This window comes from Triturus cristatus, chromosome 5_2 (genome assembly GCF_964204655.1).
Source record: "Triturus cristatus chromosome 5_2, aTriCri1.1, whole genome shotgun sequence".
In the NCBI taxonomy this organism is placed as follows: Eukaryota; Metazoa; Chordata; class Amphibia; order Caudata; family Salamandridae; genus Triturus; species Triturus cristatus.
The window spans coordinates 1099291822-1099436000 of NC_140588.1; the positions used below are offsets into that span (position 1 = coordinate 1099291822).

The following is a 144179-nucleotide window of genomic DNA, read 5'->3' on the forward strand; positions in this document are numbered from 1 at the left end:
GTATTAGGTATGTTCACCATGAGAATTGGTTTCTATGGATCAAATAATTCCTGTGTGCCACTTTTTCTTTCTTGTGCGTTTTTCCTCATTGAAATCATGTGCACGTTTCTCCTCTTGGTTGTTAATATATGGGCTGTGGTCCTCCCAGAGTGTTAACGCATGGACGGCGGCCCAACTCAGATTGTTAACACATGGACGGCAGCCAAACTCAGAATATTAACACATGGACGGTGTCCCAACCAAGAATGTTAACGTCTGGACGGGGGCCCAACTCAGAGTGTTAACGCTTGGATGGTGGCCCACCTCAGAGTGTCAAGGCATGGACGGCAGCCCAACTCAGAGTGTTAACGCATGGACAGTGGCCCAACACAGAGCGTTAATGCATGGATGGTGGCCCACCTCAGAGTGTTAACGCATGGACGGTGGCCCACCTCAGAGTGTTAACGCATGGACGGCAGCCCAACTCAGAGTGTTAATGCAAGGACGGTGGCCCAACTCAGAGTGTTAATGCATGGACGGCGGCCCACCTCAGGGTGTTAACGCATGGACGGCAGCCCAACTCAGAGTGTTAATGCATGGACGGCAGCCCAACTCAGAGTGTTAACGCATGGACGGTGGCCCAACTCAGAGTGTTAATGCATGGACGGTGGCCCACCTCAGAGTGTTAACGCATGGACGGTGGCCCACCTCAGAATGTTAACACATGGACGGCAGCCCAACTCAGAGTGTTAACGCATGGACGGTGGCCCAACTCAGAGTGTTATTGCATGGACGGTGGCCCAACTCAGAGTGTTAACGCATGGAGGGCGGCCCACCTCAAAGTGGTAACGCATGGACGGTGGCCCAACTCAGAGTGTTAACGCCTGGAGGGCGGCCCACCTCAGGGTGTTAACGCATGGAGGGCGGCCCACCTCAGAGTGTTAACGCATGGAGGGCAGCCCACCTCAGAGTGTTAACGCATGGAGGCCGTCCACCTCAGAGTGTTAACGCATGGAGGGCGGCCCACCTCAGAGTGTTAATGCATGGACGGTGGCCCACCTCAGAGTGTTAACGCATGGACGGTGGCTCACCTCAGAGTGTTAACGCATGGACGGCAGCCCAACTCAGAGTTTTAACGCATGGACGGTGGCTCAACTCAGAGTGTTATTGCATGGACGGTGGCCCAACTCAGAGTGTTAACGCATGGAGGGCGGCCCACCTCAAAGTGGTAACACATGGACGGTGGCCCAACTCAGAGTGTTAATGCCTGGAGGGCGGCCCACCTCAGAGTGTTAACGTATGGAGGCCGGCCCACCTCAGAGTGTTAACGCATGGAGGGCGGCCCACCTCAGAGTGTTAAGGCATGGATGGCGGCCCACCTCAGAGTGTTAATGCATGGAGGGCGGCCCAACTCAGAGTGTTAATGCATGGACGGCAGCCCAACTCAGAGTGTTAATGCATGGAAGGCGGCCCAACTCAGAGTGTTAATGCATGGACGGCAGCCCAACTCAGAGTGTTAATGCATGGAGGGCGGCCCACCACAGAGTGTTAACGCATGGAGGGCAGCCCACCTCAGAGTGTTAACGCACGGAGGGCGGCCCAACTCAGAGTGTTAATGCATGGAGGGCGGCCCACCACAGAGTGTTAACGCATGAAGGGCAGCCCAACTCAGAGTGTTAACGCGTGGACGGCAGCCCAACTCAGGGAGTTGACATATGGACCACAGCTGTATCTGTATGTTCATACAAAGAATGCGGTCGCTCTCCAGGTAATAACATAGGTACGGTGGCCACTCTTTATAATTCAGATAAAAATGAGGTCTCTATTAGAAAACGGACAGGGGTGCATTGCACAGCCACTGGTTGGTGTTCGGCTTCAGAGATAGCCTTCTTAGAAGCGTGTCATGTTAAGAGAAGCCCCAGTATCTGCTGCCGACTGGAGTGGGCTCAATGGCAGCCAGGCCCAGTGGAGGCAGCGGCCAATGCTAACGCGTCACAACCAAAGTAAATTATTAGTTAAAAACTTCTTTCACCAACATTGTGCTGGTGGGCAGGAGGGACGGCAACATGTACATGAAACACTTAGGGGGCAAAGGGATATTTGTTATTTTACACACACTTTTTCATACCTAGCAAATCCTAGTGTTTATTTAATGTGTGTGTTTCTTTGGACAAAAAAAATGAGAACTGTGTATTGTTCCCGTCTATGTGCCCTTGTTCGACGTGTGTGGTGCAACCTTACTTCCCTAGCTGCGAAAAAACTATTCTTTACTTCCAGAACCCGAAATACCAACTCCTGCAAAAATGTAGAGACCCTTAAGAGGTTTCATATGGATGGTAATGTCTAACAATGACAGGACTCTGCACCTAGATGCATGCTCAGATCTCTGGGGTAGGTTTGGTGTGCATGTTTTGTTGTGCAGCTCAGCTGTTTTTAATTCTCACAAGCCCCGGCTCTCACAAGCCCCGCCCCCCCAGTCACATGACAATGTGGCCCCAACATCATTGTGTGCTTCTTCCTCGGTCTGTTACTTCGCAATGGTGGCACATTTAAGGTGCTGATATTGTCAATGTGTTCATCTGCCACAGTCTGCCCTGTGCATCTCTGTTTATATTCTATTTTCAGGGCTGTGGAATCTTTATGGTGCAATTGTTTGTGCCAATGAGATTTATGTTTCACGTATTTTTATCTACAAGTTAGGATTTTTAAGAATGTGACAATTCGGATTCTGCTACACTTCAATATAGTTACAGTGTGCAGCAAGAGTTTGTTTTGGTATATTACGCTATGCAATTAATCTCCAATTAAACATGTAAGGGTAAAAAAAAAACTATCCTTTTTATCTACCAAGACGGTTACAAAAACTTCACTTCAAGGAATCCCCATAAAACAGAGCCAAAGAAGTTTTAAAAACCGAAAGACTTGTCATGCAGGTTGTGAGAGTGCACCTCCATCACCCAGGGGCTACCGCAAGTCCCTGCAGTGCAGGGGCCCCATGTTAGACTTGGGGGTCTCTAGTTGGCACAGGTATGCACTTGTGACAAATAAGGACCCTCGCCTTTAGTCAGGGTAAAGGGGTACACTCCTAAAATAACCCCTGCTCACCCCCTTGGTAGCTTGGCACGAGCAGACAGGCTTATCTCAGAGGCAGTGTGTAAAGCATTTGTCAACACATACAGTAATCAAATGACAACACTACAGATGGACACTACACAAGTCTTATATCAAAAATAAGTATTCTGTTGTATCTTGACTCCCATGTTATGCTTGCCCTCTCTGTGGAATCTTCATGTGATTTCACCTCACAGAATGTTAGGAGTCAAATAGCCACAGGTTGCTGGGCTGAGCAGCATGCTGGCTGCTCCTGGTGGGGTCTAGTTATGATCTTGTAATTATCCTGAATAAACTCTCTCTGAACTACATGATCTTGTGTGGATGTGATCACTGCATATTCTTTATATAGATTTACCACATGACCATAAACGACAAAAATCCACAATACTGTTACTTAAAAATGGTAGTACTTAGCTTAAATCTCTTTAGTTCTTAAATGCAACACTTTAAGTCAATGTACCTTTAGATGCGACACGCAGGGCAACAGAAGTGTTGCAACAATGTTGATGCGATGAAAGTTTGGTGCAAAGAAATAAAGACATGAAGATCTTCCTGATGCGGCTCGCTTCTCCGATGGTGCGAGAAGATTCGACTCGATGCGTCAGCTGCAGCGGCGGCACCCTTCTTCAGTGATGTGACGACAGCGGCTTTGGCGGCGACACTCTTCTCCGACATTGCGAGACGCTTCCGCTCGATGCGATAGCTGCAGCAGTTCAGACGGCTGCATGCTTCTCCGTGGATGCGAGGTGCTTTTCTTGATGCAGTCGAATGCTACAGCTACAGTGGCATCATCCAAGTAGCAATGGCAGAGGCTGCGACGGCGACACGCTTCTTCCTCGATGCAAGACTCTTCTCTTGATGTGGTGCAATGCATCAGCTACGATGGCTGCGACGGCCACACGCTTCTTCGGTGTTGCGGGGCGCTTCTCGTGATACGGTGCAATGTGACAGTTACAGTGGCGACACCCTTGTTCAGTGATGCGACGACAGCAGCTGAGACAGCGACGCGCTTCTTCTCTGTGAGTCGCGCTTCCAGCTCCTTGCGACATGCAGTCCCTCAGAAGGCCCAAAACAGCAGCAGGCACTTCCAAAGAACTCTGGGGAGCTGGTGGTTGAAGTCTGTTGTCCCTGAGACTTCAGCAGGAGGCAAGCTCTTTTTCAAGCCCTTGGAGAACCTTCACAAGTGAGCAAAAGAACACAAAGTTCCTTTCTCCTCTCTTTGGCAGTAGGCAACCACTGCAAGCCAATCCCCCAGTTTAAGGGATAGTCTCTCCTCAGTTTCTTCCTGGTTCCTCAGCAGAGGTTTCTTCTTGTTTCCCAAAGTGATCTAAAGTTATTGGGTTGGGGTCCCAATATTTATACTACGTGTTCCTTTGTTCTCTGAAGGCAGAGAGGCCTTTGCCTAGTCCAAACCTGTTCTCGTCAGTCCTGGGGCACTTTGTTTACATGACTCCTTTTTTCCTTTCAGAGTGCAGGGCAGAGACATCAGAAGGTGGAGCCAGCATTGTGGAGGAAAAGCACAGCCCTATTCAGGTCCCAGGTTCAACTCTTCCCTCCCATCTAGATGGAGATCTCTCTGTTCACCACTGGGTTATCTTACCCTGTCTCCTGGAATTCCCCAGCCCTGTCACTCAAACTCCAGACAAAGAATACACAGCCTAGCAGAGGCAGGTTTGAATGGTTAGACAAAAAAATGCCTACTTTCTAAAAGTGGCATTTTCAAACACAGAATGTTAAAACCAACTTCACTAAAAGATGCATTTTATCATCTTGAGTTCAGGCATACTAAACTCGAATTTCTACCATGTTCCCTGAGTCAGTTAGGATTATAAAATGTAATAATCAAACTACCCATTCTGGCCTATGGAGAACAGGTAGCCTTACAATCGTGAAAAACAAAAATGGCTGTAATTCACTATTTGAACATGCCACACACACCAGGGCATGTCCTACCTTATACTTACAATGCACCCTGCCCTTGGGGCTACCACAGGGGTGTCTGATATGAAGAAAAGGGAAGGTTCAGGGACTGGCAAGTGGGTGCACTTTCCCAGGTAGCATAACAGTAGCAGACTGCGCGCAGGCTCTGCAATGGCAGGCCTTAGACGCACGTTTACAGGCTGCTTCTGTGGGTGGCACAACCAGTGCTGCAAGCCCACCAGCAGCATTTTGGATTACCAGCCATGGGCACTCCTGGTGCACTGTACTAGGGTCTGACAGGTAAACCAAACCAACCAATCATGGAATCACCAATTCATTCATCAATTTACAATAGGGAGCACTTGCCCTGTGGCACTGGACAGCAGTTGGCACAGTGCCCTGAACATCTAACGCCAGAAAAAAACACATGAGACAACAGCAAAAAAGAAAAAGGGAGACCCACGCCAAGGTGCCAGGTCTAACACCCCACCACTCTGGGGTGCCCCCATTCAGTTTAAAGCCAATAGATATGTTTGAGAATGAGGTTCTAGGGGTCTGCAATGGGCGGCATATTTTGCTTTGCGTCACTTCCCTCACCCTCGGCCATACTATGCCTTGTGAAGTTTTCTTGGAAAAATCCAAAAGAAGATATAGCGAGCTCATGTGCAGCGGGTTAATGGAAGGAAACAGAGGTGCCCATCCCACAGCAGTCAAACCTACCAGAGGTGGCGGATTTGAAGCAGCTTGCGCACATGCGCTTGTTCAGTAAGATTGAGGGGCTGAGCTTTAGATTTTCCAATAATCATGCTGGAATATATTGTTAAATAACATCATGTGACACGCGGAGTGCATGAGAGGGGCCTAAGAGGCAGTGAAAGTGAAAAGGATGCGAATTGGTAGGAGTACTAAGAGAAAACAAAATATTTTGCAGAATACCTAATATTATTGAAGTCTTTCAAATCACAAAGGGAGAGAGTGTCAGTGCATTTTTGTCTTTGATTATGTTAAAATTCCTTGAGAAATCTGATAGATACCCCACGCCCTCCCCTGAAGCTAGCCCCTGGTCGATAGGTGCTTCCTCCTATTCAACCTCACATTGGCTGCTGCTGCACGTGCGTAGTTCATGTCGCGCCCTGACAAAGCTATATTTTGAGACCCCTCCGCTAGCTGAGAGTACGGAAACACCCCCAAAAAAACATCACTTCCTCCAAAGCTTGATTTACAATACCAAATATTTAATCCTTCCAGCATATGGACGTATTTCTGTACCTCACTTTGATTACACGACGAAGCATAGAAATTTAACTGCTGAGCTCTCAAGTTTCGAAAACCCCTGGGAGTATTTACTGTTTGCCTTGGGGGTAAGACATAATACATGCTGGTGTCCAGATTAAATGTTGGTTATATATTCCTCCCAGGATGTGGAGATGCAGTGGTGTATTCAAAACATATTCTCCCATTAACTGGGTTTCTGTGTCAGGTCTATCTCCAGGTATAAGGGCTATTAGCACCCATCACAGCTCCCACAACCTAGTTTACATGCAGCTGAGCTCTGAACAGAGCTGCATGGTAAAGTCAGGCTCACACTGGTGTAGTGACCGCTGGTCATGTTCTAGTGTTTAGAAATTATGTTCTTTCACCAGTCACTCCCTGAGTGCTGGCTTCCACCATCATCCCACACCCATCTATCACAGGTGTCACAGGTCATGTGATACTGTCAATTAAAGGGGCCAGGAGCACGCGCCCTGAGCCAGTTCCATATAATAACTCCCTGTGTCTGTGTGGTCATTATAAGTGCATCGGAGCCTAGGGCCCGACCCCTTACATTGGTGACGAGCGGGGCCTGCCCCTCGTGTACGCTGGCTGAGGTGTCAATGTGTCATGGGGGAAAGTATGGCCAGAGTCTCAGGCTCACCCCTGCACCAACTGCCAGTTGATTGGCAATGGCTGCTGGGAGGAAAGGAGGTCATCCAGTAAGGCCCTTGGCACCGCAATTTTGGCCAGCACAGCTGTGTGTGATCTGAAGAAAAGTAATGGGGAAAGGCTCACAGTAAATGCTGTGTTGAGGCCTCCTCCATGCTGCCTAGCTGCCTGCAAGAGCCCACCCCACATCTGAAGTGTCCTCATGGGGCAAGGATACTACGCCAGTCCCCGCAGTTCATGGCAACAAGAAAAGGCAGCACAAAAGAAGACAGCACAGCTGTGAATTACGGTGCTTGGAAACAGTGCCTGCCTATCATTGTGAGGAGGTAGGCTGAGTCGGCGGAGTGTCTAGAGAGGGATGAGAGGCTGCCGTGGCCTGTGATTGCAATGGGGCAGCACCACTTACTCGTAAAAATCATGGGAGATGGGTTTCTTCACCAGGAACCCCAGCATGTAAAGCGTAGGGGCATGCTGGCTTTGCAACCAGCCCACCACCTGCACCTCTACCCCCAGCATGATTCAGCCAGTCCTGCTATGCCGGAAGAGAATAACACTGCAGTGTCACCCACTAGCCAATTGTGGTTACTGCAGCAGCCAATGACACCTTTGACTGAGGAAAGGCCTACAGCGATTAGAATGCTGCCTGACCCCCAGCTACAGTAATGACAGCATCCTCTGACATGAGCTGCCAAGGAAAAAACCTGAACACGTACCCCAGGAATCACAGCAGAGACTAGTCATGAGGGTATGTTTAAAGTTCTGGAAGGGGAGAGATTGGACATCCCTGAATGAGTACCTTAAAGTAGCCCGAACGTACCCATGCCAAGAAAGCTGCCAAGAGGATGATAAAGTAAGTTGAATACTCAGTGCCCAAGAAGTCATAACCACAAGATAGGTTTGGGTGAGCAATAAGCCAGCAGAGAGCGCCGCCGAAGGACACAGAGAGCATGAGGTCAGAGAGGCTTTGAGGGCTGCGTTTGGAGATCAAGCAGGAGCCCGGGAGTGAGAGCCCTACGAGGACGAGGGCAAATGTTGTTACAGGGTGTGACAGACCCTGCGAAGCCTGCCTGAGTGGAGGCAAAAGAGAGTGTAAAATGGTGTAGCTTTGAGGTGCAAGGAGCTCAAGTGAAGATGAAGAGAAGACCTGTGAGAGGTCGATGAAGAGACTTATGAGAGGTTGACAGAGAAGAGACCTATGAAAGGTCGGTGAAGAGAGATGAGAGAGGTCGACAGAAAAAAGACCTTTGAGAGATCATCAGAGAGAAGACCAGATAGAGGTTGATGGAGAAGAAGACCTGTGAGAGGTCAACAAAGAGAACTGTGAGGTCAATGAGGAGAAGGCCTGTGAGAGATCAATAAAGAGACCTGTGAGGTGTCGATAAGGAGAAGACCTGTGAGATGCCCATGAAGGTAAGGCCTGTGAAAGGCCCAAGAAGAAGACATCTGAGAGGTTGCGAAAAGAAGAAGGTCACAACTTGAGGTCTGGTCAGAAGATGAGGAGAAGGTTCAGTCCTAGGGCTAGGACATGGTAAGGAAAACCCATTTGAAGTGCATGTCACATGGAGAGGCCTGGTCAAAAGAAAGAAGAGAAAGGCATGATGGCACCAGACCACATCGTGAAGAGGAGGAAGATGAAAGTGTAGAAGTGGCACAAGACAACAAGTCTAAATCACGAGGAAGAAGAAAAGAAAATGGAAGAGAAAAGTTTGGCACGAGGCAACAGAACTAGAGTGTGAAGAAAGAGAAGAAGAGAATGGTCTGTAGTAGTCACCTAGCACAGCGCAAAGTACAGATTATGGACTATGAGTATAATCGTAATCAAGTGCATCCCTAAGAATATTTAAGGAACCTTGGCCATCTAGAGTGGAGCAATGTGCCTATGAAACACCCATCGGTAGTGAGGCATCTTTGGCACAGTGAGAAGGTGGCCATCCAGAAATTGTTGGTTAGACAAAAGTGAATCTAAAGCCTGCAGAAGAGTGAACCCTGGACCATTTTTACCATCTCCCTTTGGGATTGCACTTGAGATTTGGGGGTGGTCTTGTTCGGACGTCCTGAATGACCTCGGTCTTGGGGCCTAAAAGAGGATCTGAGTAATCCACATCAGCCCATGGCAATTCGAGGGCAAGGGTCTCATTGACTACCGGTGAGAGAGGAATCCCGACACAAGAGATGCATCTGCAGCAGCTACCCAGCAGGTAATAGTAAGCATGAAGGTCTTGCTCAAAGACTGGCTACCCCCAAACACTGCCCTGTAAGTGCCTGTGCACCAGAGTCAGGATAGCAGGAGTACCTCAACCTGGAAACAACAACCCTTGAGGCGGAGCAAGTGACTTGAAAGTGGGACTCGTAGGATTCCTCCATGGGCCTTTAGTATGGTGTTGGAGACACACGGCCAAACAGTCGTGTGGAAGCCTGGTGTAGGAGAGTAGGATCTGCACCTTATGTTGCCCCTACTTTTTTTCTGATGTTTACTCTGGTTTCTGGCTATAGTCTGGCTGGGACCCTGCTAATCAAGGCCCCAGCATCTCTGTTCTCTCTAAACAACTTGGAGTGCATATTAGGTGCACAATTGATTGGATACTGTGGTACCTTATGTACCAAGGGCATAGGTACTTCACAGGCCTACCAGGGGCTGAAGCATGTATTATGCCACCCCTGGGAAGCAGACTAAATCTGACACCACAGGCCTGCTACTGCAGCCTGAGTGACGTAGTGTTAGCACTCCTCACTGAGATATAGGTTCACTATATCTCACCCAGCACACACATCTTAACCTATCAGTCACCCCTAAGGCAGGCCCTATCAATCCTGAGGGCAGAGTGCTTGGTTTCCGTTGAGGGGGTGCTTCTGCCTGACCAGGGCCCCTCTGCTGCTCTCAGAGTCTATTCTCTGGGGCTGTTTGTGAATGCGTCAAACCATATACTCTTAAGTGCATTATAACCTCGCGGTTAATGCTAGCTTTGGAATGGCTGCATCAAAACATGTCGTGTTTGGTGTCAAACGCTTTGGAATCATCCCCCCACAGCAGTAACTGGTGTGGGAGTATGATCTCACCCTTCTAGAGGTATAGACATGTACCTACTGTGGAAACACGGAAGAATCCTGAAGAGCCCTTGCATCACAAAATGGATGCCACCAGTCACAGACACTGGGCTGCCCTCCTGCTGCTGACCGAAACTCGCAGTGGAGGAGGCCCAACAATAGGCATCCTATCACAGGGAGGTGTAACCTCCTCCCAGACAGGGTTTCGTGTATTGGGGCTGGGTGGGTGCACTCCTAGAGTGTTTTGAAGTCCTACACTGGGGGAGCAGTAGGCTCTTCTGTGCATATGCCAGCTCAAACCGGTTCAGGGTCTACGTGGATTTCCTGACTTCTCCAAGGCCATCGTGAGTCCCCAGCGACGCTGAGGCAAGTGGACCCAACGAGTGACGAGGAACCGAAATACCTTCACAACAGTCTATGAACTTGTGCATTAGACTATGTGTGGTCCAAGCCTCCAGCAGGATTTCCACCGAAGATCAGAGGCCTACCTTGTCCTGAGTGACCGTAGGCTCCTGTTGAGTGAATCCTCCTGAGGCATCTTTGCAATCCCTTGCCGGTTGGCTTGTGGGTCCCCAGAATACTCTTCTACAATTCCAAAGGGCTCCCCTAATTGCTCCAGGCCTTCCCTGACATACCCTTGCTGGGTGAGTCCCTCAGACCTTGCTGATCTGCACCACTGACTTTTTTCACTTTCTATGAGACTTACTGCTACCAAGGCTTGTTGGCTCCAATCTGGTCACTGACACAGCAGTAAGCTGTAGACTTTGGGGGACACGCGGAATCCAGCTCCTGGTCATCATCAACACCTCCTGGACCTCGTGGCTGAAGAGTCAAGACACCTGTGAGCACCTGAAATCACCCGACAACTGTGGGCATCCAGCTTCCTTGCCCCGGGTCACTGCCAAGTGACTTTGAACACTGTCTCCTCTGCTTTCAGGTCTTCCTTCTTCTGAATCCAGCCTTGGATTCCACCGGACACTTCTCCTCTCTTCACAAGCAGCAAGTTTTCTTTGGCTCCCATTGAAAACGACGCCGCGACCCGACACCAAAAGACACCCATGCACCCGGCTTCCCTGGGTGAGGTAACTCCAGCACTCTGGTGCTCCTGTGTGTGTTGGCTGTAGAACTACTTACCCTGTAAGTGACTTGCTTGTAAACTCTCCCGATGTATCCTAAAATTTTTAAATTACAACCGCGACTTGCTCCATAGAAGTCAATTGGGATCCACTGCTGGGTTCTCACACTGCATGCGTCTCCCGTGGGTCCTTTACTTACCTGCCTCGGGTGGATTAGTGAGGCCCCAACGCTTCTGAAGGCCCTAGGCCTTGTCTCTTCTCAAGTCATTGTTCTTAAGTCTCTTTTTTAGAATATGGTCTGGTACGCCCCTAGGGCCCCAGCCATATAAGTGCTTAATTTGTTGTGAAACGCTGATTTGTGCATATGTTCCTGACTTCTAATCTCATAAAGAGATTAGTAGAGTGTGTCTAGAAATAAATACATATATATTTGATATATATACCTGTGTGGTGTCCTTTTATTTAGTGATTCAAGAGATTATAAGGTAAAACAAGCTGCTTTACATTCCTCTAAAGACTTAGACTGAAGGCTGCTCTCCACGGCTACCACTAGGATAGCTTTCTTTAAAAGGTTGCCTTAAACCTATCTACCATAAGAGTCAAATTGAACTGGTGCAAGGTGGCCATTTTAACTAGTTACCAGCATATGCCAGGCCAACTTCTCACATTGATGGGCAGCGTGTGGAATTCCAGCTTGCCATTGTTTTTCCAGAAAATCTCTATTTGAATTACTAACTGAGGAAAAGCACAGGGTCCAGACGGGGTACCAATCGATGTTTATAAATTGGTCCCTGAAGTATGGGGGCCTTTGTTAACTAATATTTTCAACGCAGCAGTCCGTAATGATGTGCCCCCTACCTGGGAAGAATCCATCCTAATCCCAATATTTAAGAAAGGAAATCGAGGGGACGTTAAGAACTATCGTCCAATCTCCTTGTTGGATTCTTCCATAAAAGTAATGAGTAGAGTGCTTCTAGTAAGGTTGGAAGAATGGGCGGAGGATAATGGCATTCTAGCAGAGAGCCAGTTTGGGTTCAGGAAGGGTTGTGGTACGATTGAGCAGTGTCTAAATTTAGACCTGCTCATCGGTAAATATACCTTGGCAAAGACCGGCACTATTTATCTCTGCTTTGCGGATTTGAGTAGTGCCTTCGACCTGGTGGACCATGGCATTCTCTGGGCAAAACTAATTGAAATTGGGGCACCGAGGGCATTGTGTTCTTTCTAGCACGTCTTTATGCCAAACTACGTGCTTGTGTCCGTTACGGTTCCAACGGGGAATGTACAACTAAGTTTGAGATCGGGCGTGGAATTAGACAGGGATGTGTGTTGGCCCCACTGCTTTTTACCCTTTTCATCAATGAGATTGATTCTTTTCTCAAATCTCTGGCAGTGGATGCTCCCAAAATTAACGAGGACAACGTCCCTGTGTTACTGTACGCGGATGACACGGTCCGAATTTCACGCACCCCAAACGGCCTTCAACGGCTGATGGACGGCTTTTCGCAATTCATTAAAAGCAGAAAGTTAGTGTTAAATAAATCTAAAACCTATGTTATGGAATGCGGGCGAAGGAACAGAAAGAAACAGTTCTCATTTTTTATAGAGGGACAGAAGGTCCAGGCTGTTGACAATTTTTCGTACTTGGGGGTCACTTTTTCAAATAAAAACATTTGGGCCAATGAACTTAAGAATGTCCGGGCTAAGATGGCGAGGAGTGCTCATGGAATTTTCACAATGGCTACGAAACTGGGAGACAGGCGGGTCCATGACATGCTTAAAATTTTTCAGTCCCGTTGTGTCTCGATTGCCTTGTACGGAGCAGGCATTTGGGGCTACCCCCCGGCAGGGTCTCTTCAGGTTGAGGAGAATGTATTCTTGAAGAGACTTTTGTGCCTGCCAAGCTCTGTTTCTAATGCTTTAGTGCACAATGAACTGGGTATTCACCATCTTGCCGACTTGATCCTCCTTAGGCCACTGATGCTATGGCGTTCCATTTGGATAAAAGAAGAGACCTCATTGTGCAGAGCCATTATTTCTGATTGCCTCTCTTTGGACCATCATTTAAAGATCCCATGGTTAAAGTATATTGTGGATAATTTTCGTGAGATCTTTAACATAAACATCATTGCGGATCGATGTGGGGCTACTGAGCTGTCTAAAATCGAACTTAAGCACTGTTTTTTACAACAGCTTTCCACCAGGAGGCATCAAAATAGCTCTGAACTCTCATCCTGTGTTCTTTATTATGATTTAAATGAATTTGTGGGTTTCCAACCGTATTTGTCACAAGTGACCTGAAAGGCACATCGGTTTGTGTTGGCTAGACTTAGAACCGGAGTAGTCCACAACCTTGTTGCTTTCCCCTCTCAGCATTTACATCCCGCTGGCCCTTGTCCGTGTGACAATACCACCTCCCAAAGCACTGTGCACTTTCTTTTACTCTGTCAGCTGTATAAATACCTGCGGATTGCTTATTTGAAACCCCTGTTTGCTAAATTTGGAGTCAGGACAATACGAGACTGCATTAGCTTGCTTTTTAACTTACATCACCCTGACGTTTGTTTTTATACGGCTACCTTTCTCCTTAAGTCAATTAATGCAAGGAAAAGTATGCTTTTTTAATCTTTTTAAACTGTTGTATCTCCTGCTTTTGACTGTTGTTTTATACTGTTGTCTTTTTAATGCTGTGCTTTTATGGACTTGTTTTTTGCTCCGAATAAAGCCTTATGAAATGAAATGAATTACTAACTGAAAACCACTATAGGTACTCAAGGTACATATAAAGTCAAGCTTAGTATCAATAAGTTCTACTGAACTTAGAGCTGTGTGTCAAGGGATAGCACACCCTTTCTACAGCTCAAGCTAGTATCAGTAGGCCACAAAATAGTGTAGGTAGTGCAACACTGCACAACACTAGAATGTCCTTAAGGGGTGGAGCCAGTGGGTCCACTCAGCCTCAGTATAAGGACATGACTTTCTTTGACTTGAAAGCCAAGTGTGCTGCAAGGCACCTGAGGCTAAGACAGAGTCCCTCCACACTCCACCTGATAGATCTGCTGACAGCAGATGATCTTAGATTAGCTCTAGGAGCTAATAGGTCTGAATCAGGCGGTGGGTCAATTACAGTGTCTGAGTCAGATGATGAACATCAGGATGACCAGGACTCTGTGGTTGAAGGGCCAGATCCACTAGGGTCTGAACAGGACAGAGGAATTCTCCCTAAGAGAACTGAGAGTGGAGGAAAGGCCTAGGTCCCCTTCCAGGGAGTCTGACCACTCCTATCACTCTGGCGGAGAATCTGTCCAGCAGAGGAACTCCTACTTTCATAGAGGAGAGACCTCCTCTGACAGCATGTACAAACTGTTGCAGTATGAGGAAGCAAGATTTGCCCTCAAAACTAAGCAGTTGGCATTAGACAGAGAAGCCTTTGAGCTCCAGAGAGCTTCTAAAAGAGAGGGGTTAGAACCCCCTGGTGGCAGCAACAGTGTCCCTGGAGTCAGAGAATACATTCCAGACCATAGGAACCTGTCCAAGGTTGTTCCTCCCTACCAGAGTGGGGATGTTATCCATAAGTGGATAACTGCTATGGAAAGGGCCTGTAGAGTACAGCAGGTCCCCCAAAAGCAGTGGGCAGCAATCTTGTGGCTCTCCTTTTCAGATAAAGGTAGAGACAAGCTCCTCACTGTTAGAGAAGAGGATGCTGATGATTATGAAGTCCTGAAGAGTGCACTGACAGATGGGTTTGGCTTAACCACTGAGCAGTACAGGTTGAAGTTCAGAGACACCCAGAAAGCACAGACTCAGGACTGGACTGACTTTGTAGATTGTGCAACCAAGACTCTGGAGGGTTGGCTGGTTGGTAGAAGAGTTACTGATTTTAAGGGATTGTGTAATCTTATGATGAGAGAACAGATCCTTAATAATTGCCAGAACCAGTTGTTGCATCAGTACCTGGTGGATTCTAATCTGACCTCTCCCCAAGAATTGGGAAATAAGGCAGACAAATGGGTCAGAACCAGGGTGAGGCAGAGAAACCTGAACCAAGGGAGTGACACCAAGAAGCAAGATCCTAAAGGCTCTGAGAAAGGTGGGAATAATTTAAAAGACCAGAAGTCTTCACAAGGGCCCCACAAATCTGCATTTGATGGGGATTCACAGTCTAACAAGGTAAAAGGCCAAAAGAAGCCCTGGTTCAAATTCTGTAAACAGAAAGGGCACTGGACTACTGATTGTAACAAGTCCAAATACCAAACCACCACCACTCCTGCCCCTAAGGCATCTGTTCCCCCTAGTTCAGCAACTGGTGGAGGTGGTCATCAGAATAAGGGTGTAGTAAGGTTGACCCTGGGTTCTGAAGTGGACTCTGGCCTAGTCAGAGTACCCACTCAGGCATTACTGATTTGTGATGGAGACATTGATATGTCCATCCTAGTGAGCCCCAGTAATCTGGGCAAATACAAACAGCAAATGGGTTCTGTGAGGGGTTTAGTTAGAAAAGGAAAGATGGCACTCAAACCTAATACACCAAAGGTAAAGTTCTGAGGAATAAGTTCGATGCTGCGAGATCAGGGGAAAACAAACCCTGGCAAGAAAAAGAACCCCTGCGAGTTGGAGTGTAGGAGACACCCGATACAAAATAGAAACAAGTTCTGCGCACACGTCAAAGTATATACACAATGTAGTGTCACCATAGGGTATAATCTGAAATGCACAATAGTAGTCAGCACCAGAAATGTCTTTGTAGAATTTAATAGTGCGTTTCTTCAAGTGAATTGAAGGGACAAGAAAAACAACTTGTTTCTAAATACAAACAGCAGCCTGTAATAAATGGCAAACAGGCTTTGGCATTTAGGGACACAGGTGCTAGTGTCACCATGGTGGCAGCGGATCTTGTGGACCCTGGACAGATCATCATGGGTGAAATGTACCAGGTTAGCAATGCAAGCAATGTCAGGACCAACCATAGTCTGGCAGTTGTGAATTTCTCCTGGGGAGGGGTAACTGGCCTCAAGAAGGTAGTAGTCTGTGCAGACCTCCCAGTGGAATGTCTATTTGGCAATGATCTAGAGACTTCATCCTGGTCTGAAGTAGAGTTATGGACTCATGCTGAGATGTTGGGCATCCCTGCAGAGGTATTTGCTGCTGTGACCAGGTCACAGGCCAAAATGCATCAAACTGAACCAGCTCTGGATCTTGAAAAGTATGGACCAGATGCTTCCCAAGAAGAGGAGCAGTATGGTTAAAGCAGTGCCTTCCCTTCCGTCTCAGATCACATATTCACCTCTTAAGGGAGGAGAGGCAGGCCCTGATCAGGTTGAGTTCTTGGTAGCAGGGGGCCCATCTAGGGAAGATCTGAGTAAGGAGAAACAGTGCTGCCCCTCTCTTGAACCCCTCAGACAGCAGGCTGCTGCTGAGGCTGCTGGGAGTGCTAGTGGGTCCCATAAAGTTTATTGGGATGAGGGACTCCTATATTCTGAGGCTAGAGATCCAACCCCTGGAGCCACCAGGAGGTTGTGAATACCTCAGAAGTTTAGGGGGTTCTTCTTGACCCTAGCACATGACATCCCTTTAGCAGGTCACTTGGGCCAAAACAAGACCTGTGACAGGCTTGTACCACAGTTTCATTGGCCACATATGTCAGAGGACACCAAGGAGTTTTGTCGCTCCTGTGTCACTTGCCAAGCCAGTGGCAAGTCAGGTGGCACAACAAAGGCCCCCTGAGACCACTACCTGTGGTGGGGGTACCCTTTGAAAGGGTAGGGATTTACATTGTTGGTTCCCTTGACCCTCCAACTGCATCTGGGCACAGATTTATCCTGGTGGTAGTGGATCATGCCACCAGGTACCCAGAGGCAATTCCACTGAGGACCACTACAGCCCCTGTGGTGGCAAGAGCCCTCATTGTAGTTTTCTCCAGAGTGGGTTTCCCAAAGGAGGTCATATCTGACAGAGATACCAACTTCATGTCAGGATATTTAAAAGCAATCTGGAAGGAGTGTGGTGTAACTTATAAATTTACTACTCCCTATCACCCACAATGCAATTGTTTAGTTGAACGTTTCAACAAAACCCTCAAGGGAATGATTAAAGGTCTTCCAGAAAAGCTTAGGCGAAAATGGGACCTTCTTCTTCCCTGCCTTCTGTTTGCATACAGAGCGGTTCCACAGAAGGTGGTTGGTTACAGCCCATTTGAACTTCTGTTTGGGCATCCTGTAAGAGGTCCATTATGTTTGGTGAAGGAGGGCTGGGAGTTACCTCTCAAACCCCCCAAACAGGATGTGATAGACTATGTACTTGGTCTCCGCTCCAGGATGGCGGAATAAATGAAGAAGACAACTAAAAACCTGGAGGCCAGCCAAGAACTACAAAAAACTTGGCATGACCAAAAGGCTGTGCTGACTGTATACCAGCCAGGACAGAAAGTGTGGGTATTGGAGCCTGTGGCCCCAGCAGCCCTCCAAGACAAATGGAGTGTCCGCCATACAATTGTTGAGCAAAAGGGAGAAGTCACCTACCTGGTGAATCTTGGAACTCCCAGAAGCCCCCTTAGGGTGCTCCATGTCAACAGATTGAAAACATATGTTGACAGGGCTGACATGGGCTTGCTCATGGCAACCGATGAGGAACAGGAGGAGGAGAGTGACCCTCTCCCTGACCTGCTCTCACAGAACCCTGATGATGGGTCAGTAAATGGTGTTGCTTTGGCAAGCAGCCTCACTGACCATTAGCAAACTGAGTGCAGACAAGTGCTGCAGCAGCACAGACATATGTTTAGCCTGACCCCTAGTCAGACTACCTGGTGCACCCATGAGGTGGGCATTGGAGACAGTCGGCCTGTCAAGAGTAAAATCTACAGGCAACCTGACCATGTCAGGGACTGTATCAGGACTGAAGTCCAGAAAATGTTGGAGTTAGATGTGATTGAGCCTTCAGATAGCCCTTGGGCTAGTCCAGTACACCTAGTACCCAAACCTCATACCCAGGGTGGTAAGAAAGAAATGAGGTTTTGTGTAGACTACAGAGGCCTCAATGCAGTCACCAGGACTGATGCCTATCCCATACCAAGGGCAGATGAGCTGATTGATATTTTGGCCTCAGCCAAGTATCTGAGTACATTTGACCTAACAGCTGGCTACTGGCAGATCAGCTTAGCTGAGGATGCCAAGGCCAAAACAGCATGTTTGACCCCTAGTGGGAACTACCACTTTGTGGTGATGCCCTTTGGATTGAAGAATGCACCTGCCAGTTTTCAGAGGTTGGTGAAAAAAGTTCTGGCAGGGATGGAAACTTATTGCTCAGCTTACCTAGATGATATTGCTGTCTTTAGTTCCTCCTGGCAGGATCACCTGGTCCACCTCAGAAATGTTTTGGAGGCCCTGCAAAAAGCAGGCCTCACTATCAAGGCCACTAAGTGCCAGATAGGGCAGAGTCAGGTTGTGTACCTGGGCCACCTTGTAGGGGGAGGCCAGGTTCTGCCTTGACAGAGCAAAATCCAAAACATCATTGTGAGAAGTTGGCCTGGCATATGCTGGTCACTAGTTAAAGTGGCCACCTTGCACAAGTCCAATTCGACTCTTATGGTAGATAGGTTTAAAACAACCTTTTAAAGAAAGCTATCCTAGAAGTCTCAGAGGAATGTAAAGCAGCTTGTTTTACCGTATAATCTCTTGAATTACCAAATGAAAGGACACCATACAGATATATATATAACACATATATGTATTTATGACTAGACACACTCTAATAATCTCTTTATGAGATTAGAAGCCAGGAACATATACAAACATCAACGTTTCACAATAAGTTAAGCACAAATATGGCTAGGGCTCTAGGGGCGTACCAGACCATATACTAAAAAAGAGGTTTATGAATGTCGACTTGCAAGGGGACAAGGCCTGGGGCCTTTAGAATCGCTGGGGCCTCACTAATCCACCCAAAGCAGGTAAATAAAGGACCCACAGGAGACGCGTGCAGTGTCAGAACACAGCCGCGGGTTCCCTATTGATTTCAATGGAGCAAGTCGCGGTTGGATTTTTAAAGTTTCAGGGTACTTTGGGAGAGTCTACAAGCAAGCCACTTACAAGGTAAGTAATTCGGGTGCCAACACACACAGGAGCACTGGAGTGCATGAGTTACCTCACCCAGGGAAGCCGGGTGCATAGGTGTCTTTTGGTGTCAGGTCGCTGCGTTATTTTCAATGGAAGCCGAAGAAGATTTGCTGCTTGTAAAGACTGGAGAAGTGTCCGGTGGAATCCAAGGCTGGATTCAGAAGAAAGAAGATCTAAAAGCAGAGGAGACGGTGTTCAAAGTCACTTGCCAGTGACCCGGGGCCAGGAAGATGGATCCCCACAGTCGTCGGGTGATTTCAGGTGATCACGGGTATTTTGACTCTTCAGCCGCGAGGTCCAGGAGGCATCGACGATGACCAGGAGCTGGATTCGGAGTGTCCCACAAAGTCTGCAGCTTACTGAGGTGGGACTTTCCTTGGGCTTTCCTGGTTGCTCCAAACGTGCCCTGACTCCCAACCAAGTGGTGAGTCCCACAGACCTTGCTGGTCTGCACCGAAGCATCATTCTCATTTCTGCGTGGGTTGCTGTTGCCAAGGCTTGTTTTGTCCAATCTAGGCACCGACACTGCAGCACTCGACATCCTTCATGGGACAGTTTGAATCTAGCTCCTGGTCATCCTTGACACCTCCTGGTCCTCGTAGCTGAAGAGTCAAGCTTTACCTCTTTTACCTGAAATCACCCAACTTCAGTGGGCATCTACTCATCGCCTTCCTGGTCACTGGCAAGTGACCCAGACTCTGTCCCCTCTGCTTTCAAGTTCTTCTCATCCTCGATCCAGGCTTGGATCTCTTCGGGCATTTCGCATCTTCACGGCAGCACCACTTCTTCGCCAGCTCCCAATGAAATCAACGATGCTACCCAACATCAAACGACACCTATGCACCCGGCTTCCCTGGGTGAGGTAACACGAGTACTCCGGTGCTCCCGTGGGTGCTAGCCCTAGAACTTCCTAAGTCCAAAAGGGTTTGGTCCTGACTCATTTCGAAGTGTCCCTAATCTTTAAAAATCTAACCACGACTTTCCCCATAGAAGCTAACGGAAGTTCACGGCTCTGTTCACACACTGCACACGGCCCCCGTGGGTCCCCTGTGTCACTACCTTGGGTGGTTCTTTGGGGTCCCAGCAATTCTACAGCCTCTAGGCCTTGTGTCTAGTTAAGTTGTGGTTCTTATACCACTATTTTAGTTTATGGTTTGGCTCGCCTCTAGGGCCTGACGTGTATTTGTGCTATTTTACTGTGATTATTGAAGTGTAACTTATGTGTTTTGACCTCTAGTCTCATAAAGAGACTAGGAGGGTCTGTTTAGTAATAAATACATATCTTTTATATAGATACCTGGTGTGGATATCTTTCATTTAGTGACTCAAGAGATTATAGACTGGTAAAAGAAGCTGCTTTACATTCCTTCAAGGCTTAGCCTGAAGGCTGCTCTCCATAGCTACCACTAGGATAGCTTTCAATAAAGGTTGTCTTTAACCTATAACCAATAAGGGGTTGTTTGGACTGATACAGGGTACCCACTATAACTAGTGGACAGCATATATCAGGCCAACTTCTCACACTGAACAAATGTGAATGGCATTTCAAAACACCAACTCAGGTCCTGGGCATTTTAGACTGCAGTGTCTAGCACTTGCTGTGTCTGCCTTTGAGAGATAAAAACAGTCTGGCTGTGGACATCAGTTCACCTCCAACCTGCCTCTCTGGGCTTTCTGTAGAGGGCAGCCTCTAGGCCGTGCAATCAAGGCCAGTATCACAGTGTGAACAGCTTCCTTAGTGTTCTGACTGGGATAAAAAAGGAAGGGGCCGTAACGTATCACAGAAAAAATGTGTTTGGGGTGTGCTTCATTCAATTAACAGAAGAACATTGTTTATGGTTATTGTTCTGTTCTCCCCGGTATAGGCAATGTTTACCACTAAGGGAGTAAGCACAGAAAACTGGGCATGTAAATAATGTCTTTCTTTCATAAATTTCCACTTACATATCACTGTGATGAAGACCAGAAATGAAATCCGCAAAGCAACAAGATACCTACTTGTGATCTATGCATAAGTGCATAAATATATTACACAACCAATGATAGTGACTGTGCGGTTATGAATCAGTGTCAGTTTCCATTAAAAAGCTGTTGTATTTGTGGCTTCCTATAACGTTGGCACCAGGACAAGTCTGGCTATTTTGCCACACTGGCAGTTTCTCTGGTGGTCTGCAGGCTAGAAGGTTAGTTTCACTTCAAAATAGACTGCTATCACCTAACCATGATGCTTTTGCACTTGCTTATGTTATGATGATTTGTATAGCACACTAATTACCCAATAGGGTATCCAGGCACTTGGGCAAGGTGTTTGGTCCCAAGATGCTTACATGACGAGCCAGGTCTTCAGCTCCTTGCAGAACTCAAGAAGTGCAGAGAAGGCTCTGATATTGACAGTCGTTCCATGTCTTGCGATGAAGGAGTGAAGAAATAAAAACCTTCTAAGGGGTTCACTGATACACCTGGTCCTTAAAACCAACAAATTCGAGAATGGCACAGAAGCTGTAATATCAAGAAAACATATTTATTAACCTCACATGAGGGAGATTACGTTACACAGTACCCTCAGGTCACTGAAGGAGGCATTCTAAGGAGTACAGAGAACAGGGGCCTTATATATGCATAGGTTACATAGTCAGCATAAAACCAAGGGGAGGTTCTGGCACAAACAAGCATGCATATTGACTAATATGGGTATACAAATTTGCTTGGTTAACAAAGTGGGAGGAGAGACTAAACTGCTTACATCAGTAAGAATAGCCTGACAGTTACACATTAGGACAGGGGTATTGCAGCTACAGGCCTTTCTGAGCATGTGCAAGGCTCTGGAAGAGGGAGAAAGCGCATGGCTAACTAAAATGGCTGCCAGGAACAAAATGTCTTTCAGCTTATGCTAACAGCAATTCCTGCAATCTTTAACAGACCGTCCTTTTAGCAAGAAATAAAGAAATTCCTATGATCTAGAAGGAACATAGAAAATATTTGCACATTTAGTCTCATAAATTCATCAATATCCTAATCCATTGCTAGGTGGGCATTTCTCATTCTAAATATTGTTAAGCGGGCATATATAAGGTATAGACAGAAGCACAAAGGGAACAGAGCATTGGGTCATAATTAACCTACAGATAGCTGGAGAGAGTAATGACTATTATTACAAACAGAACCATCAATATTTTTCAACCCTAAGCAGAAAGCAAATACTAGAACCATCTAGTTTAATTCTATGTAAAAAAAATGTCGATAGACTTTTCCAGTGTTCCTTTTATGAGGGCTAGAGTATTAATCATTATAGTCAAGGAAAGGGCAAAGTAACATTTGTCAACTGCTCAGATGAACTTTTCTTTTGCAGAATAAACATTATTCCTAATGCAAATATTAAAGCTGTCAGCCATATTATTACAAAAACAATCCTGGCAGCAGGGGACCAGGAGGACCACACAGGGCCATAGGAATTAGGACAAGAAGCCGCTCCTCCTCAAAAAAGGGACGACTAAAGGGGTGCATTACTAACAGAGAGAAGTCCTTGGGAAATTGAAGCCGCTGTACAACAAGCCAAAGGGGAATCTTCTCCCTGTGTCCGTTTGAGCCTCACAGGCAGGCTCGTGTTGTTCCCACGGTGGAGCTGCACAACTCGCAACTCAGGAATCAAGGCCTAGTTTCAAGGGAAAAGTTTCTTCTTTCAAGATAGGGCAATCACTTTCTGGGGCAAATGCCCTCAGTGATCCTGTCCAGTGTCTCAGGCAGTGCACCAGTTTTCTTCACTTCAATCTAACAGGCACCAGAGACACAGCACCTGTACCCTATGAATTGAAACTAAATCCCATTGCCTCCTTATCTCCGCCCTTGCACAGTAATCTTTAAACTAAAACCATTATTTGTATATACATGGCAGAGGTATGCTCTAATCAGGGCCCATATATACCACTATATTTCCTTCTGTTCATATGAGTGCACAAAAACTTGCTTTTGCCAAAAATAGTAAGCAAAACTTCTCTTTCTCTCCCTGCGCTGTCATCCCGTCTTTCAACAAATGTCAGAGGTCAAAATGTCAAAGCAAACCTTGCCTTTAGCCCTGCTAGGCTGCTAAATGCAGAACTCGACCTTTAACCCTTACCAGCTGTCCCATTTTGTGCAAGGCTTTCCATGCGGCTTTTCCAATTCAAAGCAACTTAATAACTTCTGCTGGTTTTTAGGTCTCGCATGTAGCGTTGCAGCGCAACGCGCTGCCATTGCTCTGTGAGGCATGCTGTATACACTATACCGGGGAAGCTTCATTTAAGCTCCGCCCACTCTCCACCCATATTTTTTATTGGGTTATATCATAAATGCAGTATTCTCATTTGTTTTCTCATTCTTAGTCCTTCCTCTTCATGGCCATGTTGTCATTTGTAGCCTTCCAAGGCTATCAGCCCCTTTACTGTAATGCAATTTTTTCCTTGTGATCCCCCCTCTCCTGCAGTCCGTCACTTTTCACCCCCCTTCACCCCTCCCTCCCCCTCCAGTTTGTGCCTTTTTTGGACTACCGCACTTTTGTTTAAAATGCAATAGGGTTCGTGTAAATACAAGTCCTATTGCATTTAAATATGCTTTTTTTTCCTGGGATTGGCTGACTCAAGGCACACTCTATTTTGCATGACCTGTACAGCATACATGCGCAATACAAACGTTACCCGGAAGCAGAAGCACCGCTGTAACAGGGTCAATATCATCAGTAGCAGCAGGGTGGCTGTATTACTAATGCACGTTCTGCGGTGCGCTTTACGGAGGGCAAGCAGGAGCCTTAGCCTGTACACACGGGGATGAGGGAAGGTTACTTTCCGCCGTCGCCACCACTCGTTTTTTTTAAAGAGCTTGCTGGAGCTCATTGCACTTTCACTTTTAGAATTGTGCCACACGCAGTGCCCGGTCATTATCTAAGAGCTTGCTGGAGCTCTGTTGTCATCTCTGTTTGGTGATTGTACAGTCTGATAGCTGGACTTTTGTTGGTGAATTCGAACGTTGTCTCCTTTCCAGGCGGAAGACCCGCTCCAAGGACGGCAAGGAAAAGGATGCTGGCAAGCAGAAGGATAGTGAACACGATCCCTATCTTGCCCCCAATCAATGCCTGTGGCTGTCAAATGCATGAGTTAGTGTATTAACTCATTACTTATGCAGCTCATCTGGGCCCGTCACACAAGTAGCACCAATGTCAAAGCACAAACCGAATAGACATTAAAACACACAATTAACCCACAAACCAAAACTTAGGGCAGAAACAAAAGACAGCCCACAGACTGTACTTAAACCAAATCTTGTAAATACTAATTGCAAGTCATATTTACAAGAAAAGCTCTCAAAAGTAGTCCAAAAAAAACAACACCAAAAAACAGCCAAAAGACTGTTCCATGTTCAAGAAGCCAAAATACACCAAAGTTGCCAGTTTTGGCTGGCAGAACACTCAAAAAGTGCTCTGCATATCACCACTTATGAATGCTACTAAGTGCATAGACCAGAATCCTTTTTATGTACATATTTAATTCCATGGGGTACTTAGTCACCAAGGAAGAAATACGTTTTTATACCTAAACCTATTTAGGTATCCCCTCTAGGGGAGCCAGCTGAATCCATTCAAGATTCACATTGGTACCTCCAAGAAAGCAGCACATTCTTCGATGTGCGCTTGAAAGAGGCATGCCAAAAATATTGTAGCATATACAATATTATACAGCAGTGGCACTTAGCAAAATATGTGCCGTTACGAATTATTCAAAAGTTAGAGAAAAGTCTCCTCATTACCTGCCTACATAAATTATAATTTACATATATTTCCAAATTCCAAAGTCTTTGGCCAAACAAAACAAATCACATGTCGACGACCTTACCAAGCACAAATCTCCAACATCTCACTGCCAAGTTCTGAATGACCTAACGGTCATTTTTAGAATACTCTCGCCAAAAAGGTTCTCAGCGTGGAGTGGCAAACATTTGGAGGATCAGATCAGAAAGACCAGAATTATACTAGGCTGCAGAGACAGAGAATCTCCGTGTGCAGGGTACATCCTCAATAGATTCCTGTCCTGTCCTCAGTAGATTCCTGTCTCCTGTCAAGACCACTCCCTTGGATAGCCGCTTCTCCGATGAGGTCCCTATTCGGGTGCTATCTGAAGAATTAAAAACCTTCTAAGGGGTTCACTGATACACCTGGTCCTTAAAGCCAACAAAGAAGAGATTGGCACGGAAGCTGTAATATCAAGAAAACCTATTTATTAACCTCACATGAGGGAGATTGCATCACACAGTACCCTCAGGCCATTGTAGGAGGCATTCTAAGGAGTACAGAGAACAGGGGCCTTATATATGCATAGGTTACATAGTCAGCATAAAACCAAGGGGAGGTCCTGGCACATACAAGCATGCTTATTGACTAATATGGGTATACAAAATTTGCTTGCTTAACAAAGTGGGAGGGGAGACTAAACTGCTTACATCAGTAAGAATAGCCTGACCGTTCTATACTAGGAGCAGGTGCATTCTATCAGCTAGGCCTTTCTGAGCATGTGCAAGGCTCTGGAAGAAGGAGAAAGCACATGGCTAACTAAAATGGCTGCCAGGAACAAAATGGCTTTTAGCTCATGCTAACAGCAATTCATGCAATCTTTAACAGAGAATGAGCGACCTCCAGATTTTCTTTTGCAGAAGCAGGGCATGTGTGAGAGTGAGAGTGAGTTAGAGTGTAGGTGTAGGATGGGTTGGTGAAAGTGTATGTGACTGTTTAAATATTTTGGTCCTGTGTTGTGTATGGCTTTGTATGTGTGCGTAAGAAGTTTGAATTGGCTGTACTTATGAGTGGAGAGCCAGTGAAGCTTCCTGGGGTGCAGTGTGATGTGGCTGTGGCATGGAAGGTCAAGTATGAGTCTTGCAGTTGTGTTCTGGATGGTCTGGAGTCTGTGTTTTTGTTCTGTGGATATTGCCGCCGTAGTCCATCCCTCTGGTGATGAGTGCTTGCATGGTAGTCTATCTAGTGTTCTGATGCAACTGTTTGAAGATCTTTCATGAGCATGAGTAGGATGTGGAAGCAGCAGGTGCACACTGCATTGACTTGAGGCGTCATGTTAAACTTGTCATCTAGTTTTTGCTCTTCCCACTAAGCAATGCTACCTATACTCCGAGCACTGGGAAACTCCCTGTGATAGCTAAGCACTATACAAGTATTCATAATAATAGGATGATATCTTGATTTCTTGCGTGGTCTGTGGGCATGAGTCCTAGCTCCGAATGCCACCTGGTGGAATCCCATGAGAAGGTCTTGTTGCAGGAGGCCAGTAATTCCTTCTTGTCAGAGTTGAGTTTCACGTAATTGGTTCACATCCAGTCTGCTACCATGGTCATACAGATGGTGAAGTTGGTTCTTGTGGTGTTTGTCTTGTCCATATGGGTGTCATTGGCTTAGGAGATGATGGTGATTTCTTGTGATCAGATGATGTTGGCAAGCGGTGTTGTGTACATGTTGAAAAGAATAGGGCTGAGGGACAATGACTTTTAGACACCGCATATCAGTTTCTTGGTCTCTGAGATGATGGGTGGCAACCTGACACTTTGGGTTCTTCCTGTGAGGATGGAAGAAATCCATTTGAGAGCATCTCCTTGTATGCCAGTCTTCTGGAGTGCTCTGATGGGGTTGTTGATAGCTGCAGAGAGATTGAGCTGGATGAGGGCTGCTATTTCTCCTCAGTTCAGGATGTTTTGAATGTTGTTGGTGCCTGCGATGAGTGCTGTTTCGGTGTTGTCGTTCTATCTGAATCCTGATTGTGTGCTGTTTAGAAAATGGTTAAGTTCGAGGAGGGTTGTGCTTTGCTTGTTGATGGCCTTCTCAATCACTTTGGCTGGATGGAGGAGCAGGGAGATGGGCCAGAAGTTGCTCAGTTGATCTGGGTATCTTTGTGCATCTTGAGGAGGGTGATGATTTCTGCAAGTTTCAATCCATCCAGGAAAGTTGCAGATGTGATGTAGGTGTTGATGATGTGGTTCTGGTTGGTGGTGATTGGTGATGTTCCCAGGTTGTAGATGTGGTGAGGGTATAGGTCCATTGTAGTTCCTGAGTGGATGGTCTGCATGCCAGAGAACTCCACACCTGGATCTCTGACTGCGCAGACGAGCTCGCCCCGCTACGCAACCCCGACAATGCCCCAGGAAAGCTGCCTGGTTCACCGCCGCTCTTCAAGAAGCCAGACACACCTGCAGACGCCTGGAGAAGAACTGGAGAAACACCAAGACAACCAAACACCACACTACCTACAAGGCCGCCATGATGGACTACCACAACCAGATCAGAGCTACCAAGAGGAACTTCATCCACAAAATCCTGGACAACACCACCAACTCCAAGGAACTTTTCAGTGTCATTCAAGAATTCACCAACCCAGGCAGCCAAGCTACTGACATCACCCCATCCCAAGACCTCTGTGACAAGCTTGGAACCTAATTCCACCTGAAGATCAAAAACCTCTATGACAACTTCATCGACCATCCACCAAGTGCCACAGATGAGCCCCGTCCCCCCGAAACACCAGCCAGCCTACCATCTCCAAATGAACACCGATCACGGCCGAAGACACCGCCTCAACCATGGAAAGCATCCACTCGGGAGCTCCCACCAACTCCTGCCCCCCTCAAATCTACCACAGAGCCGCAAACTACAAAGCACCATCAACACCACCTTCAAAACATGCACTTTCCCAGACGACTGGAAGCGCGCAGAAGTCAGATCTCTGCTCAGGAAGCCCACAGTTGACCCATAGGCCCCATCTCGCTCCTCCCCTTCGCAGCCAAAGTTGCAGAGAAAACATTCAACAGGAAACTGACACGATTCATTGAAGATTCCGAAGCAACCACAGCACAGAGACCACCCTACTTACCGCCACAGTTGACATCGCACCCTCCTGGACCAATGCCACTCCGCAGCCCTCATCCTACTCGACAACATCTCCCACCGTACACTGGTCGCCAGGCTACACAACGCATGCATACAAGGAACAGCCCAGGACTTGATCCATCATGAACATATCAGTCGACACCTACGAAGTCTCCACTGGCTCCCCGTGGAGAAAAGAGTCATTTCCAAAATCCTCACTCATGCCTACAAATGCCTACACAACAACGGACCCAACTACCTCAGTGACAGAATCAACTTCCACGTACCCAAAAGAAACCTCCGATCTTCCAACCTCGCACTGGCCGAAACACCATGCATCCACAGAGCCTGAGCAGGCGCAAGATCCTTCTCTCACATTGCAGCCAAGACCTGGAACAAGCTACCGGCAGACATCAGAAGCACCCCCTCCCTGAACACCTTCAGGAAGACCCTTAAGACCTGACTCTTTTGCTAAACAGATCTGCGGATCCTCCCCCTCAGCACCTTGAGACCCTCACGGGTGAGTAGCGTGCTTACATTTCCCTGATTGATTGATTGATTGATTGATTGATTGATTGATTGTTCTCCTCAATGTCCAGCTCCTGTTCCGAGTCATCGGAAGTGTCTGATTTCCAGGTCCTCGCGGGAGGGCGAGCAGCGGACGCTGCCTAGGGCGGTGTCTTTTATTTTCATGTCGGGACCAGGCACCGCTCATGCCTCTTCTCTCAGGGACTGGCCACAATGTCAGCCTCGTCTTTTTAAGTCAAGACCTCTTGCATATACTTTAGTATATACTTATATGTTTATGCACTTTGTGGGCTCTGTTCAACTGCCTCTATTTAACTGTCTTGACAGAAAACGGTCAGTAAAATACCAGAATCACTTTAGCATTCTCTAGATTCCAGTTCATAGAAATTGTCTTCCACAAGCACCCATAGACAATAATGCTTTTTTCAAATCTTGTATTTTCAGTGATATGAACACTGATGGCCCTGATTTTATATTAAAAACAGAGCTTTGGATTATACCAGTTCCTGCTGAAAGGCAATATTTCTCTCCAAGTGTTCCCATACCTGGTGTGTCACGCAGTTTGCTGCTTACTTCCGCCCCATGTTAAAGAACAATAGATGTTTCAGCACCCAGGCTAATGAGGTGCATAGCTAAATACATATAAGGTCCAATAGGGGAGACCGAATGCATTGCAAATGCTTGTTTACCTCCCTGACGGTTTTCCTAAAGGCAACAGGAAAAATCTGATTTAATGACAAGAACACACAGTAAAACCATTGGTGAGTACACTCTGTAAATACTGAACACTAGGCACTTGGGCCATGAGTGGACACTATTTCTGCCACTTGGGACGGTGTGCTGTGGTACAACGCAGAGGACCTCAGACCATAACTGGAGTGCTGCAATGTCAGTAGATGTCATGGGCATGAAGGAACTCCATGTCTCAATAATTTTCTCACATTTAAACTTGGTGTCCATCCTGACACAAGTAAACTATTAGGGTGTTTCTGTATGGGAAAACTGCAAGGGCCCGACAAATGTGGTGTCAATGATCCCCGTGCCCTTGAGAGCAGAGTGGTCAAGTCTGAGGACACATTTGCACTGGGTGTTGTGTCCACAGGGAAGATGTGCCCCCCCCTCCACACACCAGAGTAGCCAGTGTGCTCCTGTTCAGTATCTTCTAAACTACTGTGGTACAGATCCCTTGGTGTTGGAAGTTTCTTAACTGTTTCAGCCTGTGCCACCACAAAAGGGGTGAGGCCTATGGTCTCATGCTACCTCTCGCATTAGGTGATGCAACCATTATTAGTAACGTACAAAAAGCCGGCACACTCCCTGCGCCGCAGTTCAAACTAGAGTGACCCATGTGCATGTATGCACACTACACCCCAATACATATGTACATCCATCCATACATACATATATACATACATGCATACATGCATACATACTTACATACATACATGTAGTATGCAAAGTTCCCACATTGTCACCGTTTCTAATGAATAGTTCTCTACATCACTTTATGCCACAGTATTACAACCACTACACACTGTTAAGTCATATGGGGTTGCTATTAAATAACGTCCACCCCTGGTTAGATGTCATGTCTAAAGAGCAATGCCTTCAGGTGCAATTAGCCCCGCCGCTTCTAGGGAGACACCACCAATTGTCTCGCAGGCAGAAACAAGATTACTGCCAGCCTGTTTCCCTGGCAGCGTCAGCAGCAGCCCTGCTCTGACGCGCTCATTGGTCACTTAAAGGAATTAATAATATTCCACTGAAGCCAGGCCTGGTGATGTGCTGACAATGCCCTTATCTAGATGGTGTGTGCATGGGGACATGTCGTTTGCTAAATCATCAGTGTGTGTGTAATCAGCACAGTGTGGACAGAGCTTTGGACATCAGTGCCACCTAGCGCCCACTCGAGGCCCAAGGCATGCTCTGTATCCTAATTCTTGCAGTAGAGACATTAAACAGCCATCAGATGACATGTTCACATACCCTTCCCACATGTTTCAGCTGCCTTTACTTTGCAAGTCTTTACCTGGATAGAGATAAGGGAACTGAGTTAAAATGACAAACTGTGCCACAGGCCTCCTCAGAGTAGGGCCACCCAGGGGCTACGTACCCCATCTGTATCTACCTTTATCCCAAATGACCCCTCCCCATCCATGGAACATCGGCCTTGGCCACCCCGGGGCCTATTGGACCCAACATGTACACACCTTGCTAAATGACCCCTCCCCATCAATAGTATGTCAGTGTTGACCACCACAGAGGCCACAGAGTCAAGCCTGTCCCCCCAACCATCCATGACACATTGAACTCCGCCACCCCAGGGGCTTCTTACCCCAGCCTGTAGTCTCATCTGTGGCATACCAGTCTCAGCCACCCCAGAGGCCATGGCAACGTTTCCACCAATGTGTTTCCTGAGGTCTATCTGGCAGACACAGGCTTGCTTCCTCTTGCCGTTGAACTCTAATACCAGCAGCTAAGTGCCCCGGCATCCCTGCAGTGCCTGTCAGCCACTCTGCACAGTAGGATGGTTTAGAGAGTTGAATGTTTGCCACTGACAAGTTCTGCAATCGGAATGTTTGAACTGCGGCATGGCACACTGAACCCTCCATCATTCTGACCCCAGTATTGTCGACTTAGAGTAGCATTTATTTTTTAAAGTTATTATTGTACAAGTGCGCTCCTGAGCTTGAAGCCGCAGCCACATATAATAAAGTGGACGTAAATGCGGGTGATTCCTGTGAGGAGTGCTTGGCGGTGTGACTCGATCTGCTCCCCAGTGGTAGTGTCTGCTTTATTGCAGCTCTTCAGATACAACTACCTGCCTGTTGGCTGCTGCCTGTTTTAATGCTCTTAAGTGTGCTGCACCACTGTGCTCATCTCGCAGATAATATTGTTGTTTTAACATAATTAAATGGGTCACAGACTGACAAGGAGCGGCCAATAGCGCACTATAATAATATTAATATTCGCTTCAAAGTTTCCGCTCAAGCACTGCAATGACCTTTGAGTCTCCGTGTCTTCGTGTGTTTTCTTTCTGACCACACGAAATACAGCATTGTTTTTCAGGATTTCATTTTTGTCAGTGCCCAAAGCTTATCTGGGGGGTCAGGGTATTCCTACCCTGCCCCTTTTCTCTTTATTTGTTACTTTTTTTCTGGGACTCAACTTCAAGCTGAGTCCCAAGATACCTGTCAACACTTCCTGCTAGAAATGTTGGCAGCCAAACAAATTTCAGTAGGGATTCAGTAGGTTGTTGGGCTCCCAGATATATCTTACTTTTAAACTTAAATATAAATATATGTATATATATGTATATATATTAGCTACTGGCGGTCCCAGTAGGTAGTTATAGTTAAGACCTTGTTTCTATTCAAAAAGTGTTTTTTGATTTGCCAATATCTTTGGCCCTGTTTGATAAATCTTCGCGAAATTTTCAAAACTAATGACCAACTCAGTTCGACTCCTGTCTTGAAAGTTTGGGGGTGATTTGTCAAGCGGGGGCCGGGAAAAAAGGAGGTCCCATAAAGCGGTTTCCCCATGTTAATTTCCATAGGAAATTTTGGAACCGGGTACAGCCCGTACTGCTGAACGGAATTACACCAAATTTGGCAAAAATGTAGCTCTTGGTTCAGAAAGCAAACTTTTTTTAAATGGTGTAAATCCATTCAGAAATTCCTGAAAATTTTTTAAAAAAAATATTGATATCTGAGCACCTTGGAGTGTCGTAAGGACTCCCTTAATACGTACATACATTGTTAAGTTAGCATGGCCACGTCGGAGGTTGGAAGGCCATCTTGCTGCTTTTGCACACGACACTGCGTTTGCATGTTGTTGCTTGGGCGGGCTGCTGACTCGAGCTTTGCTTCACATGAGAGCAATCTGTTGTTACTATCCCGAGCTCTGCGAAGCGACCTTGGTCTGCACACGATGTGACAAACAGTCTGAGTTGTTAGACAATGCATGTTTTCCACTCTAGGTTGATCGACCCACTATTTAGTCATAACACACGAGCAGCTGCACATACCTGAAAGTTGGTGCTTTTAATATCACGGACATCATGTTTATTATTCAGACCGAAGACGAGCCTTCCTGCGAGAAGTCTCCTGATGCTCCTGTGATGTGATTTCACTAAGCTGATCTTTGAGGTATGGGGTCCCCTATTCAAGCCTAAGAGACCTTCTGTTAGACTAATAATAATATTAGCTTCTTAGTAAAGGGAAAGTGGTAGTATCCACTGTCATTATAACATGATCACCCCTTTTATATTCTATGGAATTGTAACTATGTTAATGGTTTTGATTTTAATAATTTGTCTGCTTGTATTAGCCAAAGTACTGCATATTAGGACACGTGGTCTATAAAAATAAACTCTTTTTATTTTCACCGTGTCTCTGTTGATTCTTGTTGTGGACTGATGTGAGAATAATATACGAACAGGTATTTCCGATTCCCACCATTCCTGAGTATGTACTGAGTCGCGTGTTCTGGGTTGTCTTTTCATTGGGACCGCCGAGCTAAATCTCGGATAACGAATGGGACACTAATGCTAGCCGGATACTGGGTTCTGGGTTCTGAGGTGAGTTTCTGGTACACCACAACTCACTGAGGTCCTGGGGTTCTACGCATAGTTCTGTGTATAAGCAGAATCCCTGCAACATGGCGCACCTAACGTTTGATCTATGAGTTGAAACGCCTTAGTAGTGCTCGCGTTTGTCCACAACACCCTCATTCTTGTTTGCGGATAACAAGTCTGACGGATTTAAACCTACCTAGGTCTATTGATATAGGTTCTTTCAAGCTTGATAATTAAAAAGGTTAGTGAACCCTTGTGCTACTGATAGTTTCACGTGTGTTGTCCTAATGTCGGTGGATATTGCGGCGCATAGCCGTGCGGCTCTAAAACGTCATTTGACGCAGTATGGGGTACCGGACACTGGTATGAACGTCATCTTTGTGGTGGGAGCCGATGCGGCTCATCCCTATGAGTTGTTCTACTCTTGGGTGACGATTCCAGCGGTGGGGGATGATGACACCTTTCATTCTTATACTGCCGCTGCAGTGCCGGCGAACTATACGCCGTATAGGACACAGGAAATACCAATATCTGCTTGGCAGCATCTTATTTGGTTTAATGGCGCCCTTCCCCATGTGGTTATACCGCCAAGAATGGGCCCTTTATCAATTGCAGGGGCCACTTGGCCGGTACTAGCCGGATTTACGCCTCATCCCCGTTACCTCACGGTGACGGTGGCTGAGCTGCGTGTACTACACACTGCCCTCATTACGGTATATAGGGCGTTAGTGCAGTATGTGTCGCGCAATATGCAGGCGGGGGCGCCTGCTGTCGCGGGACAGCCTACTGATCATCACGCGGTGGTCATTAGTCCTGTTATGGTCAATTCTGTTATGGGCAAGCGCCCCCAAACTAGGGATGATTTCCCCTTTTGGCTTGCTGAGAAATTTGACCAAATAGAAGCGGTTTACCCGAATACTTCACCTGTGGAGAAACACAGGATCCTCACCATTAGTTTGCCTAAGGACTTGGTCCCCCACATTGATGATTTTACAAATTGGGGCAAGGTCTTTGCAGCGACGTACGCGCAGTGCTATGGCACTCCGTCTATGTTGCAGCTGCCCTCCGTAATCAAAAGAGTTCAAGAGAACCATGGTGCGGAGTCTGCGATAGAGTTAGGGATGCGGCTCCTCGGGCAATTTGACCTGGTGGCTACCATGATAATTGGTAACCTGAAGGGTGATGCTTTGCATTTCCAGGTTCGTAATGAACTGAAACGAATTCCTGAGGAGGAAAAACCGCAGGAATTTGCGAAAATAATCGCAGAGGCATATCGGGATTTGGGTCGTAGCTCTTTAGGAGTTAAGCCTGTCATAAAGAATCCCGATCTAAAGCAGCAGGGTAGGGCAGAAACGTCTGGTAAGGACGACCAGCCCTTTTTTCATAAACAAAAATGGCAGGTTAAACAACAGGGGAAGCAGCAGCAGTAGAAACAGGGCTCTCGGCCTGCCTCTCCCGTACTGTCTAGTAGTGAACGCACTTATGATCTGCGCGATCGTGCTGCTATAAAGTCTCCTGATAGATTTCAGGTTTCTGAACAGCGCTCTCCTCGTTCTTCACAGGAAACATCGGCTACACAGTCCGGTGGCGGAGGCGGTGGCAAAGGTCGGGGTGCTCCACAACAGCGTGACCAGCCCCGACAGACTGAGGGTAAAGGCAAGCAGGACGAATTTGCACGACAAAGACCCCCGTTTCAGAAGAAGAAAGTGGCGGCTCTGACGGCAAGGTATGCCTCAGATAGTGCGGACACAGCTTCGGAACCGGACATGGGCGCTGACGCTCCTGGACAGCGCAGCGGAAATTACCATAGTCCGTCAAGCTCTGCGTCCATTTCTGGCGGTGACAGCAACTGATATTTCGGTTACTGTGGAAACAGCTGACACCAGAGTGGCTCCCCCTGATAGACTTTATGAAATAGTCTTATTAATTGAGGGTGACATACAACGTACAATAAAAGGGATTTTTTGGGATAATCTGACCTCCACCTATGATATCCTCCTAGCGGAGGCAGATTGGCCCCCGGCTTTCATTTTAGAGGCTCCTAGAGGGGAGGAAGTAATCCTCCCGTCCTTTGTGCACACAGTGCCTAAGGACCAAGCTGAAGTGTATGCTGAGGAGTGGGCGCTTGCGCTTGCGCCGGCGGTGTATCGCACTCAGGTGGGATGGGACAGATTGTCCCCCTGCCATGAGATTCCATTGCAGTCTATGCCCCAGCCTCAACCCCAATATCCTATGCGTCGTGAAGCGAGACCTCACGTCGCGGCAATCCTTGAACAATTGGAATATCAGGGTGTTATTGAAACATGTGTGTCTCCTATGAATAACCCTTTATTCACTGTAACGAAGCCTGACGGCTCGTACCGTTTAGTTTTGGATTACCGGCACCTAAACTCCCACTGCCGGACCTGCGCGGTACAGAATACACATAGCTCGGCTTTAGTCGACAGTCTCGTGCGTAAAAGATTTAAAACGACACTTGACATTTCCAATGGCTTTTTTAGCCACAACCTGTCCACACTGAGTAGCCAGTGGACAGCGTTTACTTCAGGCGGAAAACAAAAACAGTTTACAAGATTAGCCATGGGTTACAAAAATAGCCCTGGCGTCTTTTCTGCTCGCGTGGTTTCTCTTTTGGAAAGAATAGACCCCGAAGCATACTCATATGTTGACGATATCTATCTTACGGATGATGAGCTGATGCCGCATCTGTCTCGCGTTGACAATATTATCGTGAGTTTTGCAGATTATGGCTACAAATTCAATTTTGCGAATTCACACATCGCAGAATATACGGTGTTGTTTTTGGGCTACGAGCTCAACAATGAAGGTAAGGGGTTAGCCCCCCACTTTCTGGAAAAGTGTGCACGCTTGAGTGCTCCTACGACACTGAAGAAATTACAATCTCTGCTGGGTTTTCTGAATTTCGGCCGTACGTACATTCCTGATTATGCCCAGCGTATCAAGCCGCTTTACGCCTTGGTACAGCCTTCATTTTCGAAGTCTAGCTGGCAGCTAGAACACTCTGCTATTTTACAGTCTTTACAGGCTGACCTTCTTGCTTCACAATACTTGCTGACACGTGATAACCGCACTAACCTGGTAATAAGAATAGTACCAGGCGCCGTGGGGTTCACGTATTTGACGTTTAATGAGGGCGACACAGTCCCCATTGCGTACAAATCCCACTTGTACACCTCTGCTGAATTACGTTTTTCCACGGTCGAAAAAGTTCTGACTGCTGTGCAGATGGCGATCCTCAAGGAACGCGCACTGTCGCATGGGAAACAGATTCTGGTTGTAACTCCATATCCTGCTTTAGAGGCAGTGACTAAAGCAAGTGTACCCAATTCTAAAGCTTTGCATCCACGGTGGATACAATGGGCTACAACACTGACGTCGCCAGACGTCACTTACATCTTTGATGCCTCATTACAGACTCAAGAGTACTTGCAGTATGAATTCGTTCATCCGGCACCTCTGTCTTTGCGCCCGCTCGAAGAATACCATTGTGTCATATACACTGACGGGTCTGCGCAACCCGCAATTGGATCGAAGCACGCTTATTCAGCGGCTTGCGCAATTGTCGTAGGTACATTCGTAAATGGTGAATTCCAATCTGATGCAGTGCATACGCAGTCATTGGGTGATTGTACCGCGCAATTGGCGGAGCTCCGGGCTCTAGTGCTTGCACTGGAGTTTGCTGATCCCCGAGTCACTACTCTTATAGTGAGTGACTCCTTCTACTGTGTCCAGTCCTACAATGACAATTTACACTTTTGGTCTCAAAATGATTACCGTGACACTAAAGGTAGCACAATTAAGCATAAAACGCTTTGGGTTCGAGTGGCAGACTTTAAAGAACATCTCCCACTCGTGAGTGTTATACACACTCTTGGTCACCAGCGGCTTGGTGTCCATGCTGTCGGCAACAGCTTAGCTGACGAGGCAGCGAAAACAGCAGTGGCTACATACTTAGTGGCAGCAGTTACAAGATCCAAAAGTAAGATTGATGATGACATCTTGGTAGCTATTGCTGCTACAGAGAAGGGAGGAGATTACCCGAAGGGTTTTCCCTCTCGGTATATTTACCATTTAAGTCCTGATAACGTCCCGTTAGTGAGGATTAACGACGTTGGTGATAGAATAATTCCCAAAGCGGACTGCAGACCAGCACTGATCTTGGCTGCACATGAGGGGTTGGCGTCTGCCCACGCCGGTGTGTCAGCTACAATATCTCTGCTACAACAACGTTACTGGTGGTTTGGTTTATATAAACAAGCGCGCGCTTATGTTCTTGATTGTGACATTTGCCAACAGATTAAATCTTCTACTGTTGCGCGCCCACCACAGACACAGCTGTACATCTCTAATAAGCCATTTGGTTGTGTTTATTTAGATCACTGCGGTCCTTTTTCTTCTGATACTGCGTACAAGTACATCTTGGTTGCAGTGGATTCGTGCACACGTTTTCTATGGGTGTGGCCACAAAGGAGTGCTGACTCGTGGACTGTCATCAGGGATTTGCGTGTCTTTGTGGGAACTTTTGCGTGTGGTACCTTCCATTCTGATCAGGGCCCTGCGTTCGCCTCTAAGGCTTACAAGGAGGCTATGAAAAATTTGGGGGTCCTTGTCAAATTTTCGTCTCCCTACCGACCTGAGGGTAATAGTGTGGTGGAGCGAATGAACCGTGACTTAAAGCAATCATTGACAGCACGTGTTTTAGGCACAGGCCGGAACTGGCTAGCCCATTTGTATAACGTTCAACGTGCACTAAATAATCTCCCTAGAAGGTCTCTGGGTGGGCGGACCCCGTACATGATGCTCTTCGGAATCAGAATGTTTGTTCCAGACCTTGATGGTCTAGACATTGCGGCGTCGACCGCACCCTTTGACGTAGATGATCACTGTGCTGTTTTCCAGACTCTACAAGAAGCCAGAGACTCTCTTTCGAAAGAACATTTGCCCTCCACGTCTGAAGCCGAGGTTCAGATTCCGGTAGTCGGCTGGCTACCCCGAGTTGGTGATCTGGTCCGTGAGAAGGTGGAGAACAAGAAGGAGTTCGGCCCCTCTTATCGAGCACCAGTTCCAGTGCTTGGAGTGCAGGGTACAAGAACAGTCATTTTACCTCCACTTCCTGGTCGCAAAGAAAACAGGTACATCTCTATTGACAATGTCAAACTTCAGCGAGTGGCCGATACTTCTTAGTATGACTCCGGCAGTTTCATGCCAGACAATGCAAAGAAATTCAATGATGGTTCCTGCTACTACCACCTTGTCTGATGTTGCAATCGAGATGCATTCAGTTACCGATCCATTGCTGATACCACCGGCTGGTGGTTTGTCCGTTGAGACTGAGTATGCTTATCCTACACGTGGACCTTCGCCTGTTTTACAATCTACAGCACTTGGCCAGTCCCGTTTTTCCTTTGACACTAACTCTTTGCCCTCACCTCCCCCATCAAACATTGCTGTTTTTGTGAGCTGGTTTAAGAAGCATTTTTTGATAGCTCCTTGGACATACATCTGGTTGATGCTTTTTGGTATTTTTTTGTTCATGTCCATTGGATTTGTTGTAGTGTTCTTCCGTTTAGTGGATGGCCATTATCTCCAAGAGAGATCGACAATTAGACTTATCAATGGAACTTTGGCCCCCCACTCCTCATCCCACATCATGAAAAGGGACCAGACTTTTGTGAATATTACTGCCTGGCCCGTCATGGATGGAATAGCATGGGATGCTGTTAAATTTCAAATTCATGGGCCTACAGAGGTCATTAATGTGCCTAATGTATTTCGTGTTTCTATGGGTGATGTAGTTAAACAGAACATACGTTCTGATGATTGGGATGTACACGCCATTGAAGCACTGTTTTCAGATTTGAAATATTATGCCGCCTTTGATGCAGAGGATTTGTATGAAAATGCGGCTAATTATGCGGAACAGTATTGTTTTCAACATTATGGCAATCACTTCTTGCATAAATCAAATTCGTTTAGAAATTTTGTAAATTTTACCCAATGGGAACATTGTCCCACCCCCTCGTTTGGCAGTTCACACACATTAGTTGATAAGTTTACTTATTTTACTGATTTCGGTGTTTCAGCCCCGGCTTCCTTTTATTTTAAAGTTAAGCCTGAGTCTACCTCCAAGGTTAGACTGACACACACCAAATTGCTATATTCTAAGTCCTTTATGGATGAGTTGTCAATCAAAGGTTATGATCTATGGAAGGCTACTATTGATCTCAAGTCGGTTTGGGGTTCCAAACCGTGGCAGGTTCAGGGAACTGAAGCTTTACACCGTGCCTGTCTGGTACCAAATCATATGTTGTTTTTAAATGCAACCATCTTCCAAACCACCTGTTTCGGATTGGCCACTTCTAAAAAACTAAATTCGCCTTCTGTGCCGGATCTGGGTGCTTACCCAAATTGGGATAATCACACAGATCTGTCCCTTCCTGCTTTGCAGTTATTGGTTTCCAATTCGTCCTTCAACATTTCGAAATTTAATAGTGAGGGATGGTTAATTTGGCAAAGCAGTTCTGATACCTGTCAACGTCGTTTTCTAGGACTGAAACCGGGGTATACTCAAGATCGAGTGGACCCCCGGTTTGAGTCGTCACATACAGTAACTACATACTCTGTAGGGAAATTATGTCAGTCCTGGCTGCGACATTCCACCTTGGCATCTGTCAAAGTTCATTTATCAAAGTTACATGACAAAATAGATTTGAATGATTTTGTTAAAGGTCCTGTGGGTGGCAGATCCAAGAGATGGGCGTATGCTATTTACAACGAAGTATGGAAACTGTCGCAAATTGAGGCAGCTTCGAGATTGAGAGCTATTGATCAGGCTAATATGGATAAAGTATTAGCAGTTATTGATAACAGCATTAACACTCTTTCTTCTCGCATTTATACATTAGATAATATTGTATCTTCAATTGTTGATATTGTGCAGGATGATATGTCTGTGTTGTATCATGGTCAAAACCAGTTGCGTTCTGTTATGCAGTTTGCATGGACATTACAAACATTGAAGGCAGGGAAGGTCCCTTGGGATTATCTGAATACAACATCGTTATTTCTTCCCTTTAACCTTACTGACAAACAGCAGTTCATGTCCATGAAAGATGCTACATATTCCCTGCTCCATATTGAGAAATTGGAGCCGTTACCTTTTTCAGTTGCGGAAGTCGATTCCGCTGTGTGGCTTTTACACGGATTGATAAGTCTACCGTTTGCGCTTTTTAAGTTTACCTCTTGTATGAAGCACTATGCTCTGGGTAGATATGAACAGCTGGGTACCGCTTTCATACATGAAGTCTGGTCCCTCCCCTTTACGTATAGATGTACAAGGGATGGTACTGAGGTTTATCTGAAGGGTGAAGAATGTACAACGTCACCTGATCATTCTGTTGTATGTAGGCACATTCAATTGCACGGTGCATGTAATGTACACGCTCCTAATTTGGCCTGCGTCCTAAAAGGTATCCCGGTACCGGTGATTACGCCATCTTTCACGTTGCTTGCAAACGGTAGTTATTTAATTTTAAACAATGAAGCTTGTTGCGGGATGTTAGTAGGGATCCCGTATATAGTAACTGTAACACAGAGGGTTGTCTGCTGCAATAACGTCCTGTTTCCACCCCCACATGGGAGGCTGGATGCTTCTATCTGGCCTTCAATTCCAACCTTGAAAGCAGAGTTCGACAAGATGAGCAGAATAAGAGCGCTATTGTCCCAAAAGGAGGTGCCATTGACTTCCTCCCGGGAAACATTTGTCCTTCACGTAGCAAATACGCGCACTGAGGTACAGGCGCTTTTGAATACTGACCTCCCCCTGCATTTTGGTGTTTTGATCCAAACAATTTTCAATGCCTCGTCCACGACTGGCCTGGCTCATTTTTTTAAACTTGTGGGCTCGGGCCTCGTGACCTCTTTCCAAACTATTTTTGGTGTGATTCCGGCAGTTTTTCATTCTGTTTTCTCCGGCGTCTTTGGAGGTGTCCCGTTAATTCTGGCTCTAGTGGCAGGTGTGCTACTTTTACTTTTCATCTTGCGGAATGGCTGCTCTTTCTGTGCCACACGTCAGCCTGTCCCGTCTGCAGCTTCTTCGTGACAGGATGCTTGATTACTATGGTGTCCTGCCGTTGGCGACTTTGAGCCTGGCATATGGATTATCCTTCCGGTATTCCTACTTCACCTGCGTGCAACCTGTCTTCCACTGCCTAGATTGTCCCTTTGAATGGCCTATGGATTTGTGTTTAACCAACATGGTGTCTCCGGACCCGGATTTTGATCGACTGATGAGGCCCTTAGTGTCTCACGAGTCTGCCTGTTCTGGTGTTCGGATTATGGCCTGCGGTGCGGCACATGGTATCCTGGGTAATTGGGACATCGTGAGAGCGGCATATGACTTCTTGAATATGAGTTACTTGGAAGTACACGCTGGTTGCCCTCTGATGGTGCTAGAGGCTCCGCTGATGGAAGAACACGTATGTTCCTTTTCTTTACTTAACTGGATGGCTGAAACCTTCAGTGGCTGTGCCAATGATTTTCTGCTGGAAGCAGTGGCCACATATGCTGCATATACTTTTATGGATTAAGTGAACTTTCGTCAGCAGGGTTTTCCTCACGTGTCTTGAACTGTCCCTGTGCATCTGCACTTCTGCCCGGTGAGGCGTTTTTTCATTTTTTTCACCTCCCACGTCAAGTTTGAATTTTTTGTTTTTTTCTCTCTATTTTTGAGGTTTTTTCCTGTTCGAACTTTGCCTGAACTGACCAGTTCCTTTTTCAATTGAATACGCCTTGTTCTGCTCTGTCGCGCTTGAACTCTGCGTTCTCTCTTTTCTTGCATACTAAGTAGTGCTTCGATCAAGGGGGCATGTCGTAAGGACTCCCTTAATACGTACATACATTGTTAAGTTAGCATGGCCACGTCGGAGGTTGGAAGGCCATCTTGCTGCTTTTGCACACAACACTGCGTTTGCATGTTGTTGCTTGGGCGGGCTGCTGACTCGAGCTTTGCTTCACATGAGAGCAATCTGTTGTTACTATCCCGAGCTCTGCGAAGCGACCTTGGTCTGCACACGATGTGACAAACAGTCTGAGTTGTTAGACAATGCATGTTTTCCACTCTAGGTTGATCGACCCACTATTTAGTCATAACACACGAGCAGCTGCACATACCTGAAAGTTGGTGCTTTTAATATCACGGACATCATGTTTATTATTCAGACCGAAGACGAGCCTTCCTGCGAGAAGTCTCCTGATGCTCCTGTGATGTGATTTCACTAAGCTGATCTTTGAGGTATGGGGTCCCCTATTCAAGCCTAAGAGACCTTCTGTTAGACTAATAATAATATTAGCTTCTTAGTAAAGGGAAAGTGGTAGTATCCACTGTCATTATAACATGATCACCCCTTTTATATTCTATGGAATTGTAACTATGTTAATGGTTTTGATTTTAATCATTTGTCTGCTTGTATTAGCCAAAGTACTGCATATTAGGACACGTGGTCTATAAAAATAAACTCTTTTTATTTTCACCGTGTCTCTGTTGATTCTTGTTGTGGACTGATGTGAGAATAATATACGAACAGGTATTTCCGATTCCCACCATTCCTGAGTATGTACTGAGTCGCGTGTTCTGGGTTGTCTTTTCATTGGGACCGCCGAGCTAAATCTCGGATAACGAATGGGACACTAATGCTAGCCGGATACTGGGTTCTGGGTTCTGAGGTGAGTTTCTGGTACACCACAACTCACTGAGGTCCTGGGGTTCTACGCATAGTTCTGTGTATAAGCAGAATCCCTGCAACAGGAGGAGCTGCAAATCCTCCCGAGCATAAGCTTAATTCTGATTGGCGGCCAACACTCCAAACCAGGAGGTGTTGACATCCATCTTGTGACTCGATAACAGAGAAATGCCCTGACCCCCTAGGCCTGCTCAGGGGTCCCACTAGGACCCCCAGCACCAAAAAAAGCCCTGGGACCACCACCTCCCCAGGGCTTAGATAAATATATGTGGGAGGACATGTGGGAAATAATTTAACATGTTTTAAATGAACAAGGCCATGCCTTGGGGGATGGGGTCCCAGGTGTCAAAATCGGCCCTGGGAAGGGGGGCTGCTTGGCCCCCTTCCTTTTTTTTTAAATGGGTCAGACCCTGGGGGATGGGGTCCCCAGGACCCACAAAAATACTAAAAGAAGGGGGGGCACACAGCCTCCCTTTTAAAAATGCAAAAAGAAAAGAAAAGCCAGCATCTTGCTGGGGGCCCCGCCCCCTCCCTGCACCACTCTGCAAACACACCTCCTGGAATCTCCAGGAAGCCCCACACAGTGGGATTGCTGAGAGGTGGTCGGAGACCACACCCTTTTTACACCACTCTGCAAACGCCCCTCTTGGCACATTGCTGGTGGGACGATGAGGTGCACTTGTGTCCTAAGGACTTCTACACCCAATCTTGCCTCTCTGGTCAATTTTATCGCACATGCACTTACTTTTATTCTCTCGTCTTTCTTTCACGCCAGCTCACAGCAGCAATGATGCTCATGGTCCCGTGGTTCTGACATCCCCAACTACAAGTGCAAGTGTTGAAAGATAAGTTTTAAAACTGGCACTGTCGAAAGCAGTGCTGCATTTGAAAGTGCAGGTACATTGACTACAGACGTCGCTGGTGTCTCTGGACATTTGCATAACTGTAGATTTAAATCAATGCACTAATAACTCCAAAAATACCCTTCTTGAAATGTAGGTATTATAATGTTTTGGAATCATTTAGAAATTGGTGGATTTTGTGTTCATGTGTTTACATTTTATACGTTTTGAAGAGCGTCACTTATACAGATTAAACATTTAAGTTTAATTGGTGCTGACAAATCAACTCGTACTGCGGGAGGACACACACCCACTCACCTCTTAAAAGGGGTTTAGAAGAGGGCTTGGCACCCCCATGCTCCCAACTCGTACTGCGGGAGGACACACACCCGCTCACCTCTTAAAAGGGGTTTAGAAGCAGGCTTGGCACCCCCATGCTCCCAACTCGTACTGCGGGAGGAAACACACCCGCTCACCTCTTAAAAGGGGTTTAGAAGCGGGCTTGGCACCCCCATGCTCCCAACTCGCACTGCGGGAGGAAACACACCCGCTCACCTCTTAAAAGGGGTTTAGAAGCGGGCTTGGCACCCCCATGCTCCCAACTCGTACTGCGGGAGGAAACACACCCGCTCACCTCTTAAAAGGGGTTTAGATCGGGCTTGGCACCCCCATGCTCCCAACTCATACTCTGGGAGGACACACACCCGCTCACCTCTTAAAAGGGGTTTAGAAGCGGGCTTGGCACTCCCATGTGATACCTGCTCCCAATGTTGGGAGAATCCTATCTCCTGGTCAATATCCTCCTAGGACACTGGGATTCGATTCAGATACTCAGCAATCTGCATTTATTTTTGCACCTGTAAAATAAGGAAAGTATTTTTAGGTGACTAAGCAGAGAGAGGAAAAGGAATGGCAGCCAGTCAACTTCACGGCGCGCCTTCTGAACGTTGGAAGGTGGCTTTGAGATATGCACGCAGGCTAACCATCATCAAAGGCAAGGTAAACGATCTGTCAACAGAGGACGGAAGCCATATGTGATCTGCAGTGAGTAAGCAAAGACCAGAAAGAAACAGGAAGTAGGTCCTGCTCAGAAACATATAAAACACAAGCTCGTCTCGAGGAGTACCGGACATACTTAGAAGACTCACCCAGAAGCAGCCGTCCCTGTAACTTCACTTCACTTTGTGGCAGAAATGGAAGCAGATTTGTCCATTCAAAGTATATATGAGGAACATTACGACGCACAGTATATACTTGAGACATACTTTAAAGCCCAGGGTCCATTCCTTGAAGACTTACTCCTGCAGCCTCTGAAACAGATGGAGGAAGCGTTCACCTCATGTGAGTACAAGTGCACGGATTGTCTTTAAGCAGGCATTGTTATCCTTAAATGCCCTTCATTCTGTCCCATTAATGGAACTTTACTGCTTATCTTCCTGCAAAAGAAAACATTGTGCTGCACGAAAATGTTTTGAGGGACACTGATGGAAAATGCAAAGCTAGTAGGAAGTTTGAAAAGTACATTCGGGAAGCTAATGCTGAAATTCTAAACAGGGTGCAAACTCTGATATTTAGTATGAGTTTTTGGTGTTAATGAATACATTGTTTGCTAGTATTCTTTTCTGGTGGAAGGCTTTGCATATTTTGAGCATTGGCGGAATCGGAGACACAAGTTCCACAAGGTCACGATGGCTTATCAAAGGGAAACAGAAGGTCTCACTGAAGCATCGATAAGTGCCCATTCAGGAGCATGGGTATTTTTGTAATTTTTTTAAATCATTTGCTGTTATTGAGCCACAGGGTGTGTCTAAAAAGAAAGGGCCATAGTTATCACTTTTTCACGCAACACAGCAAACCACCTGCGCTACGTTGCTTGAAAGGGCAGGAAGGCACCGTATTTAACATTATACAGCACATTACTATCCTTTTCTAGCACTGGCGCACTTTTGGCTGCTAGCGCAGGCACCCTTGCATCATGGTGGAAGTGTGCCTGTTCGTAGGCAGGATTATTATTGTGCAGGAAGGGAGAATGCATCACACGTAGAAAGAGGGAAAAAACAAGGAGAAATAAAGATATTTCTCCTCATTATGCCTCACCTGAGGAGGAGTAGCATTTTGACGCATTGCCACGTCTACCACCAATATCTGTGAATGCACCAAAATCCATGCGTGGGTGACTGAGAACACCCACGCTCCACCCATGAACGCCTCCATGGGGCAGAGTAGCAGCGGTTTTTGCTGCCTTGCTTTACTCCAGATGTATCAAGCCATGCAGGACCATGCACGGTGGCATTGCATGGCTTGATAAATCTCACTTAGGTTTTGCGTCACCTTTGCGCCCCTTTGAGTCGCTCAAGGGTGATGCAGAACCTTGCTTAATGTGGCCCCAAGAATTTAAAAGGGCATATAACAATCCACAAAATAAGACGTAGCACATCAGATACAACTATGCATAATGGTTTTCATAAATTGTCTTTAGGGTCAACACTTAGGGCCTGATTATGAGTCTGGCAGTCCAAGGACCGCTACACTCATGGTGGTGCAGCAGTGGCGGTCTTCCGACTGCCACATTTCGACCCTAGTGGTCATGGCGCTTTGGGTCCACCAACTGAGCCAAGGAACAGCTGTGTCCTGGAGGTGGCCCGACAGTCAAGAGAAATCAATACGGTGGTCCTGCCAAGCACATTATTACTTTTATCACCGCCACTGATTTCATGGTGGTCTTTAATCCATGAAAACAGTGGTTGTGATGAAAAAAGGGGGCCCTGCAGGGCCCTCTTGTGCCTCACCCCTTATGGATGCACACAGAGGGGCGCAACATGGTCCCATTGTGTGCATGCACAGAAGTTCCATCATGGCATGTACTTTGGAGTCAAGGCCGTGCTGCAACTTTCTTTGACGTTCCCATTGTGGTGCCTATTTTATAGGCCCCATCGTTGGAACGGCACAGTAAATATCCACCAATGAAAAAAATTGCATTATTGGGCGGCGGTCCTCACGTGGGTTTGGTGGTGTGGCGGTGGGGTGGTCCCACATCCGCACCGTCAAACCCATAGTTGGGCCCTTAGTGCACAATTCACTAGTGAATGAATGAATGAATGTCTAGGACACATTGAGGATGAATTATGAAATCATCATGTAACAGATGTTAATAGATCTACAAGATCCCCTATGTCCACCTCCCACCTTCCACCACCCCAGCCCTTCTTTCTGACCTCCCTAACAGCTTTTTTCGATTTTTAAATATAGTTTTTGTAAATGTGTAATGCATATGTAGTTAATTTTACATGTAAAGCACATTTATACAACTAGTGAAGTGGTGCTATAAAAAAAACAATGTAAAATAACAATATACCTAAAATTGCTTTGACTTTCTTTAGAGGGATAGAGCTAAAAGCCAAGTCAAAAGTGTAAATATTGGGTCGTAAGTGGAAGTTTGTTTCAAAGGAAAATATATCTTTATATGTGTAAAATGTTTGAGGAACAAGATGCCAGGCAGCTTCAAGCTGCATCCAACAACAGAAGCATAACATATGGGCATGATTTTAAAAACTGACACACTCTGTGGGGGTCAGAGTAGACACTTGGCAGGTGCAGCTGGGCAGGACACCCTTGGCTTTGCATTCACTAATTTGCAATTACCAAATAGGTAATTGCAAATTAGCAAAGGTAAAACCATTTGCACCTATGGTCCTTTTGGCCCATAGGAATGAATGGAATCATATTATCTAATAGCGAATCGCTATTTACCAAATCGCTATTAGGAAATACTAAAGAGTCACAAAAATGTTACTGATTCACACTTACATAGCATTTTGTGATTCCCAAATAGCGATTCGGTAAAAATCGCTATTTAGGAATTTTAAAATGCTTGTTTGATACATCTGGCCCTAAGGGATTTAGGGGCATATTGTTTCAGCTTTCATGCAGCACAGTGCAGCAAGACGCCGTGCTGCATTGCTTGATAGGCAGGTAGGCTCTTTATTTAACAGAATGACCCATTTCTGTCCCTACCTTGTGCTGGAGCCCTGTTGACTGCCTAGCGCGAGCGCAGGCACCCTTGTGATGTGGTGCAATGGTACCTGAGTTGTAGAAAGGATTGTTTTTGTGAAGGAAGGGACACCTTCCTGTATCAAAACAATCCTCTGAGGCCTTTTCCCTTTTCTATGTGTGCTGCAGAATTCAGCAGATGTACAAAGAGGAAAAAACAAAGAGAAATAAAGATATTTCTGCTCGTTACACTTTCCCTGGGGAGATGTAGCATTTTGACCAATTCCCAGGTTAACCAGTGTTGGTAAATCTGGGAATGGGCCTAAATCCATGGGTGGATGCATGGGAGCACCCACACCTATGGAATGCCTCCCTTGGGCAGAGTTACTCAACAAGGTGATTTGTGCAGCATTGTATTACTCTGGATTTATCAAGCCATGCAGGGCCATGCCAGGTGTTCTTGCATGGCCTAAAAAGTCTGACAAGGATGTTGTGCTACCGTTACGCCTTCTTCTGCAAGGGTGTTGCAGAACCTTCATGAATATGCCTCTCAATTTTTGCCTTCCTTCTGGTTTTTGCTATCAAACAACTTCTCCAAGAACTTGGTAAATTCATGTCCAAACCCATATATGGCCGTAAGGTCTTCTTTATGCATTTCACAAAATCATTTGGGGCCAGATGAACGAACCTCAATTGCATGCGCAAATGGGTTTGCGACCTGTTTGCGCATGCAAAATGTTACAGAGTCATGTACAATTCCTAATTACCGAGTCACAACTTTTTGTGACTCGCTAATTAGGAATGAATGAGCCGCAAGCAGTAAGGGGCATGCCGAGGGCGTCTCTTCCTAATAGCGAATCTGTACCCTATGTAAGAATGTTTCGCAAATTACCACCCTGTTCAAGAGGGTGGGAATGGAGTCGCAAATGACCCCTTCCCCTTTGTGACTCTGTCCAAAAATACTTTTTAAGGGCTGGCAGTGGTCCCAGGGACCACTTACGGCCCTTAGAAAATCAAACAAAAGCACTTAATTTTTCCTTTAAGGAAAACGGATTGCATTAAAAAAATAAATCTTTATTGAAAAGCAGTCCCACACATGGAAATCTGCTGAGCCCAGTAGGCCACCATCCCTGGGAGGGCCAGCCATTCACAATGGGGTCACAGATTGTGAGTGCCTCATTAATATTCATGAGGCTTGCATTTTGTGACTCCATTGGGAATCGCTAACAGTGTCTCTGACAATGTTGTACATTTGCTTTTGCGACACGCAATTTTTCGCAATTTGCGAGTCGCAAAAGCAAATGGTCCTAAATCTGGCCCTTGGTCTCCATAAATATGCAGAAGATGTGAGACAATCAATTAGAGATACATCTGATAGTGCCTTGTTGATCCAAAGCCTATGTTACCTTCTTCAGATCCTTCCCAGGATATTTCCATGGTTAGCGCCTCTTGTGGGTCCTCTTCTTTCAGAGACGTTTCTCCTGCACCTCCATCTAAGGGTTTGGAACTTGAGAGAGTCACCTTAGAGGCTCAGGTTGTTCAATTTAAGTTGCCCTTTGTATTCAACAATCTTATCATGCTGAAATTCCAGCCGGTGTGCAAGACCCTGCCATTATTTTGTAGTATTATCAATGACACTTCAGGTATCTTACAGTGAACCAATTAAGATTTTGGATTTATTTGAAATTGTTTCTTGAACATTTTTCAGTCTCCACCCTTGGAAGGCAATAGGTTGCCAATAGGCATTATCGAAGCAGTGATTTCCATCCATCCATCCATCCATCCATCCATCCATCCATCCATCCATCATCCTATCTCCTTCTCTCCTTTCCACCTTTCCCTCTCTTCGTCATTGGACTGTTAGAGGTTGTTTTTATGAGCTTCTTGGAGATGAGACTCTCTGATGTTTCTTGTTACAAATAATTGCGCTGTGACACCTACCTCTGCTGAAGCTGATGAAGTGGGATTGTTTATGGTGCCTCTGCATACACCTATTGCACCCTTGGAGCACTACAAGTAATACTGCCCCAGAGCTCAGGTCATCTGCCAAAATGTTTGAATGTTATTGGTTGAGGAGGTAGCGTTGAATGGTTCATGTGAAGATGCACAACATCATGGATAATGTTGATGCTGATTTCACTTAAATGACCTTCCAGTATACATGTTCAGCTCAGGAGATTACCAGGTAACTCAATTAACATACTCTTTTAAGGTAGAGACTGAATTTCTCAGTGTAATGTGTCATGTTGTCAGTGTAAGAGTTTGTACATTTACATCTACATGCTTCTCATAGATGGCACGAAAGAGAACTTTGAACGAAGAAACGACAAAAGAGATTTTTATGTATTTTTAGATTAAATCATGTAAGTAGCTTCACCGTGTACTCTTTTCACTATGTGATAATATTCTCCACACAAAGAGCAGATGGAGCTAAATACAAGGAAGTTTGAATATTCCTCACTAGGGGCTGTATTATGTGAAGTGCCCGGCGGTGCAATGTGTATGGGCTCCCACTTCCAGGCCCCTGGGGCACTTTAATATTACAAAAAGACTCTTGTGTGACCCTTTCTGGAATACAGATAGCACTGGCACTATCATAGAGTGTTACTTCATTTGCTTGCGACTTTTGTCCTATGCAAATATGGGAACCCCCTTGCCTCTGTCCCCATGCTGAATTATGGAGGTTGGCGCAGAGGCAAAGAAGTTGTCAGGAGACGCACTGATAGCGCACCATCCAAAAGGTGGTGCACTGTCAGTGCACCCCCTAACTGCAGCCCTCTGGGAAGAGGAAAGAGGGTCCTTAAGACCCCCCAGACATCCCTGTGCAGGCAGGTGCAGTCACTCACTGCACCCTCATGCAAGGAGATCTTGAATCCCCCTTCAAAGAACAGGCTGGTTGCAGCCTGCACTGTGAAACATGGAGCGGCTGCTTCAAAACTCATGCTATATAATATGACACAAACAAAGAGAGTACACAGTATTCTGTAATATGGTCCCAGGTCTACCTAATAATACAATTTTCTAAATTCCTGCTATAAGCTTTAACACAAATTCACATTACGTAGTGTGCTTTTCATGGACATCACCTCTCACTCGCATTCCTACAGGCCTGACTGTTGCCAGCAGCCCGAGTGACAGTAACTTTAAGTAATACATCAAAATGCTGGCTTCCTTTTTGAGTGTAGGTCAAAACAAAAAGGTGCAAAATAACATCTGGGTGTTTCCTGTTTGCATCATAGTGGAAGGGTGTCTTATACGAACGTTGAACCTTTTCCCACTGCGTATGTGTGTTGTACATGCAAAGTCAGAAAATAAATGAGAAATTAAAGCATTTCTACTTCATAGCGCCTATTTGAAATGGATGCTATTTTCTCATGCTAATCCCTGTCCACTTATTTAAGTAAATGAGGCTTAACATCAGAAACCTTGGGTGCTTGCATGGGAATACCCATGCACCACCAATGGTATGCCCTATGGTGCTAAGTAATGCAAAGAAGAGCCATGAGCTCCTCTGTACACATTTCAACTGATTTTCCAGTTCTAAACAAGTTTAGAGCGACATGGGCGAGAGGTGCCATGTAGACGTTGAACAATGTTGGGCTGAGGGATGAGCCCTGGGGTACGCTGCAGATGACTTTGGAGCAGAAAGGGGGAGGAGGATGCTCTGGGTTCTGCCAGAGAGGAAGGAGATGGTCCAATCCAGAGCCTTGTCTTGGATCCCAGCGTCGCAGAGGCGTGTGTGTCGGGTGCAGTGGCAGACAGTGTCGAAGGCGGCTGATAGGTCCAGGAGGATGAGGGCCGCGGTTTCTCCGTTGTCCAGCAGGGCTCTGAGGTCATCGGTGGCTGCTATGAGGGCAGTATTGGTACTGTGGTTGCTGTGAAACCCGGACTGGGACGGGTCCATGATGTTGTTCTCCTCGAGGTAGCGAGTCAGTTGTCTGTTGACGGTCTTCTCGTTGACCTTCGCCAGTAACAGGAGCAGGGAGATGGGCCGGAAGTTCTTGAGGTCCTTGGGGTCAGCCTTGGGTTTTTGGAGTAAGGCATTGATCTCTGTGTGCTTCCAGCACTCTGGAAAGGTTGCTGTCTTGAAGGAGATATTGATGGCTTTCCGGAGATGGGGTGCGATGGTGGTGCTGGCTTTGTTGAAGATGTGGTGTGGGCATGCGTCCGACGGAGATCCAGAGTGGATTGTTTTCATGATTTTGATGGTGTCGTCATCGTTTATGTTGGTCCAGGAGAGCAGGGGGTCGGTGCGGATGGTGGTCGTGGGGACGGAGGTCTCAGTGGTCGTCGGGGTGGTCGGGACGTTGAAGTTGTCGTGGATGTCTGCGATCTTGCGATGGAAGAAGGTGGCAAGGGAGTCGCACAGGTCTTCCGAAGGTGGGATGTCGTTGGTGTTGGAGCTGGGGTTGGAGAGTTCCTTCATGATGTTGAAGAGCTCTTTGCTGTTGTGTGCATTGTTGTCTGGGCGGTCTTTGAAGGTGGCCCTTTTGGCGGATCTGATGAGGTGATTGTGTCTGCGGCTGGCGTTCTTGTGGGCTGGGTAGCTGTTCGGTGTCTGTTCACGCTGCCATTTCCTCTCTAGCTTTCAGCAGGTTTGCTTGGAGGCCTGGAGGTTTTCAGTGAACCAGCTGGATTTCTTGTTGGCGTGCCTTTTGGAGGGTTTCTTGATCGGGGCAAGGGTGTTGGCACAGTCGTCGATCCATTGTCTGAGGTTGCGGGTGGCTGTGTCGGGGTGGGTGGGGTTGGCGGGTGGGCTCCGGGCGAGGGTGGTGGTTAGCCGGTCTTCGGTGACTTTGCTCAAGCAGCGGCGGGGAATCTGTTGGGTGCGGTGGTGCATGGTGGGTTTCCAGGAGGTGAAGTTGATACAGCGATGGTCAGTCCAGTGGAGCTCGGTGGTGTGGTTGAAGGAGACGTGGGCACTTGCGGAGAAGATGGGGTCAAGCGTGTGGCTGGCGGAGTGGTTGGGTGTTGTGGCAAGTTGTCAGAGTCCCAGGTTGTCAATCAGGGTGGTGGAGTTGCGGTCGTTGTTGTTCTCGAGGTGGAAGTTCAGGTCCCCGAGAAGGATGTAGTCTGTGGAGGCGAGGGCGTGTGTACTGACGAAGTTGGCGATGGAGTCGCTTAACTGTGGTCAGGGTCCGGGGGGTCTGTAGACGAGAGTTCCTCTGAGGGTGGTGTTGGGATCGTTGTGGATCTGGAAGTGCAGGTGTTTGGCAGTGCTGAGGGTGTCGTCGGTGTTGGTCGAGACTCTGAAAGTGTTCTCATGGACGATGGCGATTTCTCCTCCTGCTCCGTTGGTGTGGTCCCTGCGGGTAATCTTGTAGCCGTCCGGGATGGCTATGGTGATGTCGGGTGCCGAGGAGGGGCTCAGCCAGGTCTGGAAGGCGATGTCAGGGGAGGTTGAGTCGAGTAGGTCCCAAAGTTCAACTGCATGTTTGCGGGCGGAGCGGGTGTTGAGAAGAATGCATCTGAGGTAGTTGGGTTCTTTCCTGGTGGGTGGATTAGCGGGTCGGATGCTGTTGAGCTGCAGTTCCGGCAGGAGAAGGGTCCTTGGGAGTGCCTCAGGGAGGCTAGGAAGCAGGTGTGAGAACGTCCGTTGTTGAGTGCGTGGAGGGTGCTGGCATCGTAGTGGCGTCGGGTGTCGTGGTGTTCGCAGGGGCCAGGGTTACTGGTGCTGGGCGTGGTCCAGGCATGGACGGGTGCAGATGGCCTTGCCTTAGGCGTGCCTTTGGCACGCCAGCAGCACGCTGCTGTGCACGGCTGCCATATAAGGGGAGGTGTGAGGGAAGAGCAGCTCGGAGGCGGGAGCGGGGCAGTGGATGGGCGAGCAGGGGGGCAGGGCCGCAGGGATGCAGCGGCGGGAATACGGGTGAGGAACGGCAGAGGGAAACAGAGGGCAAAACAGGGTACAGAATCACAGAAAGGAAATAGAAGCAATATGGATGGAAAAGACAGTACAAAAACAATACAAAAACCAGTACAGGGCACAGAATCGCCAGAACCAAGTACAGCGAGTGAGCCACAAAAACTTCCAACCCTCTCCCAAATCTAATTAAATTGGCTCTTGTGTGGCTGGGTTTGCAGGATGTGGGGGTGAGCCTGTGCGGTACTAAAGTGTTATCCTCCCTTTGAAGACAAATTTGGCTACTTCTTCCTCATCCTGCTTTCTGCTGTTCTCCAACTGCAGGACATCCTTTGTCTCTTTAGCAGGCCACTTCATACCTCATTAAGACAGCTTGACTCAGCCCGACATAGGCTAGCCAATATGAGAAGTGTTGCTGAAAGGTTGGATTTTGGCTTACAGAAAAGAAAGTTGAATGACTTATTTTCTGTGATAGTTATTATAAATCTAACGTTTGCAATTTGTTGGATTTATCGTAACTATCATTTTAAGTCCTCAAATGACATTTTTTGCTTGCTCTTGTCAATATTTCTACTTTAATAAAATATTCCACTATGAACCGGTGGAGCGAATTATCAACAATGAGGAAAAATAAAATGTTCGGGTTTTCCCTCACCAGGGCATATACAACATATGTTCTAATATCCCTTCTTTTAGTTACATGGCACCCTACCCCTGGGACACCTAGGGGAGGCCTTAGGCCTGGCTTATGTATATATATAATTTAATTTTAAGGGCAGTCTGCAAAGCAGGACTGCCTTTAAAATGACAGCAGCCAACACAACAGGGCACACTCCAGTGAAGGAAATCTACAGGGCCTCTAAACCTCCCTGCCCTATTTTATACTAAGACTTATAGGTAGTTTCAATACCCCGTGCTTTATTACATACTAGGGACTTATAGGCTGGCGTATATGTCAATATATAAGGTAGATTACTACTTTAGAAAGTACCTTTAATTACAAAGTTGAATTTGCATATGATTTAATTTTGAAGGCAGTCTGCAAAGCAGGACTGCCTTTAAAAAGACAGCAGCCAACACAACAGTGCACACTCCAGTGAAGGAAATCAACTGGGCCTCTAAACCTCCCTGGCTTATTATATACTAGGGACATATAGGTAGTTTAAATCCCCCTTGCCTTATTAGATACTAGGGACTCATAGGGGTCTGCCATTGCCAATTGTTATTGAGACTAATCAACATATACTTTTAAAGCAGATCACTGGCCCTGGGTCTGGTAAGCAGAGCCCAGGGCACAAACAGAGTCAGTTACTACCACTATCCATCAAATAATTGCAGGTGATCAGGGCTAAAAGGAGGACTTTCTCACATCATCCATGATACTACACCTCCTCCCCAAACTGACAATAAACTCCTTTGCCTCTGCCAAAGAAAAACTCCATTTGCAGTTCCTTTTGAGGACTCATGTGGACTTGGACTTGAGAAGATAAACTCTTCAGTGAGATTAACATGGTCCCTGTATCCAACCTGCGCCCCATCGTAGTCAGACTGAACTTGTGACTTTTTCCTGATCTAGCACGAACAGATACACTTGATTGGTTGTTTGTGCCGTTCATCTCATTTTTTATCAAAAAAATTAAAAACTCAAAACTCCGGTTCTATTGAGGTCATTTTATTTATTCAAATTAACTCTATTGTTCTAAATTATTTCTGGATTTTTCTTATGTTGTTTTTTTTAAATTTTTATTGTTTGATCACTGCATAAATACTTTATATATTGACTCTATTTATACATTGCCCTAATTTAAGCTGACTGCTTTTGTGCCAAGATACCAGAGGGCAAACACAGTTTTATTTAATGACTTTTGTAAAATCACCATACTATACTATCTAAATTTATAGAGCGCATGGCGACTCGAAGGCATCCCATAGGCATAGTCAACATAACTTACAGGATAAATGTGAAATATTAGTTGTTGAATAGGCACGTTTTGAGTAGTTTCTGGAATGTGCATTCATTGCCTATATACCACAGTGCCATTGGAAGGGAGTTCCAGAGAGTGGGGGCAATGAAACTAAAAGACCTTCCTCCGCTTCCAGTTTTTTGTATGCGAGGGACAACTGCCCTGTGTTCATTGAAAGAGTGAAGGGCTCTTGTCGGGGTATAAAGGGTTATGAGCTGACGAATGATGGGAGGACCCTGTTGTCTAAGTTCTCTAAAAGGAATATAAATAGCTTTAAATTTGATTGTCTGGGGGACTGGTAAACGATGAAGGTCCTTAAGACCTATTCTCACTGACGTATGTCTTGGTATTTGTAACAAGGTACATGCAGCTGCATTCTTCAAGACATGCAATTTTCTAATTGGGTGCTCCCAGAAAGAGTTGATTGAAATAGTCCAGATTAGAGAGGATAAGTGCCTGAACCACTAGTCTTCTGGATGACATGGGAAGCAAAGGGAGTATATTCCAAATCATTCAGAGAATTCTGAAACAGCAGGTGTGAGTTTTGTGGCCTGGGTCTCAATCATTAGGGTTTTATTCAGCCAAACTCCCAAACCTTTTTATAGATGTTTTGGGAGTGGTGGGCAAACCTAAACAGTCCAGTCAGCCCATAGACCATTGGGGAGAGAGATAGTTCCCCAGAACCATCAACTCAGTTTTCTTGCCGTTCAGCTTCTGGCATGATTTGTCAACCCACCTGCCCACCACCTCCATGCAAGGTCGCAGAATTGGAGAAGACTTTTCCTGATCTGGTGTAAGTGAGAAAACCAATTGGGTATCATCCCCCTCAAATGGTTTCCCAATATCCACCAGTGTTTACATGGATACATTAAAAAGGGTTCAGATTAAGAAGAAGTCCTGTGAAGAGGAAAAGCAATGAAGGAGAAGGAGTTCTCGTAAACCTGGAAGATTCTGTCAGAAAGAATGTTGCTTAGCCAATTCAAGGCAGTTCCTGATAAACCGGTCCTGTGAATATTTTGTAGAATAACTTCATAATTCACAGTGTCAAAGGCAGCTCTAAGGTCAAGAAGTATAATTGCTGCTATGTCACTTTGGTAAAGCCTTATTTTAGCATCCCCCACCAATGCTAGAAGGAGGTCTCAGTGCTATGGTTAGGCCAGAAACCAGTTTAACTGGAGAAAAGTCTATTGTAGGTTTCAATGAATTCTTAAAGATGCATATTAAATGTTTTTAAACACTTACCTAAGTCTTGAAAGTTGGGATATGGGGCGATAATTTGCCAAGTAGGTGGGGTCTGCCTTGGGTTTCTTTAAAATGGCTTTGCTTGTTTGTTTAAAAGAATTGTGTTTATTATTTGAGTAGGGCTTCCACCCCTCTGAACTAATATCCCAATTCCTCAAAGAGCTGCATCGCGGAGTGCCCCCAAATCCCCAATATGCTTACAGTGCAGTCAGGAGCAGCGGAGACAGAGACTACCACATGTAGTTTCGTAAATACCATTTGTTTGTATGTGCGCAGTACTTTTGTAGTAATGCTAAACGTCGCATAAAGTGTAGTTTGTGTAATAGACCCCGTAGTTCTTAATTTTCTATTACCATAGTTGGCAGAGGAAGATACATTAAAGCATATATTTAGCATTGCTTCATATATAATATTAAATCTGTCATTCCGAAATCCCAAAACACCACGATTTCCATATCTGAATCTCTAGGGAAAAAAAATGTCAGAGGTCCATCAGTACGTGGCTGAGTGTTGAACCTTTAGTTCACAATTATCACCCCAACCTATACAACAATGGATGGCTTGTTCTTTCTTGCAGTTCCTTTATCTTTTATTTATCAGCTAAGTGGTAGACAGAGAAACACAAATGAATGCTTTAAAGAGTTGAGGGTCTGTTTCTGAACTCTGCTATGGATGGCAGGTCATGGGATCCAAAATAAGTAATTGATTGACCCTTTGAACTGAGTGTTGTAGTCTTTATGTCCTCATTATCAGTGTATCCTTCTTTTATATGAGAAGAGAGTTGTGAAATCTTTTCAACAGTGTCAACATAGATATCTGTTGTTTCTTGTCTCTAGACACAGTAACATCTCTGACTGACAAGATTAACAAAGCCTGAGATCAGAGTATCGGAGAGATGCTGTCTTGATTATTTGACCTATCTCAATTCAACAAATGTGATATATATTGAGTCAGGTTGATGTCAGTAGTGTAATGCTCTTAGCACATTCGCTCAATGTCCCCTCCTCATTAGGACTTCCAGACCCCTGAAGTCGAGAACCGTTTTTTATGATGGCGGTAGGGCTTTGCATGGGGCTGTACGTCAAGTGCACATCATTAATGGTGTCTTAGTGAGGAGTCATTCTTTGCTCTGACAAATGTAGTCAGATTGTGGCTGAATCACTGTCCAAACAGAAGTGATTTATTGCTATCAAATGTACTTTAATTATGTTATTCATTATTTTTATCCTCTAACTTAGAGCACACATGATTTGCAGTCCCATAAGATTGAGTTTACTTTTTTTTTTAAAAACATGTGCCCTTCGATAATATTGCTTTTTTTAAAGTCCTTGATGCCAAGAAGACAAATATAAGAATAGAGCTGCTGGACGTATTAGAAATATCCATGATGTAATCTCTTCAAAGGACTTTCAATTGGAGCCTATATGTATCCACCTAAAGGTAGTGGCACTGCTTTTGAATTCCTTTGTGCATGTGCTGTCTCAGCAATGCAAGCGGTGTTGGTTGATGGTGGATTGAATGTAGGCTTCCTAGTCCTTTTGCTTTGACTGGTGCCCAAGCTACCTGACCATATGTTTGCAGGTTGAAGGGAATAACAGATTCTCTCAAAGCAGAACACTAGCCATCACTTATGTTTGCCTTTGAGAACCACCTCTAATCTGCTGGCTAACATAATCCATCTCAATAGCATTAGAATCATCTATCACCTCCTTGGTTAGAAGGTTAGTCTAAATGAAGGTAGAAGTGAGGTGTTGTTTCTCGATTAAGGGTCCTCAAATGCACGCACAAAGTAGTGAGATTGGATTTAGCAGTTTATACCAACCTGTATATACTTATATTCACAATATTATGGTACTCAACTTTCTGAATATGGGTCCAGATCTACACTTAAATCATGCAACACAGCACAGCAAGTGAAGTAACTGGGCTGTGTTGTATGAACAAGAGAGAGCAGAACAGAGACATATCAACAAAGATGAGATGTGGCACTGTTCTTCTGTCTCTCTGTGCTTATGTACGTTATGCTGCCATGCGCCAATGCAAACACCCTTGCACCATGGTGTTTCTGTTGTGATCAGAATAGTTTTTTGTGCTGCAAGCGTTCCCTTCCCAAACAGACACTATACCGAAAGGCAATTTCCTCTTTGTAGGTTATTTCCTCTCTGTGCAGCACACAAGCACAGAGCAAAACATGAGGAAAAAATAAAACTATTTCTCATCCTTCTGCTAGTCTCAGGATTGCACAGGAGTTTGGGGCAAATCCAGGTCTACAAGTCTTTGTAGATACAGATTTTCATCACAATTCATGGATTGAATTCACAAAAACATCCATGCATCACCCATGGAAAGCATCCTTGAAACAAAAAAAAAAAGGCAACACATTGTAGCGGTTTGTGTTACTTTGTGTTACAGTCCAACTCAAATCGTGATTTGCATTGGATTGTACATACCAACACAACCCTTAACGTTGGGTCTGTGTATAACAACCTGATGCAAAGTTTTGGGAAATCTAGGCCTTATTGTTTGACAAGTCAGTACTTAAAACTCGATATGGTAATAGACGCCCCACCGTTGATGACTGTTATTCATTTGAGGATTTATGAAATGTAAAATTGTATGTGGTGCTTGAGGAACATCTATTCATGGGGCACAACAACTATCCTCTTTAAACTTTGTAATTCAGGTGATGTGAAGGGAGATATTCTGATTGGACTGTCCATACCGCCCACTATTCACCAATTTCTACCAGCTTGTGAATTGTTCCGCGAGGTCATTGTTGCCCAGTACACTGACACTTGCCTTCAGGAAATCAAGAAATGGTGGAAAAAAGAACCTGGAGCATTCGATTGGGCACAATTTCTTCAGCTTTCATACGAGGCCGAGGATGACAGGTACTGTACAAATATACATATTGCATGTGTTGGTATTGCATCACTTACTCTTGGTTTCATGTGATCCATTTGCTATCTTTCTATGTAACATATAAATGTATAGGAATTCTTCTGGTCACTGTGATTTTTGTGATACTCTGCCCATTTGACCTAATGAGGGCATTATTTTTGAGACCAGAATATTATTAGGCCTGGGTAAAATGTTGGGTATGATGGAGTAAGCTGAGTAATTTTGCGCTAGTATTATAACATGAAATTACTGAAAATTACACAATTTCATCCACTTGTGAGATTCTTAGACATTCGTGGAAAAAATGCCTAGCTGAAGAGCCAGGTACAGAGAGCGAGTGGCTTCTGGCATCTGCTGTTGCATTTAGCGCTGTTTCCTTAGTGCAAAATCCATCCTAAGATCCGTTTTGGACACAAGGGTGCATTTTGAGGTAAGAAAATTGGATTAAATGTTAGGTTACGCTTCCAGCATTATTTTGTGTAATTGTGCATATTTTTGCTGTAATTTTACGTAACTATGCTACTGTAAATAAAACAAGTTATGCCCACCTATGATTATAATTTCAATTAACAAAAACATAATAATATAAAAGCTCTAAATTAAAATGTGACCTAAAAAACTGACTACATCATTTGGATGTTACACAAGGAAGGCTCATTTTTCAAATTAATACTGCTAAATACCATGAATGCTGAAGAATCAAATTTGGTAATGCACCCTAGATGATTTGAAGAAACACCATTATCTTTCCAAGGACAGAGAATATTCTACATGGTATGTTCACTGCAGGAATTCATAAGGAGAGAGAAAAAGAGTTCTGACATTTGCCATTTGAATTTCTAACTCCACTGCAATCAGAAACCATGCATCTGCAAATTAAAAATAAATGTTGCGATTTTTGGCCAATACTGTTTATTCTGGCTGCTTTTATTTGCACATGAAAATGGGATTTCTAGAGAACTGCTGATTGCATGAATGATGGCAAAGAGAGGATTCTCACATTGGTCTTTTAATCCACCATTATACAGTCTGTATTACGGGTTGCATCATCTTGTGGCAAGTGCGGTTCTGAAGGCATTTCTTTCAACATCACTGTAGTAATTGAGGAAGAAACAGATATAAATACATATAAGTATTTCTTAGAATTACATGGTCGTGGAGCCAGTAGAGAACAGCTCTATCAGGCTCAGCAGAAAGGACCAACTGAACCAATGCATTCAATTCTTAGGCAACACAGAGATTCTACAGGTGACATCATAAAGAATAAACTATATTCAGAAGAAGCACATTTAACACTACAACATTACTACATACCTTCCCTTGTTTTCAAACTAAAATATAAAAAGAAACAAGAAGAAAGGAAAACTTATCGAAAATGAGCAGGAAGAGTACGAGGTCTGGTACTTCTTCTCACTGAATGAGTAGGCATGGGAACTTGCTTTACAACAGAATCAAGAGCAATACATTTTCTCTGAGTTTCAGAACTAGCATCTGACACGTCATCAGGATTGTGAAAGTCTGAAGAACTAGAACAATGAACAACTTTAGAACTTTTGACAAATTCCACCAGTCCCCACCTTCAACTTGAACAGCATTGTCATAGTGTCTTCCCAAATTTGATTTCCCCTTTCTTGGCATAAATAGGAGACATCATTTTGACAGAGTCACCAACGTTGAGATAAGACAATTTGACACCTTTCTTTGAGTCGAACCAATTTTTCTGTTTAGACTGTGTGTCCTGCACATTTTCTTTGACAAGAGGCATGAGTTTATCAATACTGGTGTCAGATTCCACCCATTTCGTCATCCACCCAGGTCTAAAAAATTTATTGGCTTTTCTACTTCTCATGAGAACACAGGGTGCAACTTTAGTTGAAGAATGCGGTGGGGTTCTAAAAATTCAAATCATGTCATTAACAGCACGCACAACATTGTGATGTCCCACTCTGGCCCATTTGACACAATCACCAACAACACGATTCATTCTCTCTACCAGACCGTTACTCTGGGGATGATAAAGTGAGCTCTTAACATATTTGATACATGTAGACTGAAGAAATAGCTGAAATTCCCTGCTGACAAGTTGCTTGCCATTGTTAGACACAACTATATCTGGAAAACCTTCCCTCAAAAATACCTCAGTGAGGAAATCAATGATAACTTTGGCATTAGCTTCTTTGACAAGTTTTATCTCAGGCCACTTGGATGCATAGTCCATAATGACTAGAACGTACTTATTCTGTAATCATAAAACATCATAGGACCCCTGGACATCAATCCCTACCATAATCCATTGTCCATCAGGACACTCAATGGATAACAAGTGAGGGGTAAACACTTTCAGAGACTTATCTGAAGTCTTGCAAACACAGCACTCTCGAACCATGTCCTCTACGTCAGTATCCATGGATGGCCACCAAAAGGCATCCCGAATACGACATTTTGTGAGTGTGGCACATAAATGGCCTTCGTGAGCCCTTTTCAAAATGTTAAGCCTGAGAGAACAAGGCGGAACGAGTTTCTCACCTCTCATCAATAAACCATCCTCTAAGGATAACTCACTTTCAATCTTGCAAAAGGGTTGTAATGATGTAGAGAGAACTTTTTCACGCGGCCAACCATTCTTAACTAATTCACAGACATCATGAAGAATGGAATCAGCTAGAAAAGCGGATGTTCATTCCTCTTCTGACCCTACTTTAAGTTCAGGGATATCAAGAGTGGCAACAACACAATCTTCACAATCTTCGTCAACAAGGTAATTAAACTTAATGTTGTCTTGTTCATTTTTGCTAACTGGAAACCTAGAAAGAAAGTCTGCCCTGAATTTTTTTTATGCCAGCAATGTGCTTGACATCAAACTGATACTGCAACAGTCTAGTGCCCATTCTAAGAATCCTAGGTGTGCAGCACTTACTCACCCAGAATGTTCACAAGAGGTTTGTGGTTCGTAAGGAGTAAAACATGCTTACCCCACACATAAGGGTGAAACTATTGTATGGCCCAACAACAAGCCAACAGCACCTTCTCAATGACTGAATATTGATGTTCGGCAGCTCTCAGAACTCTAGAGGCAAACCTAATGGTTTGCTCAACACCATCAACAATTTGAATTAACATAGAGTCTAGACCGACTTGGCTGGCATCAACAGTGATATAACAATCATGATTGGGATCAAAAGGTTAAAGAGCTTGACAATTAGACAATCTCACACTTTCCAATGCAAGCCCACACTCTTCACTCCTCTCAAAGGGCAGCCCTTTTTTTAATAGGGCACTTATGGGGCGAACAATGGTGGCGAAGTAAGGAATGAATTTTGAATAGCATTCACAAAGCCCTAACATGGACTTAATACCACTCTTGTCTGATGGAGCAGGAGCAGTTGTGATGATGGCTTCTAACAAGTCTGGCTTGGGACTCACACCTTCTTGAGACACAACATGTCCAAGGTATTCCACTTTGTAGCAACCAACCTCACACTTTTCTGATTTGAGAACAACAACATGCTCTTTGAATAAAGATACAACTTTATGAAGAACAATATCATAAGTTTGGGTCTCTTGTACAAAGACTAGAACATCATCCTGAAACACCAGAAAGGAGTCTAAACATCTAAGGATATTGCCCATGACCCTTTGGAAGACAGAGGTTGCAGAGGATAGCCTGAAAGGCATGTGATGGTACTGGAAAGTGCCTAAAGGAGATACAAAGGCAGTGAGGTGTCTGAATTCCAGGTGGAGCTCCACCTGATGATATGCAATATTAAGTTTAGAAAAGCACTTAGCTCCCCTGATGGCAGCAAACAAATCAGATATTTTTGGTAGGGGATGAGAATCAATCCATATCTCCTTGTTAAGGGATCTCAAGTCGACACAGACCCTGAGTTGACCATTCTTCTTACGGACCACCACCAAGGGAGAAAGACACAAGGAGGACTCGGCCGGCTCAATGATTCCCTTAACACACAACTCTTTGAGCGCCGTCTCCAAGTCAGACCTAACGCTAAAAGGTGCTCCTCTAAGTTTCTGTTTGACAGGTGCAGCACCATTCTTGATCACAATCGTATGTTTGAAACCACTTATCTTACCTAGATGATCCCCAAACATGGAAGGAAATTTGGTTATCCACTTTTGTTTAGTGTCATTTTGTTTTGTGTCATCATGTCACTCCACCACTAACACTTGTTCAAGTGTGCCAGGCTTCAATATCATACCAAATAAGCCCTGGTGAAACCACCCAAGAATGTTTAAGCCTTTGAAAGCAACATAAATGTTGCCCTTTATGCTCCTCCCTTTAAAAGACATTTCATCTTCGAAAAAATCCAAGAAGATCAATCTTGCGTCCTTCATGAGACACGGGTGATCAATCTGGAGGGGACAACTCAATTGATTGTCTCCATGTCTCCACAAACAATTTCTTCATTATCATCGTAATACGGGCACCTGAGTCTACCAGTAGGGGAAGAACTTTGTCCCCAACACCTATGTCTGCAATAGGGTCTACACAAGAAGAAGGATCACCTTCAACAGCTTCATAAGAGAAACTGATATGCTTGTTTGCATTCTGTGAAACTAAATCACTCTCTTTGCAAATTACAGAACCCCCCTCTGAATCACTTTCAGTCAGAATCAACCACACACACAACAGGTTTCTTTGAGTTTTGCCTCTTTGGACAAACCTTGGCAAAATACCCTACTTTCTTGCAGAAATTGCATGCAACAGTAATAGCAAGACATCTACTATTCTTGGTATGAGTGGGGTTGCCACACCTAAGGCAAATATTAGGATTTATTCACTCAGGTTTGACAGACTTCAGAAAATGTTTGTTAGAAACATTCTTCGATTTGGTATGAGGCTTACTAATCTTAATAGCGTTAACACTTTCATTACGTTTGTCACTACTTTCGTCCACAAGTTCTTTGAGAGACGTCATTGAAATCTTGATACTTTTAGCAATTTTGATTGTCTCATCAAGTGAGGGGTCTCTTAGGCCTAGGAGGTTTTGTCTAATGCTTTTGTCTCTACATTGACAAGCAAACTGGTCTGTTATGAGTTGGTTTGTGAAATGTTAAAACTTACAAACTTCAGCCAGTCTCCTCAAAGCAGAGATATACAAATCAACATCTTCATCATCCAATTGCTTCCTCCTGAAGAATTTGTGTCTTAACACCATAAGACTGGGTTGCTCATCGAATCCTCTTTTTAACTACAAAACATTTTCTCGAAACTCATCTAGACCATCACTTTCTTCTGGAGATAGGGTGGGTAAATGTTTGAAAATAGACCTTCCTTCAAACCACAGTGAGTGAAGAAGAAGGCATTTTTTTTATCAGCAGCATATCTTGATGCTCCTTTAGCCCCTAAGTACGTTTCGAAAGCATCAAACCAGATTTTCCATCAGACTGGAGGTTCACCTGGAGTGTCCAGGAATGAAGGAGGAGGGTTGACAGCTTGTACACATTTTAAGAATTGAAGGAGAAAAGAAATTAGATAAAGACAACGTTATTATGTATATAAAAGGAAAATGGAAAGAATGTTAGACATGCATAAGTAACACACACTATGCAATTAAAATAAAAGGAAAACCAGTGTCACTGTGATAAAAATGTCAAGATTAATCAGTGGTGTGTATGTCACTGTTTAACACACATCCTTACGGGTAAACCCATAATATTAGAATAATGTAACTCTAAATGGGTTAAGGATGAAGATTATAAAGCCAATTGGTGTGTGTATCACCATGTAATACACAATAAGAAGGGATGTGCACTTGAATATTGATGACTGTAGAGCACCATATGGTGTGTATATCACCGCATAATATATGAAAAAATGATGCAAAATGTTAATTCCTGCGTGGGTGTGCGTATCACCGCGTGATAGACAACTGGTTGACTTGGAAACGATGCCCGCTGCAAAATCGCATTGGTAAAGATGACAGAAATTCAAACCGTGCACGTCTGGAAAATAAATGAATGGGAGTGTGTATCACTGTGTGATACACAAAGCTGTTGTCATAGAAACCACCTCCCAAAATGGCCACTGCAACGCAAACACAAACTCTGCACGTCTTGAAATAAATGAGTGGGTGTGTGTATCACCTCGTGATACACAAAGCCCTTGTCATAGAAACCACCTCCAAAATGGCCGCTGCAACGCAAAGTGACGATCTCAGGAGCGTTGAGCGTATGACTGTGAGCTGGAACGCTGATGTAGGATGTACAACTAAGAGCTTGAAAGAGAATGGCAGTATAAAAATGTCCGCGTAGTGAAAGAATAATTGTCTGCGTTCCCGGCTGCCAAGGGAAGCAGAGAAATGTAAGTGTCAGGTAAGTCTTTGAAAAATGCCGAGTGCACGGCAATGTGCAAAATACACTGAATGATAACTTGTTTGCGTGAAGACAGACAGCACTGAGCCTGAAATGTGGTGTGAGGTAAATGTCTATAAGCACAACACGGCAGGCAAACAAAAAAAAAACGCAAGCTCCTATCATTTCGTCGTTTTCAGGAGTTAGGTACTTGGGAACAAAATCTAAAGCTCCCAAACAGTTGAAGCAAAGGGAAAGGCAATCATCTTATTGACCTTTGAAACGGCAGGTTTGCTTGCTGTTTCCTTCTCGATTCATGCAGAAAGCTGCAAAGTTGTTGGCACTCAGGGTAGCAAGGGTGACCTTGTAGTTCGAAAAATCGTCGCCAATCAATTTGTAGTAATTGAGGCAGAAACAGTTATAAATACATATACGTATTTATTAGAACTACATGGTCGTGAAGCCAGTAGAGAGCAGCACCACCAGGGTCAGCAGAAAGGACCAACTGAACCAATGCATTCAATCCCTAGGCAACACAGAGATTCTAAAGGTGACATCATAGAGAATAAACTATATACAGAAGAAGCACATTTAACAGTACAACAATAATCCTATATGGAACTTATACATCCTACACCCAAAGTTTATTTGGAATTAATAGCCAAGCCTTTACAGACATTTAGGGATTCACCTGAGAGGGAGCTTTTTCTGATGCAATAAAAAGGCTAGCAAAGGACTCTGAAAGCTTAAAGAATACGCTAAACAAAATGTCAATGAATGTATGACTCTTTCAGTAACCATGCATTCATATTGTTGCTTGTTTTGAGAGCGGTTATTGTAATGCTACTTAATCTATTGGATAAAAACAGCAATTTTCTTTTATTCTTATAGTAAATGCCCAGCAAGTGCCAGGCCCAGCTCTCAACCTACCTCTGAGTGGCCTTCAGGCCAACTACAGGATCTGGGTTCTCCTGCTTATCCTTCAGACCTTCCATTCTGCTGCATTCTTCTTTGATTTCCATTTCTGCCTCATATTTTACAGCAAATCTCCTAATATTGTTCTTTACTTTCTCTACTCCCTCTTTGCCTCTTATTGGTTGCCCCTCTTTCTCTCCCTTTTCACTCTTCTTCCCATCCATTCCATGCTGCTTCCGCCAATTTTACGCTCCTTTTTACACTTTCCTCCTCTTGCTTCATTCTCAGCTTTCCTTTTGGGTTTGGCGCTCTTATGCTCATGCTCTGCTCACTTCAGCTTCCTGTCTTTTGCTCTAGTTTTCATCTTATCCCTCTTTCTCATTGGGAATGGTCTGATGAGGGGTGATACCCCGAAACTGGTTCCAGGATGCTTGCTTCCTGGTGCAGGGAGTACCTGGCCTCGCATTTTGGGCTGGACTTTCCCATGGGGAGTAGGGTCAAGACTGATTTGCAAATGGCTGGGTCCAAACTGGAATGGAGCTGTGAGCAAAAAAACATTGGATTTAACCCAGATCTGTGAGTGGAGTGAATGTTTAATTTGTTCAGCATTGCGAACATCATCTGTTCTTTTTGCACTCTGCAAACACGCCATCGAGATCTGGGATCTAATCAACACTTTCACTAAATTCGAGTACCTTCTCGTTCAAAGACTACAGACCATCAAGAATGCTGCACCAAGACTCGTACTTGATCTCTCTCATCGCATCGCTTTCAGCCCCCACCTGAGAGAACTCCACTAGCTCCCTGTACACAGGAGATGCCAGTTCAAGGTTCTCACCTACTTGTACGAGACCCTGCACGACTCTGTACTTGCCTACATCAACCATCACCTGAGATTTCACAGACCCTCCAGACACCATCGCTCTGCCTTCATGGTGCTTACTCACAACCCCTGCATACGCCACAGCAGAAAGGGAAGACACTCTTTCTCCTACCTCGCAGCCAGGGACTGAAATGGCCTCCCCCTTTCACCTCAGGATCTCTCTTTAACTGAGAGTTTGGTCCCTGCTAAACCTGGATACCTTCACCTGTGACACATCGCACTCTACAAGTCTATTGATTGATTTATTGAATACCCTGACCATTTTCATCTGTGTATGTCATATTTAGAGCTTGGGAGATGGATTACATCTGTCAAAAAGAGCTGGTTTTCCTATTTTCCCTATCTAGAGAGTAAAGATGTACTATATACTGTGAATGGGATGAACACAACATCCACTGCTTTTTGACACGTGACATATTCAGCAAACTCTAAATCAGAATCTTTTCCCAGTATAAAGCCCAGGTATTGTTGCATCATTGTAGCCTGATATTCAAGCTGTCACAACGAATCATGAATATATAGTCATAGCTATCAGCTATACAGTGAAGCACCTTCTGGTAGCTTGTGGAAAAATTGTAATCACAAAGATGGGTAGATTAGTTTCTCTTAGGCTAAGAGCTAACCCCCCCCCCAACTCAGGATGACGAGTTTACAAAGTCTGTTTACAGTGGACCTCATGTTATATAAATCGTAAAATACATAAAAAAGGTAAAGAACACGTATACATGTTAGGTGATAGTGTGAACGTTTACTTAAAGACAGTAAAACCGATATGGTGCAGTAAACAGTTATGCATGGGCATATATATTGAGCAGCAGACAGGAATGTATGGATTACAGTTTCCAGATTTTAGGGGTGTTTCCTAGGCATGTTAAAGCATTTGTTCTTATTTTCTTGAACCAAATGTTATGTGCATCTTAATGAACAGATTAATTCAATAAGGTAGTGTAGGAAATTGGGTTAACTGTTGAGGTAGGAACAAGCAGCAATCAGCATTCTTGTCAGGTGAAACAACAGCAAACCCCAAACTAACCTTTGCTTAAACCTCTGGTAGATTCGTACAAAGCAAGCAGGCAAGGTGTAAAGTATTGATGCTGCATTTCAGACTGTATTAATGATAAAACACAATACAAGTAAATTCCACACCAAATTTAGAAAAATAGAGTTAAATTTAATAAACTTTTTGACACCAAAATGGCAAAAACCCAATTAGTAGAATTGGACATGTGCAATTTTAAAGGTTTTGTGAAAGTTAAGCACTAAGAAGGGAAAAGCACCAACCACAGTAGTTGGGGTCCACGTTCAGGCTGACTGTGATGAAGCGAGTACTGGATGCAGGAATTGAACAGAACGTACCTTTTGGGCCAGGGCATTGAGATGTGAAGTCCTTGCACCGAGCTGCGTGGAACAGCATTGAAGAGCAGTCGTTGAGGAGCCGCGATGCAAGGTCCAGGCATCAAGGTGCATCATTGAGCAGTAGGTCGTTGGCCCCTCTTCATGAAGATGCATCAGGTAGATTCAGCTGTTGATGAAGAGGTGCAATGTGATGTCCCGCGTTGGTTTCGAGGGAGTCATTGGAGCTTGCAAGGACTTGCACTGAGATTCTGTGACATCAATGATGAGATGTGTTGTGCTGGATCAGAGTCAAAGGTGAGTTGCGCCGGGTTCAGGTGCATCAAGATCCTTCAAGATGCACCAATTTCAAAGAAGCCGTTATGTCCCTTTTGCTTAGAACAGGTGGCCATACAACTGACCATTGGACCCTAGGAGATTTACTGGAGTCCTGGGTCCACGCAGGTAGTAGGCTGGATTCAGCATGTGGTTCACAGCAGCAGAAGAATCCTGGTGCAGCAACAGCAGTCTGCAGGGCACAAAAGCAGTCCTTGATCGGCAAGCAGGTTAGCAAGGCAGACTTCACAGCTGGGCAGTCCTTCTTCCTGGCAGAGTCCACAGGTCCACAAGTGATCTGATGATTTGGGAATAAAGGTCCACTATTTATACCTGGTGGTGGAATGTTCTAATGGTTTCCACCCCGGTGATGTGTGGAATTTCCTGCCTAGTTGCCCAGGACCCAGCTTTTCTGGGGGCACAGCATACTGGTGTCAAACCCTTTGTCGGTTTGCTCATGGAGAGCTTTGGTGATGTGCAAGTGTGGTAGGTGACAGCTCCGCCCCCTATTCAAGCCAGAGACTGGCCATCCTGCTGACACATATTACCCCTTTGTCTCACCATCTGGGAGCAATACACAAAGACCAACAGTCAGCTACCCTCAATCATGGGATTCAGGATACAGGCTGCACACACCAAAGAGTTAGGACAAGCAAATGCCAACTTTCTAAAAGTGGTATTTTCAGAATTGTGACTTAAAATCTAACTTTAAGATTAAAGAGGGTTTTTATAATACAAATTCCTAGGCACCACACTGGGCCATACTTAATGCTCACAATTGAAAGTTACCACATACTAGATATAATAATTAAATCATATGCTATCCTATTGGAGAGGTAGGCTTTGCCATAGTGAAAAACGAATTTAAGAACTTTTCACTAGTAAGATATATAAAACTTAAAAGAACATGTCAAACTTTTAAAGTAAAATGTACCCCGCTCTATGGGATATTTAGATCCTACCCTAGGGGTGACTTCTATGTATTAAAGTGGAAATATTAGGTCTGGTAAAAAGGTTTATTTTGCCAGGTCAAAAATGCTGTTTAAAATGCACATACAGGCTGCAATAGCAGGCCTGAGACATGTTTAACGTGCTACTTAAGTGGGTGGTACAATATGTGCTGCAGGACCACTAGTAGCATTTAATTTACAGGTCGTGGGTACATGTAGTACCACTTTACAGTGCAATTCAGTTGTTTCCCAATGTTACAAATTTAAAAGAGAGAGCACAAGCACATTAGCACTGGTTAGCAGTGATGAAAAGCACAGGAAACAGGAGGGTGAAGGGAAAACCTTTGTGGATGACCATGCAAAGAGGGCCGAGTCCAACAGGTACGTTTAGGGTCCTTTATTTGTGTTTATTGAGAACCATAAACACCAGCAATATCATAGCCAGTTTGCATCTGCCTCAAAAGAACACCCAATAGAATTAGAAGCATATGGCGTCCAGGATTCCTAGCTGCAGTGTAGCAGCATCACAATATTAGACATGCCAAAAACCCTCACACTGATTCCTCCCCTAAAATATTAAACTTTGAAGTGCTTAAAAAATATATATATTATTACCAATAAAATGCAGGAAACAAAGCAAAAATAACTAACCCTAACTGGAAGGAAATTGCATTTTAAATCTTGTACAGATACAATGAGACAAGTATTATCCCATTACAAACTCCTATTGCCAATTAGTCTGCTGTCTGTTCCTTCGGATTTTCAAATAAATCATTATTGCTTCTCAAAATAGAGCTGTCATTCTTTGTGAAGGTTCCATAAACAAGTTTTCTGTGAGCATCATTAAACTTCACTAACCTGGACATTCTCCAAGCATCATCATAGTCCACATCAGCGACATTGTCTTTACCTTACTTATACCAAGGGTGCCATGAATCTGAATAGCCCTTTCTTTATTAGCCAAGGTCTTTTCACCAGAACCACATCTACAACCTTCTACTGTTCTCTTACCACTGAATTATTTTCATCATACCTAGATTTATATTGTTTTTTATATTCTATCCTATCTTCTTAACTCATTCTTTCTAACTTCAACCATGCAAGACTAAATTTACAGTTTGGCCTTTAGAGAGAAAAATTGAGATTCTAAGGAAACACTGTTAGCTGTGTTATTGTGTGCCCAACAGGTTTCTAGCGAAATACATTTAGCGGGATTATGGCGGCAATTAACATTGGGATACAACTTTTCATAAGTCTGTTCAAATGTTATGCTAGAGCATTTTCTTGTGCCAAATATAGTGTTGTTTTCAAATGTGCTATTGACAGACTTCCCCAAACTCACAAATTCTTTGCAAAACCATTGCTGCCCATTGCCCGTGACAATGTAACTTAGACTATGTGTCTGAGAAAATGTCAATTTGAGGAAAGCAATCCAAGGTCTTGTGTTCACTGGGTAACACACTTAGTTACCACCCAGTTGGATGTTTAATCAACCAAAAAAAACATAGGGCCCATTTCACAGAACTAACTTAAGACAAAATCCTAAACTTACTACCATTTTGGTATTCACAGAAGGCACTTACTCATTTTGGTATTCACAGAAGGCACTTACTCATTTCGGTATTCACAGAAGTTAGGGCTCCTAACTTTAGGACTCCTAAATGCCTTCTGTGAATACCGAAAGTCTTAAAGTTAGGATTTTTCTCAGTTTAGGAGTAATAAAGTTAGGACTCCTAACTTCAGGACTCCTAAATGCCTTCTGTGAATACCGAAAGTCTTAAAATTAGGATTTTTCCCAGTTTAGGAGTAGTAAAGTTAGGACTACTAACTTTAGGACTCCTAAATGCCTTCTGTGAATACCGAAAGTCTTAAAATTAGGATTTTTCCCAGGTTGGGAGTAGTAAAGTTAGGACTACTAACTTTGGGACTCCTAAATGCCTTCGGTGAATACCGAAAGTCTTAAAGTTAGGATTTTTCTCAGTTTAGGAGTAGTAATGTTAGGACTACTTAGGAGAAAAATCCTAACTTTAAAACTCTCAGTAGTCACAGAAGGCATTTAGGAGTCCTAAAGTTAGGACTCCTAACTTCTGTGAATACCGAAATGAGTAAGTGCCTTCTGTGAATACCAAAATGGGAGTAAGTTTAGGATTTTGTCTTAAGTTAGTTCTGTGAATCGGGCCCATAATGTTTATTTTGAGACAACAGTTCAAATGTACCAATGATATCTATTCCAAATTATAGCCATGTCTCAGAAGGAATTTCTACTGATGTAAGAGGAGTGGTGATTGTGGCTTTACTCTTATCACTGTTTTCAAACTTCCAGCAGGCTCTTACTGTTTCCTCTACTTGGCGAGTGTCTCAGAAATATTTGCAAAGGCTGGCGATCTACCCAAATATACTTATTCAATTCATCTAGATCGACACACATTCTTAGTTCTTTCATCCATTGTTATGTGCTAAAACCGTTAGAGCAAACCAGTTCAAATTTCTAAAGCAATGTGGTCCTCTTTGAGTGGGCTAACATCATGGTTGGACTTCCTTCACTTTATGGAAACAAGGTACTATATTTTTCTTCAAGATAATGTTATGCTGGAAACATTTAGGCAATCCAAATTCATCAACAAATATTTTGGAGAACTCTAACCAAATATCACTGACCAGTTCTGAGTTGGTCAAGAAAAGGACGAATTAAAATGAATTGTGATTCAAATTTTTCCCTGCATCAACTTGATTTCACGACGCAAGCAGCTTGTTCGAACACCTGGCAAAATATAAATTGCCCATTAATTCCCTACACTGAAATTGAAATCTTATAAAAGAATAACCTTGTATTTCAATTCTCCTGCCCCCATATCTCATGGAATTTATGTCAGAGGGGACAGCTGGATATTATCTTCACCAAAAATATTTTGTTACCTATCATTGTAAAAGTAGTCTGGGGCAAACTTTTTATTGCACCTAAGTATTCAGAGACATTTTTCATTACTCTTTAGATGCAAAATTATTGAACATTTTGCAATTAGGCCTGTTGACATGATGATGAGTAATTGGGCACACAAATCCTACCACAGGAGCAAAGGAACAATGAACTTAGCTAGCCAGGGAGCCTGATGACTGTTGGCTGCTGCAGTTCATGTTCTGTTACATTTAGCACTATTTTCTTAGCACAAAATGGATCATAGAGTCCACTTTGGACACAAGGAGGCCTTTTGCACTAAGTAAATAACTCTGAATTCTGGATGCATGGTCCTTGCATAATTTCTCACATTTATACTATGATATTTTGGTGTAATGTTGCATAATTACATGAGTTATATCAAAGGTGAACCTGAATCCACCACCAATATCAGTTTTTTACCCTCAACTTTGATTTCACATGCAGGCATTATTATGGGTTCTCTGTCAACTCCCTTGTCTTCTCTTATGCTCAAAGTTCCCTTTTTCAATTGTAAAACAGTTTACGTTATGCATTTTCTCACTATGACATACTCTTGCATAATGGCCTCTTTTTCTACATTTCATAAGTGTCGCTGAACTGACAAAACACCAGAGACCATAATAAAGATGACCCTCTCTTTCACACCTGTAACATGTGTTGTATTGTTTACAACAATATTTGTTGGAAGATTTTTTATAATCATTGCCAGATGTATCGGCAATCAAATGCTGGAATCACATTCAAAGATTTACTCATTTAATTTACATATTTGGTCCTGTAGTCTCTCCCATACCCAAGAGAAGGTGTTTTCCAGTCCCTAAATTATAGCCAATGCCTCTTTAAGGTCAGTAATACTAATAACAAGCAAGATTTTTTTCCTTCACTTTCTGGCTATTGATACATCTCACTCATTGATCCCTGATCAACAAATCAATGAGAGTACAGACATCCCATGTGCTTGTAAATTTAGTCCCAGATGTCACATATGTTCCTACTTTTTGAGACTTCCTCCTGGACTCTTGTGAATTTATGAAGCTCCAAAACTATATTGATCTATGGCCCTAAATGTTTTTCAAGCATCTGAACAGACATCTAATATAATACAATGAGTTATCCTTCAGCATTGCTTATAGGAGTCCACACATTCAAAATACTCCTGCCTTCTACACCCAAATTGTAATGTAGACAGCTTCTTTCCTGGCTGCAGAAAATTCTTCTCTTCTAATAAGCACAAGATTCTCGTCATATATTGTTTTCCAATGTTTCAAAGTTATAAAGGATGTGGATGGTTGAACATACTTTCAGCAGTCATTAGTTAAATCGTCTTTCCAGTGCGTTATACGTTTAATGAAATGAGTCAAAAAAAATTATAAATGCAATGCCTGAGGCCTTGCTGAGAAAAGAAATATGGGCCACAGACACAGTAAATGTTCATCAAGTCTAAATTTGTGTTTAAATGCTTGTCAACCAGCAGTATGCTTTTTTTAAATACCTTCGCCATCTCAGAGCAGATGGTGGCTAATTTGTGCCATCCGTCTTTAACCTGTTTTTTAAATAGCCTAGAGAATTATTTTTTCATTTTAATGCAAAGCTTAAATGTGTAAAGTCTTCCTGTGTTTTGCCAACCAATTCAATGAAAAAAGGTCACAACATAGAAACGTATGCATGTGATGTCACCGCATATGTGTGTGATGTCTGCTGTGTGCAATTGGACTGGCAAGATTAGGACTTACCTCTGCTGTGTCACCTAGCACTTTTCATAAAAGCAGAGAACTCTTGCTCTTTGAAAATTGGCCATGTCTTGGACTCCCTTTTACAGTGCTCATTGTGAAAACAAAGCAAAGTAGCTGTGTCCTTGCTCTGCCTGCCATCTTTTGAAAACAAAGAAGAACAGCACGTTACATATTGACCTTTTCCTTGCACTCCTTTTCCTTAAAGGATCTTGCACGTTCTTCTCAATAACAAATACTCAGCCCTGTAGAGAAGCAGAGAAATTACCAAATGTCTGTGGACTTTTTCACCAATCACAAGATCCAAGATGCTGCAAGCTGTTGCGGCAACGATGCCACACAGAGGAAGAAGTTGCAGAGTCTTCAAAAGGAAAAAGTCAGTGGTCCATGACTGTCCCTGTCAGACACTTGTGGCTGTGTAATGCTTGCCTTAATACATAGATGAATAAGTTAAGTTCTATTTGACAAAAAGAGAATTGGGTACTGTGTTTAAGCATTTTACTTGTGGGACAGATATAAGCAAAGCTTTGTTTACCTTGGAGGCACCCATGAGTGAAGTATTCCTTAAGTTGAGCATGACTATGATTTGTGATTGAACCAATGTTTTAAAGTCATACAAAATAGATAAAATAAATACAGATTTGATCATGAGATGTTTTATTTCATATGGGAAAAGACATCCAGGACTCAATGGGGCATATTCTCAAGGACGTATTGCCGAGTTTTCGGAACTTTACCGCTGCCAAAGTGGCAGGAAATTTATCGCCCGATTCACAAGCTGGTGCAAACAGCCAATACCACCAGTTTCCCTGTGATAGCAGCTGCAAAAAACATTGCAACAGATGACCCCCGGCAACTAACGCTAATGAGATACAGAGTAGGCGTTCCCATGCAAAAAGCTACGACAACACCACGTCACAACATTCTCAACGACTAGCCAGTTCGGCAAAAAGATCACAAAACATGCATTAAGGCAGCAGTGATTTAACACCTGTTCTGACCTGGTGTAAAGTCGGCCAACAACCATCACCATGAAAGGGAACCCAGCCCAGAGCCACACCTGAAGAACAACAGATGCCATGTTTTAAAGTCAAATCCAAGTATCTTGGCTTAAACTCCTCAAATAAATGTAAGTTAATACTGGGGGACCTTTGCTGTGACATTTGTATGTCTTTGCATCTCTGTATTTGTTTGTGTGTGTGAATGTATGCATGTATATGTGTGTTTTTGTTTTTATCTTGTGAGAAGATACTCGATAATGTGAGGTTTGCAGTCCAGTACAGAGTGAGTCTAGTCAAGATTGAAGTAGGATAAAATAAAACATATTCATACAAAAAAGATAAAATAAATACAGATTTGATCATGAGATGTTTTATTTCATATGGGAAAAGACATCCAGGACTCAATTTCTTCAAGAGTCTGCTCTAGTAGTGATATACCTTTTATGGACAATGCTGTTCGGTGTAGTTGTGTATCATCTACATATAGATTATACAATATTTGAAATTGATTAAGAAGCATGGCAAAAGGATGTTAGTACAGATTAAAGAGTGCTGACAACAGAAAGGGCTTTACAGAACCACCAGACCTAGCGCCGAAGAGCTGAAAGATTATTGCTCTATTTTAATTGTTCAGATCAGTTTTCAATGAATGTAGATAATGCACCATTTAAGCCCATTCTATTGTTGAGTGTGCTAAGTATGATGTTATGGTTTCGCATTCAAACAGTGAGGGGATAAGAAGGATGGGCATGCTGAAGGCACTTTTTGTTCAGTAAATATAGTGTTGTATAAACAATTTGCAGGATGGCTGCTTCAGTGCTACATCAAACTTCACAACCTATATACTTCATAGTGTTAGCATTATCAATAAAATAAATTGTGTCTTCAGTTCGATCCCCTTTAATATAAGACTAATGGTGTCTTCTGTCCACAGAAATATTTCTTAGAGTGTGTAGAGTGTTATGAATCAGACAACGGATGATCTATATGATCCCATATCTATTCCAAAGAAACAGAGGGGTATGGTTAAGAGACTGAAAGATAAACAGAAATAGACTGGTCTATGTCACAGACTGTTTCAAGTACGAAGAAGACAAAATGCAAACTATAATATCTTAGTAAAAATTAAAGAGAAGGTAAGATTTCTAGTGAGAGAGATCAGACAATCACTGAGAGATTACATCATTTTGGAGCATTTGGACTCCTTAGTCCAGTGTTTGATATCTCTTAAAAATACAAGCGGTGAACAATCGAACAGTTTTACTGTTTATTATTTATATTTATTTATTTAACATACTTCTACAGTGTGGTCCTAGCCACAAAGCAGCAGAGCTGTCTCCCAATAATGGAGTGGTCATTGTTCATTAAATAGGGAAGGGATATGAAAGAGGGGTTGGTCAGGGAAGTACTTCCAGAAGAAGTATGTGTTTAATTCTTTCTGGAAAGCAATAAGTTCTGGATTTTGACAGGTGTAGTCTACAAAAGAGCTGAATAAACTTGTAACTAGGCAGAAAAATGAGAAAATATGTGTTGATATGTTATTTTTTTTCTCAAATTAGGACAATTTCTGATACTGGTAATACGCTGCCGAAAAATGAATTGCAGTTCGTTCGTCATATTGGGGTGTAATGCTAATATGGAAAAAGTCAATGCTAATGTGGAAAATTATACATTTATTTATGAGAATTAAATCACATCCTTGTTGACTAAATCACCCGTTGTAAACTTCACATAACCCCAACTCACAAATGCATAGTCAGGCAAGTTCTGAGAACTAGGCCCAGGGTTACTGATTGATAGGTCACAGATGTAATGGCACATAGCCGGAAGACAAACACACAAGCTGGAAACCTTAGATTACTCCCACACATAGGCATAGCAACATTTCAATGGTCAAGGGAGATTAAGTAAATATAACGGATGGGGTACGCCTGCTCCTAAAACACCATAAAGTCAGATGTCACAGGAGTTAGGAACATATAGCCAATCAGTACACAGCACACACAGTGATCACACACTCTCCACGTCGGACATCTAGACACGTTACCCACTGGCCACATTGTGTCCACGCAAGGTTGAGGCCCACCAGTAGTTGACATTATACAATTAATTCCAAAAGCTGTAACCTACATTCCGCACCATATACGGATCACAAGAAACTTTTAACACCTACAATTAACAGTATAAAAGCCACAGACCAATTGTAAATTGAGACAGTCTTCGGACCCTGTGCCTGTAACTGTTCTCCTGGCCTACGTATTTAAAAAAAAAACTGCTCCTGTTTTGCCAAACGCCTCTTGTCTCTTGTTTTTTGTAAGGCATTTTGTATTCAAGTAACATTTTGGCAAGCATCCAGGAGCTGATTGGTACTCACATTTGTGCAACAAGGAAGGTGAGCAGACACCGCGATTGATTGGAAGCTCTGCTGAATCCACAGGATGGAGGTCCATCATGAAGAAGCTGTCACAGAGGATAAGAGACTACATCAGAACGTAATTTAAAGCATTTTCTATATGGTAAACTAGGGAGAAGCATAAAAAGATCGCCTGAGCACCTTTCCACTGAAAGAATCTGGCATATTAACGATTTTCATGTCCTAGCTGAGCAGTCATAAGGCACCACCACAGGCGATTCTGCGGAAGTCACCTTTTTTCGATAGTCAGCACACTTGGAAAGGTGAATATTTATAGTATAGTCCTTGATAACTCAGAGGGTGCTATTTTCGTGATAAGGTTACCCTGATTGGGAAAATTTGGCACCTCAATCTCATAGTTGTTAATTCAAAAAGGTTTTCTCAGTGCTACTGGTTTCTTGGCACTGTCGGTATCTGACAAATTAAACAAAAAAATAAAACTGAGCCATTCCATATTACAGTATAAAGTTAATCTATAACTATATATATAGGTAGCTTATTGTTAAATAAATATTTAAAAAATATAATAATACATTCATAAATTAGCACTTAAAAAACCTTGCAAATTCACTTAAAAAACCATAAGTTTCACACACGTTATAGTTAGGAATTAGCATTTAAAAAACCTTGCAAATTCACTAAAAAAAACATAGGTTTCACACACGTTATAGTTAGGAATTAGCTTTCAAAAAACCTTGCAAATTCACTGAAAAAACCATAGGTTTCACACACGTTATAGTTAGGAATTAGCATTTAAAAAACCTTGCAAATTCACTGAAAAAACTATAGGTTTCACACATGATGAAGTCATCCATGTGATAAATTATCACATCTTCTCACACCCTAATATAACCTTTGATACACCGACTCAAAATTTAAGAGTTCCATTCTCAAAACCATACATACTGCAATACCAATAACTACATACCCACTTATTAACTCTTAGGTCTACATACACCTCCACTCATTCACCTGTACAGTCACTCATACTTACAGTCATAATATACAAAACTATCATATGCATTTATACACCTATATAGACACTCACACACTACCAATCATCCATAGAGGTACTCTCACACCTACTCAGTCATGCAAATAATCACACTCCCATTTACTCACCTATGTGGTTATACACACTCAAGTTCACTTACTCATAAAAATAGTATCACATTCTTACGCTCATCCATACAGTCACTCTCACAATCACACACTCTCACATCTACCCACTTATATACTCGCACATATACTGCCTTTCACATATGTAGTTAGTCACAAATGTACCACTGAGATATACATTCAATCCCTAACACACCCATACATACACTCAGTCAACCATACAGTCCATCACAGATGCACTCTTAAAAACATGCACACATAGAATCACCCACTCACACATCTATGCATAGAGTCATCACACACCCTACCCACACAAACACTCAGGAACCCATACAGACACTGAGACAAGCAATCAATAACTCATATAGACACTCATATAGGTATTCACAAAACCATGCAGCCACTTATACACTTATACACCAACATACAGAATCATACAGACATTTACACAGTTTAGTCACTAGTCTGCAGTAAGATACATTTAATGACTCACTTATAGAGTTAGTTACGCACCACAGAAAATCATCCAATTACACACTTGTACACCCACACATTCTTCAACAGGCCTTTCCCTATATATATTAAACATATTAAAATTGTTCAGAAACCCATACTCAATGGATGATGTCATCAGTGATGTCATCAGTGATGTCATTTGAGATGTCATCAGTGATGTCATCAGTGATGTCACTGACCATGTCATGAGTGATGTAATATGTGACGTCATCAGCAGTGGATTGCGGGCGCGCGAGTTATAGTTAGCTGAACTAACTATAACGGGGGAATTTCAATGGTTTTTTACGAGTGAAATGTCTAGCTAACTATAACATGTGTGAAACCTATGGTTTTTTCTGTGAATTTGCAAGGTTTTTTAAATACTAATCCCTAACTATAACGTGTGTGAAACCTATGGTTTTTTCTGTGAATATATATATATATATTACCACAATTAGACTATTTTGGATAATTATGAATTCCACGTATTATTTACCTTTGGATGACCAAATATTACTATACTCTACAGATAGAATCCAACATAGTTACGAACACCATCCACTTTGGGATTCCTAACAATTACTATACTTCATAGATAGAATTCAACATAGTTATTATAATATCTCTGATACACTTTAATTTTGCTAAACTGTAATTACAACTGACGTGATGTTTTATTTTATATATATACATCTTGTCTTGTACTGGGAGCGAGGCCTCAACCTGGAATTTCTATACATATAGAATGTTTGCAATCTTAGTCTCATGAGAAGCCTTCTCTTTTACCTTTCACTTTTTTCCTTTTTCCGTTGTAATGAGAAGCACAGATGCCACATAATGTAATATGAACTGAGTACTTTACATGTTTATTTATGCATTTATGCGGAATCGCGAAAAATGTTTGTATTTCAAAACAATCACTTTGATAACTTTCCCCGTGGGATGCACCTTTTCTTTTAAAGGAATTTGTTGTTTTTTTGGTTTAAACTGGGGGCGGGTCAAACCAACCCCTTTTTAAACACCCCTCACTGTTCATCACATGACCCGGACGAAGGCCCTTGGCCGAAACGTGTAGGTCGCTTTTTTGTTACCTGATGCACTCTGCACTTTGTTTTTTGTAATTAAGAAAAAGAAAGAAGGAAACAAAAATAAATGAATTGAGCTAACTACAAAACCGACCTGGATTTGCTGCTTTGGTGTGCTGCCTTTCTGTGACCCTCTGAAACTTGGTGGACACTCTTGGGGGTTGAACACAGGAAAATCCTTTCCTATAGTACGTGGTGTCAGACCACGAAGGCTTTGCACCTGGACGTTGAGCGGCATCTCTTTTAGTGGTGGATTCCTGGTAACGACGCCTGTCTCCAGAACCAGGGACCCAGTGAATAAGTAAGGTAATGTGTAACGGGTTAATTGCGTTCGGGAAGGCGGGAGGCTCTGTGGTGGGGGCTGTGGGCTTTCAGCAACCGGCAGGTGTCTCTGACATCTAGGGGGGGTCTACGGCAGTTTTGCCTCTCAGTCCCCACTCGGCGGCCGAGCGCCGTCCCCAAGATTCCAAGCCCGTTCGTATCAATCACCTTAGAAAAAACGCGAAAGGGTCTCTGGTCTCTCTAGTCCAGAATCAACGCGAATCACGAGGCGACCTCGGAAGAAATATCCTTGTTGTCACCAGAGTGTGTGATTCCGTCTGCCGAAACAGCAGCCACAATGCTCATGTTTCTTTCGTGAATTATTTTTGCATCAGGAACAAAGTGTGCAATACTACGGGGGAACTAACACATGTTATAAAAACGCTTCGATTCTCCTGCTACGGATTGACTTCAATTTGAACATTTATCGTTTTGACGAGATAAAAAATATAAAAATAATAGTATTCTCATGATAACAAGGCTAACAAACACAAGTATAGGAATCTTTGTAAAACAAAACTCCAGGAGTGGGAAATAAAGACATTTAATCCACCAGTATATCCATAAGAACCCTTTTTTCAATAAACAACAAGATATTGAATCCAAATCAGAATCTCCACCACTGTCTTCGCCTCAAAGAAAATCCCAAAATATGTATGATAAAAAACAATGGCCGACCGTTGGACCAAACGAGAACAAGTTCTAAAAGATATGTTTGATGACGAAGGTGAACTAACAGTGGGACATAGTCAGCATAATGCCAAGTCAACAGAATCAAAAAGCTCACCAAAACAATTACTCAAGGAACTAGAACAAGCAAGAACAGTAGAGATCAACAAGTGGTGGGAAAGGGTTACTCTTAAAAAATATATTGATTGCAAAAGAGTCCCTAGAGGTCTAAGGATTTTTGTCCTACCGACTCTAAGCGATTTGGACCAAGATCTGCTTCAAAAATGGCAATCAGACACAAATGAATGCTCTATGAAGTTAATTGACACGTTAATAACACATGATGAAAGGAGATTATCACAAACTATGCAAATAATTAAAGAGTTAGAAAAAACACTGGAGGATTTCAAGAAGACATCTGAAGGCACCAAAGCGTTTGAGGATATGGAGAAGCGCTTGAACAAACACGAAGAAGAGATACAGAAAAAGAAAATTCGAAAATTTCAACGTGATAAAATCGATTACGCTACGGGAAGAGTTTACACCTTCGCAAGAAGATATGATGCGAACTATAAAAAACAATCAATGGATCGGGCCCTAGACCAGATAACAACACGTGAAGAAACTGTCAGAATATCAAGCGCAGAGAGCTCAGAAGTGAGCTCAGGCGATGAAGGAACGTCAACGAACCGATTGGGCCTGGATCTTTCCGGGGAAATGCGTCTGGTAAGAATGACGACACGGGGAAGGGGAAGAGGCCTCCCGCAGAAAACGGAAAATCACCCAAAAGAACCAGACGGGGGGCAAGAGGCAAATTCAAAAAAACAAGAGATCAAAAGAAGTAAAGTCTCCAGAGAATTACAAGAACAATCTAGTAATCAATCTTTCCTCAAAAAAATTAACCAACAAGCATCTTCATCTTCTGAATAAGGGACTAACCTTCTGTCCTTCAAACAATATGGACCTGGCAATGTCCAGGGTTGATCTGTATCTTTTCTGTCAAAAATTGAAATTAAAAAATATTTTGCTTCAATACCAATAAAAACCAAGACCCATCAAACATCAGAATCTCTGATACCATTGACTCTGAACGACCTTGTGCCTTTAACAACAGCACACAATCTATTATCTGAAAATGATACCAATACACCAGTAGACATAATGGACAGAACGAATACACAGATCTTTGAAACCATAGCAATTGAAACAAATTTAACTATTAGTAGCCAATGCAAACCCAGATCACGATTCTGTCCACAACTACCAGCAGGCAATAGAGTGGATATATTTCAGGAACTAATGACTGAAGAACTACGGACAATCTACATCAAAGAAAGAAGAAAGAATCATGAAAATTATGGTAACATGACCCAGGATGACAGATGGGCATTGAACGACCTAAAAAGTGACGACAAAATCGTAATAAAACCCTCCGACAAAGGGGGCAACGTAGTAGTCATGGATGAACAAAAATATTATCTAGAAATTAAACGTCAACTGAATGATCCATCAAACTACGAAAGACTCAAAGAAGACCCAATGCCGTCAATCATGAAAACTTACCACCTAAAACTTCAAAACTGGCACCAGGTGGGATTACTCGATGAACATGAATTGAGTTACTTATTGATCAAACATCCAATAACGCCTACATTTTATGTACTACCAAAAGTACACAAAAGTTTAGATAATCCACCTGGTCGCCCAATTGTCAGTTCATGTGGTTCTCTACTTGGAAACACCTCGAGATTCCTAGATATCTTCTTATTTCCATTTGTATTAGGTTTACCATCGTAGAGACTCAATGGACTTCCTGAACAGGATTTCGAATATACCCTGGAAAGATGAATATACCATGATAACTGTCGACATTGTACAACTCAATTCGGCACGAAGATGGTATTAAATCCTGTGAATCATTCCTTCGATCCAGATCACTAAATGTGCTACAACAAACAAACATGTTAATAGAAATGTTACACTTCTGCCTTTTGAACAATGTCTTCATTTTTGATAAAAAATATTATAAACAACGTCAAGGTACAGCCATGGGGACCTCTTTTGCTCCCACTTATGCGAATCTCACCATGGGCATGTGGGAGGCAGAGCAAATCTGTTCCGAAAAAAAAAAGGACATGTTTGAGCACATAGTACTCTGGGTACGTCATATAGACGACCTGTTCCTAATTTGGGAAGGAAACACAGAGGATCTGAACATCTTCCTCAAGGGTCTCAATAATAATTCTTTTCAACTTCAATTTACTTACAACATCAGTAAAACTATGATTGATTATCTGGATATTCATGTCTATATTGAAAACCAAAAGATTTGCACCACATTGTTTCGCAAATCAACCTCAGCAAATAGTGCACAGCCCAAATGTCTAAAATGGAGTGTCCCCTATGGAGAATTTTTAAGAGCACGGAGGAACTGCTCAGAAGAAGAAGAATTTCTTTCCCAACTAGATGAAATGTACCAGAGATTCCTAGTCAGAGGATATCCAGCAGTGGTGTTGGATAATGCGAAATTAAGAGCTTCACAACAAAAAAGAGAGACCACACTATTGCCTAAGAGAACTGTTTCTGCACAGAATGAAAACTTGGATAACAACACAATAAGATACATCACTCAATTCAATTCATCTAGTAACATCATTAGAAACAAACTTCAAAACCACTGGAAAATTTTGAGAACAGATGATGATCTTAAAGAAACGACAAAAGACCATCTCAACATCACATACAAAAAAGCTTCATCCTTGAATGATATCCTAGTTCACAGCCACCATCAAAGGAGTGAAAAAGGTGGTGGTAAATTCCAGTGGCTAACCACAAAGGGTTTTTCATGTGTTCAAAATGTAAAGCCTGCCGTCATGGTTTGAACAAACAGAAAATCGACATCTTGACTGGCGAATATAAGATCATCAAAGAGAGGATCACTTGTGAAACCACGCATGTGGTCTATGCTCTCAAATGTGAATGTAGAAAGGAATATATTGGCAGTACTGTGAACAAACTCAAACTGAGAATCTTACAACATCTAAGAGCTACCAAGAACAAAGATTTCTCCTACGCAATTTCAAAACACATTTGGAGTGTCCATGATGGCAACTTTGACAATCTAAAATATTATGGAGTCGAACACATCCCTCAAAATATCAGAGGGGGAGATCGTGACCACCTCCTCAGACAAGCAGAATCAAAGTGGATCATTCTCAAAGGAACTGAACTGCCATGGGGCTTAAATGGAGATGCTGAGCTACATAATTTTTTATGAAGATCAGTAACAATTTCAATCAATGGACACAAAACCATAAAGGAAAATCAATATATAATCTTGTCATACACTTCTGAGATATTAACCATTAAGGCTTGTCTATATCATGTTCTTATATGGACAAAACTTTGCAATTATGTTATTTTGGTGCAATTGGCAAACTGAATGCACCACCGTTACATTTATGTTTTTCAAAGAACATTTGAAATTGACTCATCATGCAAACATGATTGCAATGAATATGATTCATATCTGAACTGGTGCAGTAGACTTTGGGTCTTTGCAAGCTCCCAGCACTCTTTCTCAAGACAGAGCATAGCTACTTCCACATGTAAGCACACTTCATACAACCTTATGTATTGAGACATTACACAATGGTCTTAGCACAAACATTGGTACTTTACCACAATTAGACCATTTTGGATAATTATGAATTCCACGTATTATTTACCTTTGGATGACCAAATATTACTATACTCTACAGATAGAATCCAACATAGTTACGACCACCATCCACTTTGGGATTCCTAACAATTACTATACTTCATAGATAGAATTCAACATAGTTATTATAATATCTCTGATACACTTTAGTTTTGCTAAACTGTACTTACAACTGACGTGATGATTTATTTTATATATATACATCTTGTCTTGTACCGGGCGCGAGGCCTCAACCTGGAATTTCTATACATATAGAATGTTTGCAATCTTAGTCTCATGAGATGCCTTCTCTTTTACCTTTCACTTTTTTCCTTTTTCCGTTGTAATGAAAAGCACAGATGCCACATAATGTAATCTGAACTGAGTACTTTACATGTTTATTTATGCATTTATGCGGAATCTCGAAAAATGTTTGTAGTTCAAAACAATCACTTTGATTACTTTCCCCGTGGGATGCACCTTTTCTTTTAATGGAATTTGGTTTTTTTTTGGTCAAACTGGGGGCGGGTCAAACCAACCCCTTTTTAAACACCCCTCACTGTTCATCACATGACCTGGGCGAAGGCCCTTGGCCGAAACGCGTAGGTCGCTTTTTTGTTACCTGATGCACTCTGCACTTTGTTTTTTGTAATAAGGAAAAAGAAAGAAGGAAACAAAAAAAACCAAAAAAAATGAATTGAGCAAACTACAAAACCGACCTGGATTTGCTGCTTTGGTGTGCTGCCTTTCTGTGACCCTCTGAAACTTGGTGGACACTCTTGGGGGTTGAACACAGGAAAATCCTTTCATATATATATCTATATATATATATATATATATATATATATATTACCTACTGGCGGTCGCCAGTAGGTAGTTATAGTTAGGACCCCTTTTCCATAGGAAATCCGCAACATTCTATTTTGAATAACTTTGGCGCCGGTCGACGAATCCTCGCGAATTTCTCAAAATAGGTGGGGCGCTACGCTCCGCTCCTACCCTGAAAGTCTCGGGGGGATTCGTCAAGCGGGGGCTGAGATAAAAGGGGGGTCCCAAAACGCGTTTTTCCCATGCATTTTTCCATAGGACCTTTAGACAGGGCTACAGCCCGAACGGCTGAACAGAATTACTAGAAATTTGGCAGAGGTAGTCCTCAGGTCAAGGAAGTGCCTTTTGTAGGTTTGGTGTAAATATGTTCAGTAGGTCCTGAGAAAATAGCCTTTAAATCAATATATATATCTGAGCCAGCGTACGGTACGCTTACCGTAAGCTTACCGTACGCGTACGGTGGCGTGCGCGAGCGCGATTCTGATTGGCTCTTAGATCTTAGTAAACATTCGAATCGGCCGAAACCAGGAAGCGGCGGCCGCCATTTCGTGTGTTTCAATCATAAACAAAAAGAGTGATAACAAGAAAAGGGGGCAAGGAGGAGAGTTACAGACCCCCTAACATTTGTAAGGGGGTCATAGAAGGACAGAAAAGTACAAAGAAAACATTTATTGATTTTAAAAAAAAATCGCGGGGTACGCGTATGGTAAGCTTACCGTACGCGTACGGTAAAAAAAAATTAAAAATAAAATTAAATGCAGATTTAAGTGTTTAGATATTAGGGGGCTCTAAAAAGAGCCGTTGTGTTTATGAAGTGATTTTTTAGTGGTACCTACAAGTAAGTACCGACGCAGAGTCTAAGGTTCAAGAGGAAGACTCTGTTCCCTTCATCACTGAAGTGCACACCATCTCCTCTATAAATGTCTTGCATGTTATAACGCAAGTTGTTGTGGTAAATGGAACCCATACCATAGTCACGGAGGAAAGCAGAAACAGATTTGTTGACGTGCTTTCTTGCTTTGTCAATCTGCGGACAGAAATGATTGGACCAGTTCCATTTTTGCCTTTGGCATATGTTAGAAAACACAAAGGCAGTTTTAGGGAAAAGTGAAAATAGTTGTGCAAAGGTGTCCTTCATAAGCATTTCCAGACCTACCCCAGTCAAAGTGCCTAGGTCATTGCCACCACAGTGCACTATTATGAGGTCAGGGTGTTGGATGTGCATGAAGGATTTCACCAATGGCATCAATTGGTGCCACTTTAACCCTCTCTGACCAATCCATTTAATGTCTACATTTGGCAAAGCAAGGTCTCTCACCATACCTGTTTTCTCTGCAAACTTTTCACTCCAGAAGACATAGCTGTGCCCTACAATCCACACTGTGAACATCTCCAAAGGAGAACTGGATGCACTCAGGAGGTGTAATTCAGTAGAATGGCAATATGAAAAGAAAGACAGTTTGGAAATGGAGGCATACATATTTTTTTCATTAAAAAAAGAACTGATTGGCTGTTTCATACCATTCTACACTAAAAACTAGGCTGTATGTGTAAATTTATAGAAGCATGTTTTGTATTGGTACAGAAAAATGTGTTACCAAAGAACAGTACTATGGATTTGCTGTTAGGTTAGAAAAGTCAAGCACTCTTGCTCTGTGGAATTGAAACATTGTTTGGCGAACTTCTGACCTAACTCCACACAGCAGTGTTCCATGAGCTGTTGCTATGGTAGCAGGCAGAAGTCAAGTTGGGGGAAGGGTACTAGGCAGAAGTCAAGTTGGGGGAAGGGTACTTTTGGAAAAGGGTTGGTTTTCAACCAATAGAAATGTGTGATTACATTTGAAAAAAAGGGGGAAGCACTGAGATTTGAAACTTACATGTATATGTGTGGAAAAATAGAGGGAAACTTTTTTAAAGGAATTTAAAAAAAATGTTAAATGAATAAATATTTTTTTTGAGTGGATATGGTAAGTCAATAATAACATGGTCCCTTTCTTCCACTTCTCTACAATCACATTTTCAGTTTTTAATTGTAGTCTCTCAAGTACCTTCTAATGTGATAATTGATTTTTAGTGTTTTTAAAAAAAAAAAAAAAAAAAATTACGCGTACGGTACGCGTACGGTAAAAAAAATTTAAAAAAAAGTTTTTAAAAACATATATAAAAAATAGATGAAAGGTAAGGTTGGCTCTTAAAAGAGCCGTTGTGTTCATGCAGGGACAGAGGAAAGAAAGATTGGGAATATTAGACGGTACGACAAGTGTGCTGATCTATTTTGTTGTTCACTAGGGACATACTGGTCTCCCTATGACAAATTAGATCATGGCAAGTGGCGCACCGTACTTCAACCCTCGCAAACCGACGGTTAATTTCCAGAGGAGCAGAAAAAGGAGATGCTCCCCCCACAGATGAAGGGCTCACCTGACCTGCAGAAGAAGGACTCGGCCCTGCAGATGATGGTCCAGGCTGAGCTGCTGTGGATGTGCTTGGTTGACTTACTGAAGGGTTACCTTCAGTAAGTCGAGCATGTGTCCTTCTGTGTACATCCTTGAGGTGCCTCATCATGGTGTGATTCCCAAAGGAATACTTCCTGTCAGGATTACCTCTTGAAAGTACACGCTTACACAGCTTGCAAGTCACTAAGGGTGCATTTACCTTTTGCTGGCCTTCTGGAAAAGTAAAATAGTCCCATACGTAAGAGGTCTTTTGTTTCCTCGCTCTCTGCCTCAAGGTAGTGCTGCTAGCGTCACTATCAGAAGAGCTCTGCTGTTCTGCCATCGTATCACAAAGACAACCCAGCTCCTTCTCCTAAGGGATCACAAGCAGAAATGAGGGGAATGGGTGTGGTGTAGGAGAGTTCTAGAACTGAAAGTAGTTTCAACCAATCAAAAGTTGTGTTTCATGATCACATGACCTACCGTACGCTTACGGTACGCTTACGGTGCGCTTACGGCAAAAGTGCGCATGCGCGTAAAAAAGACACGCGCACGCGCGCATGCGCAAAACAGGCACGCCCCTTCACTTCCGCGTAACGTGCGCGTGGCTACGCAAATTGCGTAACTATACGCAAACAGGGTAGAAAAATTACGGACATTGCGTAAACCGTACGCTTACCGTAAGCTTACGGTACGCGTACTAAAAAAAAAAAAAAAAAAAAGAAAAAATGTATTGCTAATAAATTTTAACAGTTTATTTTATAAAATATATTTAAAAAAACATATTATAGAATTTTAAAAATTTAACCATAGTTTTTTAAAAAAGGATAGAAAATTAAAATAAAAATAAGTAAAAAAAAAAAGAAAAAAAAAAAAAATTAGCATTTAAAAAACCTTGCAAATTCACTGAAAAAACCATGGGTTTCACACACGTTATAGTTAGGAATTAGCATTTAAAAAACCTTGCAAATTCAATGAAAAAACCATGGGTTTCACACACGTTATAGTTAGGAATTAGCATTTAAAAAACCTTAGAAATTCAATGAAAAAACCAAAGGTTTCACACATGTTATAGTTAGCTGGAAATTTCACTCGTAAAAAACCAATGAAATTCCCCCGTTATAGTTAGTTCAGCTAACTATAACTCGCGCGCCCGCAATGCACTACTGATGACGTCACATATTACATCACTCATGACATGGTCAGTGACATCCCTCATGACATCACTGATGACATCTCAAATGACATCACTGATGACATCATCCAGTGAATGTGTGTTTTTCTGAAAATTAAATAGGTTTTATATATGTATATCTCAAGGTTGATGGAAGAATAAATGGGTATATAAGTGTCTAAATGGATGTTTTTTTTTTTTTTAAATTTATTGTGTAACTGACTGATAAAGTGTATCTTAGTGAATACATGGCTTAGTGAGTAATGTTTAAATGTGTAAATATCTGTATCAGTCTCTCACTTTGTGTATAAGTGGCTGCATGGGTTGGTGAGTAGCTACATGAGTGTCTATATAGGTTATTAGTTCGTTTTTTGAGTATCAGTATGACTGTCTGAGTGTCTATATGGTTCGGTGGGGGGTATTACGTAGTGCATAGGTGCATGAATGAGTGACTCACTGTTTGTATGTGTTAAAGACAGCATGTGTGCAGGACTGTATGGGTGGATGAGTGTGTGTATGGGTGTGTTATTGAGTGAATGACTGTCTTAATAGTGTCTTTATGAGTAACTACATATGTTTTAAACTAGTATATGTGACTATTGGTGTATATAAGTGAGTATATGTGAGAGTGAGAGATTGGAAGAGTGCCTGTATGAATAAGTATGTGTTTCTATAAGTGATTATTTAAAAGACTAAGTATGTGTAAGTTTCTGTAAAAGTAAGTGTGGTGGTGTGTGTATAACTGTATATGCAGGTAAATGGATGTTTGATTCTTTATTAGCATGAGTGACTATGTGTGAGTAACTGTATGGATGAGTGGCATTGTGTTACAGGATATTTAGGTGTATGAGTACATATGATGTGTGAGTACATGTATGAGTGACTGTATAGGACTGTTGGTGAATGAGTGGATGTTTATGTGGATCTTAGAAATATTGAAGAGGATGTTGTAATTGGTATTGGTATGTCCATCTTTTTGAAAATTTCAGTCTCTTTTTTTGAATGTTTTTATCAAAGGTTATATTAAGGTGAGAGGAGGTCTACCACTCTGTCACAAGGATGATGTCATCAGTGATGTCATTTGAGATGTCATCAGTGATGTCATGAGTGATGTCACTGACCATGTCATGAGTGATGTAATATGTGACGTCATCAGTAGTGCATTGCGGGCGCGCGAGTTATAGTTTGCTGAACTAACTATAACGGGGGAATTTCATTGGTTTTTTACGAGTGAAATTTCCAGCTAACTATAACATGTGTGAAACCTTTGGTTTTTTCATTGAATTTCTAAGGTTTTTTAAATGCTAATTCCTAACTATAACGTGTGTGAAACCCATGGTTTTTTCATTGAATATATATATATATATGTATATATATATATATACACATATGTATAGTTAAAAAAATTGTGAATAATTTTTAGTTAGGAAAACTATATTCATTCTATTTTTTTTCAATATTATACAGAAGTTGCGCACCCTACACGATGGCTGCGCGCATTCTGGTAGCCATTTTGAAAAGTCGCACTAGGGTCGCGACTTTTGCGTAATTTGCATAGTATGAATTATCTTTAAATTAATTATAAATAAAAGTTTTCCTTTAAGTGTTTGGCTACATTTATTAATAAAAGTATTTTTAAAGTAATATTTTCAATATAATTTCGACTAAAAATTATTTGATTATTATTGGATTCGGTGGTTAGGAGGGATGGCTATTTTACTCCATCTGTTTTGCAAGATTTTTTGGTCTAGCCAGGTGGACACCCTCCTCCGGGTGAGGTACAACTTGAGGATTCTATTCAAAAGGTGAGGAATAAACAGGCAGAAGTATCCATCAGAAGAGCAACTTACATACCTGTGGTAACGCTTTTTCTGGTGGATACAGTATCTGCCTGTGGATTTCTCACTGTCTCACCCGTCTCTCACTTGTCCATCTGTTTCTACCAAAAAGATGCTTTTACAGTTTGGAATGAATGTTTTTAATATGTCTTAATCATGCTTATGTTTTAATAGTGAGAAATGCTTGATCTGTTGCTATTTCTTTATGCCTTTATTGGTTATGCATGTGTATATATATATATTCACTGAAAAAACCATAGGTTTCAGGGCTGTTATAGTTAGCTGGAGTTTTCACTCGTACAAAACCATTGAAATTCCCCTGTTATAGTTAGTTCAGCTAACTATAACTTGCGCGCCCGCAATGCACTGCTGATGACGTCACATATTTCATCACTCATGACATGGTCAGTGACATCACTCATGACATCACTGATGACATCTCAAATGGCATCACTGATGACATCACTGATTACATCATCCAGTGAATGTGTGTTTTTCTGAAAATACATATGTTTTATATATGGAAGAATAAATGGGTATATAAGTGTCTAAATGGATGATTTGTTTTTGAAAAATTGATTGTATAACTGACTGATTAAGTGTATCTTAGTGAATACATGGCTTAGTGAGTAATGTTTACATATGTAAATATCTGTATCAGTCTCTCACTTTGTGTATAAGTGGCTGCATGGGTTGGTGAGTAGCTACATGAGTGTCTATATAGGTTATTAGTTGGTTTTTTGAGTGTCAGTATGAGTGTCTGAGTGTCTGTATGGTTCGATGGGGGTATTATGTAGTGCATAGGTGCATGAATGAGTGACTCACTGTTTGTATGTGTTGAAGACAGCATGTGTGCAGGACTGTATGGGTGGATGAGTGTGTGCATGGGTGTGTTAGTGAGTGAATGACTGTCTCAATAGTGTCTTTATGAGTAACTACATATGTTTTAAACGAGTATATGTGACTATTGGTGTATATAAGTGAGTATATGTGAGAGTGAGAGATTGGAAGAGTTCCTGTATGAATAAGTATGTGTTTCTATAAGTGATTGTTTAAAAGACTAAGTATGTGTAAGTTTCTGTAGAAGTAACTGTGGTGGTGTGTATATAACTGTATATGCAAGTAAATGGATGTTTGATTCTTTATTAGCATGAGTGACTATGTGTGTGAGTAACTCTATGGATGAGTGGCGTTGTGTAACAGGATGTATAGGTGTATGAGTACATATGATGAGTGAGTACATATATGAGTGACTGTATAGGACTGTTGGTGAATTAATGGATGTGTATGTGGATCTTAGAATTACTGAATAGGTTGTTGTAACTGGCATTGGTATGTCCATTGTTTTGAAAATTCTAGTTTCTATTTTTGAATGTGTGTATCAAAGGTTATATTAGGGGGAGAGGAGGTCTGCCACTCTATCACAAGGATGATGTCATCAGTGATGTCATTTGAGATGTCATCAGTGACGTCATGAGTGAGGTCACTGACCATGTCATGAGTGATGTAATATGTGACGTCATCAGCAGTGCATTGCGGGCGCGCGAGTTATAGTTATCTGAACTAACTATAACGGGGGAATTTCAATGGTTTTGTATGAGTGAAAAGTCCAGCTAACTATAACACCCCTGAAACCTATGGTTTTTTCAGTGAATATATATATATATATTACCTACTGGCGGTCCCCAGTAGGTAGTTATAGTTAGGACCTAGTTACTATAGGAAAAAGGCAACATTCTCTTCCCAATAACTTTGGCGCCGATTGACGAATTTCCGCGACATTTTCAAAACTAATTCTTTGTTGAGATCAGCTCCTATGTTAAAAGTTTGGGGGTGATTCGTGAAGGTGGGCTGAGAAAAAAGGGGGTCCCAAAATGTGTTTTTTCAATGTTAATTTCCATAGGAAACTTTAGACAAGGCTACTGGTTGAACGGGTGAACGGAATAACCCCAAATTTGGAAGGGAGAAGGGTCTTGGTCTAGAAAGCATGCTTTTGTTTATTTGGTGTAAATCCATTCAGTAGTTTTTGAGAAATATCGAAATTTACAGATATCGATATTTGGGAATTCTGCCATCTGATTGGCTGAGGCGTTACGAGCACAAGCTTGCTGGTGATTGGCTGCGAGCGGTGAGAGCGGTTGCAACTAGGAAGTGTTGGCCACCATTTTGTGATTCTGTTGAAGCGAGTAAGGGGAAAAAAGGGAGAAAAAAGTGGGAAAGAGGAGGGTAGGAGTGCTGTGAGGTTTGTAGGGTGGGTAGGGTGTGCTATAGAGGGAGTGTGAAGCAAATTATTTATCCCTACTGGTGTGAAAATGCTGTTTTGCCCACTGTGAGATGGTGCTGAGGTGAGGTGCCGGTACAGTCTGGGATGAAACCGTGCATCTAAACTGTGAGCTGAGTGCTGTGAAGTGATGTGCTCTGGGCGCTGTAGCATAGTGGGCGCTGTAGCATATCTGTGTAGGTGGTGTTAGTATGCGTTTAGAGTGTAGTGGAGTGGGAAGCAAAGTACTTAGTGGTATCGGTATGAAGACTCGGGGATGAAACTGTGAGTTTAAGTCGTGAGTTTATTGCTGTGAAGTGATGTGCTGTGGGCTCTGTCGGATACTGGCCACTGTAGCATACCTGTGTAAGTAGTGTTAGTGTGCGTTTATTCTATACAGGGAGTGTGAAATGAACTACTCATCCCAATTGGTCTGAAGAGTGGAATGTAGTGTTTTAGGAAGCAAAAGTAAAGGAATAATCGTTAAGAATATAATGCAGAATGTTTCAATGCCAGAGAAGGGAAATGGTGAAATGAGTTGTGTCTAAGAAAGTGGTTGTGTGTAATAAAGGGATGGAGTTTGAAAATTATATAGAAAGTGTCTTTAGTTCAGTGCCACAATTGGACCCACTGGTGCAAGAGCTAGGGTATCCAGCTGATGCAAAGTTGAACCACTTCTGCTGTATTCAAACGTAAGCTCCGGCATCGGTGAATTGTATATTACATGTTACAGTTCCATGTGGAATAAACAATAGCTATTTCACTTGGATGACTCTACATTCTATAAAGAAAATAAAGGTAGGATTGATTAGTACATTTATCATTTAAGAAAAGAAAGAAATAAAAAAGAAATTGCAAAATGTAGTCATCAAACTTGTTATATACCATGGCAGTGCTTTTTTACAGCAGAAAATTAACAACAGTAGAATAGTTAGCAATCGGTTGTACAGTAGAATCAATGTGGTGAGTGTCAGAATTGGTACTAGTTCTACCCACATTGGAACTTTGAGGATGAATACAAACATTTCGCTTCTGAGAAGCACATTCAGTACCTTTGTAGTCAAACCGTACATTATTGTCTTCAGCTGTTTCAAAAAAACATTCTTGTGTAGAGAGCTACGGCATCGTGCTTAGACAAACTCCAATTGCTTATGCTGTAGTCAAATCGAAGCTCCTGCATCAGTGAATTGCACATTATATGTTACAGTTCTATGTGACCTACAGAATAGCTATTAGATATGAATAAATACATGTTATAATAAAAATAAAGGTAGTTTACGATTACCACACTGTGCCAACCAGTTCCTAATCAAAGTCGTCTTTTTACATTTTTATCGTGAGGTTCTGAGCAGAGGCTGACTTTGAGTAAAATTATGTGAAAGGGCTTTGTGAATAACAGGCAGGCAGAGAGGTGTGTGCACAAAGAATAGACGTGGTTTCTAAATGGGTGTCGGGTTTAGGTTAATTTTGGAAGTAAATAGCGTATTTGCATAGGCCATACATCACCGATTCCTGGTTAGACTGGAGATGTAAGGGGGGATAATGAGGATAGAGTTCAAATGTCTGAGTATACTTAGAAAGTTATTATATCAAAGTAGTAGGATTGAAGTGTTTTAGAAAACATTTAAAGTCAAAAAAGAGGGAAAAAAATCCTTTTAAGAATAATGTGAGTTTCTTAAAAGTCTTGGAGATTCCAGTCCAGAAGTTCTTCAGCTGCTTGAGATGCATAATGTTCCAAGAGCCTATTGTTGCCATCGTGTGAGAAAAGCAATGCGATCCAATTCATATCCTCAAAGGGACAGTAATGTTCCTCGAATGTTGGAGCGGTAATTTGAATGGGCAGGCAATCTGCGACATTGTGAAAGGTCTCAAGTTGCAGGAGATCTTTTGCGGCTGCGCAGGAATCCCATTGCGCTGCGATTCCTTTTTGCATTGCATTCGCCATTGCTCCGCTGCCAGAACAATCACGTTCATGGTTTTCAAGATACTCCATTACCTGCTGGATATCTGGAGCGATTGTTGAGATGTTGGCAAGGCATACATCCATTCGCCAGTCGAATGGGCAAGTTTTGCAAATGATGGTTGTACGCATATTGCATAAGTGTAGTTAAATGTTTTGTTGTAGCTAGTTCCGATAATAGATAGAGGCAGGCAGCCAAAAAGTTTTTCCGTTTTTTTACAGTATTGATGCAGCTTGGCGTAGAGGCGTATTCTGTCGGACATAGTTGTTACCATCGAGAGCGTAGCCATTTCTAGGATGAGAGTTAGTAGTAGGATGGCCACAAAGAGGGTGAGAATTATAAGCACTGTTGCTGTTATTCCAGAGATGATCGAAAGAATGTCTGAATGTAGTCTGGTATTAATAGAAGAACAGTTTGAAAGCGTGTTAGAAGGCTGTAGGAGACCATGTTAAAAAGTGTGCCAGACCTTGAGTGTGACATGTGTTGAAAATTGTGTAACAATTCACAAAGTGTAATGGGAGGTTCGTATTTAAAAGGGAGTGTATTTTACTTGAAGTTCGTGATATCTGCAGTCGATAAGTTTCTTTTGCAGAAGTGAGGAACACTTCTGTTGTGAACAAAAGCGCTTTCAGTTTGGTTTGTTTAATGAAATCTGTTTTCAAAGTAGAGATTGAAGGCCAATTGAATTTTGGGAGTTAGTTTGTGTAGGTGGGAATAGACATTCCCACAGGAAGTTACTCGGTTTGAAACAGTAAGGACATACGGTATGCCAGCTCACATTGTGTGGGAGTGCATGTTATTGAAAGCAGATAACTGCCGTTAGAAAGCTGTGTGAATGTTGGTCTGATTGTGGGAGTTGGCGTCTTTTTAAGAAAGGACGCAAGTTTGGGGTTGTAAGCTTAGAAGCGCCATGTAGTTGGACATTCTTGGATAGTAATGAATGACTGCTATTGTGGTCGCACTTTTCACCTGTGAGAAAAACTTCTGTATGCTCTTTAAAACAGCGATATGTAAATGGGAGAAACGACTGCTCGTGAATAAAGGCGCTGCTTCATATAATCACATACAACATGACAAACTACATGTACACCTAGCAGACACAACAACACTATGTACTGTGGGAACCGTGGCTAGCTATGTACAAAAAGCAAACATGGCATGGCACCTCTGCCACACAATGCAGAATCCGGGGAGAGATGGGAGCAAAGTATGTGCGAAGGTGGCAAGTAATTCTCGATTATAAAAGTACACAATGCAAAGTCTTGAGGGGATGTGCCAGACAGACTTGAGTATGCAGAGCACAGACATGTGCATGTCAACATACACTGATGGTCTATTGAGTGAAGTGGACAGTGGACGCAACCATGTAAGTACAGTCAGTAGGGAAGATTACGGAATGTTAGCGCGTACGTGCCTCCCCCCCCCAAAAAAATGTTTAGGAAAGTGGGCTGGCTCACGTAGAGGTATGAATAAAAGGCACATTTCTTTGGGTGTGGTTCTCTTCCAGATTGGCGAACGTGTCTGCCAGGTCTGCGCAGCTTACACCGCCACAAGACTGACGTTGTGAGCAAAGGTGGGTACGTGAATGATGCTCTCAGCCTGCTGGTACTCAGAAACCATCATGGCCGCTGTGATGCATATATGCCCCACAGTTCACCTTTCGACACCGCTGTATGTGAAAGAGGGCCGACCACGTGCCGGAAGAAGGTCCTGGGCCAAGGTCTGCGAGCTCGGAAGCCTCCTGAGATTAACGCTGGCTACCGTGACACAGGCACACAGAGCCCAGCCTGAGGCCCAGGAGCGTGGAGTGCTCTGTATAATAGTAACACAGTAGTCCGATAGGTACCAACAGTGGAGCGGTGTTTTAATACCATAGTGGACAATGTTAGAACTGTATCTGAGAGTGGAGATGAAGGTACTCCCTTCGACCAGCTGCTACCAACTCTGGGTCCCATCAATGGAACGGTGTCTTGATCCCATAATGGAAGATATCCGATATTACCTGCTGCTGAGTTTTCAGAGAAATCCCTCTGTTAAGGTGCATCACACTCTGTACTTCCATAGCTAACTGCTGCACATGATTAAAGGGGTTGGCTGACTGCAGTCGGTGGAGTACACCGCGGTACAGCAGGTCCGAACAGTGGAACGGTGTCTTGATATCACAATGAACGATGGTAGAACTGCATCTGAGAGTGGAGATGAAGGACCCCCTCCGATCGGGTGCAATGAACTCTAGGTCCGAACAGTGGAACGGTGTCTTGATCCCACAATGGACGATGTTAGAACTGCATCTGTGAGTAGAGATGGAGGTACTCCCTTTGACCAGCTGCAACCAACTCTGGGTCCCAACAGTGGAACAGTGTCCTGATGCCATAATGGATTATGTTAGAACTGCATCTGAAAGTGGAGATGAAGGTACTCCCTTTGACCAGGTGGAAACAACTCTAGGTTGCAACAGTGGAACGTTGTCTTGATTCCACAATGGAAGATGTCCGATATTACATTCTGCTTAGTTTTTACAGAACTCTTTCCGTTGAGGTGGTTCATGACCACAATACCGCCACTTTTATCCACTGGTTTGATTACGAGGTCAGGTTTATTTTTGAGGTTCGTGGTACAACGAAGAGTTTCCACCACCTTAACCTTCCAACTTTCCGATGTTCCCTCCGTGACACAGCATCGCTCTCTACATGCTACTAATACCTTGTTTCTAATCCAGGATATCCTGACTGGGAATCCGACCCACATTGTTTAATTAACTGCTACCTCGCCCTCCAGGGACACGGGACCGTATCCTCCTCAGCACCGCTCTAATTTCAGCAACCCGGTCCTGAAGATGATCCTGAGTTAAAGGATCAAAACGTCGTCGACCATTCAGCGCAAATAATAGCGCATTACTCTCTGTGGTTCAACCAAATAATTGTCTTCATTGAACAAACTTGTTAAATAATTGCTAGAACCACCAACACTCACGGTATATATCTATCCACCAATTTTATGTTGCGCTGTATTCCGCTGATTACACACTGTCACTTGCATCGTCACTTTTTGTGTCACTTGCACAATTGAGCACCAAGTCCAATTCGGGTTGTTTTTCGCATTTCATGCCTACAGTGCTGCTACAACTGTACTTTATTGCGTTTTGTAAATATATGATGCCAAGTGCACTATTCAAAATTTTGGACTGAGTCTCTCTTTTTCTTCCTTGCAATGTGATGTACATGCATTTCTAATTGTCCTGTATAATCATACCAGTTGAGAATTGTTGTTTTTTACCTCTTGCACTTGGTTATTGGGCTTAGTTGACTGGTATTGCTGGAATACACCGCGGTAGAGCAGGTCCAAACAGTGAATTAGGGTCTTGATTCTATGATTGAGGATGTCATAAGTTAAAGTCTGTGATGATTTTTGTCTACCCCCTCTGATCAGGTGCAACCAACTCCGTGCTTCCGAATTCAACGGCGTGTGGCTGTGAGTTGTGAATGACCACTGGATTTGGTGTAGACTGCAGTTTGCAGGGTTAACAATTTAGATTGTGTGGTGATTGTTTAATTATAGAATCCAGTAGTTAAGTAATCAGAATGTCTATTGAAACATACACAATATTGTTTTAGTATTCTTGCTTCAAGAAGTTTTTTTATATCAGTTATAGGTTTAGTGAAATGACCAAATGTATCTTGGAAGTCCAAAGGAACAGTGAATAGTGTAGACTGTGGAGAGATGAAATCCCAATTTGAATTGTTTTGAGTTATTCATTGTAGAATTCTCTGTAATTTATGTTGTTTAATTTTGGAAAGAGGGAGTGAGAAAAAGTATTGATGGTTGTGTGTGTGAGTGCTGCTCTTAATTAACAATGCAGACAGTAGTGTTCACAGTTTCTGATCGAGTTGCTATTGTAGATGATGCATTCCTGTAAGAGAAGAGATTGCTGTAGTGTGCTCTGTCTGCACCACTCATACGCATAATTGCAGGCTCCGCACACGTTTTCTTTGCTTCGTTTATTGCAAACTGTAGAGCCCAAGTCAATGCTACGTGACTGTGGGCCCTTGCTGAATGCTCTCTCTGGCCTATACTGCAGACTTCAGTGTCCACATTTGACATTGAGTCGGTATTGTAGATGATGCATGCCTGTTGGAAAAGACATTGCTCCAGAGCGCTCTGTCTGCACCACTCATATGCATCATTGCAGGCTTTGCAGACTCTTTTTTGTTGCTTCGCTGACGACAAACTGGGTAGGTAAAGTCACTTTACGTATCTGTGGGTCCTTTTTGACCGCTCTCTATGGCCTACACTGCAGGCAGCAGTGTTCATAATTCAGATTGAGTCGGTATTGCAGATGATGCAGTGTTGATGGCAACAGATATTGCTCCTAGTACGGCCTGTCTACAGCACGCATTATCGGTGGCTGCGCACATGCTGAATGCTTTTGATGTGGTTATGTGAGTGCACTAGAACTGATGGAGCATTTATGATATCATCTTTTTGTGTATTATTTCAGATCTATTGATTGTGTGTCAGTATACCACAAGTTGTTGTTCTTTTATGATGGAATTATTTCTGTATTATTTCACATCTACTGTCCCTACCTTACTGCAGCATAAATTATTGATTCTTTTAATATTGAGTCTCTGTGTGTGATCCAATGATTACTGTTGTAGTTGATGCTAGCAGCAACCATTGTCTAAAGGCTGGTTTAGACTTACCGCAAACACATCCAGCACAGACGTCACTGGATTTGTCACCATGGTAATAAAAAGGAGTCGAGCGTACGTGCCCGTATCCACTCCCCCTATCTATCTGTGCCCGTGTGTTCATTATCTATGCATGATACTGTCTCTGGGCTGTACTATATCACTTTGTGTTGTGGACAGCGTATTGAACCATGTTACCTATGGTATTGGAGAAAAGTTTGGTAATGTAACTTTTAGGTGTATGGGTATCATAGGTGGAAGGCTGCTTTACAGAGCATGAATATTGATGAAACTGATGGTTACATATTGTGTGTAGTGTAAGATATGTGTATATTGCAAAACGTTTTGAACAAAGCTCTCTAAGCAGAAGAGGTGTGTCTCAAGAAATGCAGTACAGATATTGACTACAATGGGTGGCGTTTTCGAACTGTTACAAAGGGAAATGTTATGAACTAATGAAATGATTTTTTTATGGTTACATGGCAATCGCGCAGCCAGTGCGCAATGAGACCGCACCCGATGTGATTTTGAGAAAATATATTTATTATAATATAAGTTTATTAGAGTCAGAAATGTATAACTGTTTAAAATATTTTTAATTATCACTTGCTCTCATATACACTTTAAAGTTTTTTAGATATAGTTTAAAGAGAAAAAACAATGAGGGATGGCGAATGTGGCGCGACATCGTCTGTCTATGACATAATACAGGGCGTGGCAGCATGCACTCGTCGCATACACAACACGCAGTGGGTGCCACCCTATACGTACATGACGTAACGCGCAGCTTGGTAGTGCGTACCTGTCACATACCAAAGTAGCAGCTGGCACAACCTCACATGTACATGTTAGGGGGTTGCAATAAAAAAAAGCATTTTTATTTTTTAAATTTTCATCGGAATCCGCGGATCCAATCAAAAATGTAAAAAAAAAAGAAAACGTGTGTTCCTGCGGTTTATTCATTAGTGGTCCTCAGATGGGCCAGGTCCAGGGGACATTATGCAGATATAGGAGGCAAGTCACGTGGACCTCCCTCTGGAGCTTACTAATGCCATAGGGACCACCACCTCCCCAGGGGTTCTCATTTCAAAACTGTGGGGTCTCTTGCCCCCCCAAGCGCCGGGTACCACCACCTACTTGGAGTTTTACTTGAAAATAATGTAGGGGGTTAAAGACCCCCCTCTCCAGGGGCTGCCAGAACCCTGGGACTTTAAATAGACATAATGCAGGTTGCCATGTGGCCCCCCTGCAGCTCCAGGGCTGCCATCTCCCCTGGGCTTTGATTAGACATAATGTGGGGGTGGTATGGGCCCACCTGCAACCCCGGGGGCTGTCACCTCCCTGGGACATTTATTAGAAATAATGCAGGGGGTGCCCAGCCCCCCTGCAGCACTGAGAACCACCACATCCCCAGGGCAAATAGAAAGAAAGGAGGGGGCTGCACAGTCTCCACTCCTGGAGCCAACATGGCCCTGGGGAGTGACACCCCCAAGGGCCAGCTTCTGGAAGGTGCTATGGACTGGCAGAGCTGAATTGCTTGTAGACAGCATGTTCAGGAGCTCACTCTGTTCAAAATCAATGTCAGCTCTCGCAGGAGGCGGGGCGCCGACAGGGACTTCAGGGGTTTTCAGTCTCCCCCATGGTCCTTCAGGCTCCCCCATGGTCCCCAACAAAGTGCCTTGGTGCCCTGGGTGGGACCAGGGCACCAAGACTAGAAGCCGGGCCCCAGGGGATGGGGTCCTGGGGGTGAAATCGGCCCAGGAGAGGGGCCACCTGGCCGCCTTCCCTTGAATTTTCTTTTTTTTAAAAGGCCCGGTCCCGGAGGCGTGAGGGGCCTGGGGATGAAATTAGCCCAAGAGGGGGTCACACAGCCCACCTCCCTAAAAGGGCTGGCCCTGGGGGATGAGATCCCCATGGCCTAAAATGGCCCAGAGAAACTAAAAAAATGTATCTAAAATACAATGGGCAAGTCAGCCGAGGCCCCACACTCTCCACCACTCTTCCTACATGCCTTCTGGTGCACTGCTGGTGAGGGGATGAAGTCCCCTTGGCCGTATAGTGTCCTTGGGGGCCAACATGCCCTCTTGTTACCCCTATGAAGTCCTACACAGTGGGATTGCTGAAAGGTCTTTGGAGGTCAGGCCCCCTTTCTCCACCACTCTGCAAAAGCACCTACTGTTTGGGAAATAAATTCCATTTTACTCCTGAGGACTTCAACGTTAAAGTGGAATTTTCCCCCAGCCGGTAGAGTGCCAGGACAAGCATTTCCAGAGTGGTGTTGAAAAGGGGGATGGCCTCAACAACCTCTCAGTAATCCAGCTGTGTGGGATGTCCTGGAGGTAATAGGAGGGGTAGTTGTCCCCCAAGGACCCTCTGGAGTAAAGTTTGGGGATGATCACTGAAGTAGGGGCAAAGAAAAAGAGGAGGAATGAGTGAGAGTGCCTGTTAGCTCCCTGACCAGCACCATACTGAGTGCTGATGGTAGCTTTCACAATTCCTTTTCTCCCATGCAAGAGCAGCATTTTTCACTGTTCCCAACAGTGCAGAAGCACATTTATTTTCCATGACCGGAAGAGTGCGGCAGGGTATGCCTGTAATCTCTGGGCAGTGAACCATGGGGTCCTTGGGAATAGACTGCAAGTGTGCTCCAGAAAATGGGAATCCTGGAGCTGATCTTCAGAAAGGGGGGCCACACGCATATCCCCAGTTCCAACAGATATACACTGGCTCTGGGGAATGGGGTCCTGAGTGCCTCTTTGAGGTTTGGGAAGAGGGGCAGGAGAACACTATTTTTATAATCATATCCACAGATTCATGGATCTTGAAGGGATCTGCTGTGCTGAAAAAAAATGTTGTTTTTTGCCCCAGGGAGGGTGCCTCTGTGGATCCCAGCCAGGCCTGGGTGGGCAGGATATGCTAACTCTGCTCTTATATCTTTTTTAACTTTCATGTAGGACAGAGGACAGTGTCTCAGAGTTAATCAGATCTCACTTTGAGATATGTTCGATCCACGGATCCTCCACAGCATGAAATATACAAAGTGTTAGAGCCTAAATATCTCTGAGACTATTGAGTGAGATTACACTAAATCATCAAAAGCACACTTTCTGGATGAGGATCTTGTTTTCTGCCAAATTTGGTATGATTCTGTTCAGTGGTTTTGCCTGTAGCTGTGTAAGATTGTACTATTGAAAAATTATTAGGGAAAATGCCTTCTGGGACACCCCCTGTTTCTCAGCCCCTGCTTGAGGGATAATCACCCTGAAACTTTTTAGTTAGGAGCCACGGTGAAAGATCATTTTTTACAAAGTTCTTTGAAGGTTCAACAAACAGCGCCAAAGTTATGAACAAACAAAACAAATGCTTTTCCCATGGAAACGTTGTTAATATAAACTTGCTTTATCTTTGGGGGTTGTGTGCATGATAGCAGTAAAGACGCTTCATATCATTCTGAGCTACTTTACACTTATTTTCGTAGCTCTAATGGCATACACGTTTAAAGAGCAATGTGTAAAAAAAAGATTAGATGATGACATCGGTGATGTCATCAGTAATGCCATCAATAATATTATTTGAGATGTCATCAGTGATGTCACAATTAATGCCATAGAACATGTTACGAGTGATGTCATATGTGAGGTTCCTTGCTCGCTGTGCCACTGGATTCAATCTAGCCTGTCTGATGAGTGGTGATACCCCAAAACCGGTCCTGCCAATGTGTGCTGGACTGTTCCCATAGGGAACAGGGTCAAGACTGATTTGTATATATCTTGGCCTAAACTGTAGTGATGTGGTAAGGAACTTATAAATGGATGAACCCATATTTGTGACTGGGGGTGAGTGTTTGAAGTTTCACCACGCTGTCCATCATTTTATTTTGTGATGTTGAAATGTGAGGTCGTAAGCAGTGCATAGGCAAAAGTTGTAGATAGCTATGCTAACTATGACTGGGGAATTTTTGTGACTTTTAGATCAAAATGTTAATGTTTTCATTGGCATATTGACCTAACTGTGAACTTACTTTAACTTTTATTTTTTACAAAGTATTCCTAATATATATATATATTTTTTTTTTACCTCTGATTTGTTTCTGTGAATATATATTGAAATATAGTTATACACAAGTCTTCTAATATTAAAATGTTCCTTTAAAAACTGAAAGGACTGTGAAAATTCACCAGCTATTAACTTTGTTTTGTTTTTGTAGGAAAAAGTGGGTTGAAAAAGAAGAGATGCTGAAAACAAAGATCAAATGTCTTCTAAAATTTGATGTGCTTCAAAGTAATCCATTAGCTCCAGGGGTGTTTCCTGAAGCAGATTGTATTCTTGCTGTACATTGTTTGGAAAGTCTTTGCCTCAGCAAGGAAAACTATTGTAGTGCTCTGAAAAATATTTCATTACTCTTGAGAACAGAAGGGTTCCTTGTAATGTTTGGGGTACTTGGAAGCACTTTTCGCATGACTGGAACACGCAAGCTTCCAGTTCTATGCATGGATGAAGAATTTTTGCAATATGCTATTAGAGATGCCGGTTATGTAATTAAATCATTGGAAGTTAATGCACGTGTTGAAAATAATCTATTTTCAGTGTCAGATGCAAATGCACTTTTTCTGCTTATTGCGTGTAAAAGAAATGATATTTGTTAGTCTCCTGGAGTAAATGAAGTATCAACATAACATAACTAGGACAATGCCTAAAAAGGAAGAGAGATCTTATGACTTATACCATGTTTCTAAATGCTTTAGTTTCTCTTTCTATTCATATTGTACATGTACCAAAATATTTCATCCATGTTTATGTGGTTAGTTTCCATACATTAGTACTGTGCCTTAGTTGTTGCTTTTTGTGTTCAACAAAATATATATATATATACATTTGCAATCAGCAATCAATGATGTCATTCATCAATTTTATATTTTATGTAATCTATTCTAACAGAGATTAATAGCTAGTAGTGGGTGCTATGCAGCAGCATTATATATTGAAGAAAAGTTGATAATTATTACTGTACTGCATTAATCTTTTGATCGGTTAGTAATTTCTAATAAAAACGTAACATGATCATCACAGGTTTCTCCTTCAAAACCTGCCATCCCCAGAGGCTTGTAGCTTTGTTCGCATTCAATTAGGTGACCTATTAAAGGGAATAATATTAGTGCTGTGCAGTCATGCCTCTAGAGTAAATGTTGATATTTAATACCCTTTTCCAATTTTTAACAGTTTATACTAAACTAGGAAAGCATGTTTTGGTTTATTTCCTTTGAAGTGGACAAGTTCTCATATTTTTTTCTTTTTATGTGCCCTGACGTGCTCCTTTTATTGATTTTTTTTTTTTTACTTGGGTGGATGGCACAACACAAACACCATGTTGAACATTAGGCCTACATGACCCTGCCAGCTCCCAGACCAGTCGACACAGCCTTTTTTCCTCAGCATGGGAGATGGATTTCCAGTGTTCTGCTCTCTGTCCTCCTCCAGACATGGGTAGTGGGAGGCTCAGGCCACAGGTGCATGACTGACTGTATAAGTGAGTGATTAAACATGTCTTACTGAATGCATGGTTTAGTGATTAAACTGTGTGAATGTCAGTATCAGTCTGTCAGTTGGTGTGTAAGTGGCTGCATGGGTTGGTGAGTAGCTACATGAGTGTCTATATGGGTTATTGATTGATTGTCTGAGTATCTGTATGGGTACCTGAGTGTCTGTGTGGGTGAGAGAGGGGTGTGGCTGTGCATAGCTGTGTGAGTGGGTGATTCACTGAGTGTATGGGTTCAAGAGTGCATCTGTGAAGGGCTGTATGGGTGGGTAAGTGTGTGTATGGGTGTGTTGGTGAGTGTTTAGATGTCTCAGTGTTACATGTGTGAGTAACTACATATGTGAAAGGCAGTGTATGTTACTATTGGACTACATAAATGACTATATGTGAGAGTGATTGATTGTGAGAGTGGATGTATGGATGAGTGTTTGCTTTTGTCAGTGATTGTATAAGAGAGTAAGTATGTGTTAATATCCGTATGAATAAGTGAGGTGGTGTGTGAATAATTGTGTATGTGAGTAAATAGAAGTGTGATTGATTCTTTGCATGACTGACTATGTATGTGAGTAACTCTATGGGTGAGTGGCAGTGTGTGAGTGTCTGTATTGGTGTAGGAGTGCATATGATAGTCATGTATTAATGAGTGACTGCATGTATGAGTGACTATATGGGTGAATGAGTAGATGTGTGTTGACCTAGAAATCAGTGAGTGGGTATGTAGTAACTGGTATCGATGTGTCTTTGGTTTCGGAAATGGTAGTATGTAGTGGAGAGTGTGTGGATCAAAGATTATCTATGGGTGTGAGGAGGTGCATCAGATTATCACGTGGATGATGTCATCAGTGATATCATTTGAAATGTCATCAGTGATGTCATCAGTGATGTCACGGACCATGTCATGAGTGATTTAAAATGTGACATCATCAGCAGTGCATTTCGGGGGTGCGAGTTATAGTTACCTCAACTAACTATAACAGCTGAATTCTTCTGGTTTTGTACAACTGAAATGTCCAACTAACTATAACTTCCCTGAAACCTGTGGTATATTCAGTGAATTTTTAAGGTTTTTTAAATGCTAATTTATGACTATAACGTCCATGAAACCAATGTTTTTTTCAGAGAATTTCAAAGGTTTGCTAAATGCTAATTTCTAACTATGCCTACAGAGGTAGGACACATGGAGAAAGAGGAAGAATGGTGCAGAATGCAGCAAGAGAAATGCAGAAAGAAGCAACAGAAGTCTAGAAAGACGAAGAAAGGTGCAGAAGGACGCAATAGATATGCAGAAAGAACCAAAAGAGGTGTACAAAAAGGCCTTGTTGCAAAGTCATCCAGTGCCCCCCAACTTTTTGACTCTGACTAACCAGGCCCTGAGCCAGTACTATTCTATAAGAAAGAATATAGTGAAAATACCTACATACACTAGGGTACACTATGGGTTGGTGTGCCCCTGTGATTGGCATGACCGCCCCTGTTAGGCCCTAGTACATTACAGGGCAGGGGGGAAACTACCTCAACATCAGAGGTGTAGAAAGAAGCAAGAGCAGTGCAGAAAGAACCAACAGAGGTGCAGAAAGAGGCAAGAGGGGTACAGAAAGAGGCAAAACAGTGTGGAAAGAAGCAAAAGAGGTACAGAAAGAGGCAAGAGAACTGCAGAAAATGACAAGAGAGTTGTAGGAAGTGGCTGGAGAGGTGCACAAAGAGGCAAAAGTGGTACAGAAAGAGGGGTGCAAAAATAGCAAGAAAAGTGCAGAAAGAAGCAACAGAGGTGCTTAAAGAGGCAAGAGGGGTACATAAAGAAGCAACAGAGGTACAGAAAGAAGCAAGAGAGGAACAGGAACACGAAGGAAAGATGCAGAGAGAGGGAACAAGGGTGCAAAAAGAAGCAAGAGAGGTACAGAAAGAGGGAAAAGTGAAGTACTGGGTTTTTCAGAACCAACCCAGCGGTGCCAGGGGACACACCCGAAGACTTCGAGTTCTTCCTGTTTCAGACCACAGAAACACAGAGTCTTCTAGATGAAGTTAAAGATCGTATTTATTGGCTGCAGACCAATCACAGGTATCTGAGAAATACAACACGGTGCATGTTCTCAGGAGACTGCCCCTGAACCAAAAACCAGTCTTTTCTTATATACAGAATATTACGCTCTGGGCAACACCGCCCCCATTTTACAAGTGGCTGTTCACATATTTTCGCTTCAAAGAAAAAGCACAGTCATGATGATAATCCCACATTTCAGCTCGGACAGCACATAATTATTTACCCAGCGAGGCTCAGAACCCTCATCAGATATCAGCAGACCCCAATAAAACGGGCACCTCCTTATCGTGAAACAAGCCATAAAGTAGGAAACAGAGTCAGGTGTGAAAGAGATTAGTCAGGGTTCGTGTGGGATGCACGACTTTATGATGTGTCGGGCCCTGATGCTAATCCCATTTGGCCGCAGTAAAAGGAACCGGCCAGACAGGACTGACCTCGGGCAGCGGAGTCAGTTTTCACAGGTCACAAAGAAGTCACAGGAGGATTGCGTGTCCATTAGACCTACACATGGCTTTAATGCGCAGCCTATGTGAGGTCAACCACAAAATGGTTACCATTCTAAAATGGAACCCGAGGGTTTTATATGTAGTATACATATACGCGGTGAATTCATCGGGGAAACATGACGAAAACACTCATACATACCGCATTAGTCATTTGCGGTTCGCTGATACCAAAATCGGCATGGTAGGACCATGCTACCAACATGGTTCCGAAATTTACATTACCACAGACCCTCCTTTTGCCCTTACATAGGCAATAACTATACTCATACTAATCTGAGTCCAGGTCTATATTCATAAAGTCATGAAGATGTTGCTGTAGCATCATCCTATTGCTTAGCTCGTCCCTTAATACAGGTTTCCTTACACATGATGTAACACAGAGGCTACACATTACAGGAGCACACTGTATACATAGAACAGGAAAAAAATGGCTAAGATCGTCCCAGTGACTATTAGAATCTTCCATCCCCAGGCTGATATCAGTCCCCAGAACCACCCCATCATCGACCAGTCTCCTTTATCCACATGAATGGATTCGGAAATCTTATGCAGTTTGGAAATGGCCTGATAGACTGTCGGAGCGTTATCTGGTATGAAAATACAGCAGCTTGATTGGATAACCTTACATACTCCACCACGGTCTGAAAGTATGACATCTAGAACCATACGTTTCTGCAACATCATGAGGCGATCCGCTTGGAGCTCAGCTGTCAAGTTACCAAGGGCACCAGCCGTTACATTAACAGTGGATTCAACTACACGAGTCAGTTGTCTCAGGTTCCTACTATTGACCATTGGTCCTCAAAACGGCAGGAAACCCAAGAAGAAGTCTCCCGCTTCCTGACCGGCAGTATCCTCCTTACTAACAAAGCCTCTCACAACTCTGGTCTTGTGATAATCAGAGGCGGCAGTAAATGTCGGCGGTAGCAAATTTGCAACATAACACGTGCCCAAGAAATCAGGGGGCAACCATGTATATGCTCGGTCATTACAAACAAAGTATGTACCCTTGGCAGCCAAAAACGCAGGGGAAAACTGTGATGGAAAAATGTACGTTTCAGCACAGTCACTCTTCCCTAATTGAGCTCCTGGATTCTGACCATTGCCTTGTAAACAGAACAGACCTATGTTGGGTACGACCCAAATTGGAGATGAACTTTTATGCTATTTTTCACCCAGACTAATGCTATACCCCGTCGCGTTCCAACCCACATAAGCTCGCAACTCATCCTTGGGAATAGATGAATATGCATCGATATCTCTACTCATATCAGCAACTCCTCTCATCAAGGCTTTATTGTTCGTGCTAGGTCTATTGGAACGCGGTGGTCGTGGGGAATAGGTCTCAAGTGCAAAAAGAAACATAGTCTGGAATGCCCATGATGACCCATCATAGCTAAACGGCAGCACTAGATACGGGATACCCTTATCGATGGTATGCGGCATCAAACCACACACCCAGCAATTTGTTGTGTTCATAACTAGTTGGTGCTGGTGCAGGAGTTGAATAAACGAATTGTTTACGAACTCAGAACGTCTAGCATGTTCGTGTTCAGGCAGAGGGTGGAAAGAGTGTGAGGGAACAGTAGGAGGAGGTATGGGCTGTATAGTGGGTGCAAACGGCACCTGAAAAGACAATAATACATAACCTACAGAAAACATCATCATGCTAAATAGTACAAACAGACATAATATTACAAAACGTTTGCTATTCATTACTTTACATATTCTGCTCTTAAAATGTATTTCCTCAGCGGGTCTCTTCATCTCGAAAAACTCCATCCTCTAATCGTGCTGTTCGCGGCGGATGAGTGTCTTCTGCTAAGGAGTACACCTGTCAGTCCAGGGAACGCCCTAGACCAACCAGACTGTTGACCTAACGTCTCCGGCTTGTACCCCAAAGTCTTGGCACCGCGACCCTACAGCTGAACCCGGATGGCGGTTCAAAAAACTAAAAATAAGAAAGTTTCTCAGATGGAAGAGAGAGCTGCACTATTCAAAAAATATCAAAGAAAGAGAATTTTTATTTGTCCATAGTTCTCGGCCTCAAATTGTAACGACTTCTCGTAGGTACTGTTTGGTCTTGAAACAAGAGTTCAGGCTCGGTAGTGTCCAATCGAATTGACGGTGGCACAGCTTCTTGCAAGATGTCATCGCTTTCCTTCTCAGAAAGCGTTCCTTTTACTCGTGCATCGCTAAACGGCAGAAAACGAGGCACAGTCTCAGTCTCTGAGTCAGCGGTCCCTTCCTGGACCCACTGGTCGTAAGGCAAAGGCAAAGGGACCCTCTTGCAGTGAACGCCGTGTATCCAGTTATTTTTCCCCTTCACTCGAACAGCCGATCTCGTTGAAAAAAGGACGAGATGGGGGCCGGTCCAACGAGGCTCATCATTTTTCGTCCGCTGAAAATTTTTGACCAGCACCCATGATCCAGGATTGATGGGGTGTCCTGGGGCTTCAGAGAACTGAGGCAGAGAATCATGCACCTGTTGGTGTAAAACACGCAATTTAGCCGTCAATTCATACAAATAATCAAGCAGTAGTGGATGTTTGATCTCACTGAATTTTGTCGGTCTTGGCACACCCCATATATTGGCCGGACGGCCAAACACAATCTCGTACGGACTAAGTCCCACTCGTGAATGCGCAGTCATTCTTGTTGATAGGAGTGCTAAGGGCAGAGCATCAGGCCATTTAAGACCAGAACTCGCCTGAATCTTAGCCAACTTAAGTTTCAAAGTGCCATTGTAACACTCTACTAGTCCAGCTGATTGGGGGTGATTGGCAGCGTGGAATTTCTGTTTTATACCTAGTCCCTCACATACATTCTTCATCACTCGTCCCACAAATTCACTCCCATTATCACTCCATACCATTCTTGGCATTCCAAACCTAGGGAAAAATTCTTTGACAAGGGCTTTAGCTGTGGGTAAGGCAGTATTGTCTTTTAGGGGATATGCTTCTATCCACCTTGAAAAAGCGCAGACAACAACAAGCACATATTTCAAATTGTTGCACCTTTCCATGTGGATAAAATCTAGCTGCAAAACCTCAAACGGATACGTTGGAGGCGCAAAATGACCAGCTGGAGTTGGGGTTCCCCTACCAGGATTGTATTTCAAACATACCATGCAATTTTTGACCACATTCTCTGCACACTTGGGAATTCCAGCATTCAGCCATACTGGGGCTAACAACTTACAAATCCCTTTCACACTGATATGCGCCATTGCATGTGCCATCGTAACCACTGGAAGCACATATGCATCAGGTAACAACCATCGCCGGTGTTCTGACAAATCAACTCAACAACCATTTTCATCCAATTTACCCTTACTTTCTTTCCACATACTCAATTCTTTCTCTGTGGCTTCAGCTTGAAGGGACTTCACACTCTCTATCGTGTCTTCACACATTCCAACATCACCAACCCATCTTGCAGGGACTGCAACATACATTCGAGTTGTAACATCTTTTGCTCTTTCTTTCGCAACTTCGTCAGCAAATGCATTACCACGACCAACATCATCGGTAACTTTCTTGTGGGCACTGCATTTCACAATCGCAACTTGTAATGGCAAGGTCAATGATTCAAGGAGATCATTCACCAACTGACCATTCTGAATCTTAGTTCCATGCGAAGTCAGGAACCCACGTTCTTTCCACAAGCGCCCAAAACTATGGGCCACGCCAAAGGCATACTGACTGTCAGTATATATGTTCACTTTCATTCCTTTCGACAACACACATGCTCTCGTAAGGGCAATTAATTCTGCTGCTTGAGCCGAATTATGTGGTATACGTGCAGTTTCAACAATCGTGCGCAAAGTCGTGATAGCATATGCAGCAGTCGTATCACCATTCGGAAGTTTAAAGCACGAACCATCCACCCATAAGGTACCATCACACTCAACCAGGGGAGTATCTTTAAGGTCCACTCTCCCTTTTGTTTCTTCTTCTGTTCTGAACAGACAATCATGTTGTTCAATCTCATCTGTGTCTGCTGAAATCGGCAGTAAAGTAGCTGAATTCAACGTGTTGCACCTCTTTATGTGCACATGACTCGCTAACAGTGTTAACTCATAACCTGACAATCGAGCACTAGTTAAGTGCTGTGTCTTGGTCCTGTTCAACAACGTGTCCACTGCATGCAGAACCATTACAATCAACGTGTTATTCATTACTAACCCAGCAGACTGTCGAATAGACACAGCTGCTGCCGCTGTGGCTCTCAAGCAACTCGGCAATGCCTTAGCTACCGGATCCAAAGTCGACGAAAAATACGCACATGGACGCTGTTTGTCTCCAAAAGACTGTGTTAACACTGACAATGCGCAACCTTCCTTTTCATAAACATACAATGTAAAGGGTTTACTATAATCGGGGGCACCCAACACAGGAGCTGAACATAATGCATTACGCAATTCCGAAAAACTTTTCTGACACTCTTCAGACCACGGGACGGGATTCGGGGTATCTTTACATGTTAATGCTATCAAAGGTTTTGCCAGCAAAGAAAAACTCGGGATCCACTACCTACAGTATGAAGTAATACCCAAGAAAGCACGCACTTCTCTCTGTGTTCTTAGCACGCTCAATTGTGCAATGGCCTGAATTCTTTCTGGGGTCAGTTTTCTTCCCTCTTTCGATAAGAGATGACCTAAGTAGGTCACTTCTTGTCGACAATATTGCAGTTTTGAGAGAGACACTTTGTGATGAAAGGTAGACAAATGACGCAACAATAACAATGTAGCTTCTTTACAAATCTCCTCAGTATCCGCGGCGATTAGTAAATTGTCAGCATACTGAATAAGGGTAGCACCACTAGGTAGATCAATTGCATCAAGCTGAGCTTTTAAAGCCTGACTGTATATTGATGGACTTTCATGGTAGCCCTGTGGAGCACGTTTAAAACGGAAGCTTCGACCTCCTAGACTAAAAACCAAAAATATCCCTGCTTTCCTCTGCAATCGGGATGCTAAAGAAAGCATTCTTTAAATCGATCACTGAGAACCAAGCAGCGGAAGCTGTAATCATAGTTAACAAGGCAGTTATATCAGGGACAACTGGAAACTGTGGCACAACTATCTTATTGACCTCTCTAAGATCGATCACAAATCTGTAAACAGGTGGCTGAGAAGGGTCAGTACGTTTTAAAACAGGCAGAACCGGGCTATTGCAAACGTTGCCTCTTGTCTCTTCAATTACATCCTTTTCAATCAAGTCATAGAGGATCGCTAACAACGCTTTCTCACCTTCATTAGAGATCTTGTACTGGGGAATGCGTGGCAATTTAACATTGGCTTTCAAAGTTACCAAATATGGCGGCATTTCCAAGAGGCCCACATCATTAGGACCAGTAGCCCAAAGGACATCTGGAAGAGACGACAATTCAGCTGGCAGTTTATTCTTCGACAAATACATTGGAGAAATCACTTCCCTACCCAGTGTAAGCTGTACTCCTGAGGGAGAACAATATAATGTTGCATGTATTCTCTTTAACAAAACCAATCCTAACAGGTTTTCACCACAACCTGTCATTAGGATAAGGGGTGCTTTCAGCTCACAAGGTCCAACAGAAAGGGGCATAGGACTAGAAATCGGGTTCCTAACCGGGGCGCCAGAAAAACCTACTGAAACATTCATTTCGCCAGACAAAAGGCGTGCCAGGGAGTTTTGAGTGCATAATAGAACTCTTTGCAGCACCAGTATCCAATAGAAAAGGCTCTGATACACCCGCTGTAGTCACCTTGACATACGGTCCACTCTGGTCCACTGGCACTGAAACAACTCCCTCTCTCTGTCTATGGCTGTCCTAGTAATCATTATCTTCCGCATTTTCATCTTCCGCATAATAGTCATCGTTATAGTACTGAGCTGTCCTACCAGTTGCATTGGCTTGCTGATCAAAACTATTCATCGTGTTTTGAGGCGGAAGAGGACGCGCGTTCTGGGGAACATTCCCACGCCCTCTAACTATAGGAGCTTGCTGACCACCTCTACCTCTCGTGCCATAAGCATTATTCGTACGCTGCAACAATATAGCACAACTATACTTAAAATGACCTTCTTCTTTACAATACGAACATTGATTGGGACCTACAGGAACACGCGGTTGTGAATATTCAAACCTTTGCATGTTTCTTTGAAACTGCTGAGGTTGCTGATAGTTACTCTGACTACCGCATGGTGGGTAGGCCTGTTGTAACAGAACCTTCGTTTTCAATTCTTTTGTTTTCTTGTCTGCTTTATCTTTCTCATCTTTATCCCTATTTTCGTAATACTGTGCAGTAGCCAGTATTTGTGTTGAAGAGGAAACAGCCCAAGAACTCTCAGAATCTTTCAATTTCTTGCACAACTCGGGAAGTAAATTATGCACAAATTTATCAACAAATAATCGTTGACCACCTTCCGTACTCATATCTTGTCCACTATGGTCGATAAAAGTTTCTTCGAACCTGGTGAAGAAATCGGACACTGACTCATCTTTCTTCTGCTTGCATGCCGATAATTTATCCCAATTCACCCGCATCGCGGGCATTAAAGTTTTCATATAATTAATTATTCTACCAGGGAGTTCTGCTACCGCGGGCTCAGGCTTGGAACCACCAACTTGTCTGATGTCTGCAGCAATGATATTAGCCCATGTGTCACCTAGTTCTGCAGCATGATCTGCATTACGAATCAATCCCCACAAAGGCTGCGGAACAACATTCCCGAACAACATATCAATGTCAGCTAAATTCATGACACACGATTCTGCGGTCTGTGATAACTCCATATAATATCCTGCAGGGTTTTTACGGGGGTCAGGCAATGTCTGCTTAAGCGCTATTACTTCAGCTCGCTTCCATGGCACGTGTACCCAAACACGCTGAAAATGTGGCTGAACAGGTGGGTTAGCATTTAAATCACCAGGTCTCCAAACTGGAGGAACCTCACGCATCGGATATTGGTGCGCTTTTACCTTTTTCCCTACAGGGAACTCCTGTTCGAACAACGACTGATGACAATCCCCATTCCTGAAGGACAACAATGTAGTAAATGCTCTATCAACATCGGGGCCCACAATCATGCCTTTTTCGAATTCAAATCGTACACGGCACAACTCCTGCAGGCTTGAATCTAAACCATGATCTTCCAATTCCTCACAGAGGAATTCACACATTTTCTCAAAAACGTATCTCTGTTTTGGTGCTTCCCATTGATGAAAAACATTTACAACAGATTCCACAGTATATCTTGAAGGATAAACAATCCATTTATATGCCATGCGGTCTAATACTTCTTTCTCTTCAGAACCTGGCAGCTGACTACGCAACTGCGTACGTTGTTGAACCAGGGGTCGTACTAGATGACCCGAAGAGAGGCGATATAAAACTAGTGACCGCACTAGCTATTCGTTGTCGTGTAGAAGGTGAAGTTGAGGCAAGAACAGGGGGAAAGACAGAGGGAAGAAAAACGGGTGCGGAGACAGGTACAGGGATCGTATCAGGAAGAGCGCCGAGAGAGGCAGCTGATGTACTAGGTAAAGTCGCAGGAAGCGCAGAAGAGATAGGTAGGGAAACCGGCGGCCCTTGAGAGGGCTGCGCCGTAGGGATAGGAGCTGGCTGAGGAGGAGCTGGCGGCTGCGGGAAGGCTTGCAGCAAATTAACTAGAGGCTGTACATTTAAGGGTTGCGGAGGTGCTGTAGCACTCTGCGCATACGGGGGTGGTGAACTCAGCAAATGTGACATTAGGGGATCTTTCTCCTTTTCTTGTGACGCATCTTGCTGAAGGGGCGGCAAAACTGGGTAGCATTTATCAATCACTAGTTTACGTTGCCTTCGCAACTGCTCATTCGTTTGTTCTTCTTCGTTATCTTTAAACTGTAAGGCTGCTTGCATTACCGACATACCTCTCTCTCTCTTATTATTCTTTGCTAATTTGATTTCTTTCTGTTTGGCTTCCTTTCGCCATAGGCGGAAAGAATCAAACATCGCCGGCCGGGTTTTCTTTCTAAATAATTTAACCTCTAGATTATCCAGGATCTCTGTGTCGAAACTACCATATTGGGGCCATTTTAAATCACCATCTTTCCTGGTGTATCGGATCCATACTTCATTGTAAGCAATGGGGCCCACGCCATGTTTTACATAAAGCTCATAAGTTGGAGTTCCAATTGGAGGAACCGGACACAAATCCTCTAATCGGGAGTCCTTATTACAACCCAGAAAAAACACATTTCCAAATATACTAGAACCAGGCATCTTCGCTCACTAGTCTAGTTTCAAACTTCAAAGGATTATCGAATACGATAGTCTCGTGAATACACGAGTCCTTTGGCTTTGGCACTTGCAAGTTCTAAATCAAAGCGATCCCAAAGGGATACCAAACTAAGAACCAAACTAAGGACTGGGAGACGCTCCACTTATACTTAACTGAGGTATTGATGACGTCACCAGAAGACTCGTTAAATCGTTTCGCTCTACCAAATCATCAAGGGTCCAAAACAGGGCGATAGTCAGGGCAGGAGTCCTCCGTAGCCGTCGGGACGCGGAGAACCTCGCAGTAAAGACTTTCGGACCACGTCGACATGCAGGGGTCGATGAAGTGGCGGCCTTCCTCCAGAATTTTCACACAAAGCTCCTCACGAACCTCTGGCTTGGACCGGTACCGCTGAAATCGCCCCACTTGGGCGCCAACTGAAGTACTGGGTTTTTCAGAACCAACCCAGCGGTGCCAGGGGACACACCCGAAGACTTCGAGTTCTTCCTGTTTCAGACCACAGAAACACAGAGTCTTCTAGATGAAGTCAAAGATCGTATTTATTGGCTGCAGACTAATCACAGGTATCCGAGAAGTACAACACGGTGTATGTTCTCAGGAGACTGCCCGTGAACCAAAAAACAGTCTTTTCTTATATACAGAATATTACGCTCTGGGCAACACTGCCCCTATTTTACAAGTGGTTGTTCACATATTTTCGCTTCAAAGAAAAAGCACAGTCATGATGATAATCCCACATTTCAGCTCGGACAGCACATAATTATTTACCCAGCGAGGCTCAGAACCCTCATCAGATATCAGCAGACCCCAATAAAACGGGCACCTCCTTCTCGTGAAACAAGCCATAAAGTAGGAAACAGAGTCAGGTGTGAAAGAGATTAGTCAGGGTTCGTGTGGGATGCACGACTTTATGATGTGTCGGGCCCTGATGCTAATCCCATTTGGCCGCAGTAAAAGGAACCGGCCGGACAGGACTGACCTCGGGCAGCGGAGTCAGTTTTCACAGGTCACAAAGAAGTCACAGGAGGATTGCGTGTCCATTAGGCCTACACATGGCTTTAATGCGCAGCCTATGTGAGGGCAACCACAAAATGGTTACAATTCTAAAATGGAACCCGAGGGTTTTATATGTAGTATACATATACGCGGTGAATTCATCGGGGAAACATGACGAAAACACTCATACATACCGCATTAGTCATTTGCGGTTCGCTGATACCAAAATCGGCATGGTAGGACCATGCTACCAACATGGTTCCGAAATTTACAGTACCACAAAAAGGGTACAGAAAGAAGCAAGAGGGTTGCTGAAAGAAGCAAGTGAGGTGCAAAAAGAGGCAACTGAGGTGCAGAAACACGCAAGAGAAGTGCAGAAACAAGCAAGAGAAGTGCAGAAAGAGCCAAGAGATTTGCTGAGAGAAGCAACAGAGGCATAGAAAGAAGCAAGAGAACTGAAGGAAGAGGAAACAGGGGTGCAGAAAGAAGCAAGTGTGGTACAGAAAGATGCAATAGAAGTGCAGAAAGAGGCAAGTGAGGTGCAGAAGGAGGCAAGAGGACTGAGGAAAGAGGCAAGAGAGTTGCAGAAACAGACAAAAGGGATGCAGAAAGAGGGAATAGATGTGCAGACAGAGTCAAGAGAGGTGCAGAAAGAGGCAAAAGAAGTACAGAAAGAAGAGATAGAAGTGCAGAAAAAAGCAAAAGAGGTTCAGGAAGAGGCAAGAAGGGTGCAGAAAGAGGCAAGAGCATTGCAGAAACAACCAAGAGATGTGCAGAAAGATGCAAGAGAGTTGCAGAAACAGGCAAAAGGGATGCAGAAAGAGGGAACAGGTGTGCAGACAGTGACACGAGGGGTGCAGAAAGAGGCAACAGGGGTGCAGAAAAAAGCAAACGAACTGTAGAAAGAAGCAACAGAGGTGCAGAAAAAGGCAAGAGAAGTGCAGACAGAGGCAAGAGAGAGATGCAGAAACAGGCAGGAGGGATGCAGAAAGAAGGAACAGGGGTACAGAAAGAAGCAAGAGGGTTGCTGAAAGAAGCAAGTGAGGTGCAAAAAGAGGCAACTGAGGTGCAGAAACACGCAAGAGAAGTGCAGAAACAAGCAAGAGAAGTGCAGAAAGAGCCAAGAGATGTGCTGAGAGAAGCAACAGAGGCATAGAAAGAAGCAAGAGAACTGAAGGAAGAGGAATCAGGGGTGCAGAAAGAAGCAAGTGTGGTACAGAAAGATGCAATAGAAGTGCAGAAAGAGGCAAGTGAGGTGCAGAAGGAGGCAAGAGGACTGAGGAAACATGCAAGAGAGTTGCAGAAACAGGTAAAAGGGGGGCAGAAAGAGGGAACAGGTGTACAGAAAGAAGATAGAGGGATGGAGAAATTTGCAAAATAGGTGCAGAAAGAAGCAAGAGCAGTGCAGAAAGAACCAACAGATGTTTAAAAAGAGGCAAGAGGGGTGTAGTAAGCGGTAGGAGAGGTGCACAAAGAGCCAAGAAAGGTACAGGAGGGGTCCAGAAAGAAAGAAAAGAAGTGCAGAAAGAGGCAAGAGAATTGCCATAAGAAGCAATAGAGGTATAGAAAGTAGCAAGAGAAGTGCAGAAAGAGGCAAGTAAGGTGTAGAAAGAAAAACGAGCAGTGCAGAAAGAACCAACTGAGGTGCAAAAAGAAGCAAGAGGGGTGCAAAAAAAGTAGGAGAGGTGCACAAAGAGGCAAGACAATTACAGGAAGTGGCAGGAGGGGTGCACAAAGAAGGAAGACAATTGCAGAAAGAAGCAACAGAAGTGCTATAAGAGGCGCGAAGGGTGCAGAAAGAGCAAGATAGGTACAAAAAGAAGCAAAAGAGGTAAATAAAGAGGCAAGAGAGGTACAGGAACAGGCCAGGGAAGGTGCATAAAGAGGGAGCAAGAGTGTAAAAAGAAACAAGAGGGGTGCATAAAGAAGCAAGTGAGGTGCAGAAAGAGGCAACAGAGGTACGGAAAGACACAAGAAAGGTGCAGAAAGAAGCAGGAGAAGTGCAGAAAATGGCAAGAGAATTGAATTTCTGAAAGAAGCAACAGAGATGTAGAAAGAAAAAAGAGAAGTGCAGAAAGAGGCAAAAGAGGTGCACAAAGAGGCAAGCGATATGCAGAAAAAGGGACAAAGGGTGCAGAAGAAAGCAAGAGAAGTGCAGAAAGAGGCACGTGAGGTGCAGAAGGAGGCAAAAGAACTCCAGAAAGAGGCAGGAGAGTTGCAGAAACAGGCACAAGGGATGCAGAGAGAAGGAACAGGTATGCAGAAAGAGGCAAGACAGGTGCAGAAAAAGGCAAAAGAAGTGCAGAAAGAAGCAACAGAGGAAGAGGCAAGAGGGGCACAGAAAGAAGAGAGAGAGGTGCAGAAATAGGAATGAGGGGTACAGAAAGAGGCAAGTGTGAAGAAGAAATTTGCAACAGAGGTGCAGAAAGAAGCAAGAGCAGTACAGAAAGAACCAACAAAGGTGCAGAAAGAGGTTAGAGGGATACAGAAAGAGACAAGAAAAGTGCAGAAAGAAGCAAAATAAGTACAGAAAGAGGCAAGAGAACTGCAGAAAAATGAATGAATGAATGAAATTAGATTTGTATAGCGCGTAGCTACCCTGAGGCCTCCTAGCGCTTTGCAGATCCGAGAGCTATGAGCGAGGGGCTTACACTAGTGAGCTGAGAGGAAAAGATGGGTTTTGAGTAATTTCCGGAATGTCAGCAGATCAGGTTCACCCCGAAGAATGGGAGGTAGAGTGTTCCAAAGGTTGGAGGCATTTAGAGAGAAAGAACGCCCGCCCAATCTAGATCTTCGGACCTTTCTGGGGGTAGCAAGGAAGGCGGAACTGGAGCGGAGAGTTCTGGCGGGTTGATAGGGGGTAATCAAGGATTGAAGTATGGGGGGTCCTGATTTCCACAGAGCTTTGTGAGCCAGGCATAAGGCCTTAAAGTGAATCCTGGCTTGTATGGGCAGCCAGTGGAGGAGTCTCAGGGCGGGTCTAGCTGTGTGTCTACGGGGAATCTGAAGCAGTTGGCGCGCCGCACAGTTTTGGATCACTTGGAGTTTGTGAAGAGTGGACTGGGGGGCCCCTAGATAAAGAGCATTCCCGTAGTCCAAGCGAGATAGAATCAAGGTCTGCACCATGATTCTCCTGGCTGGGAAAGGTAGCAAGGGGAGAATCTTCCTAAGCATCCGCATTAGTCCAAAACAGGTGGCAGAGAGCTTAGTGGCTTGATGGTTGAAGCAGAGAGTGTTGTCCAGCCACATACCGAGACTTTTAATCTGTGGCTTAGGGGTGGGCATGGGGCCAAGACAAGGTGGCCAAGTGAGAGATGAGGGGAGTGAAGAATTTTTGGCCAGGAACATAAGTTCCATCTTGTCTCCGTTTAGTTTAAGATGTGAGTGGTTCATCCAGTGGGCGACCTCCTGTAAACAAACACCCAATGTGCTGGAGGAACCTTCAGGGTGATTTAGTGCCACCACCAATTGGGTGTCGTCTGCATGGGTAATGATTTTTATACCATAAGGGACGACTATCTCAGCGAGCGGGGCCATATAGGCATTAAAAAGTGTGGGCTTAAGTAGGAGCCCTGCGGAACCCCACAGCTGATAGGCCAGCGGTTGGATGACGTGGACCCCTCGAATACTTGGAACGAACGGTCTTTGAGAAAAGACTGGAGCCAGGTGAGGGCCCCATTTCTTATGCCCAGGTTCGCCAAACGCTCCAGCAGGATGTTGTGATTGACAGTGTCGAAGGCGGCACTGAGGTCTAACAGGATGATGGCTGCCGAGCCACCCATGTCCAGGAGTATTCTGGCTTCTTCGGTAACTGCAAGCAAGGCCGTCTCAGTTCCCAGCTGGGGACGAAACCCAGTTTGAGACACATGAAGCAGACCGTTGGTTTCCAGATAGTTAGTTAAAGTGGAATTGATATGTTTTTCAATTAGCTTACTCAACCAAGGGAGAAGAGAGATGGGGCGGTAGTTAGCCAAGTTAGAATGATCCAAATTGGGTTTCTTCAAAAGGGCTCTGACTTGGGTGCATTTCCATGCCATGGGTACAGTGCCTGACATGATAGAGGAGTTTAGTGTGTCTTGGATGACTGGGCCAATTATGTTGAAAACATGTGAGAGATGTTGAGGGGGAGCGGGGTCAGTAGGGGAGCGAGAGACTACTATGGACATAAGAGTGTCCAAGGATTTAGCATTGAGTAGAGGGAATTCTTCAAGCGAGCACTTGATATTAGCCAGTGTATGGGAAGCCGTGGGGTCAAATTAGTAGGGAGTGAACGACGAACAGATCAGACAAATTTTGTTATAGAAGTATTCTGCTAGGTCGTTGCAGTGTTGTAGGGCTTCCTCCTCTCTGGGGAGTTCCTGTGGTAAGGAGGTTAGAGGTTTAGAAATACGGAAGATCTCTTTAGGGGAACTGGCGGCTGCATTGATTTTTCCCTCGTAAAATTTTAATTGTGCCAGTTTGATCTCGGCCTTATAGGTCCGCATTGAGTCTCTATATTCACTTTTTCTAGCTACGTCATAGTTCTGTCTCCATCTCCTTTCCCGCTGACGACAGGTCTGTTTAAGAATCCTTAATTGAGGGGTGAACCAGGGGGAGGATTTTATCCTGGCTTTTTTAAGTGAGGGTGTTATTGGAAGCAGCGCATCCAATAACTGCATGCTTTCGCAGTCGGGTAGGTCAGTCAAGGAGGATCGGCAGCTAATACTGTCTTTGTAGATTATAGCCAACCCTCCACCTCTTTTGGTCTTGCGATCGGCTCTCTGTATAAAATAGCCTGCGGGAAAAAGGCAAGAGAGGTGCAATGGAGGCAGGACAGGTGCACAAAGAGGCAAAAGGGGTAGAAAAAGGAGGAGGAGGGCTGAAGAAAAAAGCAAGAGAAGTGAAGAAAGAAGCAACAGAGGTAAAAGAAAGAGGCAGGAGGGGTACAGAAAAAGGCAATAGTAGTGCTGAAAGAAGCAACAGAGGTGCCAAAAGAGTCAAGAGAGGTGCAGAAACAGGCAAGAAAGGTGCAGAGAGAGGGAGCAGGGTGCAGCAATTTACAAGAGAGGTTGAGAAAGAAGCAAGAACAGTGCAAAAGAACCAACAAAAGTGCAGAAAGAGGCAAGTGAGGTGCAGAAGGAGGAAAGAGAACTGCAGAAAGAGGCAAGAGAATTGCAGAAACAGACAAAAGGGATGCAGAAAGAGGGAATAGATGTGCAGACAGAGTCAAGAGAGGTGCAGAAAGAAGTAGAGAAAGAAGAGATAGAAGTGCAGAAAAAAACAAAAGAGGTTCAGGAAGAGGCAAGAAGGGTGTAGAAAGAGGCAAGAGCATTGCAGAAACAACCAAGAGATGTGCAGAAAGATGCAAGAGAGTTGCAGAAACAGGCAAAAGGGATGCAGAAAGAGGGAACAGGTGTGCAGACAGAGGCACGAGGGGTGCAAAAAGAGGCAACAGGGGTGCAGAAAAAAGCAAAAGAACTGTAGAAAGAAGCAACAGAGGTGCAGAAAGAGGCAAGAGAAGTGAAGACAGAGGCAAGAGAGAGGTGCAGAAACAGGCAGGAGGGATGCAGAAAGAAGGAACAGGGGTACAGAAAGAGGCAAACGAGGTACAGAAAGAGGGAAAAAGGGTGCAGAAAGAGGCAAGTGGGGTACATAAAGAAGCAAATGAGGTGCTTAAAGAGGCAAGAGAGGTGCAGAAACAGGCAAGAGGGGTGCAGAAAGTGGAAGAGTGGTTTGCACCCCATTAGTACCAATTTAATTCCCATATATAGTAATAAGTAACAGGTGACATTTCTAGGTTTGCAAAAAGCCTTCCACCATGCTGTAACACTTGTTGCTGCATTTTTGGTAACATTTGAACCGTTTGAGCTAGAAACAAGTTTTTTTTGTTCAAATCTGCAGATTATGCAGCAGATGATGGATTATGTAGCAAATGCGGAAAATGTATAATTGTGCAGAAGTTGGTGCAGCCAAACAGTCGCATAAATCCAGAGGCCCTGCTCCTACCTCTGACTAGGTCCAGAAGTGCTCCTCAGAGGTTACTTCTTTTTTTGTCTCATTGAGTTTATAGTTTAGCTTCTATGGAAATGAGGAAGGCTAAACCTGAGGATACCACTCCACAACACAGACTACCATACCACATAATTTCTCTCCATAACACGTGATCCCACTCTACATAATTCCTATACACTAAATTCCACATACTTTTGTCCACGTCAAAGTCTATGCACATTTCATTGCACATCATACCACATAATTCCACTACGCACAACCTATGTCCAATCCACTCAGAGAAACATTAGTAAAACACTTTTACATTTGCAACTCAAATAGCTCTAACTCACGCAAATGTGAAACCTATTACATTGCAAACACTTCTTTAACTAGTAGTCACATTTGCAGAGCGGTGGAGAAATGGGGCTGGCTCTTAGACCAGAGCTCAGGAATTCTACTGCATATGACTTTAGGAGGTACCTGGATGGCTTCTTGGCCCCCAAAGTCCCTCAGGAGTAAATTGGACTTCATCCCCCATCCCGTAGTCTGCCAGGAGGCGTGTTTGCAGAGTGGTGGAGAAAGGCGGGCATGGCCTCCGAAGACGTCTTAGCAATCCCACTGTGTGGGACTTACTGACGGTAACAAGAGGGGTAGTTTGCCCCCAAGGACATCCCTGGGGGCCAACTACCCCTCCTATTAAATCCAATAGGTCCCACACAGCAAGATTGCCAAGTTCTCATTGCAGGCCATGCCCCCTTTGCCCACCATTCTGCAAAAGCGCTCCCTGCTGCGCTCTTGGATGGGGATTGATGTTCCCTTCGCTGCTGGGGGTCCATAGGGGCCAACTAGTCTACCTCCTACTTCCAGTAGGCCTCACACAGTGGGATTTCTGAGAGGTGGACACAGGCCATGCCCCCTTTCTCCACCACCCTGCAAACACGCTTCCTGGCATGCTCTTGGTTGGGGATGAAGTCCCCTTTCCTCCTGAGGGTCCCTGAGGGCCAACTAGCCCTCCTGTTACCTCCAGTAAGCTGCTCTGGGGATGAAGTCCACTTTAGTCCTGAGGTCCTCAGGACACAAGAGGACCTCATCACCCCACCAGCAATGCTCCAAGAGGTACGTTTGCAGAGTGGTATAAAATGGGGCGTGGCCTCGGACCACTTCTCAGCAATCCCACTGTATGAGGCATACTGGAGGTACCTGGTGGGCTAGGAGTGTTTGCAGATTGTTGCAGGGAGGAGAAGGGCCTCTGGCGAGATGCCAGCTTCTGGTTTTTGTCTTTCTTTTGTTAGAAGTGGGCTGTGTGGCCCCTTTCTCTTAATATTGTTTGGGCCCTGGGACCCCATCCCCTAGAATCTGAGCATTTTTATTAAAAAAGCAGAAAGGGGGCCCCCCTTCTCTGGGTTGCTATTGGAAGTGGTGGTCCCTGGGCTTGGGGGGGCGCAAGGCACCCCACATTTATGAACTCAGTGCCCCAGGGAAGGTGGTAGTCGCTAGGGATTGGGGGGCTTGCTAGGCCCCCCGCTCTTAACCATGAATATCCGGGGTGTAGCAGTCCCTGGGTATGTGTGAGGGGGCAGGAGCACCCCCACGCTTAAAATAAATAAATAAATAAATAATGAAGCCCCGGGAGGTGGTGGACCGCAAGGCTGCAGGGTCCACATTGGGCCCTCGCTAATTAATTTGGCATTGCCCCGGGACCTGGCCAAAACGGTGGTAGGGCTTTGCATGGGGCTGTGCGTCAAGTGCACATCTTTAATGGTCTCTTAGTGAGGAGTCATTCTTTGCTGTGACAAATGTAGTCAGATTGTGGCTGAGTCACTGTCCACACAGAAGTAATTTATTGCTATCAAATGTAATGCTATTATGTTATTTATTATTTTTTATCCTCTAACTTAGAGCACACATGATTTGCAGTCCAATATGAGTGAGTTCACTTTTTTAAACAAAATGTGTCCTTCTAAAATATTGCTTTTTTTAAAGTCCTTGATGCCAGGAAGAATATAAGAATAGAGCTGCTGGATGTATTAGAAACATTCATTATGTAATCTCTTCAAAGGACTTTCGATTGGAGCCTATATTTATCCATCTAAATGTAGTGGCACTGCTTTTGAATTACTTTGTGCATGTGCTGTCTCAGCAATGCAAGCGGTGTTGTTTGATAATGTATGATATGTAGGCATCTTAGTCCTTTTGCTTTTGACTGGTGCCCAAGCTACCTGGCCATATGTTTGCAGGTTGAAGGGAAGAACAGATTCTCTCATAGCAGAACACTAGCCATCACTTATTTGTGCCCTTGAGAACCACCCCTAAAACTGCTGGCTAACATAATCTTTCCCAATAGCATTAGAATCATCTATCACCTCCTTGGTTAGAAGGTTAGTCTAAATGAAGGTAGAAGTGAGGTGTTGTTTCTTGATTAAGGGCCCTCAAATGCACACACAAAGTAGTGAGATTGGATTTAGGAGTTTATACCAACCTTTATATACTTATATTCACAATATTATGTTACTCAACTTTCCGAATATAGGTCCAGATCTACACTTAAATCATGCAACACAGCACAGCAAGTGAAGTAACTGGGCTGTGTTGTATGAACAAGAGAGAGCAGAACAGAGATATATCAACAAAGATGTGGCACTGTTCTACTGTCTCTCTCTTCTTGTGTACATTATGCTGCTGTTGGACTTGGCCCTTTTTGCAGGGTCATCCCTGAAACATTTTGCCTTCCTCCTAGCCTTTTTTCCGACATGGTGTTGGTGGTTTTAGGACTCTGGGCACTTTAGCACTGCTGTCAAGTGTAAAGTGTGTGTGATCTCTGTGATAAATATGGTAAGATTGCTCTACACCTGTTTGGCTTATTTATTTTCCTGTCAGTCGCTTGTAAAGTGGTCTCTCATATATATAGGGCTGGTAAATTAAATGCTAGTGGTGGGCTTGCAGCGGAAAAGTAGCCTTTCAAACCTGTCTCACGCCTCTGCCATGGCAGGGCCTGTGCGCGCAATGGTACTGCAGCTGTTGTGTGGCACCTAAAGTGTGTGTCATGTTTGTGACCCCCCTTTTACTCCATGTCAGTCACCCCTAATGTAGGCCCTAGCTAGCCCTATGGGAAGGGTGCATTGTAGGTAAAAGGTAGGACATGTACCTTAAGTGTATAACATGTCCTGGTAGTAAAACCAACTGGGATGATGGATGGAGCGTTGAACAATGCAAGCACTCACCCCCAGTTAACTGATCTGGGTTTAATCCATCATCATTCTTCAGCTCACTCCACCACCCCAGTTCTGACATGGCCATATGCAAATCAGACTGACCCTGTGAATCATGGGAACAGTCCAGCCCAAACTGCCAAGCCATGTCTTCCCTGGACCGGAAACAAGCATCCTGGTACCGGTTTCTGGCTAATCAGCAATCATCAGCCAGGCTAGCTTGATTCCAGTGGCAAAGTGAGCAAGGGCTCCACGTCTGGGCATACCCTGCCAACTTAGGGCGAACAAGCAAAAACAAAGGGGATGATGGACGGAGCATTGAACAATGCAAGCACTCACCCCCAGTTAACTGATCTGGGTTTAATCCATCATCATTCTTCAGCTCACTCCACCACCCCAGTTCAGACATGGCCATATGCAAATCAGTCTGACCCTGTGCCTCATGGAAACAGTCCATCCAGAACTGCCAAGCCATGTCTTCCCGGACCGGAAACAAGCATCCTGGGACCGGTTTCTGGCTAATCAGCCATCATCAGCCAGGCTATCTTGATTCCAGTGGCAAAGTTCCCATGAAGCATAGGGTCAAGACTGATTTGCATATGACCAGGTTTAAACTGGGGTGGCATGGAGAGGAAAACAACAATGGATTTAAACCAGATCTCTTGACTGGGGTGAATGTTTTGGTTTATTCTGCATTTCGTCCATCAATTGTGTGTCTTATGTTTTCTCGCCCTAAGTGCCCCACGTATGCCGAGACGTGGGTCCTGGGCTCACTGTGCCACTGGATTCAAGCTATCCTGGCTGAAGAGGGGTGAAACCCCAAAACCGGTACTAGGATGCTTGTTTCCCGTCGAGGGAGGACCTGGCTTGGCAGTTCGGGCTGGACTGTTCCCATGAGGCACAGGGTCAAGACAGATTTGCATATGGCCAGATCTAAAATAGGTTGGCATGATGAGCAAAAGAATGATGGATTTAACCCAGATCTCTTGACTGGGGGTGAATGTTTTGATTTATTCTGCATTCCGTCCCTCAATTGTGTGTCTTCTGCTTTCTCGCCCTAAGTGCGACACGTATGCCCAGACGTGAGTCCTGGGCTCACTGTACCACTGGAATCAAGCTCTCCTGGCTAAAGAGGGGTGAAACCCCAAAACTGGTCCTAGGATGCTTGTTTCCGGTCCAGGGAGGTCCTGGCTTGGCAGTTCAGGCTGGAATGTTCCCATGAGGCACAGGGTCAAGACTGATTTGCATATGGCCAGATCTAAACTGGGGTGGCATGATGAGCACAAGAACGATGGATTTAGCCCAGCTCTCTTGACTGGGGGTGAATGTTTTGATTTGTTCTGCATTCCATCCATAAATTTTGTGTCTTTTGCTTTCTCGCCCTAAGTGTGCCAGGTATGCCCAGACGTGGGCCCTGGGCTCACTGTGCCACTGGAATCAAGCTATCCTGGCTGAAGAGGGGTGATACCCCGAAACCGGTCCTAGAATGCTTGTTTCCGGTCCAGGAGGACCTGGCTTTGCAGTTTAGGGTGGACTGTTCCCATGAGGCACAGGGTCAAGACTGTTTTGCATATGGCCAGGTTTAAACTGGGATGGTGTGGTGAGCAAAAGAACAATGGATTTAACCCAGATCTCTTGACTGGGGGTGAATGTTTTGATTTTTTCTGCATTCCATCCATCAATTGTGCATCTTTTACATGTCCTGGTAGTGACAATCAGCCATTTTGGTTTCTCACTACTGTGAGGCTGTCCTCCCAAAGCAATGCATTGAGGATTCCCTGATAAGTCTTTCAGCGGTAATTCCTGATATGAAACGAGCAGCGTGGTCAAGTTTGGTATATGTTGAATAGTGATAATAAATGCTACGCAATGGTGTGCGCAGATTTATTATACCTATTTTAGTAATGCCACTTTTAGAAGTTGGCATTTCTCTGTGCTATGTGTCTGCCAATTAAGTGACACTGAATGTTATGAATCCATTGCTCCAAACCCAATTTGGAAGTTAACAGATCATATTAACCCACACCTGAAACAGTGGCATGGGATGGGAATTCTGGATGAAGAAGAGTATTGTTATCTAAAGGTGGATAGGCCTAGATAGCCTTCCATCTATACGCTCCCTAATATTCACAAGAACCTCCCTTTTCCACCAGGGAGGCCCATCATTTTGGGTAATGACGGTCCCACCGAAAGAATATCTGTATATATGTATATCTTTCTCAAACCCATGGTGTGCAATCTACCATCATTCATTCGAGATACGAAGCATGTCTTGGGAATTTTGTCTGATCTTACATGGGAGAACAACATGATGCTAGTAACTTTGGACTTGACGGCTTTATATACAAGCATTAGGAGTGATTGTGGTCTGAGAGCCATCGGAAAGATTCTCAGCACACGATCGGCAAGCACACGGGAACATACTGAGATGCTGGTCACTATGAAAGAACTGATTTTGTCACCAATGTCTTTTAATTTAACGATAATTGGTACCAGCAGAAGCAGGGAGGTGCCATGGGCTCCAGATTTTCTCCCTCGTATGCAAACCTTTTCATGGGTTGGCTCGAGGAGATGTGGATCTGGTGTCCCATGGGCACAAAATGGAATGACTCCATCTTGTTTCGGGGTCGATATATCAATGACTGTCTTATGGTGTGGCCAGGAGACACTGGTAAACTGGTAGCGTTTGTTGAACATTTGAATAGTAATGCCTTTAACATCAGATTTACGTATGAATTCAGCAAAGAGAAAATTGCATATTTAGATACTGAATTATACATTAGAGACAATCAGATTCACAGCCTGCTATACCATGACAGTACAGCATGCAAATCAATCCTACACACATCTAGCTTGCGTCCCATGCATCAGATTAATTCAATCCCATATGGAGAGCTTGTTAGAGCAAGACGTAATTGTAGTTAAAAGCCTGAATTTGAAGAATGCGCAGAAACCATGATGACACTTTTTAAACAGAGAGGGTAGGATAGACATATCCTAGAGAGAGCGAAGTCCAGGATCAAGAAAATTGAAAGACAAGAATCTTTGAAAGATAGGATGAATAAAAAGAAAGGTGATGACAAAATAAGAATGGTCACTAACTACAATAGTCTATCTAGTGCACTTCTCAAAAGTCAGGCACATCTTAAGATAGGATACATCATTGGTCGGATCGATCAATAGTAGACCGGATAATAACATATAGAAGAGGAATGTGTCTCAGAAATATGTTGAGTCCGATTTATCCAACACCCAGAACTGACATGAACTGGCTTACATCACATATGGTGGGGTTTTACGGTTGTGGTCATTGCACAGCCTGCAAATGGGTTAGCCATAAGAAAGTGGACTTTAACGGTCCAGATAACAGGCTCTACAAGATTACCACCAACAAAAATTGCAATACGAAATTTGTTGTATACATAATTGAATGCAGATGTAACAAAAAACATGTGGGTAGCACAATAAGAACATTGCGTGAATGGATTGGGGAACATATTTCAGAATGCCCTTTCCAAGGAAAGAACAAAGAGTTTATATTTTATGGGATAGAACAGACTTTGAGACATCCCAGGGGAGGCAATAGAGAGTTGAGGCTACAGAGAAATGAGGCCTCATGGATTCTTAAATTACGTACGACTGACCTGGGTCTGATTGTGGATCATGAGATGCACTACATTTTGGGAAGATGAGCACCAGAATTAGCATTTGTATCCTACTAAAAGTCAGTATTGTCTGCATAAACTGCTGTAATTTAATATACTGTCAATTAGGTATGAGTTTGTTGTAAAATGTGGAGTAAGAACAGATACAATACTAGTCACTGACATGATACAGATAAAAACTGCTACACATCACCGTAGACTAACTATGAGATAATGACATTTTGATAATAATGTTATAAGCGCCCTGGTGCACTCGGTGGGAGCCTTTAGAATCGAAAGGGCGACCACAGTAAGGAGGATTTATCTACTCAATAGTGTTTGAAACAGAAGTGAATATTGACTCCTGCATACAAATTCACATTGTGTTTGTGGACTGAAGTATCTGTATCTGAGGAAACACTTGGTGGTAATATATAGTGGATGCACTTCAAAATGGCGGCCTCTAGTGCGAATTTGGCATAGGTAGTATGATTTAGGTGTTGTAAACCTAGAGGTCCATTAATTCATGAGTAAACTTATTTACCCAGGAGGTCTGGATTATAATATGATATACCCAATTTTATGAACAGCATTGCGGCTATGGAATGGGAACGTCACAGCTCAAATTTGATATTATGTAATCGGTTTTAAGTACCGGGGAACGATATGGCATAAAATCACTAATCACATTTACAATATATTAAAATCTTTGGTCAGGTGCTTGTTATTCGTAAAATAGCTTTTTAATACATTTTCGAAATCGTTATGTTATGTTATGTTATATGGTTTTATAAAGCGTACAGATGCCGCAGCCAAGAGGCGTCCCGGCGCTGGGGAGATGGTGATACAACACAACACACAATTAAAAAGGCTCCGACAGGGAAAAGTTATACTGTGGAAAATAGGAAGGTTTTTAAAGCCTTCCTAAACAGAAACAAATCTGGTATGGAACGGAGTGAGGTAGGCAGAGTGTTCCAAAGAGAGGCCGCCATCACAGCAAAAGAACGTCCACCTATTCTAGTTCTTCTGTAGCGGGGGACAATGGCAAGATTTTGCCCTGCTGACCGGAGAGCTCTGGAAGGAGTGTAATAGGAAATAGTCCGGGCAAGGATGGGAGGAGAGGCCAATTTAAGGATTTTAAAAGTCAGACATAAGGCCTTGAACTTAATCCTTTGCCCTACCGGCAGCCAGTGAAGATCATAGATAGTACGTCGAGCTGAACAAAATTTAGGGAGGCCAACCAGCATCCTGGCAGCCGCATTTTGGACACGCTGGAGGCGAACTAACTCAGCCTGATTCACTCCCAACAGGAGTGAGCTAGCATAGTCTAATTTAGTAAGAACCATAGCTTGGACAATTATTTGTCTGGTGGCCGCGTCAAAAAATTTGAAGACCGGCCGGAGGCACTGCAAGGTGCCAAAACAGACACCGGCCACTCTCTTAGTGTGGGGAATAAAAGAGAGTTTGTCATCGAGCCACACCCCGAGATTTCTAACCTCTGTAACGGGAGTGGGGGCGGAGCCCAATTCTGCTGGCCACCATTGATCTCCCCAAAGCTTAGAGTCCTTGCTTGCCAAGGACAAGGACCTCGGTCTTAGACGCATTAAGTTGAAGACAGTTCTCCAACAACCACCCAGCTACTTCTTTAAGGGCAGCCTGGAAAGCGGAGGCATCCATAGTGGTGTCACCATTAAGTGCCACCGCAAGCTGAGTGTCATCAGCGTATGACACCAGGGTAAGTCCACACCTACGGGCTACCTCCGCCAACGGCTGAACATAAAGATTGAACAGGGTAGGGCTGAGAGCCGAACCCTGTGGGACACCATGACAAATAGGGCGAGAAGAGGACTCATAGGGTGGCATGGAGACTTTAAAGGTGCGCTCCGCAAGAAAGGAGCGAAACCAATCCAACGCAATTTCCCCGCCTCCCGCCTCAGAAAGCCGTTGAAGAAGGATCGGATGAGAGACAGTGTCAAAAGAGGCACTTAGATCCAAAAGGATCAGTGCCACCGTTTGATCACTGTCTAGCATCTTCCTTATCTGCTCCACAATTGCTAACAGGGCGGTTTCAGTGCTGTGTTCTGTTACTCTGTTATCCGTAAAATAGCTTTTTAATACATTTTCGAAATCGTCCTTGCACACGTTAAGATGGTGGTGGAATTGAGACAAGAGGGACTATGATATAAAGTTAGAGGAGTCACATGATCGTAATTACAGCTTAAGAGCGCTGATCACGTGATTTCGGGTTCTCGTACACAAGATACCTGGCGTGAGGGGAGAGGATGCAGATCGGCGGCTCTGATTCAGGTAAAAAAGAGGGATAGATGCTGGGACCCGTACTTAGGGCATTTGGCAACTTGAATAATTTTCTGAAAAAGGAGCATTAGCTCAGACGGTGTGTATCTGGTTTACCCTTACAGACATTAAACAAGGATAGTAAAGGAGAGGACTTTATACTCGAAGCTCAGCAGTGTGGCTTGTACCCCTCACCACAGGACAGTGTGGTCTGGAATTATCACCACACTTAATGTAGGTCGATCTTTAATATCTGATTTTGTCAATGACATTGATTTTAAAGTAAAATTTAAGGATATAGTCCGTTATCATATACTGATGTCTTTCCTTGTTTGGCTATCTTTTGTTTGTTTTGCAGACTTCTTAAAAGTGAATATTTAAGGTTGGTTAATTTTTCTTTTCCTACCTAACAATTGTTGGTTTGACACTAGTGGTTTTATTGTTGTGTGTTCTATCTTCTGTCACTGTGTGACACTTTGGTGCTTAACTGGTAATTAGGTAATATACAAATAGAACTATATTCAAGCACATATTTTTACGTGGATATCATTATCAGGTGTCCAGTAATGGAGCATCCTCAGACCTTTTGGATTCATTCTCACTCCTGTGTGGTTTGGTAACCATGTTTGCACTCTTTTGCATGTTCCAACACAGCGAATTATGGCTGACTATAAACAAGTGAACGTGTCACGGTGGAATGCTTTCTACAGTAATGACATTGTAATTATATAATGAGCGATGTGACCTTATTAGTGATTGTATATCATATCTTTACCTAGCCTTGAAAAAGTTGCATGTACAACCATACGGAGGCGACAAAACACGTGTTGGCTTGGGAACTGTTCACTAACAAAAGCTCAAAGAAAGATTACAAGGGCAAAGAAATAACTTGGATTTATTGTTTTGTCCTAATCATATGTGAATAACATTTTAAATTGATATCATTTATATATCACGTGTGCAGGGGATTTTTCATTGTGTGGTTTTGTTGCTTAGGCCACAATTTTTCGAGAGGCTGGTGGATCTCTCAACCTTACTGCACCGTAACAATTGTTGATATTAATTACAATTTCTTGTGGAATTACCCTTTCAGGCGCCCATTTCCTTTCAACTATATCACCATTTTTGTATATACTATGTGTCTGCCTGCCTGATGTGGATTGCATGTCTGGCTTTGGAGTTACAGGGGCTGGTGAGGTGTGTGTGAAATAACAATCGCAGAGAATAATCTAAAAGCCTCATTCAACATCACGGCATTCAAAAGCAGACTTGCAGAAATTAACACTGAGATGGAGGACCATAAGAATCATCTGCTGCGACAAAAAATCACGAAACTGCAAAAAGACATCCAAAAGTTCGACAAGTAAAAAGTATATCCATACACCAAGGATGACTATCAAATACCTATTGGCGAAGGTTCATCAGACGGGAGTTCGGTTGAGAGTAGACCACGCTCTAACTCAAACAGCAGCACATCTAGCAAAGACAGTCGGTCTAGTTTTAAGAAGAACTGGGGACCACCACCACCCCTCCTGTTCGGATATCCAATGAACCCCTACTACAGCCAACAACCACCTTGGAATCCCATATACCAAATGCCCCCACCGATGTACCACTACAACCAACACCAACAACTTTTTTTAGGACGAGGCCGGGGCAGGGCAAGAGGCAGAAGACGAGACAGATTATCCAAACAAGTCCAATGGCAAGACCCACCGGTCCCCCAACAACAAGACCGTATGGAACTGAGGAGCAGAAAGAACAGCAGGACCTAGTGGTTAATCTATCCACTAGAACACTGACCCCAATTGAAAGAAGAGTACTCAACAGAGGTTTAAGATTTGTAACCACAACTGGATTGATTCCTCCTGCATAAAGAACTTCATAATTTCTTTCAGAAGCTACGACTACGTGCATACTTCCAAGATAATCCGTCCCAGCAAACCACTGATACTGGTCTACGTCCCCCTTCGACCTTCACTCCACATGATGGCATAACCCCACACGAAATACTGAACTTTGAACAAGCAGTGATCAAAGAAGTGGAAAGCGTCACAGAGACATCACAGTATAACAACTTACCGACAACCGAAAGGACTTCGATAAAAGCCCTGAATGAAGACACCACCATCACTATAAAACCAGCAGACAAGGGAGGAGCTATTGTCATTATGGACACATCTGATTACGATCTGGAAAGTCTACGACAACTTTCCCAAGACAAATATTACACCAAGATAAAAGGAGACCCAACAGGGAGACTGATGACAAAGATCAGATCTATTGTGGAATCAGCAGAAACACAAGGGTGGATCACCAAGAATGAGGCAGAGTTTCTGGTGAACACACAGCCCAGAACCCTCGCTTTCTACACCCTGCCCAAAATTCATAAGGGGACCAATCCACCTCCCGGACGCCCAATAGTCTCGGGTATTGGATCCCTGTTAGAACCTCTGAGTAAGTTCTGTGATTACTTTCTCCGCCCTTTGGTGAAAAGAATACCCTCATACCTGCAGGACACTAGGGACGTCCTTAATCTACTAGCTGAGACTTCTATAAGTGGAGATATTGATCGGCTGATGACATTGGATGTAGAGGCCCTCTACACGAATATTCCCCAAACAGAGACACTGAGGGTTATAGAGGAACTCTTCCAATTTAAGGATAAATTTTTCCATCAGACCCAAGGAACTTCTATGGGCAGCACTTTTGCGCCGAGCCTGGCCTGTCTCTATGTCGCAGAATTTGAACGTCTCCATATATGAGATAACAACATCTATACCAATAACATCAACCTTTGTAAACGTTATATTGACGACATCCTGATTCTGTGGAAAGGTGACATAGAAACATGCAACAGCTTTTTCATATGGGTCAACTACCTGGACCCTTACTTGAAATTTACTAGATACACTTCCCCCATTGAAATCCACTTTCTGGACCTAACCAGCACCCTACAAGATGGCACCCTCTCCACTCACACACACAAAAAACCAACGGACCGGAATAGTCTTCTGCAGTATGGAAGCCACCATCCGAAAACCCTAAGGGATAACCTTCCCTTCGGCCAGTTCCTACGCCTTCGTAGGAATTGTGACAAGACCAGTGATTACAAAAAGGAGGCTATTACCTTAAGCAACCACCTCAAAGCACGAAACTACCCGGTTACTGTTATCAAAAGATCTAATAAAAGAGCGCTAAACAACAATCGAGAGGCTCTTCTAGAACCCAGAGAGAGAAGACGGATGATACACTCACTTGCGTCACCACCTACACGTCAGAGTCTAACAAAGTACAGATAATTTTACAAAAAACTGGAAGATCCTCACCACAGGTGCTCTGTCATTACCTAAACCAAGGTTTGCCAACAAACGCATCGTAAGGCACTCTCAATGCGCTTATCACCATAACATTTCTACCGATAATATATACGCGTAGTCCACTCATTATATGCGGCCTTCCGATATACAGATTTAAATGTTTTTCCTGTTAACACTCTTCTTAGTTCACGGACATACTGCACGATCTGCTCCCCGGGGTGCCGCAACCGGATCATATTCCCCACAGACCTTATCTGCACGTCACCGTAGTTACATGCATGGCAACCATGGTGTACATGCGCACTGTTCCCCCTTGGACAATTTTGCATCATCTAGTCCCTGGTTTTTACCCCGGGCACCATGCACTTTACAGATGTCCAGATAACTACTGCACGCTAGCCCCACAGCCATCACCATTGCAGGACGTTTCCCACGGGTGGTTGGGATTACGTTCTCGATCCCAACCGAGACATGCACTTCCATGCATGTTATACACTATGCCTTCCCTACACTTTCACTGCTCGTGGCATGTGTGTTTTTTACTGATGTTGTTGTGCCTTTGTGTATGCCTTAATATCAGCTTACTCATTGTCATGTAGTGAACCCGTTCAGGTCGTCTTTCCTTATCTATGAGGCCTTCCGCTCCACTCCTGTGAGGTAAGAATTAACTACATCCTTTCTGACCCACTCCTTTGTTGGCATGGTTTTGGACTCATCACTAATGTCGTAGAAGAAAGTTTTTAATGCCCTCTATCTCGCTTCCCTCCTAGCGTTAGTTCGTATATACTTTTAACCCCTTTATCCCTAACTAATTGTTACTAGAGAAGACCAGTTATTTTCTGGTTCTAACTATGGTGATATACCGGTTTCTGATCATGCTGGATAGTTTCACCTTCATCAGTCGCTGATGGTATCTCTCCTCCCTCTTTTTTCCCTGACTCTATCTTTCTAGGTGGAGCGTCCATTCAAGAACACTAAATTAGTGTCTTGTACTCAAGACGGGTAGATCACATCCCTTGTTTGACCATCAGAGGTCATTACATATAGATATCTACCCCCCAGTCCTGAAGAAGTGTCGCTCTATCTCGGAGCACAAAAGACACGAAACATGTTGACCCCAGTCAACTAAAGGCTACCTCAATACCTTGACTCATTAGAGTAGCCTCACTGGTTTTTATTTAGTCCCAGCCTTGCACACTTATTAAAGAGAATCAACAGGGCCAGGGCCTATTTTAAATCACTTTTCTTACATATCAGAAGACATTGTTTTCCAATAGCCCCACACACCTCACTCACTAACGGCGTTCTCAGATCAGAAGATCTCCGATAAAGATGCCACCAGGCCCGTTGGACATTGCAGCGCTGGTCCGACGAGGAGCGCCCAATGATGAAGCATGACACCCTAACAGGTGTGTGAGGGCATTACGATCTGAAATTCAGATCTCCCCAGATACCACTAACACTGTAGGAAGCCAATTGATTCTACTTTGGCCCTAAGAGAGGAACTGTTCCCTTTTGATGAATACGAGGTGTGTGTGGCTCCAGGGAGGACAGGGTGAGTCAGTGCTAGGCTGAAGAGGGGATCTGCATTTGGAGTAGTGGGAGGAGTAGTCCCCTGAAAAGGTCGGTGACTGCTAGGTGAATGCTGGCTCCGCCCCTCTGTGGAGTGTCTGATGATGAAGCCCCCAGCTGACAATAGGGGAGAGGAGCCTTGTCAACAAAGTGCTCCAAAAACCCCTAGAACCAGTTCAGGCTGTTTCCCCCAAGCCCTGTGCCAGGGCAGACAAATAAATTGTTGATATAAATATTGGGGCTGTGACCCCATGAGTGGTGCTTTTGGTGCTCCCTGGTGACTTGTTGCTGCTGGGCCCCAGGAGGAACCGCCATGAGGGACTGCCTTGCTGCTGGAGGACCCTGTGAGCTGGCCTGCCCGGGCCCAGCCTTTGCCCTGGACATTTCTGGGGCATAGCACCTCATGAGCACTATATATTTAATTCCAGGAGGGAATCCTGGTGCTCTGGAGTGCTGCACTGCATTCCGAATGAACCCCGACGTGGGATTCCCACGAGTTGCTGGAGGAAGCGGGAGCCTACCCCACATGGTGGTGAATCTGCAGCAGAGTAAGAGCCCACCCCGCACTGCTGCTGCTGAGGATAGTGGGTGCCCACCCTGCACTTGTGTTTATTTGGCTAGCGGGAGCTCACCCTGCATGTGCCTGGAGAAAGGAGCCACCAGAAGGCACCGCCGTTACCCAGAAGTCAGACAAGCTGCCTGGTTGTGGGCGGGCTGTAAGAGAGAGATGCCTCCGACCTTCCTGTGGAACCCACCCTGCCTTCTGGTGGCCAGCAGAAGCGATCGGTGCAGGCAGGAATTCAGGTGAAGCGTACCTATGAGTAGGTGGGGCTCTTGTGTACCGGTGAGAGCCCCTTGAGTCATGCCCATCAAGAGATGATGCTGCCGAAGCCTCCCCAGCGAGGGAGAAGTCCAGAAGGCGGCCAGAGCCTCACAGGCTCCATTCCGAAGTCCCAAAGGAGGCCACTGTGAGCAGCGATGGAGAGCCCCGGTGAGTGGGGCTCCCAGTGAGCAGTGTTGGTGCTGGGGCCAATTCTGTTCCAGCTGACCTGCCCGTTGGCAAGCAGCCACAACCAAGGGGGCATCTCTTTTTGGCACCATGAGGAGCCCGGTGATTGGGGCTCCCCCAGGCATGGTTAGTGCCGAAGCCACATTTTCACAGCTGCCCCAGCGGACAGTGGGCAGCTGCAACGTTGGGGGCCATTTTATTGACCCAGGAGGTACAGTTGTGCCAGGCCTAATTTCCAGCTAATTTAGAGCGGGCAGATGCAACCCGGGGGCATTTTGTTTTCCTAATGACGAGGGGGTGAGTTGCACCCCACTCCCCAAGCGCATTGCACACTGTGATTTTGCTACATTGGCAGCTACACCCTGACTTTCTGGACATAGGGCATTAGAGCCCCAGTGAAAGGCCAGTTGTCCTGGGGTCATTGCAGTGTTTAGACCAAAGGTCCTACTGTGTTTTAGGCTAATGTGATTTATGCCCAGGGTGTTTAGGCTTCTGATGTTTAGGATAAAGTGTATGCTAGTGAATTATTGTATAATTTGTTTATGCTGGTGATTCATTGCCTATTTATTCTTAATATATTTTATGTCTAAAGTGATGCAGACATAATGCGTTTATGTCGCTCATGCTAATGCTGAGAACAGTATTCTACCAGTAGTTACTGGTTGTGTTTTATGTGTGCTACTAGTGCTTCCTAAAGGTCCTGACAGTGGCCCGATTGGCCCTGTCAGGTGTATATAATCCCCTGTAAATATTGCCTAGTGCCAATTGGCACAGTGTATAATGTGTGATTATGATCTAATGTGTTTTGGATAATACAAAGGCTATTTTTTATATAACTGTGTGGAGTTTCTTTTGTAGTGTGCCTAGTGTGTTGCTGCTGAATGTGTGTGTTTACACTTTGCCTCTGGAATAAGCCTGACGGCTCGTGCCAAGCTACCAAGGGGGTGAGCAGGGCTTATCTTCAGTGTGTAACTCCCTTGCCCTGACTAGAGTGGTGGTTTCTTCCTGGCTTAGGTGCACGCCCTAGCCAACCAGAAATCCCATTTCTAACAGCTGTCATGCACCAATGCAAACACCCTTGCACCATGATGTTTCTGTTGTGAGCAGCATAGTTTTTTTGTGCTGCACAGGGTCCCTTCCTCTTTGTAGGTTATTTCCTCTCTGTGCAGCATGCAAGCACAGAGGTAAACATGAGGTAAAATCAAACTGATTCTCATCCTTCTGCTAGCCTCAGGAATGCACAGGAGTTTGTCGCAAATCCATGTCTACAAGTCTTTGTAGATACAGATTTGCATCACAATTCATGGATTGAATGCACAAAAACATCCATGCATCACCCATGGAAAGCATCCTTGAAACAAAAAAAACGCAAGGCAACACATTGTAGTGGTTTGTGTTACTTTTTGTTACAATTCAACTCAAATCATTGCATTGGGTTGCACATACCAACACAACCCTTTGCATTGGGTCTGTATGGTAAAAAGTAAAACAAACCTGAAGCAAAGTGTTTGGAAATCTAGGCCTTAATGTTTGACAAGTCAGTACTTAAAACTCGATATGGTAATAGACACCCCACCTTTGATGACTGTATTCATTTGAGGATTTATGAACTGCAAAATCAATCAATCAATCAATCAAATAATTTCTAAAGTGCACTACATACCCACAAGGGTTTCAAGGCGCTGAGGGTGGGGAGGGGGTTGCTGTTGCTACTGGTCGAACAGCCATGTCTTGAGTTGTCTCCTGAAGGTTAGAAGGACTTCGTTTTGTTGTAGGATGAGGGGGAGGGTGTTCCAGATCTTGGCGGCGCGGTGGGAGAAGGATTCTATGGATGCGTGGGACGGTAGCCAGGGAGAGGTCTGTGGAGCGGAGTTTCCTGTTGGGTACGTAGAAGGAGAGTCGACTGTTGAGATAGGCTGGGCCGGTCTTGTGGAGTGCCTTGTGTGCGTGGATCAGGAGCTTGAAGGAGATTCTTTTGTCGACATGGAACCAGTGCAGGTTCCTTAGGTGGGGGGTGATGTGGTCGCGGCATGGGACGTCGAGGATCAGGCGTGCAGAGGCATTCTGGATTCTTTGTAGTCTGTTGATGAGCTTGGTCGGGGCTCCGGCGTAGAGGGCGTTTCCGTAGTCGAGTCTGCTGCTGACTAGGACCTAGGTGACTGTTTTCCTTGTGTCTGTCGGGATCCATCTGTAGATCTTGCGGAGCATATGGAGGGTGTTGAAGCAGGTGGAGGAGACTGCGTTGACTTGTTTGGTCATGGTGAGTTTCGAGTCGAGGATGACTCCCAGGTTGCGTGCGTGGTTGGTGGGTGTGGGGGGTGTCCCCAGCGATGCGGGCCACCAGGAGTCATCCCATGCTGAGGGGTTGGGCCCGAGGATGAGGATCTCCATCTTGACTGTGTTCAGCTTAAGGTGGCTATCCTCCATCCAGTCGGCAACAGCCTTCATTCCCTGGTGGAGGATGAATTTGGCGGTGAGGGGGTCCTTGGTGAGGGAAAGGATCAGTTGCATGTCATCGGCGTAGGAGATTATGTTGAGGTCGTGATGTCGGGCGATGCGTGCGAGAATCGCCATGTAGACGTTGAACAGCATCGGGCTAAGGGAGGATCCATGCGGGACGCTGCAGATGATCTCGGAGGCTTCGGATCGGAACGAGGTTGTCTATCAGGGTGGAGGAGTTGCTGTCGTTGGAGTTCTCCAGCTGGAAGTTCAGGTCTCCGAGGAGGATGTAGTCGGTGGAGGTCAGTGCATGCGTGCTGATGAAGTCGACGATGGCGTCGCAGAATTGTGGTCAGGGTCCGGGTGGTCTGTAGACGAGGGTTCCTCTTAGGGTGGTCTTGGGGTCCATGTGGATCTGGAAGTGTATGTGTTCGGCGGTACTGAGAGTGTCGTCGGTGTTTGTTGAGACCCTGATGGTCTTCTTGTGGACGATGGCGATTCCTCCTCCGACTCCGTTGCTCCGGTCTCTGCGGGCAATCTTGTATCCGTCGGGGATGGCTATGGTGATGTCTGGAGAGGAGGCTTCGTTCATCCAGGTCTCGGTCAGGAAGGCGACGTCTGGAGATGCGGTGTCAAGTAGGTCCCAGAGCTCGACGGAGTGTTTGCGTGCGGAGCGGGTGTTGATCAGGATGCATCGGAGCTGGTTGTGTTTTATCGTGGTGGGTGTCTCTGAGTCTTTGATGCAGGAGAAGCTGCAGTTCTGGCAGGTGAAGAAACTGTGGGTGCGCTTCGGGGTGGCCCTGCAGCAGGTATGTGTTGCTTGACGAACATCTATGCTTGGGGCACAATAACTATCGTCCTTAAACTTTGTAATTCAGGTGACGAGAAGGGAGATATTCTGATTGGACTGTCCTTACCACCCAGCATTTTCCAATATCTACCATCTTGTTAATCGTTCCGTAAGGTCATTATTGCCTAGTACACTGACACTTGCCATCAGGAAATCAAGAAAGGAACCTGGAGCATTTGATTGGGCACAACTTCTAAAGCTTTTATAAGAGGCCGAGGATTTCATGTACCGTACAAATAGACATATTGCATGTATTGGTATTGCATCACTTACACTTGGTTTTATGTGATCCATTTACTAGCTTTCTAAGTAACATATAAATGTATAGGAATTCTTATGGTCACTGTGATTTTTGTGATACTGTGCCCATTTGACCTAATGAGGGCATTATTTGTGAGCCTAGAATATTATTAGGCCTGGGTAAAATGTTAGGTATGATGGAGTAATCTGAGTAATTTTGCGCTAGTATTATAACATGAAATTACTGAAAATTACACAATTTCATCCACTTGTAAGATTCTTAGTCATTCGTGGAAAAAATGCCTAGCTGAAGAGCCAGGTACAGAGAGCGAGTGGCTTCTGGCATCTGCTGTTTCATTTAGCGCTGTTTCCTTAGATCCATTTTGGACACAAGGGTGCATTTTGAGGTAAGAAAAGTGCATTAAATGTTAGGTTACGCTTCCAGCATTATTTTGTATAATCGTGCATAATTTTGATATAGTTTTACGTAATTATGCTAAAGTAAATAACACAGGTTATGCCCACCTATGATTATTATTTCTATTAACAGAAACATAACATTATCAAAGCTCTGAACTAAAATGTGACCTAAAAAACTGACTAAATAATTTGGATGTTACACAAGGAAGGCTCACTTTTCAAATTAATACTGCTAAATACCATGAATGCTGAAGAATCAAATTTGGTAATGCACCCTAGATAATTTGAAGAAATAGCATTATCTTTCCAAGGACAGATAATATTCTACATGGTAGGTTCACTGCAGGAATTCATATGGAGAGAGAAATAGAGTTCTGACATTTGCCATTTGAATTTCTAACTCTACTGCAATCAGAAACCATGCATCTCGATTCCCTGGAGTGGGGGTTCCTGTTCCCCTTGCTGCAGCGCATGGGGGTGAGTGAGGCTTTTATTTCTTATATTCGCTTACTGTATACTAACATCACCGCTCGAGTGAGAGTAAATGGGCTTATTTCTGCGCCTTTTGCTATTAGCAGAGGTACGCGGCAAGGCTGCCCCCTATCACCCCTGCTGTTTGCTATTGCTACAGAACCCTTGGCAGCCCGACTCAGACAGCATCACGCAGACAGGGGCATTGGTTTTTCATCAAGGGCATTAACCGTCTCCCTATATGCAGATGATATTACTCTATATGTGATCGACCCGCAGGAAA

General features: G+C 43.9%; 1 protein-coding gene across 2 annotated transcripts; it reads left to right on the forward strand.

The window, feature by feature from the left end:
* Positions 1 to 44892: 44892 nt before the first annotated feature.
* On the forward strand, positions 44893 to 106171 carry LOC146829762 (nicotinamide N-methyltransferase-like). Of its 2 annotated transcripts, none has more exons than XM_085606725.1 (3): positions 44893 to 45106; positions 59508 to 59715; positions 105316 to 106171. In XM_085606725.1, exons 1-3 carry the CDS (start codon positions 44959 to 44961, stop codon positions 105752 to 105754), a joined length of 795 nt encoding a protein of 264 aa, XP_085462851.1. In that variant the 5' UTR covers positions 44893 to 44958; the 3' UTR covers positions 105755 to 106171. The 2 variants fall into 2 exon arrangements, with proteins under 2 accessions (XP_085462851.1, XP_085462852.1); XM_085606726.1 differs by lacking the exon at positions 105316 to 106171 and adding an exon at positions 75327 to 76260.
* Positions 106172 to 144179: the final 38008 nt, after the last annotated feature.

Excerpts from the sequence above, each read along its gene's own strand:
- LOC146829762 (XM_085606725.1), top strand. The coding sequence starts at position 44,959 with ATGGAAGCAGATTTGTCCATTCAAAGTATATATGAGGAACATTACGAC. Across the intron at positions 45,107-59,507 it reads GGAGGAAGCGTTCACCTCAT|GTGATGTGAAGGGAGATATT; the intron begins GTGAGTACAAGT and ends TTTGTAATTCAG. Across the intron at positions 59,716-105,315 it reads TACGAGGCCGAGGATGACAG|GAAAAAGTGGGTTGAAAAAG; the intron begins GTACTGTACAAA and ends TTGTTTTTGTAG.